Raw genomic sequence first — 144179 nt, 5'->3', positions numbered from 1 at the left:
AATTTTGAGGTTTTGTTTGGTATCAACTGGTCTATTTAAGTGTCATTGTATATATATTTTGTGTGTGTTTTTGGAGTCTTTCTATCTCTATTTGTCTTTGTTTGGTACATTTTACTGACTTTTTTAACCTAATTTTCATGTAGTTTTCTTTGTTTGGGTCATTTTTGTCTTTTTTCCCCCAATCTTAATACATTATATTGTAATGAGGATTAAATACTCCATCGCAGAGCATCCAACATACCTTTTACTGAGTGAGTACGTGTATTGAACTGTATGTGATCCCTGGCTAATGCATTCGCAGGGCAAAAGGTATCGGAGAGCCATGACGGGTTTCTTGTTCATCAGATTATCACATGCTAATTTAAAGATGCCAACTAGGCTTTTCTGTCACATGACGTACGTGCAAATGTGATTGTATGAATTCACTCTGTGGAGTTTAACAGGGCTGCTGTGCATGGATTTTTGTCAGACGTCCACATGACAGCAGTAGCTACAGAAGTAGCTTACTTCCACCAGTGTGACTGATAAATTCACTGAACGTAATGCACTTGGGCAGGAAATGCAGTTGGGTTGTTTTCCTCTAAAAGCTAACAGCAGATGAAAGATTAAACCTCTGAAAAAATAAAAGACCTACTTTTTAGCGGTAGTGAAACCTGGCTGCTATAGGAACACCTTCTGTCACTGGTTATTTGCCGTTACTTTTGAAGTAAGTCCAACCATAAACAGTCGCTCAGAGGAAGGATGAACTGGCTAGCTGATTGGCTGCAAAAGAAAGCTGTCTGGTTGGGTTGAGTGCGTGCTTCAGAAAAAGGAGGTCAGGGCCAGCTGTCTGCTCCAAACACTCCTATGAAGCCATTCATAGTCAGCTCTGCACTGCATGAGAAGAGGAATTGTGGCTGGAATAAATCACAAAATAACACAGTCCGAACATCAAAACGTATAACCGTGGGCAGTCGGTCTGATGGGAGCACACACTGATCTGCACTGCCATAACCCACTGGATCAAAAGGCAGCCAACACTTCAAGTACGACTCCTTCCTAATGGTGTGGCTTTTAAATGGAGCGAGTTCACCCTATGTTCACCAACGTTTCTCTAAAATTCACATCTTTGGAAATAAAAAGTGGGCTATCCATTTATGGCTTAGATTTACAGTAGAAGAACACAGAATAATCCCAGCAACAACCCATTTAAACCCACAAATACTAAAGTTTCTTATATTTGTAAACTGAATGTCCAATTTAACAAAAAAAAAAAAAGAATAGAAATGCTACATGTGATGGTTTTTAGATGTTATTTTATTCTTCTGAATCTTTCAATCAGAGTGACTGCTCTCTATGGGTTGAAACCCGGCTATTACAATGTATTTTTGCTATTGGCTGATCATGTGATGTTTTGGGACCACATTGCGTCACAAATAAGCACAGTTAGCTCCGCCCCTTTGATGAAAACGAGCACCTGTGGGCTCTACAATCTGTGGTGAGTATTGGATTGAGAGAATAGTGAATAGTTATATTGAGTAGCTAGTTAACATTATAGATTGTTCATTGAAGATTTCATCGCAAATACTGGGCGTGTCTTAACTCAAGGCTTTTTTTGAATTTCCCTCCTAGTGGCAGGTCAGAGGAAAGCAGGAGATTAGTTATTCTTTAAGTGCACATTAGTTAGTAATTAGTCATTTAGTTTAAAAATGGAATAACCAAAGAACAAACAGTACACTGATTAATTAAGCTCCTCAAGATCTTTTTTTGCATCCAGTCTTAATCATCATTTAACACAATGAAGCTTATAACAAGACTTGTTCATTTCAATAGTGGCATAGGAACAGCAGAAAGCAAGATTCTGCTACTTCCCCATTTCCTAGCCACCCATAGTTCTTTTGTGTCCATTTTTTTTTCTGGCCAGTAGCAGTCTCAACACTTGGCGAGAAAGAAAGAAATCCTCCCATATGAGTGGAACCGCAAAGGTAAATTGGCTCCTCTTTTACAATTGCTGACTGTGTGATTTTCCACCTGTCCAGCAGTAACAAAATATTGACCTGAATGACAGTGCTACGTGCTGTTAGCACCGTAAAACCCAGCGGCTGCTAAATCACTGGTGACCTTTCAAAGCGGGCCGCCTTTCTCCACCCGCCACATTTTCAATGTGCTCCAATAATAGCATTTCCTTTTCTGAGTTTCCAACGAAGCATCAAAGCGTTTGAAATCGACTATACAGCAGCTTCCCATCCCCAGCATCCCTGGTGTCTTCCTCTCTATGCTCCTTTGAGTCTTTGCATTACTGCCCTTACTGCAAATTCAGCAGCTCTAAATCTACGCTAAACTTTTTCAATTTGTCATACTCAATATCACAATAATTGACTGTGACATGCATACAAAAGTTTCCAGCAAGACACAATACGAGGCCAAACTGAGAAGCATTATTAAGCACCAGAGCCCGTGTCACAAAGAAATCAACTAAGGTTGAACTGTTCGTACAACTGAAGGGAAAGATTGAATGGAAAACTGAGAATAATTTGTACTGAACAGAAAGAATGTTCCCTGTCAGCTCCCGGTGAGTTTGTGGTATAGTAATGGTTTTATGTTTCAATCTGGTGTACAGCACCAAAGTGGGGTTAATGGGGAGGAAAAGCACTGAAAGGCAGATTCACTAGAGGTTTAGTGATATTAAAACATACAAACGTCACTCCAAACGTCACTAATAAGGAGTACAAAGCCCAAGGAATCAGGTGTGCACCGCTGCTGCACTTCCCAATGTTTCCCTCTGATGAATATGCATAGGCAGATCTCCCAGGGGGAGCAAAAATATGGGAGGAGTGAACGCAAATGAATGAATGCAGGGGGAGCAATGTGATTCATGAAATCTGGAACCGTTTGTGGCGATAGTTTTAGTACCAGAAAATGCCACAACTGAGAAGGACACACGCAGACATCATCGCTACCGTAAATGTGGACAGAAAACACAGCGGAGATGGAAAAAAAAGGCTCCAGTACGTGTGTGTGTGTGTGTGTGTGTGTGTGTGTGTGTGTGTGTGTGTGCGTGTGTGTGTGTGTGTGTGTGTGTTGTGTGAGAGAGAAAAAGAGGTTTGCTGTGCAAAGGCCACCTTTCAGTCCATGTTTTAACTGTCAAAGTCTCGTGTCATATTGATGTCAGGACAGAATCAGATGCGTAATTTACGCATGATCACTGACGGTGACATACGAGTGTGTGCGTGACAGCGCTGCTGAGACCTGCACTGGATGATGGTCAGTAATTCATTTTCAAATGGTGCAGAGTGATTGACAGACTGTGTAGCTTCATTAACTCAGATCAATGGTAGATCAATAGGACGGTTTCTGTCCAAATCTGCCTATTTTACATGCACTGATCAGAGCAAAGTTACAGGACCGAATTGAGCACCCATATTAAATGAGGGAGAAAAAATATCATTAGGTTTAAAAAAAAAAAAATAAAATAAAAAATTGTTAATGTTTGTGCAGCAGAGAAGTCCATCTGCCACAAATTTCACTTCCTCAAATGTTAGTGCTTGACGCAAAATGCTCATTTAAATAGGGGCGGTCTGCACCAGTTCTGCTCGTGCACTAATGATTGCTGCAATCTTATTGAGTTCTGCGCAGCAGGTGAGGAAAAAGCAACTGAATTACCACTCTATCTTTATTTTTAGTGAACCCGGCCCTGAGGGTATATCAAGAAACAGTCATGAATATTGGACTGGGTCGAGTATAAACCAAACTATGGCATATCAGAAGAAAACTAAGAAATATGACGAACGAGTTGATCAAATTCATAAGTGATCATGCAGGAATTCTTCTTTATAATGACCGGACTCAAAACGCCACTCACTTTGTTCTTCTTTTTCTGTACACTAGTTAAACCTGCTACTTCTCTGTTATTTGGGAATGGATCGGGCTGAAATTCGGTAGGTATAATTTATGGATGTGTATGCAACGAAAGTCGATTTCTCATTTATTTGCAAGTCAAAGAGAGAGAGAAGATAGTCGTGTGATATATCATTTAAATGGTAATTCAATGTAGATTAGAATTATGCCTTGCACAATTTGATTAGGGGCCGAGTAAAGTTGTTTTCTCATTTATTTGTGAATCAAATATTGCGACAGTTGGTGGTACCGTATCATTGACACATAACAATATATGAATGGGGCTTTTTTTTTTACTCGGTGGAACCGAGTCATTTGGCTGAATTCGCTGGAAAATGGGAATTATGTGCTATTCGATGAGGAGATTGTAAGTGTGTTATGGAGACTTCTGCTAGAATGTCTGCAAATGCACATTTACTACCGATGGTCCGTGAATGCGCCTGACTTCAGTCGAGCAGCCAATAGAAATGCCCAAAACAGCTCATTGAGCACACGTTTGCAGAAAGATCTCAACATTGTTTTTCACTCCTTCACAAACATTGGGTTTGTTGTCAAATTGTCATATGACTTAAACTTTGGAGATATTTGCAAACTGCATTGTGGGATTGAGAATCCTGTAGAACAGTGGTTCACAAACCTTTTCTGTTGCGTTTGTGTTGAGTTTATGTTTTCATGTTTATACACACCCAGTGTCTTATGAACGAGGTGCTGAGACTTTTTCTCTAAACCTGCTCTGTTTTTTCAGGCCAACAGTGCATAAAATTGCCATAACACAACTTACATATCTACAGGCAGGACTCCAATAAATGATCCTGTTATAAGCTCTGAAACCATTTCATCACAACTTGAGATTTATCTCGTGTCCTTCAGTTTTTGAATGAGGTTTTCCCCATTCTGTGTTTCTGTTTGTACAATTATGAGAGTGTTTGTGAATGCTTTAGTCTTTGTCAAAACAAAAAGTGTTTGTGTTGCGTGCTCCGGTTGGAAATATGCGTCTATACAGAGCAATAGTTCTCCCAGGGGTTTATTTACAGTTTCTGCGGTAGTTCAAATCCCATAAGCAGCGGAACTTCCTCAGGTCACACATTATGAACAGCTCCACCACCTCCAGAAAATATTACCAAGTGGCCCATGTTAGGTTTGACGTCACGACTCCTTAAAGCTGCAGCCCGCGTCTCATGAAAGACCAAACATGCATCGACTAAAATTGGTTTTAATCTTTTTTATAAAACCCTATTTCTGTTTAATAGACAGAATATTACCAATATTATATAAAAACTAAAGTTATACTCAGCTCCTAAACTCAGGCTACATCACAACTATAGGCTACATCACTTAATGCAGAGACAAGATTTTAAAAAATACAAGGACAAATAATATTCCTTGACTTCAAGTCATTTACCTGCACAAAATCAGACTGCTGCACTATGCATAACAAACCCAATAATACCATATAGTTAAAGTCTATTATCAGAATAATTTACAATCCGTTTTCTTCCCTTAATTCCACGTGTGCTAGTTTCTTGTTAAACTTTGATGTCGACCTAACAAATGTTCAGTGTTACTTTGTTTCCTGCGTGTGAGTGTGACTTGTTATCTCTTGTCATGTCACGCCACACCTGTGTTTGTTTTTCTTCGCTCTTTGCATTTTCAGACTACGGACCCTGTTTTGATGTGTGAAACGAAGCAAAAGGCGAGAAACGAGCCCGACGCAGGTGTCACCCACTGCCAGCCTGCAGGGTCACAAACACTCCGTAAAAGTTTGTCACGCATTATTTCCCCACTTAATCCAGATAAAACAGCAAACAGAAAAATTAAATCCAAATAAAATGCAAAATAATATATATATACATATATTTATTTATTTAAATGTGTAATCTCATAGTAAACAGGGATAGCCTATTAGCTGTCGTATTTGATATGTGATTACATAATCTCTCCTGGTGGGTTGTGATCAAACTGCCCAAAGCAGGTCAGATAATATCATACGATAACATTTACCAAGGTCTCTTCTCAGAGACTCTGTCATTGTTATGCTCCCTGAGCAACTACAGATTGATTGGACACACACTGAAACCTTTGACCAAATAAACCCTGTGTCTGCATTTTCTTAAACCCTTCAACTTGACTCAGTCTCATTTAATTCAAAACTGCCACAACAATTGGGGGCTCGTCTCGAGATCTAAATACATCAGATAAAAAGGTAAGTGCAGACGTTTCCTTCTTAACATTTCAGATGGAAATCTGTGCTTTGCCTGTTAAATGATTGACGAGATAAAGAACTCGTTAAAATCTTAATTTGTGGTGGTGAAATAGTGGGAAAAGAGACGTGAAGCAGTCAAGCACGAGGATATAAATTTCTGATATGACACTTTTCAGAAGCCTTACATTTGTTTAAAATATCAAATCAAATTAAAATATACTTTTTTTTTATTGATCTTATGTAATGATTTAATTTTTCCGAGACACTGAATTTTGGATTTTCATTATCTGTAAGCCATAATCATCAAAATTTTAAGAAATAAAGGCTTGAAATACTTCACTCAATGTGCCATGAGCCTATATCATGTATGGGTTTGACTTTCTGAAATGAGTGACTGAAAATATTAAACCTTTTTTTAGATATACCTGTATATATATATACACACATTTACGTATACGCATTTGAGTATGATACTACTCTCTACATTAAAGCAATATGCACTTTGTAATTTTTTTTCTTTTTCTTATTCCGTTTCGGGTTTTATTACATTTTTTTATAATAATAATTCAGGTCTTGTTACATTTCGTGCTCTAACATGCCTAAATAATAAAAGGTAGGAACTGGCTACATCTTTAATTAAAAATCTGTGTATTTTACATTTTAACCTCTGTGAAAGTAGTAGCCTATACTTCTCATTTCAGGTTTGTGGTTTTATTTATTTGTAAAACGATGAATGACTTTCTTTATCAGGCTAGACTTTAATTGGGTGGTCAGCAGCTCAATAAGTTCAATAATCTTGTGTTAGTTTCTGTGTGAACAGAGGCTTTATCCTTACTTGGTATAGATTTGATGGTCTGTGAGGGAAGTAAGCCAGTTTGCTCTGTCTTGCATCCATTAAACCAGTGGTTCCCAAACAGTGTGCCATGGCACATTGGTGTACCGTGAGGCAAGTCCAGGTGTGCCGTGGTATTTTGTGACAACCATATCGTTGCGGCTATCTGCCTGAAATCTCCGAGCACAGTGACTTCATTTTTGGCGTGTGCACCTCGCGACGTCCCGTGCCTGTCAAGATAATGGCGCGTTCATACCAAACGTATGGCAAGCCCTTTTAACATTTAATAAGTCTGGCGGACATGTAGCAATTTAGTTTTCAAATGTAATTTTGACATGTTGAAATGTTAATTCAAGATATCTGTAAAGCCATTTTCACACGGAACAAATATATTTCAACATGTCAAAATGTCATTTCGACATGTAGAAACTGAATTGCAGATATCTGCAATTCAGTTTCTACATGTAAAAATGTAATTGCAGATATCAAGAATTCAATTTCAACATGTTGTAATTCAATTGCAGATATCTGTAATACAATTGTTACGTGTAACAATTGAATTGCAGATATCTGCAATGTGAGAACAATTACATGATATGAGTGATAACACTTGTTATAAAGGATGTGCCTTCAGATTTTGACTTGTCCTTTGGTGTAAAGTTTGGGAACCACTGTATCAGACATCACATGAGAAAACGTATACGTGACACAAGTGGCCAAATGAAATATAATGGAACCAAAAAAAGGTCAATTAGGGAGGCAAGGCAATAAAAAAGTAATGAGGTTTCTTTCTTCCCTCTGCTATTCTACATGTAAATTAAGTCCTTGTACACGTCTACACCACTCGCTCTGTCCTTAGATACAACTAATCTGGGGTATTTACCTCACACAATAAAATATTCAACTTTACATTCGCAAACTCCATTTTTTTTGCATTAAAATAGAAATACAAGTGAACATGGCGACTTCTGTCTTTCATCTTGCCTAATTACACATTCAAAAGCAGCAGTTAGCCGGAATGTATTCATTAAACTGGTTTATATATAGTGCTGGTAATTGTGATAGTTTATCTGGAAGCTATTATACGTCACTGAAACCTTGACCTGTGAGTCATCCACATCTCTTTGGTGTACAGTGGAATATTAAGTAGGTGGAAGCGTTTAGTAAAGACTGATTGATGAAAGATAAAGCTACTGTATGCACAGCTTTTTATTCAGGCACCTTGAGCCTTGATTAACATAGAAAATGACTCCTGCACTAATTATTTTAATGCATGTGAAGAAACGATGATGACCAACATAAATTAGGCATGTGTGAGAATGCCAATCTCCATGTTTATTATTAATGATTTTGATGAGATTGCAACAATCAGGCCCGGACCTCTTTACTTTCACTACGAGTGGAGTGTGTATTGGTTGTGTTTGATTGAACACAATTTTCAATCTATTCCTTGAGCACTTAATGTGTCCTACATATTCTATAGGAGACACTACTTAAAGCGCTTGAATCAGAATCAGTTGACCCTGACACAAATGTTCCATCCTGCGTGACATAATCACATACTTACATAAACGGTTAAGAAAGAGCGCAGCGAGGATCGCACGGCCACATGTTCTCAGGGTGTCACTTTGAGCTGGATTCTAATCTGCACCAACTAAAAGTTTAAAAGATAAACATAATCACCTTTCATTAGACTTGCAAAACTAGGTTCAGCAACAGCAGGGAAAGAGAACAGTTTTAAAGAACGGCAAGCAAAATAAAACAGATTTCAATCCTTACTAGTGCCGCGAAAATGTATTTAGTCGATGAATTTAAAATGTTTAATTCATTAAAACTTTTTTTTTTACAAAATTAACACAGTTCTGTTTACTTCCGGTGTTAACTGACCCTTAACTTTTGTGTGCAGCTAAACCAGAGGTGGGCAACAAAAATGTTTGTTTGCTCAAAGGGCCACATGATCAACATTGATGTCAGCATTTAGAATAATGATCAATATGAGCATTAACTCAGGAAACGACAAAGTGTTTTTGTAATAATTCTGTGGTTTTTTGCTCGTTGTGAGACATTGTGTAGTACCTTTGTGTGTTTTTGAAGTATTTTTTGTGTACTTGTCATTTACTGTATTTTCCTGCAATGTTGTATTTTTTAATGTGTTCTTGCCTTTATTTTGTGTATTTTTCTGTCATTTTGTACATTTACTTTGGCGGGGCTGCATAAAATTAGGCAGAGGGCCGCATGTGGCCCCCGGGCCACCAGTTGCCCATTTCTGAGCCAAACCTAGAGACATAGGTTGTGTTCGAAAGCGCAACGTACTACTCATACTAAGTTTAACGTCAAAGTTAGTATGTAGTGCATTCACATTAGATAGTATGAAAAGATTGAGTACGCGAGAAATACACAGATGTATAGGCTACTATATCGGGATTTTTTTTAAGTATGCATGGTGGGCACACTAGTAATACTTAACCGCCCCCAAAATCTAAAATCATCCTGGGACTGGCTTCAAGTTAAAAACCAAACATCCTATTTTCAAAATAAAAGCATCTCTTTTTGTCTTCCATTAGTTTTAATACTTTTGTAAATAGGGCTCTTGTTTTGAAGTTAACCCAAAGTTTTGAAGAGTCTCTGAAATGTCGAAATGGAATTATGTTTCCGTTAGTTTTATGAATCTACTTGGTCATTTTCTCACAAATGTGGAGAATCAACAAATATTCAGCCTCAGTGTGCTAGGTTTTTATCGTTGTAGGTTCAAAATGCATGTTGGGAAATTTGGAAGTATACTTCAGTGGCAACACTCATCATCCTAATCATACTTGTAGTATATACCAGACAGTATATACTCATTGAGTGTATGGGGCGTGACATTTCAAACACTGCCATAGAGCAACCGAAAATCACGAGACGATGGGAGACGGAATATTAGGGGGAAAGTTTCACTCTAAAGAGTTTCAAAAGAAATTTTCATACTTAATTTGCAAAAACCAAACTGAACTACCACAGAAATAATTTGTTCCATTCAGGGGCAAATATCAAAACCCCCTTAGTGACATTTTTGTCTGTGAATATTACAGTATATTTATTGAACCTTTGCTCATGTATCAAATTTGAAGTGTTTTCTTAAATTAATTATTCTCAAAGTGGTGAACCTGCACTTTAAGATATTGTATAGGTCTGGGTTTTTCCTATATTCTGTAAATAAATCTCTTTTTGCTAAACTTGGAAACTGAGATCATTCTAAGATGAAAGAAAATAGTCTTTGAATTTAAATATACTTTCTGTAAATTAATTCTACATTAATTCCATGATTTCCCATAAATAATTAACTATTACAAGCTTAAGTCTTAAGTAGAAAAATGTGAGTCATTGCAATTACAGAAAATTGAGCAATTATTTTTTATTCTATTTTTTTTTTTTAAATCAAGTGACATTTTTTTCAGTTTAAGGTTTGTTTAAACAGGGAAAATTATTAGGATTCAAAAGCATGAAGCATATTATATAAAAAACTGATATTACCAGAACTGTGAGGTTTTGTTTGGTTTTTACACTTTATTTTACCTGCCATGCATAGCATATTTACAACTATGTGGACTTATTGTCAGCTAATATTTGTAGATATCCTCATTCAATAAAAGCCATTTATACAATCAAATACATTTAAGATGTCATAACTAATACTTGGAAATCCATTTGTGTGCGTTATATTAGGCTGGGAAATTCCAACCATTCATTTTCTATACACACTTATCCAGTCCAGGGTTGTTGAGACTCAAGCACACACTTTCTTTATGCTAGTTCTGACATTACATTCACTTCATGACATAATGTTTGGAGTTGAGAAAGCCATTGGGTTCACAGTGCTTTGGTAAAGCTACTTTATTACATAACGACTGATGAACATAAAACGGCAGCGCGTCATCGTCTACAAATGATCTAACCTTCAACCGTAGACATTTTAACTACATTTCACATAAATATATAAAGTACTTACTAGCACTTTATCTTATTAGCAACATGATATGAAAATACATACTCCTGAAAAAGGTGAAACTTGTATAAAAGTCAGGCTAAAAGAGTCTGAATGTTGTCAACAACATTAAAAGTTAAAGGGGTTAAAGTTTGAATTTAACTGTGAGGTCTAATCAGAATAAATGAAACAAAAGAGGATGAGGAACATGGGTAGATGAAGGGAAGTGGGAGAAAGAGAAGGAAGTCCTTGAACAAGAAATGTGTGTGCTGGACCGTATCAAAGCTCCTGGTTTATGTGTCTGGCTCGCTCGTGTTTTCAATCACTTTAAGTTCCACATTATATTCTGTGACTGTTACCTCAGTTTGATCAGCCAAACTCTTTTAAACCTTTTTACCTAATAACTCTATTAGAAGTTGCTTGATTGTGGAATTGTTTGTAACGAACGAGCCGTAGTGTGGAGACGTGCATGTAGGCTCCTGACTTCAGTAGGACAAATGTTTGAGTTCGAAATAAATTAGCCAAAGAAAATGGGAGTAGAAACCTTTTGTCTAAAAACCAGGAATGAAAGAGTGAGTTCAATTCATGCACGTCTTACTATGTTACTGTGACTAGGAGTCAGCTACAATGCTAATTGACCAGAAGGCTCAGAGATCAAGGTTTTTTTTTTTTTTTAAAACAAAAAAGCGTGAACAAGATTGATGCATTACAAAGACAATCCGCCTGTGTGGATCTCGCTGAACGCCCTGTTCCTGACAGCCTTGTTAGTCTAGTGCAATCAATGACAACGCGCTCGTCTTTACAGCAAAGTTTAGCGTCCTAATTGAGAAAGCCGATTGTTTCTCTCAATCTGTCACTGTCGGTTTGAAGCCAACATGAAAAACAACATGTTACGTCATCTAAAGAAAGGCTGTTGCTATAGGAAACGCAAAGAGCAGAGATTTTCCTGAATATTCAATAAAGCCGGAAAAAAAGTCTTTGATTCAAGCGGAAATGGAATACCGCACAGTAAAGCTGATGAGGACATGTGAGAGATGTGTAGTAGATGATTATACACACACACCAAAGACAAAGTGGTTTAGTTGAGGTGTATCTCACAGGAAATAGGCAAAGGTAGGATTAGTCATAGCAGAATGATTGACTTAAAGTAAGCATCATATTATAGGTAGGTCACTATTCTTTTATAAACTAAATTGATGATATCTGTCTGTGGAGTGAAAAAGTTCATTGGAGTCACTTTGAAAAGTTTGAATTAATTAAGCAGTGGTGGCCTAATGGTTAAGGAAGCGGCCTTGTACCTGGAAGGTTACTGGTTTAAATCTGCTGTGAGATCTTGAGCAAAGAGACTTCAATTTAACTGCTCTTGGAAAAGAGATTTTTAATCTCAATGAGATTATCCTGGTTAAATACATTCTGAGAATACATTTTTAAATTTATTTATAACCTTTATTTATACAGGCTTTAGTCCCTTTGAGATGAGGTGTCATTTACAAGAGTATAATACGGTAACTGCTATCCAAAACATCACTGTAGATGTAGGATAGATGACATCATCACTGTAGCGGTAGGACTGATGACATCATCACCGAGTCCTTCGACTCAGGTGGTGGGGTGCAGTACCCGTAGGTAGTATGTATAGCTATAGAAAAGTGGGAGGTTAAGTAGCCAAATGAGGTTGTGTTTGAAGGTGGAACTGATGACATCACTGTAGACCAATGTTCTAACTGATGACATCACTGTAGAGGTAGGACTGATGACATCATCACTGAGTTTGTTGACTCAAGGTGGGGCGTCCAAACAAATCCGATGTCGCACACCCTTGAACCAAGCAGCAGCCATGTTGAAACTCTCAGGTCATTCTGATACGCAGAGATATTTGAGAAACACACACACACACACAGAGAATTCTTGCTTTTATAGAGAGATAAAAAGTCACTCCACCTACATTGTATGATATTCCTTGAGTGTCATTGGTGTTAATGTTGAATTCTAACTCTTACCAATGCTGAGAAACACTGCACTAAAGAATGTGGCTGACCACTCTGCGTTATGGCTGAATTTTAAACATCTCTCCTATTAAAGCTAGAATACTTTTGTGAACTTGACGATGTGTTTGTAGCAGAAAGTCGGACTGCAAACTTGCTACTAAAGTATCGAGTCAGGTTTGGGGACCATGAAAGAAGATAAATAGCACATTCAGCACAAACCAGGAGTGTACTGGCCATCTGGGCCATGGACTCGAAGTGGGCCGGTCCGGTCCACGACGTTTTGTTTGATGAGTGAGTGAAGGCAGAGGCAGTGTTAACAGGTGGCCAAAAATTATCCAAAAATAGTTTAAACATAGCAAAAACATGGCAAGAAAAGAGTGAAAAGTGACTAAAATGATCCAAAAATGGTCCAAACATGGCAAGAAAAAAATGGCAGTCAAGAGTGGCCAAAAAATGGGTAAATAAAGAGGAACCAGGTGCTACGTAATGGCAAAAAGTAGCTTAAAATGACAAAATGGAGCAAACATCAGTGAAAAGGGGCAAAAATGTTTAACAAAATGAGGCAAAATGTGGGGAAAAAGGAAACGAATGATATAAATCCAATGCATTATTATTATCATTATTAATAATTGGGCAAAAGCTGGCTTATTTGGATGAAAAATAATTAAGAAATGGACAAAAATTGGATAAAAGTATCAAAATAAAGCTGCAAAAATGGACAAGAAATGGGAAAAAAAATGATATTTATTGGCAAAAGGAAGCTTAAATGTCAGAACTTTTGAAAAGGGGCAAAAAAAGGAAAAAGTTTCCCCATTTTAAGGTTTTCTGGGGGAATAGTAACTAAAATTAAAACAAAGAGATACATGTTGAGCATCACTGACTTATCAACAGCTTCTACATGGTGTAGCTGATAATGTCGTGGGCTGGTGTGGATAGAAAACTCCAGGGCGGCATTTTTGTCCCAGTCCACCCCTGTCACACACTCAACATATTCAGATCCAACTGATTAAAGTCTTGTGGTTATTAAAATGAATTTTTCTAAAACTTGCCCATTATTTTTGTAGAGTGGAGTCTTTGGAAAAGTATGAAATGAAATATAAACTATTCCTCTGTGTTTGCAGGAAATACCAGCTGCCATGTTTTTAAAGGACACTGAAATCTTGACGCCCCGAGGGAACGTGGGAGACACGACATCATGATGTGTCACATAAAGTTTATGTCTGAGCAGTCACGCTCCAATAAGCTTAATATAATAAATGTCATGAAGCAGTTTGAGAACATTAACACTAAAACGATAAATAACATCTATTGAATGTGTCAACCAATGACAAAAAAACATGTACGTTATAGAACATTGAGCTTCAAGACACAATATCCAAGTAAAAAAAATTTAAAAAAAAGAACAAAAAAAAAAAAAAATCCCAGAAATATAAATATAAATCATTAATTTTAAATCTAAAATGTATTTTATTTTGAAACTTTTTCAACTGGTTTCCAGCTTGAATGATTGATTTCGTCCTGCTGTCGTTACCGATGAAAATAATGTAGCCAGTTTTTGACAAAACGCAAAAAACGCACTCGGCAAAATGAACACAACTAAAACACACATACTAATATAGGCTATAGAAAACATTACAAAACCTAATTATTAGTACTAGTGAGTCATAAATACATTAAATTTGGTAAAGTATATAAATAAATCAGACATTGTAAAGCTGTGTATGTCTCATTTCTTTAAAATACTGTTAATTTGAATAAAAAATGACCATAAAATATGTTATGATAAATGATGTATTTCTATTTACATGTTATCAAACTAATTTAGCGCTAATGTTGGTCTGTAATTCTTTTTTTTATCTTATAAATATGGATAAACAGTGGCAATTATAGCAGTAATACAGTAGCAATTATATCCAATTGATGATGAAAAGTAAAAATAACCAAATAGCAAATATTAAAAGTAAAAAAAACATTAAAACTAATACTACAATTTAAATAATGTGTGATGTCACAATAAGACAAGTATGCAAAAGTGGTTGTTAATGATCATAGTGATTTTATATTCATATATACTATACCTTTGTAAAATTATTTGCTTGTTAAAAACTACAAAATGTTTTCATTTTGTAGTTTTATTACAGTACTGTTTAACTACAAGCTAAGCTACTTTGCCCACACTGCCTGCTTTAGTAAAAACATTAAGATTTATTATTATTCATTCATACAATGAGTATTTGTCTTCACGTAAATGAGTGACTACTTTATTTCGTTTCATTTATTTAAAGGACAGGATGCTAAATGCTAATTAGCTAAATGTCAATGGGTGCATGAGCAGAAAGCTAATTTCCACCTGTAGTCGCTGATGAGAAAAAAATATATTTTTCACAATAGATCAATAGACGGCAACAATAAAACACAATGACATACAGTAAGTTAGCCAGAACAGGCTGCTACTACATATTAATGCAACAGATAAATTACTGCATTTCCACACAAGTCACAGTATATGTAAATACATTACAATAGTACAATACATTTCTATAATATCTCTAATGAAACTCTTGTGCCTTTTGGAAGAGATGGAAAATTATCACCTGCTCCTTCTTCACTTCTTATTCTCAAAAATATTACATTATCTGTAAGAATGGAATAATAATGCAATTATTTTCGCAAAAAGGAATTTACATCAGAGAACCTAAAGAAATATACAATGAGATGACCGCAAAGCTATTGTGGCTCCTTTTATAACGGAATGCATTTCTACTTCTATCACTTCACAACACAAACTCCTCCTGTGGACAAATTAGCATGTGCTAACACATGAAATAATACATCTGGGTCATAGACTCATAACCAAGGCAAGGCAAGGCAAGGCAAATTTATTTATATAGCGCATTTCATACTCAAGGCAACTCAATGTGCTTTACATGATAAAACAATCAATTGTTTAAAATCAATAAGAACATTTAAATCAATAAGAACAATTAAAATCATCAGTAAAATCAATTAAAATATCAGTAAAATCAATTAAAATCATCAGTAAAATCATCATTACATCAACAACATGACCAAAAATCTCTCTCTCAATCATATGCAGTAGAGAAAAAAAGTGCCTTTAACTTTGATTTAAAAATGTTCACATTGGATGCTGACTTCAGCTCTGCTGACGTAATTATGCTTTTCCCCGCCCCCTTTTACCCCCTTTTACCATATATGGGTAGTCTAGAGTACATGTACTCCAAATGTAAATACTATGGTTGATATTAGGCCTGCACGATTTTGACTAAAAACCGAATTGAGATTTTTCGGACCAATATTGCAATTTTTATATTTGATATATTCAAATGCATAAACTGCTAAAATGATGAGTGAAGGAAGATATGTTACTTGTAGGCTGTCAAACAACGTACATTAGAATAAAACACATGAATCTACTATCAAAAACATTTGGTTTTATGTGGACAGCGCCCTCTTCTGGACGAACCACAGCTTCTGTCTAAACAACATAGGATCTGCTTTATGGAAACCCAGATCTTTTATCTCTTCCAGCTGAACCTGAGATCGCAAGGCTCCACCATTCTGATTGGTGAACGTCTCTCCAACGCAAGAGACAAAAGAAAAAAACCTCCGCTTCTTGAGGTTGCGTTATTGCAGTCGTCAAAACCTTGATTGCGATTCGATATCGATAAACCTTGCAGCCCTAGTTGATATCATTGATATGATTGATGAGCTGGAAGCCAAAATTATATAAAAATAAGCAAATAAATACTTGAAATTGTTTAAATTGTGGGCCCTGAATCTATAATAGTTCAACTTTTTGAATGGAATTATGGAAATTGAATACATTTTCCATGATATTCAAATTTTTTGGAAAGGGTCTGTATGTTCTAGAGTAGACTGAGCATAAGAGAGTCCATGCACCAGTTTATCAAAGAGAACCACAGACACTTTTATTCCATAAACTTTGAGAACAAATGTTATAACTTACTGCCAAAGCTTCTGTTGTGATTCAGTACCAATGGTTCTAAAAAACAAATGTTAAATGTAGACGATTCAAATTTGACTTTGTCAAACTTCTGATTAACTTCATAACAAAGCAGATTAATTTATCATCTTAATCCTTAAAATATGATCATCATTAACAAACGAAACTTGACTTACATGGAAATGACACATGATGGCATCACCAAACAATCTCCAGCTGCATGTTTAGGGAAAAATGGAGGAAGTCCCGCCCCTTCAGGTCTGCATACAATGATTGACAGGTAGATTGTCTGTATTTAAACCACCTTGTGGAGCGGAGGGGAAATGAAACTTGTAATTTTGAACAATAAACAAACACAATAAATTAAAGAAAAACGTGATAAAACTTATTTTTTCCCAAGAAGCTATTTTCAAAAAAAAATAATCATAACCTAAATTTTAAAAATAATTAAAAAAAATAATAATATTTTGGGGTTTTTTTATATTTTATTTTTAACCTCCCTATTATCCTTGGAGTCAGTTTGATCACATTCAATGTTTATGATTCAAAAATTGCCTCATATTTCATGACTTTTCCTAAATACACCTGCCATACAACCGATATTTCACCCGCTGCGGAGAGCGGGGTATTCCCGCACAGACATGGTAGTTCACTTTATCCAAATAAAACTCTAACTCTGCCACAGTCACTGCCGGTCCCGAGCCTGGATAACAAAAAGAGGGGTGAGTGAAACGTTATAGTGAATAACCCCAAATATGTTATAAAAAAAGGAGATAAAACATGATTAAAAAAATATGCTTATATGAAGAAAGTGGGGGCCACCAACATCTATTCTGTGAGAGTCATGATTGTGCACCCTAAATCAGAAAAGATTTGGATAAAAACTATTAAAGATAAATTCATTCTAATTTAAAGGTTTGGCCTGATGGTGGCGCTAGAGAACAGCTCAAGGTTTCATTATCAAGGGCTTATTTATATTTTCAACAAATACACAAAGTGTCTGACACAAAAACCTGGTCAACAATTTTCTGAAAATCATTTTTTGGAGGCAAATATGCCTGGGGTCAGATTGACCCCATGGGTAAAATGTATTAGTAATATTTGAGGATAATAAGAGGGTTAAACATGTTGTATTGTTACAAATGGTAACCTTTAAAAAACAAGCAGAATACTTAACACTCAGTAATGCATAGATGTATATAAATGTTCTTAAAATGGTAAAAATCTGTTACATAATGTAAAAGTATGTCCTATATCAAACTGGTAGTGAGAAGATGAATAAATCTGTACGTACAGACGGTCATGAGGGTTAGTAAGAAGTTAGAACGCCTGGTTGCAGACATGGGATTGAAATTAGCCACGAGGCGAATGAGTCACATCTCAAAGTGACTCAGCACCAGCTCTGCAGCAGCCAAATGCTAAACCAAGCAGTGTGTGCTTATTAGAAACTCCTAGCATGCTACGCTAAGTGCTTAGTCTGTAAATATTTGATTTTAACAAAGAAATACAAGCCTCGGAATCATTAGAAAACTCACTTTTTTGTGAAAACTTCTGTTTCTTGTCTTTAGGTTAATACTACACAATCATCACTGTTGCCTTTTTGTAAATATCTGTATCATATGTGTATATAATTTGTATATATGTATTATTTTTCTACTACTGTAATGTGTGTGCATCTGATCCCTATTTTTAACAGTATTTTACTTAATTACGTATACACTTATTTCACGTTTATTCTTTGTTAACGTTTTTATTCTTTTATTTGTGATTTTTTTTTTTTTTTTTTTTTTTTCTGTGGCTGTAACATAAGCAATTTCCCCCTGGGATTAATAAAGGAATTCTGATTCTGATTAAATATACACTTTTAACGTGAATTGTATGATTCAATTTACATATTCATTTCTTTACAAAGATAATTTCTCTTGGATCTTAGAGTCTTGAAGTGTGACTTTTGCTTTAAGATTTGAAGTAAACCTTGAAAAAATCAATGGGAACAAAGTAATGACAATAAATAACTCAGCTGTCTCATGGGTCAATGTACCACAGCATCTATACGTGTGTGTGTGTGTGTGTGTGTGTGTGTGTGTGTTAGGTTGTGTGTAGATGCTGTGGTAATGAAAGGGTGAATAATGGCTCAAGAAGAAAAGTAGCTTCCAAGAACTACTTCCTACACAATAAATGACTTTCTAAGGCTTCATCTTGTGGCGTTGTGGTCAATGTTCCAGTTTTTTTTTTCTTGGTGTCTGTAATAATCACAGCACTTTGTCATAAGACCTACTTCTGCTAATGGTCCTTATACTTGGAACACGTTTAGAACCAATCACCTACCATGTAGCCTTTCCCAGAGACAGTGCGGTTGCCACTTCAGTTTGATTAAAATTGATTGACAAAAGCTGGCCACTTGTTTACTTTCCCCCTGCTCTGAAAACACAGGAAATTACACACAAATATTACCTTTCTCAACACTGATGACCCCACCTTCATTCTAGTCAATGTGGTTTTTAATTGGAATTGAAGCATATTATGAACAAAAACTTTGCAAAACAGTGCGTAAACTACCAAAAGTTCTGCTTTTATGTTGAAACCTTGACCGTGTTTGAAATGTCATACTAACGTACTACTCATACTAAGTTTGACGTCAAAATGAGTATGTAGTGCATTCACATTGTGCGTACAAAAAGATTGAGTACGTGAGAATTATTTTTATTTTTTTTCTGTCTCTTGTCTGCACATGCTGTCATAGGTCAACACTACAAGAAGTACAATCATTATGAGACAGCAATGCATGTTTTGTTATTGCAATGAAATAAGCAAACTGCTTCTCTCGTATCCTTTTTGGCATGTACAAAAAAAAAAGGAATAACAAAACTTCTGTGAATGCAACCATGTCGGAAATAAACTGAATAAATGAATAAATAAAATAAATAAATGAAATAAATTTATTTATTTTATTGCTTAATTGTGACCATCATCAGCCCTCCCTAAGGAAGGGTAAAAAATATTTTATTATAGGGAGGATATAAAAAGGGAGAGCAGTGTTACACCTAGGTGGAGGGAGAGGGGGAAGGGAGCAGGGAGGAGAGACTCAAGGTAGGAAATCGAAAGGGTGGGGAAGAATAGATTATTTTACAGTGAGAGTGAGATGTGAAGTTGTAGTAGAAAAATATTGTGCTTATTATGTTGTGTAATCAAGCCAGTGTGGTGACAAGTGTGAAGCTTAGCTATAAAGGTGGTGGCTGTGGACAGAGGCAAGGAGTGAATGGTAATACCTAAAGCAGGTATTTGGGATCAACGTGTCTAAAGTTAAGCCCAGTATGAGTTTTATCCCATATCCCAAGGCGTGCCAGTGCATCGTAGACCAGTGTATGTGCAAAAACCGCTACTGCAAACCCAGGAACTGCCCCGAAAAAAAAAAAAAGAAAAAAAAAAAAAAAAAAAAAAGAGTACGTGAGAAATACGCAAATGTATACTATATGGGGACATTTTTTAAGTATTTTAAGTACGTGACACCGGCTTCAAGCTAAAAACCAAACATCCCCTTTCAAAACAAAAGCATCTCTTTTTTGTTTTCCATTAGTTTTTTTCACACTTTTGTCCATAGGACTCTTGTTTTGAAGTTAATCAGAAGTTCGTCAATAGTAAATGGCGGACAATGTGTAAAATGCAAAATGTTGGAACGAGTTTCATGGATCAAATGAGCACATGTTGATATTCTACTTGGTCACTTTCCACTAAAAATGTTTTCAGAACTTTCAAAGGTGGAGAATCCACAGAGATATTTAGCCTCAGTGTGCTTCAGGTTTTTGTCGTTGTAGGTTCGAAATGCATCTTGGGAAACTTCAGTGGCAACGCTCATCATCTTAATCATACTTATAGTATATAGTCGAAAAAAATCCCTTGTTTAAAATCTAATGCTGCAGCTTGGCATTTTGGGAAAGAAGTTTGAATGGGACACACCGTTCCAATACCAATGTTCTTTTATTCTGGTTTTTTTTAGGCCGTACCAAGTGTCCAAGTTGTCCACCACTACATTTCCGATAAGCACCAGGTGTACTTTATGTTTAATCATATTAATTATAGTCAATAATGTTGGGTTACTTTTCACCAAAGCTTACTTTGTTTACATAAATTCTTGGTAATTCTTGATATTATTATACATATCATGGGTAGTTTTATCAAATCACGCATAGATTTTCAGTATTCACACATACAATTCACACATGAAAGCAATCAGTAGATGCCTCTGAGGAAGACTGACAGTTGACAGTTGAAACATGTCAGGAAATCTAAGTAAATTTCCTGAAAAAAGTTGTCTGAATGAATGAAACCATTACATATTACACAGATTTTATTGTACATTGATAGAATTTGTATCCATTTCACATTCTTTCCCCTTTCACGCGTTTAACCCTATCGCTAACACCATCAGTTACACCAGGTGATTTTTTACCAAATCAATACACAGAATAAAAAAACACTCATCATCAAAATATGAGCAGACATGACAAAAATGACTATTACACAAAGTAATATACCAATAACAAGTACTATATTTTGATGACTAGTACTTTTTATTAAAAAATCACCCAGCATTCGTGATGGTGTTACTAATTTTAGCATCTTTGATGTTTGCTCTTTGTCACTTTTAAGATATTATTTTGGTTGTTACTTTTCGAGGGTGCCACGGTGATTTATTTGCATTGGTTTATTGGGCGTAAGTTTGGGTGAAAATTGCCCAAAAACGTGCCTGTAAGGAAAAAATGGGTTTTAGGGAATGGAACAACCATCATTTAAAAGACGTCAAAGACGATGCTGAAGCTACCAAGAGAACCATGACACTCATACTTACATCATTTTCATTCATTTGCATTTGTATGTTTGCACGTGGTCTAGGGTTAAGGAAAGGTGACTAGATGACAGAAGACAGAAGTAGTAGTTTTTGGATAATGCAGGTGGAAAGAACTACAATAAAGCCATCGCAAGTTCAAGGTTTTTGACAGGCCTAGAGGAAAGCCGAAAAACAGCAAAATGGATCACGGACCGAAGAAAAGCCATCACGCTTCTGTGAAGGATGCTCAGAAGAATGAAAGGAAAATTGAGTCGGACTGGATGTATTTCAGAAAAGGGACATTTTTTCAGGTAGGCTGAAAAAAGAAAAAGATCCAGAGAAACCAGGAAGGCAAATGTCTCCAAGGAATGAACCAAGAAAGAAAGAAAAAAAAAAACCTGACAAAAAGCTTTTTCCTGGAACTAAAAATGTAGAGGGAAGGTTTTCTGAGTTTGATATCGACTTTGCTGAATTCCAGCTGCGTGCTTAGACAGTAGTGTTTATGTTTTCTATGCACATTTACATTAAATATCCTCACCATTCTTATTTATAACTACATTTTCATGATAAAAGTCCAAATAATGAACATTGCGGTGTTGATGTGGTGTTGAACATATTGTTCTGGTCCTTCTCTGTTTGATAAATACAGTTCCAGCCTTAAGGCTTTCATTTGTTTTCCATGCAGTAATAGATTATTTACAGATGGATGTACAAATGGAACAAATTACTTGACTTCTGTTGTCACTGTATTATGAAATGTTACACACACAAAAATCTAATCTAACCATCTAACTGTGGCTTGATGTTCATCAAATCTTGTGAGATTAATGTAGAGATGAACTGATTCATACACATCATTTGCCATGAACAGAATATACTCTGCCATAAGGTACACGGAAATAATTAACACATACTGTATGTCACATGACAAGGCTTTAAATAGACCCTCATCAAGGCAGAGCTGAACATTCTCCAGGTCCTGGTAAAGAAAACTTCTATTCAGGTGATAAACTGTAAGCAACATGGAGGGACATCGATGGGGTGATCATGAATTATGAACGAATTATGATGAATTCTGTGGTTACATCTTCCCATGAGATAATTACAGTTATATTAGTGTGCACAAAAAAATGGGGCATCTGTGCAATTGCATATACTAGCAGATAAAATACATTAAAAATAAAAAGAATGAATTACATCATTGCAGGAAAATACAGTCAAAAACTACTACAAAATAGGCCAAAACGACAACAGTAATAGACAAAATTACTCCAAATAACACAAAACGACAACAAAAATACACAAATTGACTCAAAAAAAATATGACATTACAGTAAATGACAACAACAGTAAACAAACAAACAAGAAAAACACAAAAAATGACTCTGCAAACCCATAGTACTAACAAACAAGCAAAACGACAACAGAAATACACAAAAATTACTCCAAAAAACGTAAAATGACAGCACAAATACACAATAGGACTCCAGAAAACATATATTTTACAGGAAAAATACACAAAAGGACAACGTAAAAGCACAAAAAGCCTCATAATGAACAAGACGACAACAAACATACACAGAACAACAGAAAAACACACAAAATGAAGGTCTTAGTATTGTCTCGGACTTCAAATGGCTATATTCAGGATTCCTGCTATTCTTCAACTTCATTAATGTGATAATAATGAGAGTATGCCATTTACACTCAGATAGTGACATCTTGAGTACAGCACTAGCAGCAGAAAAAACATTAGAAGGCCCAGAAGCTACGGAGTTCCCAATAGTAAAATAGTGTTTGTTAAATAATCTATGAAACAATTAACAACCAATGTTTATGTCCGAAATGAATAAGCATACATCTGTAAACAGATAAAGCAAGATAATACAGTGCTAATACAGACAGCAAAGGACTGTAGCAATCAAAACGGTAGTAGATTATACTAAATCTGCATATCCATTATTACCCTTAAATGGAACAAAGCACAGAACCACAACATACATCCAATGCTAACCCTGTAATTAGTTAAGAAAGTGTGACTTGATCCCATCTCAGTAGCTTTCATCCAGCCTTTTTGCGAGATAAATAGGGTGCTTCAACGTTACGTCCTGCTGCTGCTGCTCGAGATGAGCTTTATGGAAGCAGTGTGATTGAACATACATTGAAATTCAATGGTTGTAAAACTGAAAAGAGGAGAAAAGGTGCTGGAAACATTATATGGCTGTTTGTTGTCCATTAGAGTCTTAAGAGGCTTGGTGTTTCTCAACTGATGACATTAGCCACCTTACTTCAGAGAAGCTATTTTCCACTACTAGGTGCTCTGAAAGAATCCAGCACCCTGGATAATGACAATATGTTGGGTTGTTAAGAGTTTTGTCATAGAAAGAAGTTTAGCTTTCATCAATGAAGAACCTCAGGGCAGAGAAAGGGCATCTGAGGGGAAGACATAAAGCACCAAAAGTTTGACTGTAGAATGTGGTTGCGATATTGTAAGACTTGGCTTCACGTCTCTTCTTCCTCAGTTTCATGAGGATTTATTCACAACAAAGAAACTTTAAGCTGCCTACTTTAAGATGCACTGTTTGCAATTCCATTACCCTGCTATTCTGTCTTTTTAAGTGACTATATGTTTTATTAACGTGCTAAAGGCCAAAGGTGCATCCAAACAAATTTACTAAATCTCTTTCTAGTGGCAGTGTGAAAGCCTGAAAAACAGAGAGGCCATCATCGCCAATTGAAAGTGGTTTATAAATTCAATAAAAAACTATGAATTTACTTAGGGAAAGCAAACACCTTTTGTCATGAAGAGTAGACTGAAGATCTTTGTTCTAGCCGCAGTTTCATGAGCTCAAAACGCAATTTTAGCTACATATTTATATTGTCTTCCTGCTTTTGCTACAAAAACACTGTTGCTTTTGACCAGGATTATAGATTTTAATTCTTCATATTTTTTAGGAATAATTGTCTGCTCCAGTTCTTAAATTAACTTTTTAGCTCACCAGCCAGCATGGCTATAAGATTATTAATGTTAGCCAACCAGATTTTAGACCAGTCAATTTTATTTTACAGCAAAAATAAACTACATTATGAGTGCCACAGATTAGATTTAAGCATTGATGGTTTTTTTTAATAGTTTGTAATTTAGTTAATTGCAGAAATATATTAAAATGGTAAAAAAAAATATATATATATATATATACATTTAATTTAAAAACAATGTTGTAACAATGCCTAAAAGGTGCAATATGGAACTTTGGGTGTGTCTGAGAAGCAAACCTTTTATAAAGTATATTCTCATAACTTAATAAACAAAGTTAAAGGTATTGTAGACGATGTTTAGCTTCCGGGTGGATCATCAAGACTATTGGTCCTCCTAATTATCAATTATGTTTACGAAAGGCCGTCGTACGTGCTCGTGCTCGTGCCCGGTGCGCACCGGGTCCTTTGAAAATGGATTTTCACTTATTGGTGGTGAGTCTGACATAGTGGGAAAAGTGCAAATCTTCTTTTGTAAGGTAAGCTTGTAACACCCAATAAATATATCCACGTCTGTTCCTAACTAATTTGAAATCATCATTCCGTCTGACTCCTCCGATAACGATAGAAGTCACGCTAACGTAAGTACGTAGCCAATTGTTGTATGACACGTCACAACATAGTGTTCTCGGGAAATGTAAGATTAGTACAACCAGCAGTGTTAACAGATACACATTACATTTTACAGTCTAAACACACACGAAAACCCTCAAATTTCTCGGCAGATAACAGCCCAATCTGGCAACAATGTTGCAACATCGTTTCTGCAGCCTGCCGATTCAAACAGACGCAGTGGTATTTCTTTCATTCTTCACCAGCCAAAATGGCTAGTAACGCTACAATGTTGATTGGTCAGATGCTGCAAACTCCACCCCTTTTCTATGAGCAAGCACTCAGCCAGGTTAGACACACCTGGCTTAAGTTAACGTGTTGATAACCAGCTTAGTAGTACAGCTGCTCTGTGACGGAGAATGTTTGGGTCGTAGGTGAAGCCTGGTAAACGGAGCGATATCCCGGATAGATTTATCCAGCTTCGGAATCCAGGCCCTTGGTGTATGGAAAGCTGTTTGAGCATAAGTTAAAGTGGCTTTTTTATTAGATAATTTTATTATCTATCGTACTTCATTTAGTCAAAAAAAAAAAAAAGTAAAAAGGCTGAAATTGCATTTGAATAGAAGTATTTTTATTTCCTTCTAAAATCACGGGGAATATTGGAAACAGAGTAGATCTATGAAATCCCTTTTACTACTAGTACACTGCCAAACGATTCACTAGTAGTACAAGTAGAACTAATGCAATTGAAGTAGGAGGGATTATAACAAAATCACGCACCCTGATTGGTTGTATTAATTTCAAAAGCCAATGGCAAGCCTGAATGTGCTTGCCCTGCCCTCTTATTAGTAGCATATGAGGCTTTCAGATGTAATATTTGATCAAATCATAACATGGTTTTTAACAGTTCTGAGTGTCTATCTTTTTTTGCCTGAGGAAACACTAGACAGTTTTTTCCAGTAAAACCCGCCACATGTCTTAGATCCAATCCCGACTTCATTTTTTAAAAACATTTTATGGATCTTTCAGGGATGAACTTTTGAACATTGTGAACTGCTCTCTTCAGACAGGGAACCTTCCCTGCAGCCTTTAAAGCAGCAGTGATGAGGCCCCTTCTGAAGAATACCAATTTAGATTTTAATGATTTCAACAATTATCGACCAATATCCAACTTACCATTTTTCAGCAAAATTTTAGAAAATGTCCTGATGACACCAGTCCAATGGATGCTCTTTTTAAATGTATTTTAGATATCAAATCTCCAGCTCATTCAGGACAAAAAGTATGTTTTAGTTCTCGGTCCTGAGGCCCAGAGAGAGAAATTTTTACCTAAACTTCAAACAGCATCATTAATTTCCTCCACACAAGTTAAAAACCTGGGCGTTATTTTAGACTTTGAGATCACTTTCATCCCGCATATTCAAAAATGAGGTTTTTATCACTTGAAGCCTTCTTATCTTTCAGATCTGCTTTTACCATATGAACCTTCCTGAACCCTGAGGTCCTCCGGCGCTGGCCTTTTAATAATCCCCAAAGTCAGGACACTGACACTGGGTGTTTTTTTTTTTTTAATTTATAGACTTTGGCACAACACCTTTAGCCCCTGGGACACGGGACAAGTTATAGAAGCTAAGTAAACCTAGGAACACTGCTACTTGGCCTACCGTGAGTCTACGGTAACTGTTAAGCCCCGAGACTTCTTCAGAGCTGGGAGTTTAGACTTTATTTGGGCTGTTTTTACAGTAGCTTCAGCTTCCTTCACCGAAGCCAGTGTTGTGACAAAATTCGTGACCCGAAAAAAATTTTGACCGCTGTGGCTTCTCTGCGGTAGAGAAGAAGAGTGCTACGTCAACTGCATGAACCCCTTTGTAGCTATTAAGGAGCTATTTAAACATAACTCTTCGGTGGGTGAAGTAAATGCAGACTGGAGAAGAATTACAAACGTGTTTAGGGGGGAGTAAATGTCCGCTGAGTAGCCGCAGGTGTTGGAACTGTCGCCACCTCCGGTTACAAATTTTTTCGGGTCACAGATTTTGGCAAAACAGCGGTCTTCCCCTGCTAACGGAGCCTCCATCTTGCGCTGCTGATGTTTTCCAGATCTGCTTAACACAGAGACATGTTACCACTACAGCTAACGTTAGCATGTATATTAGCCGTAGTATCTGCCTACCAGCTGCAGTTTGAGCACAAACCAGGAAGGAGCAAGAAACACTTGATAATGTGCTACCTTGCTGTGCAGGGGTACTAGGGCCCTCGTTTGCTGTGTTGTGGCGCCATCTTGGGCAAAAGTCAGGTACTGCAACTAGTCGACGTCATGTGGACAGAGTCGTGAGACAACGCTAAAGTCAAATAGTCTGTTCTACCCCATAGTACCTGGTCACATAATGTGAGGTACCTGGTTACATGACTACTTCTTTCCGAGAAAAAATGGCACTGTACGTGTAAACAGAAGGAGACGAGGACATTTCTTAACATTATACATAAAAATGATTACTGCCACATTAGACGTGAAACAACAAAGGAATACAGTGTTATAAGGTGGTTCTGAGTGTCCATCTTTCTGCAGCGAAGTCTCGCGGGATGAGATTTCACGGGAGTTACGAGGCGCCTGCCCAAAACAACAATCAATGGAAACACATTCAAAGCACATTTATACTTTGTCGACATTTAGAAATATCGCGTTTATTTTGCAAAAATCTGTAATAGAAACACAGCTACAGTGTCAGACTGGCCGAGTGTGTGTGGTGTGTGAAAGAACCGTGAATATGGATTAAGGAAATAAAAGATGCCTGCGTATCTGTGTCCACTGAGCAACTCACAATCACACAGACATGTTACAATTACTCAGAAAAAGATCTGGCTTTATGAAGAGCTTTGTTGTTGGCTAGCCCACTCTCTCTCTCTCTCCTGGCTACATGTACTCGTTCTTTCTAGTTTCCACTGCACCTATTTTAAATAATGTAATTTAGAATTATACCAAGAAGCCACCCTTTCATAGTCCATCCAGAGCTGTGTGTGTGCAGTGACACCCACTGCCTCTGGAATGAGGCTTTGATTGCTGCTCTCTGTTAATTATCATATTTACATAGAGCATCAATACATTAAAAATCACCACTGGAGAAAAATGGCTCCATGCCATTTCTTTTTTGCGTTCACAAATCCAGGTCCTGTTACAATCATTCCTTCACCTTTTAATCTTTGTTTAATAGAGCTATTCTTTTAATCTACAGGGGATATGTAGGAAGTATCAGCTCAAAAAATGATATTTTAAAGGTCCCATGTCATGTCATTTTTCACCCATCTCCATTTGTTTAAGAATTATTTATTTTTCCCAAACTCGCCTGTTTTCCAGAGTTTTAGCCTCTGAAAAGTCACTTTCTGAGCAGCAAACAGGCTGATTTGAGGCCTACTTATGTATATTCATGAGTGGGCGTGTCTATAGACGGGACACTGACTTCCTCCTCCCCGCACGGTGTGGTAGGGCCAGAGGATGGCCCGCCCTCCTCCCACCCACTCCGTAGCCGAGCTCATGCTGCTTTATAAACACAAGACAGAGCGTGGGGGCGGGGCATTTGCCAGTACATATATAGACTGTAGAAAATACATACATAGCACTGTGCGCAGGACGCTGAAATGCTCACCTTGGTGGGCGTGTCTGTTTACATGTCAATCATGGCAGAGAGCTTCCTGGAGGCGCGGCTTCTCCAGCTCAGTCATCAAAGTGGGAACGAGTCATCAAATTGGAGTGGGGTGTTTGGGCTCGCCCTGCAGTAAGAAAGGAGCAAATCACCCTCTAACTAACGATTGAGGGAATCAATGAAAAAAACACTTTGGGCATGTGTATGAAGCCCTAATAGCACTTTATGATGTTTAAAGCACATAAAAGTCCATTTAGAGTAACATGGGCCATTTAAAAGACAGCCTGCAGTGCATATCCATCTATGGCTTTAATATGAGCTCTCTGGCCAGTCTTGTGAAAACAGCAGAGTCTTAAACAGAAAGTGATGCAAACTTCCATTTAATTTTATCAATATGTTTTTTTAGATATGTTAAGTTAAACTGTTGAAAACAATTTTCTTGGAAGGGCTTATGAGTTATTGTGCTTTGTATTCCATCTTTTTGGTCATTTGATGGTTTGTTTTGGGGCTCTGTGTCGAATGCAATTGTTATAAATTTTAAATAATAATGTGTATCGCCTACAAGCATGCAGACTATAGATTTTCTGACTCGTCTAACTTTGAATCAAATGATTTAAATGTTATCTTCACTTATTGTGTGTGATCAGTTGGATTTTGCAGCTCTTTTCTTTTTAGTGGGTGAATGAATGAATAACAGTTGTGCTTTTGCGATCCCACCTTACACCCCCACACTCCATTCAACATTATAATTCATTCATTTCGGGGCGTATTGTGCTAACACCCGACATGTATTGAAACTCCTTTTTTTTTTTCTCTCTCTCTCTCCATCCAACACAATGGCTCGCTTTTTCCAACTCCTCACAATCTACAAAATGTCTTACTTTAGAAATCTTTACTGTTTGAGGTTGTCACGTCACCGCGGCGCTGATTTTCCTTTCATCCTTTCAATTCTTCAAGAAAACTCTGAACTATTTTTCACACACCACGAGTGATGAGAAAAACCGAAGAATGACAAAAGCACGGTAGGTTTTCTGAAAAAGAAAACTGTCATTGTTGATGAACTGGAATTGTAGAGCCCTTTTCTCCAAACACTGATCAGTGAGATACAGAAAGTTTTGTGTATTGATGACACACTTTTTTATTTGTCAATTTACAACCTTTGCACACTTCATGTCCACACCTGTTCAAGTCCAACATCTTTCCAGACTATTATGGTGTGTCCTTCTTTTGGAATTGAAGCTTGAAAGTGGAAATAAAAACTGCCGCACAAGCAACCTGGTTGTGTGGATTTGGGGAAAAACAATATTATAATATATGACGAAGTGTATAACAGTTATAGCTGCAGCACAAACAAGACAGCAGCTGTTAGCGTATAAAGGCAGATGACAAACAAACAGCTGTCAATAAGTTATTTATCAAGACAAAATCCAAAAATAAACATATTGCATCCAGACAACATGTAGATGTTGGTAATTTGTTTTTAACAATGATTTATTGGCTCCATACGTGAAAAACTGAAAATAATTTTAGCATCGACTCATTGAAATTTAAAATTACTGTTACATTACTATTACATACATTACTGTTTACAGTCAAACATTTTGATGCACTGGAGGCTAAAAGTTTGATAAATCAGATATCTGTGTAAATTGTAGGATAGTCTGAAAGTGCTGTGTTGCAAGTTTGGTTTCAATTTAGCAAAAATATTGTTTATCAGGTTTCACAGTTAAAAAAAAAAAAAAAAAAAACTTCATAATTTGCAATAGGGTTAAATGAATAAATGTTTCTTCAACTTTAGAGGCTTGCTGTAGCGCCACCTTTAGGCCAGTTTTTTTTTTTTTTTTTTTTTTTTCAACCGACAATCCAGAATGGGAATTCTCCTTTGTGCTAAATTTGATGATTTATTGCAAATGCAAAGTGTTATATGAGAAAAAAAACACACACCCACCATGTACGAGTCACAAAGAAAACACTGAGAAATATGCTTTTTGGTTGCAATTTACTTGGTTTTAATGAAAGAACCAAGGAGACAATCACAGTACAAGTCAGCTGATTGTCTGAAAAAGAACACAAATGGAACATCCTTTATACTTGTAAGAGTGGGTGTTGACATAAATAATCTACTAACAAGACCTTAGATGGAGAACAAAAAGGTAAAAACCTTAGATAAAGATATCAGCCCAAACTGTGTGTTATTGATTTAACGTGACATTACCTTTGAGTTTAAGTGAGAAACACTTAATGTGTAATTCAAAAGGCAAAAACTGAGAAAGACTATATCAAAGACTACTAGTGAGTAGGGTTGTAAATCACCAGCTTCATCACGATACGATACGATGTCGATATATTTGGACGACGATACGATGTTTGCCGATATCACAAAGTCTGTCACGATACGATTTCCATTCCATTCACAAGCCTGCCATCGATATGATGTGATATCATCATCGCACACAATCATTTACATGATTCAAACTTTGATTCAAAGTTAGACGAGTCAGAAAATCTACAGTATGCATGCTTGTAGGCGATAGACAGTAATATTTAAAAGAAAAAACTAAAACTTTACAATTTGTTCCTATTATTTGTAACCATGCGCAAGAAAAATGACTGAATTAGAAATATAGTCAAAAAAGTACTCAGTTATAGCAGCGCGAGTACTCGTAATCCAATACTTTCACCTCTGAATTTATTTAAAAGTTTTAATTACCATTGATCAACCTGATAGGGGATGTTAATGTACTGATAGTTGTTTTTATTATTTGACAAAAATATCAATGTCTTTTTTGATCCAGTTTTTGTTCACCTGCAATTTCTAATTAGTCTTAGTCTCGTTATTGTCACTTCAATATTTTCTGTCAACAAAATGACCCCTAATTACTGGTGGCATTCATCCAATCCAAACAGGTCTTTTTCTCTTTGTGTAACACAGTTAACAAATAAATATGTAACTGACATTTATGAACGTGAATGCACCCATGCAAAACATGAACCTTCAGCGTCTACAAATAAATACATTATGGATGTTTTCTCTCCGTGTACGTCCGCTTCCTTCCACCCACAGCCAAACACACTAGATCGGCATTTCATGAATTGGAACGAAGCTTTCCAAGAACTTTAAAGTAAAAAGAGAGATGTATTATTTGTTAACGTCACAGAGGATTTGAATCACAGCGTCACATCCAGATCATTTAATAACCACTGTTCCTTAAAGCCTGCAGGCTTTAGAATAAGATCAGTGTAAATTATTAATATGTTCGTAGGGGTTGAGGAATCCGTCTTTGAGGACTCAGTGCGCTTCGTGTTTGTAGTCGGATAATCTCTGAAACATGACCAGATTTGAATAGTACATCGCTCCAAAAAAATCACATTTGTTCTCAGAGATAACAAAATGCTCGGAGCAGAAACATGGGGCTGAGACTGTGTGAGAGCTGTGTGCACAGACACACACACACACACACTGGAGAGAGAGAGAGGAGGAGGAGGATGAGAGAGTTCACAATTAATATAGTGGTGAAATATGCTGCAAAAAGAACTCTTTGCTTAAGGTCACAGGGGTATCGAGCAGCTCTGGAGACTTTCTGATCTGACGTGACCCCAGTGTGATGTGACTGTGTGTGTGTGTGTGTGTGTGTGTATGTGTGTGTGTGTCAGGGAGGGAGGGGCAGAGTGTAAAGAGCAGGTTACAGCACTTCTCACTACATCAATAAATCAGACAACCAAGACATGAGCAGTTTTCACTGCGTCATTATTTCTACATAAAATGTAGCAATGTAAGCACTTCAGAGCAGTGGTTCTCAACCTTTTCAACCCAAAACCCCCAAAATAAAGGGATCAGAGACTTATTTTCAAGTACATCCTTGTTTTAGTCAGAAATAAAAGAAGGGTTGGGGTAATGTAATTTAAAAAGTCGGAACAATTAGTTTAAATTGGCAAATAATGGGCCTGAGAAATCCTGAATGTGGTTAAATTGGCTAAAATAAGCATGAAATATGGTGAAAAGTGGTGGAAAGGGTTTATAAGTGCCAAAAATGACTTGAAAGTGGAAAAAAGGTGCAGAAAAGGCACTAAAATGTGATGAAGTGGTAGAAATTAGAGTAATGTAGCAAAAATGCATTAAAAAGAAGAAAATAATAGTAAGAAAAAGAGATGAAAATAGGTTAAAATATGTCACGTTTGGAGTAGTTGGAGAAAAAGGGTAAAAATAAGCAAAAATGGGCTCAAATTGTTCAAAAGATATTCTTAGTTTCTTGAAGGAATCTGGCCCCAAGGTTGAGAACCTCTGCTTTAGTGGTTTGTTTGTTTAAGGCAAAGACCAAAATCTACAGAAAGTCATTTTGTGTGTTTTTGGAGCCTTTTTGTGTATATTTACAGTTATTTTGTCAGTTTTTGTTGTAATTTTGTGTTTCTGGAGTCATTTTGTATATACTGTATTTATGCATTTTTGTTGTTGTTTTGTGTACCTTTTGTATAAATATTTAGTTTTTTGTTTTATTTAGCTCTTTTAGTATATTTTTATTATGAATACCTTATGTGTGGTGAGGGCGCGTGTGTATGTACGCATGCCCTCCCCCTCCCCCCCTCTCTCTCCCTCTTTCTAATGCTTAGAGACTTTATTTAATTAATATGGAAAAGACAGCTCATCAGTGACAGCTTATCACGAGCTGGAAGAGGAAAGTTGAGTATTTGAAGAAAACGGTTTGTTGCTAAAGTGATCCAAGTTGCCATCATTTCGTGGCCACATCCAATATGTTAATAAATAGTTCAATTGATAACTGTAGTTACCAGTTAGCAAAGAAGAATTCAATAAGTGTCACAGTAAATCACGTCACATATCTTTAAAGCAGGGGTTCTCAATCTTGGGGTCAACAATTTGAGCTGATTTTTGCTTATTTTTCATCACCTTTTCTTGCCATATTTATGCTCCTTTTAATGCATTTTTGCAACATTACTCCCATTTCTGCAACTTATCCATCAGATTTTAATGGCTTTTTTGCACATATTTTTTCACTTTCAAGACATTTTAGGCATTTATAAATCCTTTCCATCACTGTTCCCACCTATTGTTGCATATGTTGACCCTATATTGTCACTTTTAACCTCTTTTCACCATATTTCATGCTTATGTTTTGCCAATTTAACCACATTCATGATTTATCATGCCCATTATGTGCCAGTTTAAACTAATTGTTCCAACTTTTAAGCCAATATTGACACTTTTAACCCTTTTTACCACTTTTTCTGTCCATTTTTGGCCACTCTAATTTGCAACTTTAAACCAATTTCTGTGGTTTTTAAAACCCTATTTCACCACCATTTTGCACAATTTTTAAGATGTACTATGATATATACTGTATAATATGGTGCAAAAAATAATAATAAAATTCCCAGATAACATTGGATACTATTGAGACAAATGCAATTATCACAGATTCATAAATAATAGACCATCATTTTTGCTGACTTTATGGATGGGCGCCAAAAATCTCTCTCCTTTATTCCCCCTTATAGCTGTTTTTGTCTCTACATGACTGTTCTTCAATTTTCATGTCTGTGTTCAACCACCTTCAGGTACAAATTGTGGAAAGAACTTTCAGTTTGGTCTAAAATCCTATAATTTTCAAACAAATAACCCCACAAAACTGCCATAAATTACACAAAAAAAGTCACAAAACCAATAAATCTTAAAGTTAAAAACCTGCACAGACTAATTTATGTCATTTATTGCTTGGATATTATTGTAGGTTCACAATCTGTATCGCAGTTATACGTGGAAGGGCAAACTAAGGCAGAATATTATGTTTCCCATGCACCTAAAATCAACGGCCTTACTTCAGATGAAACTGCTCTGAATTTGGCCCCTGAGCAAGAATTAGTTTGACACCCCTGCAGTTGATGGATGGGTCAAATACACATTGTAAAACATTAAAAAGGTTAAAAAAAAAAAAAAAGAATCAAATAAGATAAGATAAAACAAACACATTTAATGCCTCGTTTGCATGAGTTCTTTGTTGTTTTTTTCTTCTCACCTCAAAGCCACAGCACAGCATGAAAATGACTAACTGTCTTTCTGTGACTTCCTGTAACGAGAGGTTATCCTGTTCTCTATTCAGGCTCACGCTGTCTTTAACCTCAGTTAGAAGATCACAAACATGGCTGTGAGTGCAACGGGAACCCTCTTCTCCTTCCTGCTTTTTGCATCTGTTTTCCAAGGTATTCCGGGGTAAACATCCATATGAGTGTGTTTTATAGCAATTTTGCCAGCTATTGTATATTTGCTTGTGGAATGACAAAGTGCATGATTTTATCTTCTTTGCATTTCTAAACTGCAGTATTATCATCTTCAAAGTGTAAGTGATTTGGTGTCCTCACCTTGTTCTGCTCCTAACGCTATCTTTGATTTACCTGACAGGATGCCACAATGCTCATTACAAACAGGAAGCAGTAGAGGGCCAGAATATTACCTTACCCTGCTTTGTGAAACAACAACACCCTAATCTTCAGATTTACAATATTGAGTGGTTAAAGAATGGTTTGGAAAACAAGATGGCACTGTACAGTCAAGGAAACGAAGACAACCTTTTTTGGAAAAATGTGACAATGGACATCATAAAGGATGGCGGAAAAGTGGCTGGATCTCATCTACATCTTCATGGAGTAACAGAATGGGACAGTGGGCTCTATAAATGTTATATTTCAACATTTCCTTTTGGTACTTTGACGAGTGAAACAGAACTGACAGTCAAAGGTATTGTATTTGCAAACATAATTAATTCATGAAAAATGTACAGTATGTTTCAAACTCAAGGCCGGGGGCCAAATCTGGCTCTTTAGAGACTTAAATTAGGCCCGCAGTAAAAAGTTGAAATGATCCTCAGCCCCTTCAAATACATAAATTCAATGAAACTCTACAATATTAGCAAATCTCACAGTTTTTCCATGCATACAGTATATCACATGGTGGCCAAATGGTCAAAAAAAAGAAATCCAGCAATTTGCCTCAAATTAGTCCACAAAATTTCCCCAAATTAAATACATTTCATCATTAAACAAAGGAGATAAAGTGGAGATCTTACAGGGGCTCAATCCTGTCACTCCACTGTTTTTACAAATGTAGCCTAAAACCTTCGAAATGAACTTATTAGAAGATCTATACAAAACACATTATTATGCACTATATTCCTTTTATTAACTTTTAAAAATGAGCCAACTTTACCATTTTACCTGTCATCCACCATCTTGAAATCACGTGATTGATGACATCACACGGTCCCATTTGCCTGTAAACATCCCATTGTTTCTGTTGGCGTGAATGTGAAACATTCTGCCTGCTTCTTAGATTATTTAGCAGCTTTTTTGGGTCAAAATGACTATTTGTGTTGCTTTTGTTTGCTCTAAATAATCAGGAAAAGCCATGTGACATCATCAATCACGTAATTTCAAGATGGCGGAACAAAGGCTCCAAATCGGTAAAGTAGTCGAATATGGTGCAAAATAATGCATTTTATTAGGCATAATACTTCTAAGTACATTTTAAAGGTTTTATGCCACATTTGTAAAAACAGTGGAGGATTCCTTTAAACTGCGGCCAACTTGAGATCAAATTGGTCCGTATTTGGCCTCTGCACTAAAATGAGTTTGAAACCACTGATGTACAGCATCATGATGTTTTCTTAAGCAAATAGTATCATGTTTTACTGAAGTGAATATTTGTTTTAATATGTTCTCTCCAGACAGCAGTATCATCTGCAATGTGACTGGTCCTGTTGTTAAACTCTATCAAGGTGAAAATATGACCATTGAATGTAACGCGTCACTTTCTAACACACAGTATAGTTGGACTAAGGTACAAAACTTGAACTTAAAAAAAACAAAAAAACAATTTTCAATAGGAAATGCATATACATGAGTCACTTCCTGTTCTTTTTGTCTGCAGAACGGGACGGTGTTATCGGAAAATGAATTTCTGAAGCTCGAGCAGGTGACGGCTGCGAATGCTGGGGTCTATGCATTTCATGTCACAGGATACCACAATCTGACGGAAGAGTTGGTCGTGACGGTGCAGCAAGTAACCACGAGTGGGTGTCTGAGTTTATTTCTCTGCTTTTTGCCACATTGTGTAGTCAGTTTCATCCTCACCTTAGGGATGGTTTAACAATCTCACAGAAAGACGAGGAAGCTGAGGGACATAACAAGCAGCACTGGAAAAAAAAAAATCATAAGATTATGAACCACTCGTATTGTAGAGTGGCTGAGTCAATTTTAAAGTTTAATTAGCTGTGCGGAAAAAGGAAAAAGGTTGAAACTACAAGAATATAAAAAGTGGGGAAAGGTATTGCATTTGGTTGTGAATATATGATGAGATGCTGCACGAAAAATCCTTCACTGATTAGTAAAAAAAAATGCCAAAACCTCAAAATTGTGTTTTGGTTTCATAGCAATGGTTGTTGCATGACAGGCCTGTGCTCTGGCAGGAAGGAAAACCAGCCCCAGACAGCTTCTTTTTTTCATCTCATCTCATCTCATATGCATGTTTCTCACACAATTCAAAGACGTGAGAAATTCCACACAGAAATCAATGTTTGCTTCCTGCTCTTTCTTTCAAATCAAAAGGGCAAAAAGGCACAAAACAAAGCCTCAGCGTCATTCTGAATAATGACGTGTGGTAAGAGCACAGTCTGTTGGACACAGAGGAGCAGTACAACAAATGGGAAAGTTGAAAGTTTTTTTTTTTTTTTAATGAACCGGAATGAGCTGAATTCAGCATTATCTCAATAGATATGTGAGTTTTAGTGATGGCCAGAAGGGATGCAATAAAGTAGTAAGGGTGGGAAAAAACACTGACCTTCAAAGTAAAATGTCTAAAATATTGGAAGGATATTATTGCACTTTTATATTTGGGTCAATCATGACGTGTAAGGGTTTTCACTGCATGATATTTCATAAAATGTGCATCATCAGACAAGGTTTGCATAAATATTAAGATGGAAATAAAAATAGAAATACTTTGAAATCATATACGGGACTATAATATAACTAAAATAGGGCAGAAGTAATGGACAGACAGTCGTACCACATGATATTTAAACACTGAATAAATCACAGAAGTAATTTAGTAAGTGACATTTAAATAAATAAATAAAAAGTGAGTGCATATATAGCAAGTTGCTACATACTGTATTTTGCAGAATTTTATGCATTTTTTTCTCACTAAAAGAAATGCATTCGGACTGAATATTTAGGTGTTATGTCATTGGTTAATTTGCAATTCAGAGCAGCAGCAGTTTCAGAATTAATCTACTGAAAAACGCTGATACACACTGTATTTTAATGTTGAGGACTTATCATGAACAAAATTGTGATAGCATATTAATAAAACCAATTTATCTCTTGTATCCATATTTAGTTGTTTATTTATTAGCCATCCTCATTAAATCTTCTGTTTTTAGGAAATGGGGAAGAAATGCTAAGAAGCTAAACTAATCAGTTACTTGCTCAAAACTTTAATAATTTTTAGATATAAAACATTTGAAAGTCATGTTAATTCTGTCCCAACATGAAGCACTGGTGAAAACTAAAACAATACTATACACGTAGACAGGAATGGACTGGGACCTAAATTCAGCCTTGGCATTTTCTATCCAGAACAGCCCACTACATTACATTACCACTAAATTATCACTACTTTATCAGAGGACACCATGTAAAAGCCATTATTAAGTGGGGGAAACTTTAACCCCCTTTTTTTCCTTTGCCCATTTTAGAACTTCCTTTGTCCCATTTTTGCTCCTTTTCTAAACTTTGTTTTTTCAGATTTTAGCTACCATTTGTCAATACATATCATTTTTTACCCATTTTTGCATGTTTCTTTTTGACACTTTTATCCAATTTTTGCCCTTGATTTGATTTTTTGGTCACTTGTCATCCTAATAAGCTACCTTTTGCCCAATAAATACCACTTGTTTCCTTTTTTCCCTACATTTGCCCTCTTGTTTTCCCCATTTTACCCATTTAAGCTACCCTTTGCCACTATATACCACCTGGTTCCTCTTTATGTGCCCATTTTTTGGCAACTCTTTATTGCTTTTGGCCAATTTTAGTCACGCTAAACTTTTTTCTTGCTTTGTTTTTGCCACTTTTGGACCATTTTTGGTCACCTGTCTGCCTCCACTTGCTCTTCAAAAAAAAAAAAAAAAAATAGTGGACATGACCAGCCCACTTCTGCTAGATGGCCCACCAGGACGATGCCTGGTATGCCAGATGGCCAGTCCACCCCTGCACATAGATTATAACTAGGCCAACATTTGGCATGAAATGCGACTACAGTTGACATCACCATCAGTTTTTTTCTGCCAATATTTATCTGATTATTTTTCCCATGTCTGAATTTGTTGCCTTATATGTTGAATGCAACATTTTCTTGCTAAAACCACAAACTTGAACAACTTACAAACCATCCCTGAGGAAAATTATGAAAAACTTTATTAGAGGAAAATACTTTTCCATTAATATAGACAAACTGATATGTTCTGTTGTTTGAGGCAACATATTACAAATAAATAAGGTTGTTTTTCCATAACTGAAGTTGAAATTGTTTTTATTTTTTATTTTGCAGGGATGATGTTTTATGTTGTTAATGTAAAACATCATAATTTAATTGATATATGAAAATAATATGACTTAAAATTACCGGTAGGTTGATATCACAACTAGGAAATTAAGTGTTGGACATTTGTGTTAAAAAAAAAAGCTAATATTGAACATCTCTAATTCTAATGCACCAAAAAGTGGATTCAGGTACTAGGTCTACATACTCAGCTATGCTAGCTTCCCAGTACATGCCACTCTTTACATAAAAGTGAATGCTACTAATGGTGGGACTAGATTAAAAAAAATCTAATTAATTACAGACTTTGTAATTCATTAATCTTTAGTAATCTGAATTAATCGCATAACAATATTTGACAAAAAAGCAAAATTTTTCCAATTAAAATGGATTTTGGTATATGACTGAATCAATGAAAACAATAAATAAGCTTAAACAACATGATTGTGGTTATCATTTATCGTGAAATGAGAATGTTTGGAGCACAAAAAAAAAAAAAGATTACGATAAATGCGTTTTATTTATTTTTTTTTTTAAATTAACGCGTTAAAGTCCCACCCCTGCCTTTCATGGAACAAACACTTGGCTTTAATTCTTCTGAGACAACATCAAAGCTAATCTCACAATGTAGTAATTAATAATACATATTTTGTTGTTTTCAGATCCGGTGACATCTCAGGCTGTGACCAATACGACAGAAAGTAGTCCGGCCACGTCACCGACCTCCAGGCCCTCCACCCCGGAAATAAACACAAGTGTTAGTGCTAGAAATGAAAGCAGGATCACTGCAACATTAACCAGCGTAGAACGACTAATCTCACCGACAAATTCTTCACAATCCAGTGTTACATCCTTCCCATTAACGGACTCTAACACTTCTCACTTACTCAGCCCGACTAAATCCTATCATGGTGCTACAGTGGATAGATCGACTCATGAAAGTGAATTACATTCTTCAACACAAGATCACAGTGTTCCATTGAGTCCAGAGTGGGCGGTGACCTCACAGGGCACCACAGGCGATCATACAAAACCAGACGTGACGCAGACTCTGAGCACCAGAGGCAGAACGCCATTCATCAAGGATGAAGTACGAGTCAACGAGGACAAAGGTTTATGACCAACACACTTCTTTTCCCTCACTTTCCTCCACAAATAAAATTTTAAAACGTATTATTAAAAGCGAGTCTGTCTCGCTGAGGCCCTGCATTGGCTTCTGTTCACCTCAGAATTGCCCTGTTGCTGATGCTATTAGACTTCCAACAGTGTTGTTAGTTATACCGAGGAAAGGTTACACGGTTGGAATAGAATGAAAGACTATTTGAAAGCAGCAGAAACCAACCTCTGTGTGAAGCTGAACGCAACAAAAGCCTGAAACTTGACGAATAACTATCGACCATTTTGTTTTTTCTTCGCCTTATACCATCTGCATCTTCATCACAGGAGGAACCAGCACAGTTTTAAGATTTTCTCTGCCTCGGGCGAGATGAATCTTCAAAGTAAAATCCTCATTAAAAGAAACATATATATCTTATTTGATACAGGAGAGCTACGAGCCACTTTTCTGCCTTCAGGCGGAAAGTTCGGTATTGTGACTTACTGCGCTTTCCCTGTAACAACACATTCAATATGTTTAAAGCTACTGTAATTGGGATCTGGTGTCGTACACGGTTTTATTCTTTTTCGTGTGTTTTCCTCATAGATTCTGGGCAGAGTCGTCAGTTGCTTGCATTGATCCTTATTCCAGTGTTGTTACTCGTGGCTGTGGTTGGATTTTTCTGCAGGAGACGGATTAAAAAGAAACGGTAAAATTCCCACAAAGTTTATCATTTACTACATCTAGCATGCAATTAGCTGCATGAATTTTAACGAGTGCATATCCTGAATGCTGTATATAATCTCACTGACTCTCTGCAGAATGGATAAGCCCCCTCCTTTCAAACCCCCACCTCCTCCAGTCAAGTATACGGGTGCAAGATACACCAATTTGTCTCTCCATGATGGACCACAGAGGACGAACCTTTAAGGAGCACAAAGTGCAATTAAACTGTTCCAGTGTTATATATACTCTGACAACTGTTGGGGTATTCATTTGGGTTTTTATTTCCCCCAAAAAATACCAAAAATAATTTGGACTTTCATATGTTGTTTTTAATCCAAGTAGCCGTTTCTCGCTATATATGGCTGCCCTGTACACAACGCTGTTAGTAGATGCTACAGTCTATTGCACTTCACCATTTAAACACATTATACTTTCACAATTTCAGCCTTTCTTTAAAATCAAACATCGTAAGTAATCCAACCAAACAATATCAGTCATAACACCTTAAAAATAAAAATAAATATGACATCTTAGGGCTGGGCAGTATACCGGTTCATACTGAAGGTAAACAGTAGCGCTCTGGTTTTAGTTACAGTGTAAATCATACGTGTAAATGGATCAGAAAGACACAGTTGAAAGCTCTGAAGCTGCATGTGAGCATTGAGCATGTGTCTGCGTGCGCATGCCTCTGCTACAGCAGAAGAACACTCACGGACATGGAGGCATGGTTAGCTTAGCATATCGGCAGTAATGCACAAAAAAAAGAGCAAAGGATCGCAAATTGTAATTCCTATAATGCGTAAATAAGTCCTGGTGGAGCTGCAAACAAAACGCTACCTTATTCACCAGAAACCACCACACCACTGAGTATGGAGCATTTAAAGCTAGAAATCAAGCTAATGCTAAAGCTAAGCTAGCGTGGCAAAGAGTCATTGGGCTGCTGTTGCAAACTTGTATTATTCTACAATATTCACTTATCATGACAGTAAAATAGAGCATCCTAAGTCAATCTACTGCAGTAATTCATCTCTCAACCAGTAGAAAATGTTGTGAACACCTGATTATTCATAAAAAAAATAAATAAATACAGTCATACACTGTGAAACCGTTAGGATTTTGTAAAATACCGTGATGTACATTTTTGGTCATACCGCCTTGCCCTACGACATCTACATATTAGTAGGATGAAACAGTCATAAGAATTTTGAGAACCCATGAATGCAATTGGATTTATTCTCAACCCTACATTTATATTCCAGTATTTCAGGGGGAAAGATGGAACATTTAAAGGCCTTGGATTCATCTTTGAAGCCCCATAGTGACTCACTATGCAATTACACAGTCCGTCTATAGCCAAAAATAGCTCTCTATAAAACATACAAAATTACAACAAAAATATACAAAACAACAAAAACACACCAAATAAGAAAATGAATACACAAAATAACAACAAAATAAACAGAATGACAGGAAAAGCCCAAACAGAAGGTATTATCAGGTCTATATTAGCGCTCTCAGGAATAAAGTGCACAGCTTTAGAATGTGTGACTGTCCAAATAAAAGGGAGAATATCATGAAAAGACAAACCACATCAGAACCAGGACAGTTAATGTAAAAAACATAGGATTAAACAAATTGTTTACACACCTAGGCTATACGTTTATGACATGTGATGGTGTTGTATGTGTAGGAAAACACACATTCGCAGTATTTGTAGCTTTGTTTGTGTGTACTGGAGAAAATGTGTGTACATACAGTTAATAATCAATGTTATTTTGAGCTCTGATCATTTTTGATTTACAGTAGTTTTAGTCACAGCCTTTCGACTAAAATACAACTTAGTTTCTGTCATAATGTAGCCATCAAGACTAGTTTTAGTCAACTAAAAATGTCCATCTATCCATCCATTTTCCCACCCACTGGCTCCTTTTCGGGGTCGCGAGGACATTAAAATTTAGTCAACGATATCTGCAACAGATTTAGTAGACTACATTTTAAATGAAAATGTGACATGTAAGAGTTTATGCATTTTTCAACATTGATATTGGATGGTATTAATGTTTATAAATACACACAGACAGATTTAATGTTGCCCTCTACCCAACAAGTCGTTTTGATTGGATATCTTCCAAAAATGAATCTTGACTCGAATTGGATTTCTTCCCATGTGAACAATATGATTTACTTTTAACTAGTTTCATAAATGATTTATGCATTTTATTATTGACTAAATGTATTTTCTATTTTTTTTATGAATTATTTGTTTATCTATGCTGTGTATTTTATATTTCTTGAAGGGCATTATGTAATACTGTATATATGTGTATGGGACTGACTGGGTCATATTATTATTGTGGTTTTGGCTATTGTTATTGTTATTTTGACGACTCTCTTTTGTTATGTTTTGTTGTTTTTCAGTTACTCGCACATGTTCAAAATAAAGCATTCAAAAAAATGTGTATAGTATATCAATACATTTTATTTAGTTTTTGTTTACGTGTATTTTTTTATTATTATTATTCAGTCAGTTATTGTCACTTAAAAAAATGTAGTCAACAAAAAGCTGCATATGTGAAATAATATCAATTGATTTGAATGTAATCCAGATATTATTTGATTAGATTTATGAACTTGTTTTGTTTTTTTTCTCACATATCTGGACGTTTGTTACTCAATCTAAATCTCAGATTATGTCAGTTATCTTTGATTAAAGGTTGTGTTTATATTAGATTTTCTTTTGCTTTTTTTTTTTTACTCACATACATATTGGCTTGTTGATTAATATTTAAAGGTGTGTTAAAGTGTAAAATCTTAGATGATTTAAACTTATTACAGTTAAAAAATACATTTCCATATAAAGAATAATTAGACACTAACTGAACCGTTATTATAACACCCGGCGCACTTTACAGAAGGGTGAACAGATGGCCGCAATGAGAATATTTATAATCTCATACTTAAGAGACTCTATGACGGGAACTTAAAATCATCTCTGCTCTGTAAATTCACTTTAATCAATGTTGATTCATTTCTGCAGAAGCTTTCTTTTGATTATGTAATCATAGCTTTGTGTTAGCTACTGTAAATTATTGCTTTGCACGAATAAATAATCTTTATTAGACCTCAGACTATATAATGTGACAGCTCTGAGGAACATGGTTTCTATGGATATACATTAGCTCTTGCATAACTTTAGTGTTGCAGAGAGCATGTTTCTTCTTCTGCAGGGTTAATTATGTCAAGAGTGAAAATGCAGTGATTGAAAAGGCATTTAGTTGTTTTTTTTTTTTTTTTTGTTTTTAATTGTTCAGATGACATTTTGTTTGAGAGAATAGAACAGAATTCTTTTCAAAACTGTTCAACCACAGCAAAGCAGATCATCTCTAAATGTTTTAGAAACAGGGAAAACAAGAACATATAATTGCACCATCTTTGATTCTGAAACAGTTTCAGTAGATTGCAACATTTTGACTTTGCTAAACAGATTTGTCTCTTTTGATTGAAATCAGCACAAAATTAGAACTTGAGTGCATCTGATGATTAAAGGGAGAGATTTAAAAAAAAAAAAAAAAAAAGCAGCATCGTCAAAAAGGCAAGAAGACACGTCTGGGATTAAACAAGTTTGAAGATCAGCAGCAAATTTCTACTTTATTTGACAAGTTGTATTAAGAAGATGGACACAGACTGAACTAATCATTTCCTTTAGGGCAGTGGTTCCCACACTTTTTACACTCCCGTACCCACTAGCGGAACAAATTAGGGGGCGTGACACCCTCCCCGCCCCTGCCCGTACCCCTTCCTATCAGGGGTAATTGAACACATTGCAGGGGGTACTTGGAAACATTGATGAATCTATTTCCAACATGCTGAGTCATTTTTAAGCCAGACACTGTACATGCTCATCCAACATCTTTTGCACCCGTTGACAATAAATGGCATTAATGGAATAAACAATATTGTGGCCTTAATATCCTACTAAATTGTGAACTAACATGTTATGCACATTACTAAAAATTGAGGTAAATCAATTCTCTGAGATGCAATAATTGTAATACACAAAATTGATATTTAGTGTGTGTTAAACGTACAGGTTGACATTTTCAAGCTGTCGGAGATTTCAGAGGCCAACATGTTAACAACATGTAAATAAAAAGAAAGGTTACTACATTGGAGTGATGAAGGGGTTCTCCTAATCTGAAGAGAGGCCTCGGGGGTACATGAGATAGAAAATGTTGGGAAACACTGATCTAACCCTAAGCCATGTAACCCCTACCCCTGCACACTTTAAAAACATAATAATGTACTGTACAATGTAGCCCTACAGTGAAATTTGTCTCTGAATTTTACCTATCGTACTAAGGAATAATATATTGTAAAAACGTTCACTGTGGGATGACTAGCATGTGTGGAAGGACATTTAATGTTGTTATTTATTCTTTTTCATCGGTTCACCATGCACGATGGAATGAGCGACAGTCAAACACAGGTGTAAATCAAACAGTGGCCATAGTTAAATTATGTTTTTTAGTTCGGAATTAGTTGTTCCAAATTAAATTATTCGGAATTAAAGTTTTCTGCTTCATGTTTACATGGAAATAGTAATTTCCAAATTGAGGTTTACATTGAAAACCGCTTTATTCAATTCCTCTTTAGGTCTGGAGGTTGGGAAGGTTTCTGATTGGACAGGAAGAGAATGTAACGTATTCACGTCTATTGGGGAAAAAACACAACAGACCTTTTCTTGTTGGCTACAACATAGAAGACCACATAATAAGAACTGTTTTTACTTTTATTTTCATTGTAGTTTTCAAGCAGCAGCGAGAGCGAGAAGGGAGATATAAGTCCGAACTTTGGTCACTCAAAGGCAGCAGTTAATGCATCAGCTGTTCTACCTCCACTATACAGGACAATGAGTAAAAAGGGACTTTATAATGATCTGCATGTCATTAGTGAATCTCTGGTGCTTCATGTTCTGATGAAGCCTGCTCTGTTTGCCGACGTCAGTGTGTGTGTAATAAGTCTGTGCGTCTGTGTGAATATCTGCATGTTTATGCTTCCGTCTATCCAAAAGACTATTCTGGAAGAAAATAGAGATTTTATTTGTGTGTGGTACAAATTAACTTAACTGCCAACGTGCCGGCTAAATATGCATACTTGATATGTGGCAAGAAATTAGCAACGAGCATGTGTTGACCGACATGATCATGTGTTCAAATTCAAGTTACTGTTTGTAGCTCTTCAAACACATTATCTAAAAAAAAAATCTTTTTCACGCAACATTATCCGATACAATTTTAACTGTAAAGAATTTTCTACACTATATTGTTACATTGAGAAGGTATTTTTTTTTGGCTCCGGAAGGACTTTAATCCAGGTGAGATTAGGTAAAATGGCTCTTGTGAGAGTAAAGGTTGCAGACCCCTGCACTAGATGACTCCTATATTGTTTTTAGAAGTGTATGATTTAACTTTTGCTTAGGGATATATAAAATTGTAAAAATCATTACGAGTATGGAATCACCACACATATAATAATTCTGAAATATCAAATGTGATGGGAAGAGTGTGTGTGACATATTTAAAGTCATTGCTAAGATCACGATGTGCACTTTGAATTTATTTAGACAGTAAACGACATTAACGTTCGTCTCTTGCAATATTTTTTTTTCTTCTTCTAAGTGGAACTTAATGTGTTATTACTCCCTCTGGGCACGTTACACTATATTGTAAACGTCACCCACAAATGAGAGTCAGAGAAATCCTAATTTTAATAATGCACTTATGAGGTGATGCTCCATCTGCTAAATGATTATGTCCTCATGTAACAAATGATGTATTGCTTACGTGCGGTGAAAACTGCCCTCTGAATTGAATTGAACAGCCAGAGGCCTGCAGTAGTAAATATTGTTGACACTTTATCAATCACTGTGATCTGCTTCTTATTGGAATCCTGAGCTTTTCTCTGAATGTTGCAGCGACTAAAGGAAGCAACATAAGAGATCAGCTATATTATTGTGAAATGAACTGAGTTAAATTGATTGATTAAATTACAGTACTGAGCCATTCCGTGTGCTCTGTGGAGATATATTTTTTCAGCCTTCTGTGACCCACAAGTTATTGAATAAAGTTCCATTAAACACCATTTATTAATTTACACCACATTGTCATTTGCAGTTTCGTTGACTCAACAACTGCTTAAAATTATTTTTTTTAAAAACCTGCATAGCAACGTACACAAGACTATTTGCTGTCATATTTGTGATATTTGTCGTCTTTTACTTGGGTCCACATTACTTTACTTAGATTTAAAATATATTCAATGAATGCACAGAAGAAAATACACCAATATAAACCTATTTTTTCCAATACTAATTATGAGTGTCTTCATGACTCTAGATCGTATGCTATAAATTTTCTTTTCACTAAAAAAAGACCAAAACTTTAGAAATGTGAAGAGATATTATAAACCGAAACATATAAGGAATGTTTTAAACTTTGAACACATATATTACATTTTCCACCCAAATATTAGGTTTATTTGCTGAATACTTATATCATGTCAAGCTTTAAATGCCCAAAATACTGAAATGTCAAGGGATCACGTTTAAAGCCGCAAATATAGAGGAACTGACCATAACAAATGTATAAATGCAGCAGAATGTAAACATAGTGGAAGAAAGAAAAAAACAATCACAATTGTAGAACACCCTTTTAAATGATATGGTTATCTTTTCTTTTTTGTCTGGATTGTTTCTTGTCTCAATTTTGTTTTTTGTTTTTTTGTCTTTATAATTCATTTAAATTTTTTGGTCTTGATGTTTTTTGTGGTCTTGATTTATTTATTTTTATTTATTTTTTATCTTCATTTTATTTTTAGCCCTCATCCTCTTCCGTATTAAACCGATGCATATTTATTATTATTATTATTAATAATAATAAAAAATTATCTCCAAAATATTAACAAATACAAAATATTTAGATTTTAGAAACCGGAAGATGATTTCTATTCCTCGGGCGAGTGGTACCTCTTTCCGGAAGTACAAATACACGATCTTCCTCATAAACATGGCTGCGCACACATGAATGTCATGCCTTATTTTCAGTCAGTAATTTAGCCTTAATATTTAATCTAACAAAGCTGACGTGTATATATAATCCTATCGCTGTGAATTTTCTTTTGTATTTTGCAACAAACCAAACAGAAAGCTCTTTTTTATCGGACTATCGGCTTAGCTGCGAGCTAGCATTTAGCACCATGATGAGTCCTGATCAGCAGCTGAGGAATGTAAGTGTTTCTTGATCCTTCGTCAATATCTCTACACCAATAAATGAAGTGTTATTTGACTAATTGTTTTCTTCCACAGCTCCGAGATTTCCTGATGGTTTACAACCGCATGACTGAAGTTTGCTTTCAGCGATGCAGCAGCAACTTTAACTACAGGTACCTCACCATGGACGAGGTATGAGCTGTGTATTCACTGATAAACCCTGCGACATAAATACAGAATTTATGAATGACGTCAAGGCGTTTGGATGACATCCTTGAGCCTGTTTGCATCTGTGATTGACAGGATCATAGAATCCAAAAATAAGGGGAAAATCAGGAAATATAGGCTGTAGATTTTTGCTCCAAAATTGATAGAGAACAAGAAATGTCTGTTTCCAATGGATCCCATCCATCACTGTTGATTTTTTCCTAAATGATCAGAGACAAAATAGAAATAGTGAAACAATTACTTGGATTTCTTATGTTATATTGTGTATTGTAGTTATGTAAAAAGAAAAAACCTGATTCAAATTGTAAAAGACATGGGCCACTGCTGAAAAAAAAATAATATATATATATGTCTAAAGTGGGATTCGAACCCACGGCAGCGGAAGGAAGAATTTTTGAGTCGGGCAGCTTAGACCACTCAGCCATCCTGACACTGTGAAAACTCAGGCACATTACGTAGAAAAGGTATCAATAGCCCCTTCCTTTAAATTTAGGGTCAGCCCCTCAGGTAAACACAAAATGACAGTTAAAAAAAATGCACAAACTGACAACAAAATTACTCCCAAAAACACATTGACAGCATAAATATACAAAACAACCAATAAAAATATGCTGTGACTACAAAAAACAAAGAAAAAAAACACAAAATTACTCCAAAAACACATTGACAGCAAAAATATACAAAACTACAACAACACACACAATGATAGACAAATTGATAAAACAACCATTTAAAAATATACCCAGTGACTCCAAAATCACTAAAAATGACAAGAAAAAAAGAACAAAACGAAATCTAAAACACACAATCAGATCTGTTCTTCCCTGTAATAATGCTGTGAAATGTGATTCTTCTAAATATGAATCTTCTGATATGAATGTTAATAAAAGTTGTCTATAATCAGGAGGGCTGCGTGGACAACTGCGCAGGGAAGCTGATCCGCTCCAACCACCGCCTGATGAACACGTATGTGCAACTGATGCCTAAGATGGTGCAGCGTCGGATGGAGGAGATGGAAAGCAAGGCGGTGGCGGCTGCAGCAGCAGCTGAAGCAGGAGGAGCTTCTGAATCTGCAGGGATTACAACCTCAGAGGCTCCGCCCTCCTTTCCAGCCCCTCCCACATCATCTCTAGCCCCACCAGCAGATGATGCCTCCATCCCCACATCAGCAGGACTAAACACAGCAGTAGCAGAAGACCAGTCGTCATATATTACACAACAAGCCACACCTGTAGCTGACTCAGGCCACGCCCCCATGCTCAGTAAACCTGACAGTGGCCTTTCATTAGCTGCAGAACTTCCTCTCCCACCCCCAGTCGGGTCAGCCCAGGTGGATTCTGGGAGCTCGACTCCTGTGTTTGCACCATCCAAACCTACGTCTATATCAGAAGACGCACTTGTGTTAACTCCAGCTGTGTCGGATCAGGAGAAATCACCATAAGTAATCATGCAACAACCATTGTGGGTGAAATTATGTCTTACATTTACTTTTTCCTGTTACACTGTCCAATAAAATCATGAGATGAGCTACTATATCCAGTCTTTATTAATGTTTAAAGTCTCAGAGCTAAAAAAACTCAAAAAATTGTCTGTGCTGCAAGGAAAACAATAACAATCATAAGGTAAATGTATTGTATGACATCATAATCTTGAAGTATTTAGTTTTTATTAAAATTATTTGTCAAGTGTAAACCTAGTAATAACCTTTTTTTATTGAAAGCTCAAGTTGTCCATTATAAGGCATCGATTAAAGCATTACATGTTTTAATATTTTCCTAAAACAATATATACCTTGAATAGACATTTTATAATAAAATACTGTGAATGCAGATTAATAATAACTGACACATGCGTGAAATCAAAGATGAATACTTCTAAATGAAGTTTAAACACAAATGAAAGCTCAGACATGGATGCTTAAAGGTTAGAAGCAGAATCATTTTTTTTAAAGAAACATTCACAGCCACTCTTTACAGATTAACATTAAAAAGCCATAAAACTAAGAGATTATTTGAATAGCCTACATTAAAAGAAAATAATTGTATCTTATTTTGATACGTCGCAATACCACGAATCAATGAGCGGCACACTTAAAGTAATGATGATGCCGACACTTAATTCAGAAAAACATATTTAAAAGAAATTGATTTAAAATTTTACATAATATATATCTTTGAAATATCAAGACAAAAATGTAAATATGTGTCCACTCCAGTACATAGTGTCATAGTGTGTTATTTTGTATGTATATATATATATATATGGGGAATTTTGGGAATGATCAAATATGTAAATGTATCATGAAAATTATTTATTAGATTTAACCAGAAATTGGGGAGGAATTTTAAATGAACTTATGCTGATATTTCAAGCTGATGCTAAAACAAATGTATTTTCCCTAACTATATTTAACATCCCTGTTCACGGAAGACCTTCAGTCTAGTAAATTATCCGTTTCTCCCTGTTAATTTCCATGGAAAATTTTAAACTAAAAATTCCCAGAATTTTGAAAAGTGTATTATTATGCTATTATTTATGTTTGGATGCAATTAATATTTAAAATTACTCCCAATTTCCGGTTAATTCCAATAAATATTAGATTAGACTTCATTGTTCTCACAGTGGGGAAATTAACCTGTTTTAGCTGCAATAGACCCTTTAATGGCCTACGTCATGAGTGACGTCACAACTCTAGCTGGAGGCAAAAACAGGAAACCCCGCTGGCCAAATACTGTGGAGGCTGGTGTAATGTTACAGCTTTAGAAGGTCGTCTTGTTGTGTGTTTGGGTGCCAGAATAGGAGGAATAACGTTAGTGGATGTAAATTAAAGTTTTATAGGATTCCAGCGGACACTCGTGCTCAGAAAAAACCGGAAGACAATTGCCTCCAGGCTAAGCCCCGCCCAACAAAATACGTCACAATGTTTACAAACAAACAAAGGGTCTGCAGAAATGAAAAATAACAGGAAATATGAATACAAAAATATTACACATGATTACAGGAGACAGTGCAGATACGTATAAATAAATAATATGACATATGTGCGGGTTTTGAAATATAGTGTAGTGGACTGTAGTGGAATATAATGTATAGTGGACGCTACAATATGTTGGATAATATTGCATGATAAAAAAATAAAGTTTATATATATATATATTTATATATATATTCCCACAATTCACGCCCCCTTTGCAACCCTAATTATATATAACTATATAAATAAACATATACCGGTACTTATGATAGTTTGCTCTCTAGTTTTGCCACCTCACCACCTCCCAGTCTGTGGTTGTGTTCTACCTTTAGTCCAGCAGAGGGCGCTGATGTACCGGGACGGTGCCTCTCTGTAATCGGAGCTTCCCCCAAATTCCCTCCAGGAGTCCCGCATGAAGCCGGAGAGTCTGGGAGGGTCTGGTAGGGTCTGGTAGGGTCTGGTAGGGTCTGGGCGTGGACTTGAAATGTGGCTTGCACACTGTGGAGCTTCAGCCTGAGAGAGAAAAGAGAGAAAGAGGAAAGCCATAAAGAGCAAAAGAAGCGGATTGTATGGAATCTGGTGAGACTTTTACTTTCTTATGAACAGACTTTATGACTTTGACTATTTGTATGTTTCCGATGTGTGATTTTGCACCTTCTCATTTCACAGTAGACGATAAAAGTCGAGAGAAAACTACTACATCTATTATAATTTACTGCTTCTCTGTATAATCAGTTTAACTAAGTGTTGTTTACAGCAGAAACATCAGCTACAAGTGAAATAAAAGACATTATTTGATTGATTCATTATATAGAAACATATCGGGTGTAGTTAGAAATAGAAGATAATTATCTTAAATCAAGCGATGCCATATGTGTCAAACTCAAGGCCCGCGGGCGACATTCAGCCCACCAGAGCATAATGTCGGGCCCGCAGGAAGATTTTGCTCAAAGTAAAAAAAATATGTCAAAAATTGGTTTTGTCTTTGTAAATCACCATATATGGTAAGTTGTAGATATCTGACTCAACTTGATTTATTTTTTTTCTATTGCATCTTTCATACCTCGGACATGTAGCCATACAGATCAATACAAAATACATGATGAGGAAATAAAAATCAATTCAGTGGAGAGCCAATAAAGTATAAAACCATGGAAAAAAAATAATACTCAGCTTAATTTAAAAAAAAAAAAAAAAGTCTGACATTTACCTCTCTACAAATAACTAAAGTCAATAAAACTCCACTAAAATCATATAATATATTGCAGAACTATATTATTGACCGTGAGATTGAGTTTTTTGTTTTTTTCACTAAAACTTGGAAAATTCTCGCAAATTATCACACTGAACTTTGGCAAAATACATCGCAAGTTTTGAGGAAAATTAGCAGCAAATTCAAGAACTTTAACCAATGGATTAACATGTGTTAAAGTCTAAACTGTTGCACCACAGTTTAGAATTTTTGCTTTTTTTTTTTTCCTTCACAAATAATTTTTGGGACAACTGATGGAAATTAGCCACTGGCTACAATCTGGCGTGCTTACATTCATGTATTTTTTATTCATGTATGTCCATTAACATGCACCGTCCCAATCAAATAAATTAATTAAAATTGATGTCTGGTATGGAGGTATGGTGTCTTTATTATTCATCTAAAAAAAAAAAAAATGTTTGAAACCCAAATACATGCATTTGAACACTTTTTAATTTGATTTAAAAGGTTTATTTTTATTTTCATTGAGGTGATTATTATTTTTTTTAATAATAAAGACACATATTTAGCTCCATAGTCCAGCCCACTTGAGATCAAACTGGGTCATAGTGGTCTTTAACTAATTCCCCTGTATACTTCATTTAAAAGTTTAGTTTATCATTGTTTTTATCTTCTTATGTTATTTTTTTGTGATCTATAACCTATACTGAACCTCAAAGGATTAGATTTATCTGATGATGAATTATTTTTGCTTGAGAAACAAACTTTATTACTATCTTTTCCCACTTTCCAGGCTTTATGTCCCTGATTGTACCAGACACTAGAGAAGCAAACAGTCCTTTAGTCTGACCATGGATGACATCTTCACCCAGTGTCGTGAAGGAAACTCAGTAGCCGTGCGTCTCTGGTTGGACAACACAGAGAATGACCTCAACCTGGGGTGAGTGGAACTATCTGCTACCGCTTTAATGCGATTCCTGGGATCTTACCGCACTGCCTGAATAGAAATTAACTGCTATGTAGCCACATCTGTGGTGCAGCAGATGTGTCATAGTTTCCATATTAGCTGAGCTTTCCTCCATTCAAGCTTCTTCTTTTTTCTAATTATTTTATTATGATGTCAGTGATTATGATTGTGACACAGAACTCCTGTTATTTCCAGATAAATAATTAATAGAGGTGAAAGTAACGGATTACAAGTACTAACGTTACTGTAATTGAGTGGCTTTTATGGGTGTTTGTACTTTTTATTTCTGAATTAGTGATTTTACTTGTACTTAAGTACCTTTTAAAAGAAGTAAAGTTATTTGTTACATTCCTACACCCAACTGTTACTCAGTAAATTATTATTTTGTTTTCAAATGATCAACGGACATTGTGAAACTCCAAAAAAATGACATCAGAGCCGACCAATCAGATTAAACGTAATGCACGGCACCAAAACTGCTTATTTTCTCAGTTTTGGAGTTCATAAATTATTATTTTATTTTATTTTAAAAAGAATTGTATATTTTTACAAGCCTTTTATTTTATATAGATGCCTTTGTGGAAAATAAATTAAGTTTATACATGAGATGTTTACTGTATGCAAGGGAACCGTGGCAACGATTTATTACCAAAAATAAAAGTGGAAGGTGAAAGTAACTAGCATACTTTTACTTAGAATACTATTTAATTTAGCTATTTTTTACTTGTACTTGAGTATTTTATGTACAACTTACTTGTAATTGTAATTAAGTACAATTTCAATCAAGTAACAGTACTTGATTGATTTAATTTTTAACATGAACACAACAGCAGTATACAGTATATACCACAATGAAAATAATCTATAAAAATGATCCTACCCCTTGTAATATCTAGTATTATACACATAATTATTTTCTAATACACACCTATTTACACTATAAATATACATATATAAACATAGAATTATATGTTCATGGTTTTAGTCAAAGAAAGCGTGTTTAGATCTTTTAAATCTGGCAGCACATGCGTGTGTGTGTGTGTGTTTCCATAATATCTGCTCCAACAGGTCCCAAAGACCTCACTGCTGAACACTGTGATTATCTCATTCTTCTGGCCTGCCCATATATGTGCCGTTTGTTGACGTTAGTTGGAGGGGCTGCAGAGCTGCGAGCCAACCACGTCACAGTTAGGGCTATTTCCTCCGTTCAGCTCCATACAGGGCCAAGCCCTCACTGACAGAGCGTAAACATCACGCTCCGAGGCCTTGTTTAGCTGTTCCTCAGCTCTGTGTGGACCTCCACCCCACCCCCCCCACTCTGTATTAGCAATAAGTGTAATAAAATATGTGGGTTGGAAAGAATGTCTGTCTGGAAGGAGTCGGAGGGTTTTAGTTGAATTTTCCAACGCAGAGAGTGAAAGTGAATCCACGAGGAAAGAGGCTTTTTAGGGAGAAACAAAGGGAAGAAGTGAGAATTCCAACCTGTCATTCCACAGTTTGTTGCTTTTTATAGCTCACCCTGTTAGTCTGATTCTAAACCAGTGGTTCCCAATCTTTTTTGGATCATGACCCCATTTTTATAGCACAAATTTATGGCCACCCCAAATAATTTTTTTTCTATAATTACTTTTTATTATACTGTGTAACAAATAGATCAGGATTAGTGCACAAAGTGACAAGATGCACCAACTCAGATATTTTTATACTGCATTTTTAGCCTTTTTTTAATACTGCATTTTATTTAAACTACATTTATATTTGAGAAAGTCAAAGTATATATTACAGTTGTTTAAGATTGTGTGTTGTTTTTAAGACATGTATTTATTGCTTTATCAATTTATACATTAAACAGACGTTACAATATGCAGACAAAATTGAACAGTCCCTCAACACGAACACATGGCAGTATTAAAAGTAATAATCAAATAAAGAATTTTTTTTTAAAAAAAAAGGGGTAAACATAGATATTGCATGAAGAATACTAATTAAAAACATCAGATGAAAAAAAATTCATTATACATTAAAAATAAATTTTAAATAAATTCAAAAAAATAAAAATAAACAGTAGATAAACATAACTATTGAGCTAATGTGGTACTTTAATAATAACCACATCTCCAGTGCTGTTTTAATTTGGAAAAATTATACATATATATATATTTTTTGTTTTGTATTTTTTTAATAAAAAAAATATATGTATATATTTTAATCAGTAATTATTTCTAACACATTCCAGCCAGGTGACCCCACATGGGGTCCTAGGTTGAAAAACTCTAAACTGTGCTGGGTCAGTGGTCCTGGGGTCAGCTGACGTAGAAGGACTGACTGGGGGTGAAGGGGGCCAGTGGCACTAAGGTGACAGCCCGGCACTGTCCTCCTGACTGCAGTGATGACGTGTGTGTGTGTGTGTGTGCAGGCATTCCAGGCTGCACACAGGCTTTTATCACCAGTGCTGCTCATTAAAGATGTGTAGATAGTGGAGACAAAGCAGCAAAGCATGTGCCTGAGTCTAAATAAAGATATGAGTGTGTGGTTGGAATGAGAACCTGTGACTGTGTGTACAAGATAATCCCACACTGATACACACAGGGGTGTGAAACTCCTCCACTTCAGCCCGTGGGAAGATTTGGTTTGTATTTTTGTACATTTAAAAAATTACAACAAAAACATGAATCATTATGTAAATTAAGGCTGATTTCTTTAATTTTGGGGGATTGGGGATCAGCCAATACTTCCATACTGTATGAAAGTCTGAAAAATGATTAGATTAATATTTTATCATTTACCTCAAACCTTGTGATTTTCTTTATTTGTAAAACTAAATACTGCTGTACATTTTATGTTTAGCAAAGAGCTCAAAACAGCTCTGCAGTGTAAACGGTAGCACAAGTTTTATTTGATATTAAAATGTGAAAAACTAAAGGAACTGATATAACTTAGTATTTTGGACAGCAATGTGTTAATTTGTCTATGTGCATACTGGTGTATTTTTGCACAAATATTCCAATGTGGTTTTTTTCCCACTGCAAATGTCAAATAAATTGAACATGAAAGTTCAAAATTTTTAATTCATATTTGAGATAACTGTCATTAAACAAGTTAGTATTGTTTCATGGTAGGGCTGGGCAAAAAATCGATTTAATCTTTCTATCGAATTTGTTCTCACCACAGTTTTTTTCTGACTTTTTCGCTTTCCGTCCTTGTGGGTTACCATAGCGCGATGTAAGCCCGCCCCCTCTTTGTTTACGTGTTTACCCTTTGAGTAGGCTATATGTGTGCTACAGGCATGTTTAAATTTTTACTCACACTAAGCTGAGATGCTAACAGAGTTTATTTATTTATTTTTTAATTGTACTGTTATGTTATATAAAATATGTAGTTATCTGATTTCTTAATCAGAAAATTGAAGCTACTGTAAAGTTGCTGTTGCACTTTTACTTAAACCTGGGTTAAAGCTTGAAATTGTTGAATGACAGAGCCTCATTTACTTTTCATTTTGGAATTATTCTATGCATTTTAAGTCTTGAGGACAATCACAACAATATCTGCAGTGATTTTTAAGTGCATTGACAAAAAATATTGAATCGAAACTCAAATTTTTCTTTAAAAATTCGGAGATTTTCTTTCAGGAAAAATCCCTAATTTACGGGTATTTTTCAACGTTTTAAAATACAATAAGATTGTAACATTCAAGTTGTATATTGTCAGTTATTAAAATCACCATAAATGTTAGTTCCAGATTTCTCAGTCCCTCCATAAATGACACTCCCCAAAATATATACAACAGGTACTTGTATTTTTTTTTCTCTATTCATAGTTTTACGATTTGTCATTTTTATTCAGAAATTGTTTGCCTAAACTCTCTTTAAAAAAAAATTTAAAATCCAGCACTATCTCCAAAATAATTCCTTAATTTACATTTTTAAAAATGACCATGCTGGGACTTTTAGAGTAGGAGGTCCCGATGTAAATAAAGTGACTTCATGTTTTACACCTAGGGTATTCTAAGTGAATTATAGAGATGATTTTTCTAAATGCAAAAATTCAAACCTGGGTAAGAAAATGTTGAAATTACTTCCAAAATTCTGCAGTTTTCTGCTCCGGCCCATTTAAAATTTGTGGCACCCAAAGGAAAATATGTTTGAGCCCCTCTGCGCTAGTGCATCATCAACAGCAGCCTCCTAGTTGTTCTACAGCATCAGTGAGTCAATGCTGTTCTTTCTGTATAAAGTTTTTTATTAAAATCACTCCTGGGAAACATATTTTCAGCTAATGTCAGAGGTTTTAGGCTTTTTTCCATTTACTTTTAAATGTCTTATTTTTGGAGCGCTAACACAAACAACTAACTTCCTTTGTAACCTTTGGGGACAGCATCATGATATAAACACACAAACTCATATTATTACATGGAGTTTTCCCACCACAGTTTAAAGGACATACAAAAGGCAATATTTTATGGCTACTACCTTCAGAAAAGGTTAAAGTTCAGGTCTTATTGTAGAAAATCTCTGTCCTTTCATTCTAGGGGCACAACCCTAAATTTTGTAGTCAAATAAGTGAAATTAGTTCAATTATTTTCCATCCTTTGACAAAAATGTCCAAATTTGTTTCATCCTTGGATTGTGATCGTGCAACAAACTGAAGAATAAAGTTGCAGATCAGAGGAGGATTGACCCAATGGACTCTGGGACAACCATGATTTGATGGTGGAGGAAATCTACTCACGCACTGTGAGAACATGTAAAGTGTTGACTGTTTTAAATGAAATGAAGAAATATGAACTCTGGTTTTCAAATTGCTTCTAGATTCTATTCTGAAAGTGAATTTTCCTGTGTGGAGTTTGCATGTTCTCCCCGTTTATCTGTGTAAAGAGTTGACAAGATGTGTAGGTCGTACGCTAAGATTGACTTTTTACAGATCCCTGTAACGACTGGAGGAGAAAGTTTGCACAAAAATGAATGAAATATTTCATTTTTTATAATTTGGTTCTCGATGCATTCTGTAACTTTGATGATTTATTTGAAAAAAAAATACTATCATAAAAACAAGATCAATAAGAGAGCGCAAACCTCCACCATTGGCCAAATCTCTGCCAGATATTGGCAGTGATCAGGATCCTGATCATGTTACCATGATCATTCATATTTTAAGGCTTGGAAGAAAGTTCTATTCCCATTATTAACAATACAGTAGGTCCTCCATTTTCTTTAAAAAAAAATTGTGATTCAATGAGAAATCTGGATCTGATCCTAATAAAACTCTGTAATAACTGATTCAAATTTCATTAAAAAAAAAAAGTCAATTACAAACTGAGAATTTTCATTTTTTTTAAACTGATCCAGAATCATTATATTGATCCGGATCTCCTCCTAATGGAATCTTTCATGGCATAAGGTTTATCTTTGGTTAAAAATTTGTCAAAATTCATTAAGGAATTTAGACGTAATCCTGCTAACAGACAAACAAATTAAACGCCAGTGATAAATATTACATCCTACTAAATTTATTTGGGTTCTGGGGAGGAATATCGATATTTAATATTGTCACCCAACATATGATGATAAATACCGGTTAGAGGTCAACCAAATATAGCATTTTCAAAGGCCGATGCTGATACCGATTAAAAGAAATATATAAATAAATCAGCTGATGGCCAATAGCTAAAGTTGATTTTGGAAGCCGATATACTTTTTTTTTTTTTTATTAAAGACCATTAATTATGAAAGACAATTGAAACACTCATATGGTATGAATGTATATATTAATAATTAAATTAAATACACCAATTTACTTACCCTACTGATGATGTGTTGTTGCAATAGTAATTCTATAAATACTTGTATACCCGTACGCAACCAAGTAAAACAAAAATCGATATCCTATTAACGATATAAGATCAGGCACTATTATATCATATCCTCATTTGTAAGCCTATTGACTTCTATACCTCTCCCATGCACATGCCATTATTACTTTTTTTTTGTATATTCATACATCTGAATGTATGTTTTTTAATGTTCTTTTTTCTTTAATGGCTACTCTAAAAAGCCGATATAGAAAAAAGTCCGATATATCGGTTGACCTCTAATACCAGTAAATTAATTTGGATATTTTTTCCCACCCTTATTAAAAATGCCTCTTTTCCTGTGTAAAATCTATGTTTGCACACATTTCAAAGCCCCTTCATAGTATAATCACTTTATTTGCTTTCCTTGGTGGAGATTAACAAATGGAACTGTTTCTTTGCGTAGTCTGCTGACACTTTTTAGATGTCTGAATAAGCTTTGATCAATAAACACAGTCTCTTTGATCCTCTGTGTGTTTTAGTGACGATCACGGCTTCAGCCCCCTGCACTGGGCCTGCAGGGAGGGCAGGAGCGGCGTGGTCGACATGCTCATCATGAGAGGAGCTCGAATCAACGTGATGAACCGTGGAGACGACACGCCGCTGCATCTGGCCGCCAGTCATGGACACAGAGACATCTTAGCTAAGGTACAAAGAAAAAAAAAAATCAATTCAGCGATATATCGCAATTGTTAACCGCACCTTTATCTTATCGATCAAAAAAAAAAAAAAAAAATGTCCAAATTAATTTTTTTTAATTATGTTTAACAAAAAAATAAATTAATTGTGCATAGCACGTAAACGCCCAGTCACTAGATGTCAGTGAACCACATCACACCTTGTTAAACTACCTAACTCCTCAATGCATTTTATTTTTGAAGTTGATTGCACTTTTATTTTAAAAAAACATACTGGGCACTTAAAGATGTAATGCAGTTATTTTTTCTTACTAATTTAAGAAATTAACAGAATCTGTTGTAAAAGCAAAAGTTTAACTTTTTTGAAAAAATTTAATTTGACAGTTTGATTTGAACACTTGTTTTTTAATATTAGAATAGAAGTATCTTTATTAATATTTACTGTCTTGACAGCTCAATAAGAAAAACACACAAAAGACACCCGAAAAATAGTGCAATGAGAAAATAAACGATACAATAATAGAAGAAAAAAATATACAAAGAATAAAGGATACAGATAAATACATATTTACAGGCAGGGGCAAGGAGAGATATTTATTATTATTTGTATTGGTACTTGAATTGCAGTTAACCACCATTTACTTGTTCTCGCAAGTAAAAAAAAAAAAAAGAAAAATTATATTTCATACCATTTTCCATAAACCCCTTTGTGTTTTGTTTAATTCCCCATGTAAAGCATCTTTGAGTGTCAAAAAAGCACTATACAAATTTGATGCATTATTATTTTGTATGTGTAAAGGTGAAATACAGCATGTACTTATTGATATTGCGATATAACGCAATGTATATCGTATTGTTTAGTATCAAGCTATATCGGGATAAATCGTATCATGACATTCAAATTGTGAATCATATCATTCGATACATGGCAATGTACACCCCTAAGAGGTACGCCTGTTCTGAGGTGGATTCAATTGTGTTACGTAGGGCTAGGCGATTCGAGTTTTGATTCGATTTTTTTTTAATGCACTTAAAAATGACTGCAGACATCAGATATATTATCAAAAGAGCAACTTCATTGCTGTGATTGTCCTCAATAGTTAAAATGCATATAACAATCCCCCAAAATTAAAAGTAAATGAGACTGTCATTCAACAATTTCAAGCTTTAACCCAGGTTTAAGCGAAAGTGCAACAGAAACTTCACAGTAGCTTCAATTTTCTGATTAAGAAATCAGATAACTACATTAGCATCTCAGCATAGTGCAAACAAAAAATTAAACATGCCTGTGGCACACATATAGCCTACTCAAAGGTTAAACAAATGTAAACAAAGACGGGGCGGGCTCACATTGGAACGCAAAAAAGTCCGAAAAAACTGTGGTGGGAAAAAAATTAAAATATATATATATTTTTTTTTAACTTGAATTTGCAAAATAAAAATCATTTTATCTACAAATGTGATAAATCGATTAAATCGATTTTTTGCCCAGCCCGAGTGTTACGTTTATTCAGTTGTAGTTCACTATTTTATCAGTGACGTTTCCCTGACAGCTGATTCAGTGCAAGGCGGACCCCAACACAGTGAACGAGCATGGAAACACCCCACTGCACTACGCCTGCTTCTGGGGCCAAGATGAAGTGGCAGAGGTTCAGTATTGACACTTTGTTTCTGGGAAGCATGTGCCACTGCAGAGACATTTATTTTCTGAACCAATGAAGCTCCTGAAAATCACTAACGTCTTCTTGTTTTAACCCATCGTGCAGGACTTGGTGACCAGTGGCGCGCACGTGACCATATGTAACAGATATGGACAGACCCCGCTGGACAAGGCCAAGCCTCATTTAAGACAACTTTTACAAGGTCGGGTGATATTGGTAGCTAATATTAAGTAACAGATTTGTTAAAGGGAAACAGATCAATTTGAAATGATTGTGTTTATATTTGAATTCTAGAAAAAGCAGAGAAAATGGGTCAGAGTATGACCAAAGTACCTTACAAGGAAACCTTTTGGAAGGGAACAATGAGGACCCGACCTCGTGAGTAACGTCATCGTTTAAAGAAAAGAACATGTCATTATTTTAAATTAAATGATTCATTAATAAAAATTAATATTACAGGTAATGGTACGCTGAATAAGCAGGCTGGTATCGACTATAAGCAGCTTTCACTTCTGGCAAAGATCAACGAAAACCAGTCAGGAGAAGTAAGCTGAAGTCTCTCTAGTTCAGTGGTTCCCAAACAGGGGTACGTGTACCCCTAGGGGTACATGAGCACATTGTAGGTGGCACCCGGAAAGATTTAACAACTTAAAAATAATCAGGAAATGTTCCTACTTCCTTTTTAGGCAACTTTTGGACAAATTCACCACAGATTAACAGTACTCAATAAAATATGTTTTCTTGTAATTTATTGAAAAGGGATTATTTCATGCTGTAGAATAGGTGACAATAATTAACATTTAACAAAGGAGACTGTATTTACTTAGTACTGAATTAATCACAAAAGTTCCATGGTATTTTATTTTTTTAATAAATTCCACTCATTCTTTTAAATTCGTAGATTAAGACTTAGGGAACCAATGTGACAAAGTTACGGGTTTAATATGAAAAAACATAATCATTTATGGAGAAGGTACTGATGATACGGAAAGAGGGTACACACATTTTGGCAAAAATGGAAAGGGGGTACACGGGACAAAAAAGATTGAGAACCATTGCTCTAGTTCATATGTGTCAAACTCAAGGCCCGGGGGCCAAATCTGGCCCTTCAGAGGATCTGATTCGGCCCACAGGAGAAAGTGAAAACATGAATCATTATGTAAATGACCAAATAATTCAGTTGTAAATTGTTGTTGAAAGAACTTTCCTGAATAAATGAACTCAACATATTAGGATACTTGTGATTTGTCTTTGCTCATAGTTATACGATTTCGATCATTTTTAAAATCAGACATTTTTGCCAAAACTCTTAAAAAAAAAAAAAATCATAATAATAATCCTTCATCCAAAATAATTCCACAAGTTACTGCAATTTTTCTCAAATTATATCAAAATCTCTCCAAAATAAATAAATCAGAAGACATTGAAGTATCTGTCACTTATTGCTTAGATATTGTTGATTCCTTCCATATTTTATCTTTAATGTATAAGTAGAAGTGCAAACTTGGGCCAATTAACGTTAAAATTTTTTGTTTTCCTGCCAAAAATCTGCAGCCAACTGGTCCGTATTTAGCCCCTGAACTAAAATGAGTTTGACACATTTACTCTAGTCTGTATATATCCATCAGCATAAGTCCCTAAAATGTTTAATTTTGGTTGTGTTTGCAGTCCTGGCAAGGTCGGTGGCAAGGAGATGAGATCGTAGTGAAGGTGCTGCAGGTGAGAGACTGGACCACCAGGAAAAGCAGAGACTTTAATGAGGAGCATCCCAAACTCAGGTAAAAGCTTGAGCTGTTATCACTATACAGTATAAATCTATAATAAAGACATTAAAAAGATTATTTCAGATAAATAGGCATTAGTGGTTCCCAACCTCTTTTAGAATGTGACCCTATTTTGATATCAAAGACATTTGATCACTGCATTTGATTTTAACTGGATTCATATTTGAAAAAGCATAGAATACAGTTAAAGATTGAGTTTTAATTTAAATGATAAAAAAATTCTGTTGAGAATATTTTCATTTTTTAATAAATTACTAGACATTTCAGGTGTCCCCATATGGTTGAAAAACCATAAAAGATGTTAAAAGTTGAAATTGCTGTTCAAAAGTTTGATTTGATCTTCACGTAAACACTCGACATTGTCGAAAAAAATTTCACGCATTGCATTGTAGATCAAAGTAGATCAAAGAAATATTTGAGCCGGCCAAGGACCATGTCCTCTTTTAATTATTTATGCTAACATGAACGTATTTTGGAGTCACTGTAGATTATAACAGAGCTGTGCAAATAAATGAATGCTTTTTAGAGAATTATTCTTCCTGCAGAAGAAATCTTCAACGAGTTTAATCCTGGATTTAAAATGTGACGTTAGCATGCTAATGTCTTGTTATCCATTGTTTCTCCAGAATATTTTCTCATCCAAACATTCTTCCTGTTCTCGGGGCCTGTCAGTCACCTCCATCTCCTCACCCCATCATCATTACCCACTATATGCCCTACGGCTCCCTCTACAACATTCTCCATCAAGGCACTAGTAAGTAACTTGGACAATTGGCAAGGTTTTCTTATGGATTAACCCTCACTTCCTAACCTTTAATTTAATTTCATGTTAATTAAAGAACATCTTTTATGATTATAGAAGGTATAAGCAGTAAAATTAAATGATAAAATGTAAAGCATGCATTTGCATTGTGAGAACTTTAGAGGAATGTTCACTTTCAGCAAGAATGCAGCATTTAAAGGTGGAATGGCTTGTAGTTTGACTCCAGTATCATCCACTCATTAAGTTCTTTCTAACCAATCTGTACACATTTTCCTTTTCCTCTTCAGTTCTTTCACCTTTAATCTAACAATTGAGTTGCTTAAATTATGCTTCAACATTGGGTGTGTGAATTGCCATGAATCTGAGGACACAATTTGCACAATTTGTCACGTTACAGTATATTACATTATTATATACGATATACATTGCGATATCAATAATTGCAAATTTCACCTTTACGAGTACTACAAAATGGTATGAATACAATTTATTCCATTTTTTTAAAACTTGCGAGAACAAGTAAATGGTAACTAAATGTAATTCAAATACCAATATTAAAAACAAGTGGTATGTTTATCAAACTGTCAAATTAAAAAGTTTAACTTTGCTTATACAACAGATTCTGATTTTTTTAAACTTCATTTTTTTTAAAATAAATAAAATCAACCACATACATCAATAAAAGTGTCCATTATGTTTTATGAAAATAAAGTGCAATCAACTTCCAAGCTAAAATGCATTGAGGAGTGAAGTAGTTTAACAAGGTCTGATGTGATTCACTGACACCTCGTGACCGAAATTATGTTTTTGTTTTTGTTAAAAAACTTGAGGGAAAAAAATAAATAATTGCAAGTTGAGTCAATTTTTTTTTAATTAAATATCAGCCTTCATTTCCTCCTTTCCCCCCCCAGCGTTGGTGGTTGATCAAAGCCAAGCAGTAAAGTTTGCATTAGACATCGCCAGCGGCATGGCTTTCCTCCACACCTTAGAACCAATGGTGTCACGGCTTTACCTAAACAGTAAGCACATCATGGTAAGATGGTGTTTCTTTTGTCTCTGAAAGTTTAAAAAAATGTCTCATTCCATATATTTAAATGCTTTTGAGTGATTGTGATTTTTACAGATTGATGAAGACATGACTGCCAGAATAAGTATGGCAGATGCCAAGTTCTCCTTCCAGTGTCCTGGTCGTATGTATTCCCCCGCATGGATGGCCCCAGAAGGTATTTCATCTTTTCCTTTTCCCTTGATTCTTCCCATTCCCATCTGGTTCCTGTTTATCATTAGGGCTTGCTCTACTTTATGATACTTTCGGTTAGGAATTTTTATTCTTTTTTCATGATTTAGTCCCAATTTACTGGTAGCCCTGCTGCTTTTTTTTTGTCTATAAATACAGTGATGAGTAACAATGTTGTGTCTATTGTGTACAGCTCTGCAAAAGAGGCCTGAAGACATCAACAGGAGATCAGCTGACATGTGGAGCTTTGCCGTGTTGCTATGGGAGCTAGTTACGAGAGAAGTGCCGTTTGCTGACCTCTCACAGATGGAAATAGGCATGAAGGTAGTTTTAAGAAGGGATGTAATGACTCACTCAACTCCCGATACAATTCTCTTACAATTTATTTTACAAAATGGGACTGTAGACAAATGATTGAAAAATATTCCTTTATTTTTTTGGGGAAAAAAACCAAAAAACTAGAAAATACTGTACAATTTTCCTTTTATTTTTCATTGTCAAAAGTAATCCTTGATAAACTATTCAAAACAATGCAATTTAACTAAAAATAAATCTTGAATGAAATAAATAAAGGAATAATACAAATGAAGAAGAAGCCTATTAATTTAAATTCTGGTTCTATAGTAAACAATGCAAAACTGCATAATAGTTCTTTTTCTTTTTAAATGTGCAACTGAAAATGTATTTTGTGCCTTAACAATTGGACTTAAACTGTCATTGCAATTTATTTCAGTCAGATATTAGTTTGGACCAGCAGAGGGCACTGGTAACCCAGTGGTCAGTTGGCATGCAGCTAAGTGCAGTGAAGAGATGCTATGCGCTAGCAGACAGAGCTAGTAGAAAAACGTGACTTTTACAGATATTAACGTAATATTACAGATATTCTTTCGGTGCTAAAGGGGTAAGGAATCATTTATTAACATGTTTAAGAGTAGAAGGTGGCCAGAAAGAAAGTAGTAGCAGATTCTGCCCGCCGCAAACACTGCTGGACAAGAGAAGGGATAACAGCCCTCTGCTGTTTAAAAAAAAAAAAAAAAAGTACTGCAATTCAATTTTCAGAGCATTGATGTGAACCGTGATTCCTATGAATCGATTTTTAACTGCCTTACGATTAATCGTTACATCACTAGTTTTAAGTATTAATTAACTAATAGCTACAGGCAGGCAAAACGTAGCTTATTTGGATGAAAAGTGGCACAAAATGGTTAAAGAATAGACACAATTGGATAAAAAATGTCAAAAAGAACTTGCAATAAAGGACAAAAATTAGGAAAAAGGGTTATTTATTGGCAAAGGGGCAAAAATTGGACAAAGGAAGTTGAAAAATGGCCAAAGAAAAAGGTTAAAAAGTTCCCTCTTTCAACGTCTTCTAGGTGAATAATTATTAAAATGAAGCCAAAGGATTACTATTGCAACAACATATCATCAGTAGGGTAACCTAACCTGTCTCATGACATGTTGAGTATCACTGACTTAATGGCTTTATCATGGTTTTAGTAAATTAATTTAATACACTAAATTGGGAGTCGATGGTTGCCCTATTGTTAAAACACCCTCACTTTTAAAATCACTGCTCCACCCCTGAATACAGATTGTTTTTTCCTTTCTGTATTTAATTATTCTGGTTTCCTAGGTGGCCCTTGAAGGTCTACGACCAACCATTCCTCCTGGGATTTCTCCTCACATCTGTAAACTCATGAGACTCTGCATGAATGAAGACCCAGCAAAGAGACCAAAGTTTGACATGATCGTCCCCATCTTAGAGAAGATGCAGGACAAATGAAAGCTCGTCCTTTTCACCCCATGTTGCTCATCATTACACCACTGTTTAATCTCCACTTACTCCTGCTAAGCCACTGTAAATAACGTCATACACAATTTACCACTTTGCTGTCCAAACAGTATTTTTATATAGCATTTTGTAAGGAAAAAAAACAAAACTTTTAAATCTAATGTGCATCATCAGATGACTAAAATAAGTCCAATGTGTGTATGGAACCATGGCTATTGTACACATTGCAATTTGCAGATGTAATAAATGTTTCATATTTATGAGTAATCCATGTTCTTTTAAAAAAAATATATATATATCTTTTTTGCTACATGTTTTCTAACAGAATGGTGGTGTAGTCATTACTGGGTACCGGATACTCCAGTTTCTTTACTTCACAATGGGGAGGAAAAAAAAAAAAAAAAAAAAAACCTTTGTTTTAGACTAAATACTTTATCTGAAAAATACATTTCTTTTCAAATAATTAAAAAAACAATGAAGAATCCCTGTTTCTCCCTGAAAAGAAAAAAACATCTTATTTAAAAAAGACTAGATTCCTTAAATAACCAACACAGTTAGTTAGAAAAAAGGCTGGGCAAGAAAAAAATAAAATAAATAAATAAATCTATTTATAAATAGATTTATAAATCTATTTATAAATTTGAGTTTCGATTCAAATTTTTATTTTATTTTTTCAATGCACTTACAATTTACTGCAGACATCAGAAATATTGTCAAAAGTGCAGCATCATTGCTGTGATTGTCCTTAAGAGTTAAAATGCATAAAACAATCCCAAAATAAAAGTAAATGAGGCTTGATCATTCAACAATTTCAAGCTTTAGGATTTAAGAGGACCAACTAACTCGAAAAATAAAGAATAAAATAAAAGTAAATAAATAAACTCGAAATAAAAATCATTTTTAGCGACACATTTGATAAATCGATTAAATTTTTTTTTTCTTTCCCCCAGCCTTAGAAATAAAATTAAAGTATAGTTAATTTTTGACCTACAGTTTACAAGGTTTGGGTAGTTTTACTCCCTGGTTTACTGCAGGAGTGGGAAACACTGCCTGCAGGTTAAATAAGATAAGATAGTTATCAAAGTAGAGGTGAAAGTCCAATCAAGGCATTTTTTATTTTTTTTTTAATATTGTGATCTTAGTGTATTGTCCCAGCCCTTATCAAAAAAAAAAAAAAAAAAAAAAAAAAAAAAAGCAGCGTAGTGTTTGGCCAAATTTTTTTGGTATTGGGTGTGGTTTAGGCACATTTCAGTGACCCCATACAAAATGCAATAAAATATTTTTTTTTTTTTTTTTTTTTTTATATTTTATACCATGTAACTGGCATCCGGGGGGCCACATGCGGCACTCGAAATAATTTTTGTGCGGCCCCGAAAGTAAATGCACAAAATTAATCCAAAAATGCACAGAACTTCAAGAATATGCAAAATCAAACTAAAATACACAACATACAAGTCAAAAATAAAAATAATTTGCTTCAAAAAACACAAGATGACGACAATAACAAATACACAAAATGAGAACAAAAACACAAAAGACTCCCAAAATGGTCCAAATTATTAAAAAAAAAAAAAAAACACAATTTTAAAACAAGAAGGGCATATAAATATAGGAAACCAACAGAACAGAAATAATTAATTGTGCAAAATGGCAACAAAAAAAAATCACATAAAATGTTTAGAAAAACAAAAGTAAAACACAGTGAGAAAAAATATATATATTATACAAAATAAAAATGCACAACTCCTCCAGAAATACACAAAACCCTTTGCTCTTTCCTGAATTAATACTCATTGTTCTAAATGCTGACAAGACTGTTAATAAAGTGGCCCACAAATCAGACAGTTACCATTTTTGGTTTATATACGGTACATATTTGCCAAATACTTCAGTACTTTAAAAGTAATACTTCTACTGAGTAGTTTGCCGAAAAGCATCTTTACCTTCACTCGAGTAACGAAGGGGAGTCAGTATTTTGTCCACCGCTGGGTAAAAGTTGTCCATCTCTGCCGTAAAACACGTGTCCTCCTATTTATAGTGTCAATTAAAAACAGCTGTGTGATGATCTCGCGCTGTTTAGTTTGAGGAGGTGGGAGGGAAGTGTGAGTCACGTGATGAGTCAGCTGACCTGCTGCTGTGTATCTGAAGCTCCTCGAGCTGTCAGCGGCAGCTGTGTGACGAAGACTCTGGTGAGTAGTTGGGGATGAAGAGCAGCTCGTGTTTATATTAAAGAGGGTGAATGATGTCATTATTATGTTTGAGCTACAGTGGTTAAACAGCTTGTCTGTCTGTCTGTAATGTTGTATTGAATGAAAGAGGAGAAGTGGGAGCTTCCGCTTTGTTAGTTTGGCCGAAGAAGGTTCCGTGTTTGTTTATGTCGGTCTCTCAAACAAAGGACGAAGCGGAGGACCATGAAGCTGCTGCTGGTGACCGCCTTCGTGGCTTTAATGTGGCCGCTGTTCGGCTCCTGCCACCCGGGACAAACACCCGAGCTAAAACTCATGGAGCGTTTGAAGGTTGGATTTAACTGGAGGAATGTCACCTGCCCGCTGTGTAAAGCTGTATTCACCATTCTGGATGTCGCCCTCCTGGTAAAACTGGCTTTATAACTGTTTCTTCAAACTTATTTTTGCACTAGGGCTGCACGATAATAGCATAATAATAATCACGATTATTTCAGTCATTATTCAAATTATTATAACTAGTACAGTGCCCGCTGGAAGTAAGTATTCATATAGTGGGAGGAGCTTAAGTATAGTTGTCAATTATGTCCAAATAAGTATGTGTTTGAAGGTAGATGTACATACTCTGTAGTGTTATAAAAAGGTATATTTGCGGGTGCAAAGTATAGTAAAATGGCGTGTGCAATTTCCCTGGTTTAATTCTATGGGACATGCACATTATGAATTGATAAAGAAAGTTTGTACCAATGCGGCGGTTTAGGTAGAATCTGATAAAAGACAAGAAATTCGTACAAATAGAAGTATTTAGCTGTGTGTGTGTCACTACCTGTCCGTGGGCGCAGTCTCACACACACGAGCATCAGCTGCGCGCGTGCACCTACTATTAAAATTAACATTGTGCAATACCAAGTTACTTCAAAATAAGGGATAAACACACTTGGTGGTATTTGGAAGCCGTTGACAAAGTTTCAGGTCAAATAGATACCGCGTCGGGGAGATATTCACTCCACAAACGCGCACACGCACGCAGACCTTTTTTGCTTTATAGATAGATTTGTCAACCTAAAAGTTTTTTTTAATTTTTTTTTATGTATGAAACAATGTAAAATATATTCTTTGAACATAAATTAAAATCCTTCAAACACTAAAATGAAGTATGTTCATTATCGTAAATTGCAGAAGTTTGTTTTATGTAGTAAATAAAACATATGTATAATTTAAAAAATATCATTTTTTCTCGATCGTTATTTTTGTAATGGTTTAAAAATTTTATTAATTTGCCCCTTTTCTCTTATTTCTCAATCCAGAAGTTTGTTCGACTACAACATTTTGCTCAGAATCCAATGTAATAGCAGATTACTAATATATAATACTTAAAGTAGACTTGATTGAAATGATACAAGTAAGCCATACATAAAATATTCAGGTACAAGTAAAAAGTAGCTAAATTGAATAATACTTAAAGTAAAAGTTACGAGTTACTTTCACCCCCATGTTTTTTTGTGGTAATAAATCTTACCACGGTTCCCTTGCATACAGTAAACATTTCATGTATAAACTTAAAAAGGAAGAGACAAGATCTTACACTATTGGAACTTAATTTATTTTCCACAAAGGCATCTATATAAAATAAAATGTTTGTCAAAATTTACAAGTTTTTTTTTTTCATTTTAATAACACTGTTAAAATTCAAGTCAAAATAAATAATTTTCTGACTAGTATAGCTAAACTTAGTAACTCTAAAACTGAGAAAATAACCAGCATTCAATGGTGTTTTGGTGCTGTGCAATACATTTAATCTGATTGGTCGGCTATGATGTGATACTTTTGATTGTCTGGTTATTTAATTTTTTTGAAGATTCACAATGTCTGTTGATCATTTAAAAAAAAAAAAAAAAAACAATTTACTCAGTAATGGTTGGGTGTAGAAATGTAACAAATTACTTCCTTTAAAGTACAAGTAAAATTACTGATTTAGAAATATACTAAAAAATACAAGTACCCATAAAAGCTACTCAGTTACAGTAACGTGAGTAATTGTAATCCATTACTTTCACCTCTGATGAAAAAAAAAAAAACTATTGCATAATTATTCAATGAATAAATAATAAATATATATAAATAAAACTTTGTAAACTAGTGGAACAATGCAGTATTTGTTTTATTGTCTCCTGAACTGATGTGTTTTTGAAGATCGTATAAATCAACTTAAAACCTTTAATGTTAGGTTACTACTGTTTAGTTCATGTTCTCATTAGTCATTATCATTTTATAACCAAAAATACCCATTTCCAATTCCCACTTTGATAAACACTAGACAAAACATTTTAATCTGGCAGATTGAATGACAGTAAACATTGATTAAAAAAAACCACAGTAGTTTAGCAGCTGACTTTGTTTTTTATAGTTCTTTGATGCACACTTAGCAGCACTGTATAAGTGACAATTGCTTAGTTTTATTGTTCTGTAAAAGACGATGGTTAAAGATCAGCTCTATTACACAAAAACAGCAGGCATAAAAAAGTGAAATGCATCCATTTTAATATTTTTATTTTTACTCTTAGCACAAACAGGTAGTTTGCCCTACTTCTTTTCCTTAAATCAAGATGCCACTCATCCTAAATCCATGTTTAAAAGCATTGAAAATATGTTTTGAGAAACAAAGACGGACATCACACTTTCACTTATTTAGAGACTCCTCACAAATCTGTTTGGAATGTGTGAGAAAACAAACCAGAGAAGCAGGAAACATGTAAACAAAGAGACAAAACCGTTTGACTGACACACACACACACACACACACACACACACACACACACACACACACACACACACACACACACACACACACACACACACACACACACACACACACACACACACACACACACACACACACACACACACACACACACACACGTGTTGCTAACCACTCGAGAACAATACTTCCTTTATTGTGTTTTGGGTTTTTGTTTTTTGTCTACTTACTGTAAGTAGAAATCCTCATATTCTAGGAATTAGCAACTAAGTTTTTAACCAGTAAATAGATCCGCTTGGTTTGTCTGAAGGAGGATGCGGGAACTTTCCACTACTTCTACTTTAGCATCTACTTCTAGTAATGTCTAGTAATTGATCAAATTATTCACTGAATAAAATATATTTAATATATCTTTAATTATTGTTTTTCAAATTAAAACACTGTTAAACAACTGTATTCTTTCTCAAATATAAATGTAGTTTAAATAATACAGTAGAAAGAGGAACATGATTAAAAAGTATTTCTAGGAGGAAAGGAAAAACGTTTTTGGGGTGGCTAGAAATGGTCTGATCTATTCCAGTGTTTCTCAAATGAGGGTACATGTACCCCTAGAGGTACACAATGGCACTACAGGGGGTACGAGAGAGAGAGAGAGTGGCAAATTAACCAAAAATGAAAGTTTAAATGATAAAAAATTATGTAGAAATCAATCTATTCAGGAGCCACTAATTTATTGTTTTTCAACCTTGGGATCAGGACCCATGTGGGGTCGTCTGGAGTTTTAAAGAGAGAAAAGTGGTATCATCTCTACTCATTTTTGTTCCTAGAGCGATGTGAATGAGGAGCGGGTTGCCAAGTTGGTGCGTGAAGCCTGCATCCGTCTTCATCTGGCTGATGAGCAGGTGTGTCGAGACTTAACCGAGCTGTTCAGGGACGACTTCATCAGAGCGCTGCAGCAGTCTCTGCTGTGGCCCTCTGAAGCCTGTGCTCTGCTGGTGGGCTCGTCCTGTGGGAAATTCGACGTGTACGCGCCCTGGAACCTCACGTTGCCAAACGTCCCCAAGCCCCCCGTCACGCCGCCGTCTCCGCCCAAGCCTGGCTCTCCACAGAGCAGGGTCCTTTTCCTCACAGACATCCACTGGGACCAGGTCAGTGTGTGATCCATCACATGCTTGGGTTTCATCACTTGTTACAAGCTTGTTTTATCAGTTGGAATGTTTGATTGGAGGTTTTGTATTTAGGTCAAACTCTGCAGTAACACGGTTAAAGTGACCTTTTCACCCCAAGTAAAAGTCAAATGTATTAGTGGTGGGAGTAGACTTTAAAAAAAGAAATCTAATTACTTTGACTTTAATTAAATAACCTTGATTAATCTAAATTAATCACAATATTTGACACAAGAACCAATATTTGTCCAATTTAAATGGATTTTGGTATATGACTAAATCAATGAAAACATAAAATAAGCTTAAACAACAATTATGTTGATTATTGTCGTCACTAGCTGGGTTTCTATTACAGATTTTTGCAAAATAAGTGATATATATATATATATATATATATAAAGATCACCTGACTTTCACTCAGTCATGTTCTTTTAATAAACGTCTTCATTGGCAGGAGTACCAAGCTGGCAGCACTGCAGACTGTAAGGATCCACTTTGTTGCCGTAACGACTCGGGTTCTCCCAGCTGGAGGCGGAGAGAGGCCGGCTACTGGGGAACCTACGGCAAGTGTGACCTCCCTCTGAGGACTGTGGAGAACCTGCTGCAGAACGCAGCCACAGCTGGACACTGGGACTGGGTGTACTGGACAGGAGACATACCAGCACACAACGTTTGGTCCCAGACCAGGAAACAGCAGCTGTCTGAGCTCAGCGTCATCTCCAGAATGATCCACCAGTACGTTTTTCTTCTTTCAATGATAACTTATCTTTTGCCAAATCTCTTAGCAACGAGCCTTCTAAGGAATAGTCACTCTTGGTATTCAGTACGAACAGGCACTACATGTGTACTTTATCTTAAACATGTTGATAACATTGAGTGTGAGTTTGCTAACGCGCTCGCTCTGCTATGTTTGTATTGTAATGTTATCTCCAAACTGCTCATTTTTTGACCCTGTCCCCTCTCCAGCTACCTGGGACCCAACGTAAGTGTTTACCCAGCTATTGGAAACCATGAGAGCACACCCGTAAACAGCTTCCCACCACCGTTCATTCATGGTAACAGATCGGCCTCCTGGCTTTACGACACAATGGCACAGGAGTGGGCCGCATGGTTGCCAGATCAGGCACTAAAGACTTTGAGGTTTATTTTATTTTATTTACATATAAAAAAAGGATAATTTTGGTGAATACTTGATGCCTAATTTGACCTTTTTTTTTTTAAAAAAAAAAAATCAGATATGGAGGATTCTACACTGTGGAAATCCAGCCTGGTTTGAGGTTGGTCTCACTTAACATGAACTTTTGTGCACGAGAAAACTTCTGGCTGATGGTGAACTCCACTGACCCTGCTAACCAACTTCAGTGGTTGGTTCATATTCTGCAGGAGAGCGAGGACAAAGGGGAGAAGGTACGTTTGTTCTCACATCTGCTGTGCCTCTGGTTTTTATTATCCTTTGGTCAATTAAATGCTTTCATTTTATGATTCTGAACTTGAAACTGAAGTTTTTTTTTTTTTTTTTTTTTTTTTCCAGGTGCATATCATTGGTCACATTCCTCCTGGTTTGTGTCTTGGGAGCTGGAGCTGGAATTACTATCACATTGTTAACAGGTAACCACAAATAGTTTACTAGGAGTGTCCTCACACTTTTCCACTGTTGATACGATACCAATAAGGTATTGGGCTGTTATTGATATCTGCATGAATCATACATACTTTTATTACTTATTCTGTAGTGTGGAATGTTAAAGGCTCGATCACGTGATATTACTCAGAACAATAGTCGGAAAAACTGACCCTTTCATTATTAACCAATTGTTTACACACTAACCTTAAAATATAGACCCTAGAAAATAACCTTGATAAAGCAATATATTTAAAATGCAAAATAACCACTAGTTTAACTTAAATATAAACAGTCTACAATTCAATTGACTAAGTAAAAAATAAATTAGAAGCAAACAAACTATGTATTATATATATATTCTTTGGCTGATAATTATCAAATCTGGACACCCTTGCATTCAACTGAACAGATTTGTATTTTTTTTCAGTATATTTATAATATTTGGAAACGTAGGTGCATTATAATGGTTTTTAGTTATGATGAAACATTTTTAAAACCTTCTACGGATGAAGAAACTCCTGTTATGTTTATTATAGACAAACACCAACTACACAAACTCTTGTTTTTTTCTCAAGGTTCTTACAATATTCTATGCCTACAAGTCATTGCACCGAATAAATAGTTTTACTCGTGTTGCATCATATGGCGTTAAATTACCAGGAAAAAAGCTTATTTTGTAAAAAAAAAAAAAAAAAAAAACTGTTGAATAAGAATGATTATCGTTGATACTTTGGGGCTTGATATTGAGTTCTGATAGAATTCCAGGAAGGTAATTTTCTCTTTTTGAAAAAATGCTTTTTTTTTTTCAGGAAAATTACTTTGGCAGTGATAGTCAAAACATGTCAGGAGATCAGTCTTCCTCAGAGGCATCTGCTGATTGCTTTGGTGTGGCCAATTAGACTAATATAATAATAATACCTGCTGTAAATAGCTCAGAGTATCATTGGTATTAGGGGTGTTGAAAAAATCTTTTTGGCGATACATCGCGATATTACGTCACGCGATTCTCGGATCGATTCAAAATGCATCCAATATAAAAAAAATTAAATTTTCTTTTATCTTTATTTAACCAGTAAAGTCTTTTCCACTGCAGGAGACATTGTAACTGCACAAAAAAAGTGCTGAAATTTGGGCATGTTGACCAGCTTGTGTTTTTTCATCAAAGTCTAAAAAGAAAGTACTAACTTTCTGCATTTATTTGTTGTTCTAGGCATAAATACCTCAGTTAAAAGCCACAGGCAGATTGTATGTTATTTATTTGAAGTTGTTGGCACATGGCATCTTCAAGCAAATGTTTTGAGTGTAAAATATGCCAATAAAATATATTCCATACATAATATTCTCATGAAGGTGTACACATTTACAGATTAGTTGTTTAAGTCATATTTTTAAAAAATTGCAATATCACCTTATACTTTAATATCGGGATATACCGTATCGAGATACGAATCGTATCGCCAGATGCCAGACAACACACCCCTAATTGGTATTAGTGGTACATTGCCCACCACTATTGTGTTTTCTTCAATATTCATATTAATTCTTGTAATCTTCTCAGATATGAGAGTACTATTACTGGTCAGTTCTTTGGTCACACACATCTGGATCAGTTCCAGATGTTTTATGATGAGGCCACAATGACACGCCCACTGGGAGTGGCCTTCATAGCTCCCAGTGTGACCACCTTCGTGAATCTCAACCCAGGTGAGTGAATCAACTCCAGGATGTGAGTAACGTAACTCAACGCTGTTAAAGCTATTCTTCTATTCTACCCCCAGGATACCGCGTCTACTACATCGATGGGAATTACTCTGGCAGCTCTCGACTTGTCCTCGATCATGAAACCTACATCCTGAACCTGACAGAAGCCAACCACAAGCCTGGAGCTCCACGGAGCCCTGAGCCCAGTCCCAAATGGAAGCTCCTGTACCGAGCCACTGACGCGTACGGGATCCCCAGTGTTTTCCCCTCAGACTGTGACGGACTCATGAGAAGCTTCATCAATGAAGACAGAGTCTTCCAGAAGTTCTGGTACTACAAACATAAAGGACACGTGTCGGTGCCCTGCAAGGAGGTCTGCAAAACCACAGAGCTGTGCTTTCTGAGAAGTGGACGCTATGAAGACCTGGAGAAGTGCGACCACATGAATGGGTTCGGAGGGAACTTGGCCCGAGCTGCACGAAAGACTTTATGTTGACCTTTGATCAATAGTAGTAGCGGTAGTAAATGTTGAGCCAAAAACTGCTTTCTCTGCAGGATAATCAACAACTATCAGATATTAGAACATAAATCAGTGTCAGTGCAGTGTTGGTTCTTTAAAAATCTGGAATATCTTGAATCTAAAAATGCTGTTGTTTGTGCCTTAAACTGTTGGTGGCACAAGCTTTGGATTTGTCAATTGTTGTTGTGTAAATTGCTGCTGGGAATAGTTTTGAAAGCTGTTCAGTGCCTTTGTTACCAAATCTGCTCTGCATTCTCTACACAAATCAGATGTTTCTCTTTCCGGCACTTTAACTTTTACAGAGCTTCCAGAACAAGTGATAGAATCATTATAGCAGGGAAGAGTCTCCAACAGTAGTTGATGAGCTCAGCAAATAATGTATAGACATTTAAATGTGAATGTATGACTCGTAAATAAAGATGTTTGATGCTCTTCAGTGTGAAATCATCTTTTAATTTATTAATGTTTTCCCCGAAACTTACTCTATATATAGTTCCAAATTATTTTAGGTATCTTATAATCTAAAAGTTTGTGTTCCATCCTCATCTGCATATGACAGCTCGTTTCACTCTGTCGTGGATCAAACTGTGACTTTACTTTGGACATAGTATGAAAAAAGTTGAATCATGTGACCAACGTGGCTAGAAGTCTTAGTTTTAATTAATCGTGCAGCAGCAGCTGAGTGATTACAGCTGCTGCTGCGTGATGCACGAGTCCGTGTGGCTTCAAATGTACCTAAGTCCATATTTCTTGTGCAATCAAATGTTTCACCTTAACGGGGCGCTGCACATTCCAGGGTTAGAAGTGCGTAAGAGGGAAAGGACTGAGCACACCTGAGAATGCACGTAAAGCCAGATGTTAATGGAACGCCCATATTTCAGGGCTGCTCCACCCACAGTAACTGGGATGAAGGTGCGTAGTGACTGACTTAAGGCCAAAAACAGTGCCGCTGCACAGCTTTTTGGATTTACACACATGGGAAAATAGAACCCTTAGTGATCAATCTGAGAATTAATATAGGAGCAAACAAAGAAGGGTTTTTATTCTCATTTTGGTATTTTTTTTCCCCACTTTGTATACCTTTATTTTGGGTTTTTTGTTTTGTGTAATTTTCATATCCATTGCAGTGTTTTTGGATTTATTTTGTCGTGTATACATTTAGTTAAGTCATTACTGTTGTAGTTTTGTGTGCTTGTGGAGCCAGTTGCACATGTTTGCTTTACACTTTGATAAAAACAAAAAACTTAAGTTGAAATATGTTTATTTACTCAACGTGGTTTTGCAAATCTTTACATATAGGTCAAAAAAATAATCCCATTTAACAATAACAAACATTACAGATCAATCATTTTATAGAGGTATCAAATAACCTTAACTAGACAATCTACTTTAATGCGTTTCATTATTTGAATAAAGTTTTTCCTCATAGCTTTGATTTCAGTGCATGATAATCAGCGTTTTATCCACTTATTTCTATGTTCTTTTTTCAGAAAAACACTAAGTCATTGTTTTTGCTTCTTAAAAAGTACAGCGTTCATGTGAAACGTGTTGTAATAATCATTTCCTTCCCCTGACTTTGATGGAAATTCCTTCAAATAAAAGTGGTGCAATAATGGAAAAAATACAGAACATTTTCACTTTCAAATAAATGTTTTTTGTTTTCTGGAAACCAACTAGTGTAGTTGACAAGTGAAAGTATAGTTTGAAAGTAAGTTTTTTTCCTCCACATTTCATACTTTTTAAAACAGAAACTTCACAGTACAGATGTTCATAAAGTAAAAAAATAGTAAAAATAATAATCTCTTACACAGTTTCCTCTTTATGTGTTTATTCAGGCTGTGTGAAGAACATGGTGACACCAAAATCCTCCTTGTAAAGGTCCCAGGTCTTTGGTTTGTGTGGGTTGTCCAACTCCTCTCTGGGTAAAAAGAGCCTGAGGGTCGTTTAAAAAAAGAGAGAAAAGTTCAGAGTTGGAATTTAAATTCAGATCAGCAGAAACAATGGTAAAAAAAACTAAAAAATAAGGAAAAACCTACTTGTCATCCTCGATAAATGAGGTGTTAAACCAGAAGTAGAAAGGCACATCTTCATAGCCTTTAGGAAGACCCTGAAGGAAACAAAATTCAATATCAACAAGAATAATTACTTTAAATGTCACCTGTCCCACTACAGCATTTTTGTAAAGGGGAAAATAGCTTTTGCTAAAATAGATAATAGTAAAATCAAAATCAGAAATACTTTATTGATCCCAGGAGGGAAATTACTTCATTACAGAGGCTCAAGAAATATTACAAATGAAAAGAAGAAACATTAAAGGAAGATTAGAAAGAAAAGAAAATGTACATATTAAGTAAAATACAGTTCATTAAATACAAGTGCACACATTACAGTAGAAAAAACAAAAATAATATACAAATATACAGATATCGGGTTGGGTTCATTACGGTTACCAGCATTTTTTACAATTACAATTCTATCAGTTGTTTTTTTATCCCCTGAAAGTCAATTACAATTACATTCTCAATTTCTAAAGTTCAATTACAATTAATCAGAATTACTGAGCCTGAAATAAAGAACCTAATAAAAGATAGCAGGTCCTAAATCAGCTGTAAAATACACTAAAAATAAATATATATCACCTAATTTCCATCTATATCTATTGGTTGCCTTGTTAGGCTTCCTGATCAATAAAAATATCGGTTTTAATATTTTTGGTGTGGGTGTCAGTCATTACACCCCTAAATTAGAATATTTTTTAAATGATAAAATGTGGAAAAGCTTAATATGAAAAATTTTAATAACGGTTTACTACATACAGTATATGTGTAGAACTGTACATAGAACTGTAACATGGTCAATTATAATTGATCACAAAACTGGGGAACCATTTTCATAGAATTTTCATGGCAATTACAAATAGAAAGTCAATTATCTCAATTACAAATTACAACAGCAACAGATTTTTAAAAAATTACAGTTTCAGTTATAATTATGTCATATTGTAATTAACTATCAATTATAATTGACCTCAATCCTGACAGACATAAAGAAGAATCAACTAAGAAGCTATAAAATAAAATGTGATACTCACAGCACTGGACTCAAACATGACCTTCACATCTCCGTCCACCACTGGCCCATTGTGAAGGCTGATGACTGCTGCGTTATTTTCCACATCAGGAAATACCTTTTAAATAAATATATACAGTATATCCATATATGTTACAACACCTTTTCAACATCCAGATCAAGCATTGTTGTGATGAGTAAAGAGACGTACGGAGCAGTTCTCCTGTTTGGCGCACACACACTGAAACACCAGGTTCTTTCTCACAATTATCTTCAGCTTTAGGTCACTGGCGTCACCTTTACCCACACCTGGACAACAAAGATGTAACCAGTTGGTTCATGCTGGTGCTGGTGTGATGGGACTGGTTTTTCAGAGCTTATACGACCTGCTATGGAGTGGATACGAACGCTCTTGATCTTGAGGTTTTTGGGAGGAGGAAGTCCACGATTGAACTTAGTCTTCATGATCTCATAGTAGCCGACGTAGCGACTCTGTGGGAAAGTTTCTATGAGTGCAACACAAATCATCCAACCACAAATCCACTTATCCAACCAACAACACATCTAATCATCCAACTTACACACCTTCAATTCTACGCATTTAACTTTTAGTGCCACTTAAAGCTGCTGCCCACAATAAAAATTATATTATACGCTTCATGGATCAATGAATCGAATATTATTTACTCCAAAAAAAAATCCAAAAAAGCAAACATTTCCTCCATTTGAAGCTGCTACCCACAATAATATTTCAATAGATACGTTCACAGTGTTGGCCTCATTGATCAATAATACCACCTGCACTACTTGTTTATATGTTCAGGTTTATATTCATCCTTCATATTTATTTATTATTAATTCGACTATAATTATACAGTTTCTGGTTTGTTTTTTTTCGCACCCTCCACCAAGTAAAATTCCTTGTATTGTTTAAATTTAATATTCTGATTGATTTGCTTGAAAAAAATCCAATTGAAAGTTTTTCTTCATCTCCACAGTAAACACTATTGACATTTTCGCACATTGCATTGTGGGATGTGGAGTCCCATAAACGGATGCATAGAAGTGTTTCCTGCGTTTCTTTGCCACAGACAGTGATTCAATTGACTTTTTTTGTTGTTGTTCTAGTTTGTCCTCGGTATTCCCCTTGATATTAGAATAAAGTAAAAACACTTCTATGCACATTTACACAACTCCATTTCCCACAATGCAATGCGTGAAAATGTCAACAGTGTTTACGGTGGAGTTGAAAACTAACTTTTAAGCAGCAATTTCAACTTTTTACATCTTTTTGTAAGCAAATCTTTGATGTATTGATCGAGGCCTACACTATGGATTTATCTAATATGAGAACTATATATATCTAATATGATGAAATATAAAATTGTGGTTGACACAGCTGCCCCAAAATAAGAAAAAGGTTGAAATTACATGTTGAAAGTTGAATTTCATCTCCATCGTAAACACTCGTTTGTTGTTTGTTTTTGTGTATTGCATTGTGGGATGTGGCGAACCCTTAAACAGATGCATAACAGTGTTTACTTATTGTTATAATAACTATCATCGTTACTGTGATATATTGTGTTTATTCGCCCGATGAGGAGGACAGCGATTCACTTAATGCTATTTTCAGAAAGATGATCAGAAAGTAAAAACACTTCTATGCACATTTACGCAACTCCACATCCCACAATGCATAGCGTGAAAAAAAAAAAATGAAAACCAAGTTTTAATGGAGAGTAAATTAGCAAACAATTTCAACTTTTTACATCTTTTTTCAAGCAAATGTTCTATGATTTATTTATTTATTTATTTTCTCACTGTATACTTTCATTTATTTAGGAAATTATATTAAAATTACAATATTTGTTAAATTAGAATATTTTCTAATCATGACTTTCTAAACGGATTTACACAGTTCACAGTGAAATTGGTTCATTTGGTTTCATTTTGTTCAAAGTTTTAACAACAAAAAAAAAAGTTGACAAACTAAACAGATTACAAAGAAACATGTTAATCAGTGATTTAAGGAAAGGTAAAAAAAAAAACGGTTTTTTTTAAGACTAAGTCTGGGCAGTGATGTCAGAAACAGAGCAAATTTTGCAACACAATCACAGCAACTTTTTGGGAAGACTACGATGTTCTACCATTTATTGATCAATAAGGCCAACACTATGGATTTATCTTATGGTGCGTAGCAGCTTTAATTGGAATAAATAGTAAATTGTGGTCGATAGCTTTACCTGAGAGGGAGTCTCCACGCCCTGAAACTTAGAGCTTTGACTCTTGTCCGTCCGCCTCTCGCCAAAATAATCCAGACTGTCCTGGAGAAGTGACCCGAGGAGAAATTAGAGAATCTTTTGCGTTAAAGTGAAGATAATTCCTTCCTTGTGCTCAGGAAAAGGGGAGAGTTGTACCTGTGCGCTCTCAAACTGGTCACTGTCAATCAGCCAGGTGCAAACCATTGTACCTGTGCGACCTGTGAGACAAACAGTTAGAAGCTTTAAATATTTACTGAAACAGAAGTTGAGATTAGTGGTTTTTACCTTTGCCTCCTTTACAGTGAATGGCGATGATATTCTTTGGATCAGCAGACATCCAGTCCCTCACAGACGCCGTGTATTTCAACATGTCTCTGCAACAGTGAAAATATAAAATTAAATTAAAGAAAAGACAAGTGCATAAAGTAAACTGACTCCAAAGAGGGGACATTGTGGTCGTCGATAAACACCCGCTCCACCCTGTAGTGGAAGAACTGGGGGTCGTAGCCTTTTTCACCTGGAAAATAAAAACACGTTCAAGATTTTATACAATGGTACACAAAGTAAGAGCAGTGAGAGCAAGCGATGAGAGGAAGGAATCGTTTCCTTACTGCACAGGTTGTAAACTTTATAGTGGCCGTCGTGTTTAGTGTCTAGAAACCTGGCCACCTCCTGTGTACAGGCAGAGATAAGAGTACAAATGAGGAATAAGGAATAAGCTCAAACTGAGCTAATTCATAAATACTGAATAGCTTGAAGGGCTACTTGTAAGAAAAGCACTTCTTAAAGGGCCCATGTTACGCTAAATGGACTTTTCTGTGCTTTAAACATCATAAAGTGTTATTAGGGCTTCATAAACATGCCCAAAGTGTTTTTTTCATTGATTTCCTCAATCGCTAGAGGGTGATTTGCTCCTTTCTTACTGCAGGGTGAGCCCAAACACCTCGCTACAATTTGATGACTCGTTCCCACTTTGATGACGAACTTGACGAGGCACTGAGCTAGAGAAGCCACGCCTCCAGGAAGCTCTCTGCCGTGATTGATGTGTAAACAGACACGCCCACGAAGGTGAGCATTTCAGCGTCCTTCACGTAGTGCTATGTATGTATTTTCTACAGTCTATATATGTACCAGTGAACGCCCCGCCCCCACGCTCTGTCTCGTGTTTAAAAAGCAGCATGAGCTTGGCTACGGAGTGGGTGGGAGGAGGGCGGGCCGTCCTCTGGCCCTACGTCACCGTGTGGGGAGGAGGAAGTCGTCAGTGTCCCGTCTATAGACACGCCCACTCATGAATATACATAAGTAGGCCTCAAATCAGCCCGTTTGTTTAGAGTTGCTCAGAAAGTAACTTTTCAGAGGCTAAAACTCTGGAAAACAGGTGAGTTTGGGAAAATAAACCTCATACTATGTTTTTGGGGTGAAAAATAAAATGATATGGAACATTTAAATACCAAATGTTCATGGTTTCACTTTAGAGGATAAGATAATAAGGAAGGCTGGCAGTAAATTAAAAAGGTAAGAAATGTTTTAACGTGCAACACTATTTCTCCTAATTTATGCAAATGTTCATCTTTATTACATTTCATGGAAAATCATCATCATCCTATTTTCCCAGCTACTAAAAAACTACTTTTAACTAATTGTATAACATAGCATTATTGTAAAATGTAACAAATGTCATATTTTACAAAAATCCACCTTGCGTTTTTTTAAAAATACATTATATTATAGACAATAACCCATGCGCCCAATCTGTAACACTTTGAAACATTTGCCACAATGTTTCAGTGAAAATAAACATTTAAAGATGGCTCGTTAATAATGAACTTTATCACGTGCAGTAGTATTTAACACTACTAAGTACTGACTGACTACATATTTATTTATCTTTGCGAGTTTGAATCCTGGAAAGTAAATCAGATTTTAAATTGAGCTCATTGGTGACTAGAATTCCTGAGGGACCCTCACCTGGTCCATGCGGACTATCTAGTGTCCGCGGACATCATGTTGGTGACCCCTGTTTTAGTGAATGTAAATATGTGGGGAAAAAAAATAGGATACAGCATTAACCTTAATTGGATTTCTGTAGAAAGACTGCTTTCCAGAGGAAGGGAATGACATGGCAATGACGCGATCTGCAGAAAAAAGATAAAAAACAAATAAATAAAATTTAAAAAAATAAAATAAAAATCACTCTTCCTGTAATTAATTAATTTTGAGATGCGCGTTTAAAAAAAAAAAAAAAGAAAAAAAGAGGCGTACCTGTCACATATGTAAGATCAAGGTCAAATCCATCTCTTTGGTAACGACGCTTGTTTTCAGAAACCTACACAAACATTAAAAAACCTGTCGACGTTACCTTCTGTAAAACAATGTTGGCTTTATAATATGTGATGATGTTGATCCTACCATCCTCCTGGTGACCTTCTCCAACTCTTTCTTTTGAGCGGCCAGTCGGAAAACCCTCACGAGGATAATAATTCTCAAGAAACGCAGGAACGTCACCACCCTAGCATGAATAACGAATAAATGAAAAGTGCAGTAATTATCAGACACACAGTGGAAAAGATTCAGCAAATCTTAAAACAAATGTATATACATATTAAAAAGCATATGTAAAAAAAAAAAAAAATAGAATTAAATCTAAAACAATAACATGAAACGGTAACATTTACATATGAAAAATTATATACTGCGTTTAATGTTTTAATTTACTGCAATAACTCATTTACAGCCAAAACACAAAAGAAAAATAGATGAAAAATGTCTAGAAATAAGAATGTCCTGGTGTTATGACTTTAGGAATAAAAGAAATAAAAATGGCTGACAGAGGTTTATAGAACAGGCCTTTTTTTTTTATTAATTAATGTCACATCAAAAACATTATGAAATGTCTACATACATTAAAATAAATTACTTTATAACTCACTTGTTTGAGAGAAAAGCATGTGCTTCCCCTCAGCTATTTATTTATGATGCTATTTTACATTAAATTTCATCTGATATATGTATTTTTGTCAGAAACAAATGTCTGTTTTATTGAAGAATACAGTGACTTACTAAGGTACATAATTAATTACCAGCACTCACACTGTAAACACACTTCAAATAGCTAGCATCTAAAAAGCTGTGTTTTTAATGTTATATTATTTAATTAAATGATGGAGGAATCTGATAAGATCCTAAAATTTTCACCTGTTTCCGCACTGTAATTGTTTTTTTTATGTCTATATTCTAATTGTGCAAATAAATAAATAAATAAATAAAATTAGTGTCTCTAGGTCTCACATCCAATATCAGGACAATTTCAATATTTGTCACTTTATTCTTTTGGTGTTTTTTTTTTTATTACTTGGCCAAGTTGTTAATATCTAACTTCTGCGTATTGTAGGGAACTTTAATAAATGTAGCGCTTGCTTTACTCAGCCCATAAGCCTAAAACCAAGTATGCCTAATTACAAAGATGTTTCCAACCTTTTTCGGATCGTGACCCCATTTTGATATCGCAAATGTCCGGCTGCAGGTAATTTTTTTTTCTTCGAGAATTACTTTTTGATCATGTTTATTTAAGTGTGTTACAAATACTGAGTAACCAGGATTAGTGCACAAACATATTTTTATACTGCATTTTATTTTAACTAGATCTACATTTGAGAATGTTTAAGTATAGGGTACAGTTATTTGATACTTATTGTGTGTGTGATGTGTATTTGAAAAATTATCATAAAAAAAAATTAAAAGAGAGTTTTTAATTTTTTTTTACCAATTACTCAACATTTCAGGTGACCCCCACATGCTTTATAGTGTTATTAATGGCTTCCGTTATGGAAGAGGTGGAGTAAGGTGTGAATGTGTAGAAACGTTACAGCTAGTTCTAGCAACGTTTATAACTGCCTACTTCTGTCCTACTCCTTCAAAGTAAAGTGTGTATATAAGACAAAGGAAAATGCCACCAGTATTAATGAGCACACAGCTACCTTGGAATGAGGTTGGCACCTGAAAGGTCAGTGAAAGTGTAGATCATGGTGACCACCAGCGTGATGACCACAACACAAGCATCCACCACGTTGAGCTTTGAGCTGAAGTACACGTTGAAGCTGAAATCAAAGCCGACAGAAAACATCAAAGGCTGCGAGCGCATCAGCATGTGCTGCAGAACGTTGGCCACCCACATCATACAGCGTCAGATGACATATTACATTTACTTCACGCCACTGCACACCCAGAGCCGTATAGAGACAGAGTTGCAACAACTCCGTTCACCCCAATGGTTCATTTTTTTGGTTTTTTTTTTACAGCAATGGCGGCTCATGGAGCCTCAATCGTTCCCCGGAAGTGATCAGTTTATTATTGCAGCCAATGAAGCTAAAGCAGATTCAACAGTTTGTGATGCACTTTTGAACGGTATGATGTTTAAATAATCATTTTAGATATTATCATTATCAGCGTCTCTAAACCCATTAACGTGTGCATTAAAGCATATTAGTGGATTATCCCTATCTATTATAGATTAAGGGATCATTAGCAGAAAACAGGATATGTTAACGTTACTGGATAAAGTTAGAAACACACAGCCTTAACCACAAGGTTCAATTTATTTTATTAATGCGATGTGGAATTAGAGAAAATACTTTTAAACGTTATTTGTTTTGCTGTAGTAAATTAATGAATGGATTATTAATAATAATAATAATAATAATAATAATAATAATAATAAATCAATGCCTGAAAACGTGCCTGCAGAATAACTTGAGTTTACTTCAAACACTCAACTCAGTTTTATCTCGGCTACATATCTTCATTTTCTGCACATGCAAGCTACAAAGATATATTTATGTCTTTTGCAAAATAAAAAGTAGACAGTGAAGTTATTCACTTATTATTCCTTCCCTTCTAAATAGAAGTTAGTTGAATGCATAAAAGTTGTATGGCTAGTATGTCAATAAACACTGGGATGTGATTACTCTTAATACCATACATTAAAGAAAATTAAAAGCAATATAGCCTGTATATAATACATATCAACACGGTTTTTAACCAAATTAATGTTGGCCTCAACTACGTTAAAAAGCAGGTAAACTTGCTGTTTACACTGATCTTTAAAACTAATTTACGTTAGGAAAAAAACTATTTATGAAACTACATAAACATATTGTTTAAACACATACATATGATGATGTACTGTATAAATATTGTAAATCAATGCAGTCATTGATGACAAATTAGCGAGTTATGTCACTAGGAATCAATAGATTCAAATTGTCCGCCGACAACTTCCAGGAAACAAATTTATCTACATGAATAACGTGACGGTGTAGCATTTTGGACTTCCGCTGTCGCAACTCTCTCTCTATACGGCTCTGTGCACACACTTCCTGTCCAGCTTCCTCTTCATAACATCCTATTCAACAGCGAATCATTGTCACTCACTTTCTGCTGACGCAGAATCGGGAGGAATGTTTGCAACACTCCTCAAAAACAAAAAACCTCCTTAACATGATCACTAAAGAGCAGCTGTGTTGATATCCTTGGTCTAATTTTATGTTGTGGCTCCCAAAGCAAATGTACAAAATGACAGAAAAATACACACAAAAAAAAAAACAAGAATACATTAAAAAAAATACAAAGAATCACAACATTTGCAGAAATGCAAATGCAAGAAAAACTGAAAATACTAAAACACAAAACTACTACAAAAATGAAAAATACAACAACAGTAATAAACAAATGACTCTAAATAACACAAAATGACAAAATAATACACAAAACGACATTGAAAGTACATAAAAAAGATAAAAACACAAAAAATGACTTCGCAAACTCACAGTATTAACAAACAAGTAAAAAGAGAACAGAAATACTACAAAAATAACAAATGCACAAAATGACTCCAAATAATACAAAACAATAATTAAAATACCAAAACATTACTACAAAAAATAATGCAAAATAACAACATAAATATACAATATTACTCCAAAAACCCACAGTTCTAACAAACAAGCAAAACAACAACTTGAAATACTACAAAACTATTACAGAAACACGTGAAATGACTCAAAATAATACAAAACAATAACAGAAATACACAAAAGAAACTCCAAATAGCACAAAACAAAAATACACAAAATGACAGAAAGTGACAACAAAAATAAAAAATAAAGACAAGAAAAACACAAAATGATGCTGCAAACCCACAGTACCAACAAACAAGCAAAATGACAACAGAAATACTACAAAAATACACAAATAAAATATACAAAATTAACAAAAAAGTACATAAAAATACAAGGAAAACACAAAAATTACTCCGCAAACCCACAGTACTAACAAACAAGCAAAAATGACAAAATAACTACAAAACAAACAACAAATGCACAAAAAAAACTCCAATTAACTGAAAATGACAGCAAAAATACAAAAAATAATTAAAATGTGTGTAAAATTACAGAAAATGACAACAAAAGTACACAAAAAGACAAGAAAAACAAAAAAAACAAAAACAAGAACAGAAATACAAAAAAAAAAAAAACTCTTCTTTCCTGTGTTGATGCTCAGATTTGTCATATGTCTAAATGCTGACATGAACGTTGATCATGTGGCCCCTGTTGTAATAGAAGTTGCCCACCTCTGATATTCTCTTTTACACAAATATAGAAAGGTGACCAATAACAGGCTTTTCCTTTAAATCCACAGCTTTACAACCGTCACTGGGAGACTGAATGTAGTCACAGTTTGTAGCGAGACCGAGAGCCACAAAATAATGACACCCTGACTCACCCCTCCACATAGACCCTCAACAGAACATCAGCGAGAAAGAAGAAGGAGATGGTGAGGGACACCGCCTCCAGAGCATCCCCCAGCTCTCTGCTCTTAGCTGGCAAAGACAGATCCACAATCACCAGTACGATGTCCACTATGATCAGAATGAATCCAAATATACTGGAAAACAGACAAAAAACATTCATCAGTTTATATCTAGTACACTTGTAGATAGTGCATGATAGAACAAGTTCAAAATGACACATCGAGAGACTCACCGAAAGCCAAAGGACATGACGAAGGGCGCGATTTTTTTCCGAATGTTTCTGCAGAGAAGATATTGATTGTACAGTGTGTATGTTTTTTCTTTATTTCTGAATGAAATGCTTCTTTGAAACGCAGCCTGTGCAGTATGACAGTGTGAGGCTTACTGATACATCGTGTCTGGTATCGCTGCCGCATCCTTTCCATCATCAATTTCTACTTTGGCATCCTCCATTTTTGCAACATTTCTGAAAAATATGACGTAAAAAAATACACAGTGAGAGATTGAAAATAAGAGGACGCAAACTTCCACCAAGTGACAAATCTCTAGATAAAATTATTTAAAAATTTGCCGATGATACAATGGAAGAATTATTTCATTTTAAAAATCCCCAAAAATCCCTAAAGTCCATGCACAAATGACTTAAACATACCAAATTACAAACACAAAATGACAGAAAAATACGCTAAATGGCAGAAATTTACAGAACGACAACAAAATTACACAAAAATGACTTCAAAAAACAACAAAAAAACTTATTGACAGGAAAATACGCAAAATCACTTAAAAAAAAAAATACACAAGACAAACCAAAAACGCATAAAATGAGAAAAATCCACCAAAGAAGCACAGAAATAATACAAAATAACGCCAAATTACATAAAACAACAATACCACACAAAAGTCGTTTTCCCCCTGTATTAATGCTTGGTCATCATTTTAAATGCTGACATGAATGTTAATAATGTGGCCCTTTCATCAGATACAGTGACATTTTTTCTGTTAAGTTCATGTGACGTAATCATTTTAACAGACTAGACATGGGCAATATATCGAGATTTAAGATATATCGAGATTCCTATTTTGGCGACATAGAAAATTGTAATATTGCCTGTAATTATATATTTTCATTTTATAGCTAATTTTGTGTTGAAATACTTATTTTAGGAGCTGCTTCTTTCATAACTTTTCAGAACAGCAAGAAAAGCACAGTTAGATGGATTGCTGAGTTTGTCCTAACCCACACCTTCCTCTAAACCACTTCTATCAAACTCAAGGCCTGCGGGCCAAGTTTGGCCCTTCAGAGCATCTGATTTGGCCCGCTGGAGAAAGTAAAAATGATGACAAAGAAAACATGAATCACTGTGTAAACTACCAATTAATTCAGTTGTAAATTGATAAAATGTTCCCAAATCTTGCAGTTATTCTTAAATTATTTGACAAAATCTACCGAAATTAAATTAAAATTCATCAAGAAATTAATCAAAGGTCTTTTGAGAATCTGTGGCTTACTGCTTCGATATTATTGATACCTTCCATATGTCATGTCTAATTAACAACTTGAAGTGCAAACTTGGGTCCATTAATGTTGAAATTGTCCGTTTTCACACCAAAAATCTGCGGCTCACTTGTTAATTGAACCGTTCCATATTTGGCCCATGCACTAAAATGAGTTTGACACCCCTGATCTAACAATCCACACTATTGAACTCACTCACACATATAATGGGAAAAAAAGCCCAAAAAGTGGCACATTATGTGCAGCAGTTTGTTAATAAATGTGTGGCATTTTGCATTAGCAAATTTAAATCGGAGTTGTTTTTCTGATAAGACTTTATTGAGTTAAAAAATATTGAGATTTATATCGTATATCGCCATTTTGAAAAACAAAAATGGCCGACTATGGATACGCAGCACTTGTCAATGGCCAGTTTAGGTCATGTGATAGGTGCACCATGTGACTGAAAGTTCTGTCAGTTTTATTTTAGCTCATATTTATTTTTAGCTACACCGCTAACCCTATTTCTAACCCAGGAAAATGTTTATTTTTGTCGTATATGTATTCTTAAAGGTGGAATTTGCCATATTAAATATGTTAAAATGAAAAAATATATTGGGATTCGAACCCACGGCAGCGGAAGTAAGAATCCTTGAGTCAAGCACCTCATCCTGACACGGTAAAAACACATTACGCTTATGTAGAAAAGGTCCGGCAACGTCATCTTTCGTACAGACAGACTGCCGGTATATAGATATGTATTAGACACTTCCTTAAAAACATTGAGATTTATATCACATATGGCCATTTTGAGAAAAAATATTGATTTTTGGTCCATATCACCCAGCTCTATTACAGACTAACAAAAAAAAAAAAACATTGATGTAATAAAGAGGATGTTTCTTACCCGTTTACACCTGAATCTGAGCCAGGATTGAAGTAGACGGAGGACATGTTGAATGGTTGTCCTTTAGTTTCTGCATTGGAAAAACAACATAGGTCAGAACTCTCACTGCTCACAATGCATGAATGCTTATTGGTTACCACGTGTCCACAATCCAAACACTGTCTCTCTCATGAGACTAGTTTCATTTCTCTCAAGGCAAAGCAACTAAATGTGCATTAAACATGATCAAAGAGTGCAACAGAAAACACTCAACAGCTTAAAATCTATAAGAACATTAAAGTCAAATCATTAAAAAAAAAAAACCATCAACAAACATGACAATAATATATAAAATATCCTTCTCAATCATACGCAGTAGAGAGAAAAAAAAGTGCCTTTAACTTTGATTTAAATGTTCATTGACTTCAGCTCTACTTTAACAGCACGTGCCTTTCATAAAGCATTCAAATAAAAATCAATTCAAAACATATTGATCATTGAATAGATATATGATCTTTACCACAGTGTGTTCCTCTGCCTGAGCTGGATGATCTTTAACAAACACCGTTACTCACCGTTTGGACATTCATTCGTAGAAATATACGAGCGTCCGTCTTGTGACTTCATGTGAGGATAAAGGAAGACAGTTCAAAGGTTAACCGGGTGGATTTTTCCTTTTTCTTTTATCCATCAACTCTCCCTCATCGTTTTTTTTTTTTTTTTGCAAACGTAGCGGTTTTTGACTTCCTGAACTTCAGTGTAAAAAAAGAAAAAAAGGAAAAAGAAAAAAAAAAAAGAGTAAATCCGCCCACTTTTTCCTCCACTGTTTACTTTTCGCTTTCAATCTTTTAAAGACCGAACCACAGAGAAACCTGAAGTTAATCTAAAGCCATTTAAACCACGACTAGTTTAAAAAGTAGGTCAGACCGAGCCATTCACAGAAACATCTGCTTTTAATCAGCGCGAGCTTCCTAAACTCACCGCAGCTGCACGACGGGATACTGATTATTTTATTTCAATTTTTTTTTTAAATTTTTATTTATGTTTTTCTTTTAATAATCTAATAACTAGCTGTTTAGAAAATGTAACAGTGAAGGCCGTTTATGTTAATTAAAATTTAAATATTACATTAGCGATTAATATTTTCAATCTATAGAAATTTTTATGCTATTAATCAAGCAAACCGTATTCATCTTAAAAAAAATAATATATATATATATATATGTTTGAAATTTATTTCATCTCTTTAAATTTGACTTTGTATCCATATTTAGTTCTTTTATATATTTTATTTAATTTTTTTTTTCTTGTTTAGCTCATAGGTAAAGGTAAAATAAAGAAGACCTGGCCACATTGAGCTATTTTTATATTTCTTAAACAAAAGACATGTTAAAAAAAAAAAAGAAATAATAATAATAATAATCTATGTACTACTGTAGATAATACTGTTATCCATCTTTTTCTCCAATTTTCTTTCTAAAAAGCAACGTTTTTATTTTTTTATTTCTACAATGAACAAAAAAAACAAAAACTTTTTTGTACCTCTCAGTAAGGCAGTGATTCCTAAACTTTTTTTGCAGCTGCACCCCCCTTTGAAGCATGGAAAAACCCTCAGGGCACCCCATTGTGACAAAATAAAAAATGTAATAAAAAATAAACATGTAAAAAAAACAAAACAAAAGTGTGACCTTTTTTGAAAAAAAAAATAAAAATTGTATCTATACTACTTCAAATCTCATAAAAATACCAAAAACATTTGTAATCACATTTTAGACCAGCTCTCTTAATGAAGTGCGAAGAAAAAAACATTTTCTATTTTTCAGGGTCAGGGTTCAGCAAGGCCAATCTAACGCCCACCCATACCCCCTCTGGCGTCCCCTCCATCATGATGCTACACTGCTTCTACGGCCCTACATCAGCGTGCTGCCCTTTAGCTGTTGTAGATTTAGTATCTTATTAACATTAAATAGATTAATAACTAGAATTAAACTGGTGGGTGCTCATGTTTAGAAATGCATTAAGCTGCTATAAACCATAATGCTCCTGGTTTCCCGTTGGGCATGAAGTTTGATCAATACTTTCAGTCCATGAGGCCAGGATTACTCACGTCAGATTCCTCTAATGTGGACCATGCAGAACTAGCCCTGCCTATAAATACCTCTGACAGTTTTCAGTGGAAAAACACTCTGGATCATAAGGAAACAAGGGAAGTGTTGCGAAATGAAGGTAAGCTTTCTGACACTTTCTAATTTTCTGATCAGGTATTATTTATTGCTATATGACATGATAGTTGTTAGCGTTGACATTTCAGATCAGTATTGATGCACGGAGAGTCATGCCAGTGTGGCTGCTGTTGGTCTTGGTGTGGCCCTCCATCATCTGTTCGACGCAGATGTTCGTAAGTAGCTTCACTTTAATCTTTTTCACATTGATAATAAAAACTCCAAATGTTTGACTCAAAACTCCTGAACACAGATTTCAGTAAGTGCAATGTTTATTCATGGAAGCTACAATTTGGGAGATTACTGGGTCGTGGTTATATTTTCATTGAGTCACCAGTTTCTGATAAGCTTCATTCCCAACAACAAATCACATGGTTTTTCTCCCAGGTGCTGATGTCTCCTCCTCTTTTTTACATTGCACTTTCCTGCCAGTTGTTAATGAAGCCTTGGCTAAGTTATTCTTTGTGTGCCCCCATGAATGTACAGTGTATTAGATTTATTACCTCTGCCAAGAAGGTAATAAATTCACCAACATTTATTTATTTATTCGTTTGTTTGTTAGCAGGATTACGTCAAAAATACTCCACAGATTCTGACAAAAATGTTACCAATGGAAGATTCCATTACATTTTGGAGGACATCCAGATCAATATACTGATTCTGGATCTCTCATCAAATGGTGAAATTTCAAAAATTCGCATCTCAGTTCATAATTGACCATTTTTTTTTTAAAAATGACTCAGTTATGTCAGGTTGGTTCCTCAATTAACCCACCAAGTTTCATTATGATCGAACTGTATTGCATTTCTCATCACAACTTTTTTTTTTTTAAAAAATGGTGCTACCCATATATTTGGATCTACTGTATCATTATTAGTGATAAAATACATTTCTTCCAAGCTTTTAAAGTGTAAATGATCAAGTACTGTACATTGATCCAGATAACTGAAAATATCTGGCAAAGAGGATATTTGGTGCTTGGTGGAGGTTTACACTCTTTACATTCTCTTTTCTGGTAATAATACATAGATTCCATAAATTAAAGTTTTTTTTTTTGTTCTATATCACTTAATAAATGTTGTGAGTTCATCCATCAGACTCAAAGAATTCCCATTTTGAAAGCTTAGGCTGAAATGTTGTAGAGCTACCAGACTAAAATACTTAAACTGCTCTTTAAAGTTTGCCTAAGCCTATAGATTATATATTTATTTAACACATACTTGTTTTTCTGTTTAAGGCAGCGGGCTCATGTGGCACAGATATTGCCGCTCTAAAACGTAACATACGAAAACTGGAAAATAAGCTCCTGATCACAACCTGGCAGGTGGAGCACTTGCAGACTCACAAATACTTCCAGCCACTCCAACCTGTTGTGTCTGACAGCCAAACCCAAGATGACACGGTTCCTGATGTGAAGAACAATATAAACAGTGGAACTTCAAATGATACAAACTCAACGCTGATCAAACCACATCCTCCAGCTGTTGGTCTAATGGTCTATGACAAAGGTGTGAAAGCAAAAGGAAACCTACCAAGAAAACACATGTCGAGTTTGATACATCGAATTGGGAGACCATTATTTACAAATCATTTTTCTGATTTTTATTTTGTTAAGATTGTTCTGAGTTGTTCGACAGGCTGAGACCACAAAGTGGTTTCTACCGCATTCAACCAAGTATACATCGGGAGCCTTTTTTGACGTACTGTGATATGGAAGATGGAGGAGGGTGGACGGTGTTTCAAAGACGACGTCATGGAAAAGTTGACTTCAACAGGTATTTAAGATGAGAAAGTATATCTCAATGCTTGAGGTGGCAAAAAATAACATTGAGACGATATATCGTGCAACAAGATATCACGATGTTAGAATGTCACAAGATGTATCGTCAAAGGTACGAGTGGTATCGTGGCTGGGGGTTCTGATTATTAGAATTCCCATGATTTATTTCACTCCAAATTGTTTTAATCTTTTACATTCCTATTGAGTTGAAAAGGTCATCTCCAGTTCTGTCCATAGCTGATGTCAAATAAAAGTATGGTTATTTTTCAAACTTGTCTTGTTTATCCTTTGCAAAAATAGTGTATTGTCGTTATCGTGAGACCATTATCGTCTGATATATAATATCGTGAAGTCAATGTATCGTCCTACCCCTAATAAACATGATTAACTGTTCTATTTGAGTGAAATGTCTACTTTATTCTGATTCTAGGGACTGGGTGGACTACAGAGATGGCTTTGGTGAATTTAAACTACGGAATGATGAGTTCTGGTTGGGGAATGAGCACATTCATTCCCTGCTATCAGAAGGTCAGTGAATGTTCCCATTCTGTAACTTGTCAACTATCTGCAACACCTTATACGCGTACAATGTTGTACCTTGTATCTCATTCGTTGACTGCTTTTGTCCGTGTGATGTCACATGGCAGGTCGGAACCTGGTAAAGATTGATCTGATGGACTGGGGTGGACAAAGAAGCCATGCTTTTTACGAGAACTTCCGAATCACCAATGAAGCTGTGAGAACAAAAATAATACCACACAACAGTCCTCTTTATGTGTCAGAAGTCTATCATCATGTATACAACTTTTAGGACAAGTATCGTCTCCAGTATGGGATGTACAGTGGGAAAGCTGGAGATGCTCTGACTGGTGGGGAAGGGGCAGTAGAGCAGTGGTCTGCTTGTCTCGGGGGAATGCAGTTCAGCACTAGAGATCAGGTTTGTCCAACAGCTCCTTATAGTGCTAATATTTGTACTAGTTTTGTCCACATTGGATTAATGGCTGAAAATAACAAGAAAATATGTCACTGACAGGACAATGACCGTTACCATCAGGGAAGCTGTGCTCAGGAGAATAAAGCAGGCTGGTGGTTTAACAGGTAAAACCTTTTCTGTTACATAGGAGAATGTCTAAAGATACTTCCACATCAGTAGGTGGCAGTAAGTAATGCAGGAATAGGCAATGTTGTGTTATACTATCTAAATTGTTTGCACGTTTTTCCAAAGTGTAAGGTTAGCGATTGAAAATACTTATTGCTTTGTGGTCTGAGAAAGCCAGACAGAGCCAATCATCTCTCTTTTTGGTTTTTCTTTGACTTTGGCCACAATTATATAAACTTTTTACATTGTCACGACAAAATATGTTAAATTGAAATACTTCAGCCAAAATGCCAAGAGTTGGGCTAGGGTCAATCAACAACACTACTTCATACCCAAATGCATTTGTTTTCAGCTGAAAAAAGACATTGTGGGGTTTAGTTACACTTTGAAAAGCAGTTCAAGGAAGAAGGAAGTTCTTCCAAAATGGTAGAAAAGAGACAAAAGCTCTAGCTTAGTTGCATAGTCCAAGATGGTCATAATGTTACAGCGGTTCAGCATATATCTCTATGCTATCTTTAAGTAAATAAACAATTTTAAATAATCTCATCTCTTTATCCACAGATGCCACGCCGCCAACCTAAATGGAAAGTTCTATCGTAAGGGAAAGTACAAGGGCCAGTTTGACAATGGTGTGGTGTGGGGGACCTGGAAAGGCCTTTGGTATTCCCTCAGACACACAACAATGAAGGTTCGGCCACTAGTTTTTCTGGACGTCACGGGCAGTGGAGCAGGGGAAATATAACAAAACTTCACTGGTGTATTCTTAAAATATAAGACTTTCACTTTCAATTTCTTTATGTCATAGTTTCTCCCTTTTACATCACTTTGAAGAATGTATAGTCATCATAACAGATCAGTGTCTTATTTTTCCAGAACAGGAGTTGTACTTATTACCTGTGTAAACTATTACTACACAATAAACCAATCAGCATTCAAGGTGCTATTCTTGTCTTTCTCAACATGTGACCAATCGTACACTTGATACTGTTGCTTTAGCTTGTTTAACTGCCTTGTTTAACCAACTGTGTTGGTTACACACTGTAAATGTGCTAAACACAAACACACACATACAAGTTGTAGGAGAAACATAATGTAAGAGCATAATTTACTCACATAAACCCCACAGGTCTCCTGAAGTGCAGTGAATTATGAAGAATTTTAAGGTCAAATAAAGTACTTGGATTTATAGACTATTGTGGCAATTTATAATTTTGACTAGAAAATACAAAACAAGGGAGATTCAGCAACACAAATGTGGGTACAGTGGTGAAGGAGTTTGGGTCGTGAGTGATTTAGTTCTCTACTTGTTTTCTGCATCTGCTAAGGACAGATCCAGGTCCAGCATCCTCTGTTCTGCCTCACTCAGCCTGTAGGAGGAGCCACCACCACTGCCGTAATCCCCAGACATCTGCAGAGAGTGGCAGCGATCTTTCCTCTGCTCCGACGGTGACACACTGAAGGTGGAGCTTCGCTGTCGACCTTTAACCCCAGAGCAGGACTGCGCTTCCTTTAGTTTGCGGGCTAGCATGTTCCTCTGAATGGGTGAGGGGCCACGACGGTTCCAGTTCTGCTCAGCCCGATCTACGCTCAGGAAGTTCTTTCCTTGAGGTCCAGCCGCTGGACCCCCAATTCCTGAGAAAGCTTCTCTAGCTTGGCTCACTGTTTGTGAACACTTTTGCTTTTCCACGTTCAGGTTTACCGCCTGGTGTTTGTCAGACGTTGAAAAGCTGTTTGTGTTCGTTCCTGTGTGTTTGAGTCCATTATTGTGAGGAGGGATGGCTGTTTCTCTCCAGGGCTTCTGCTGATCAGTGGACTTAGACCACTCAGAGTCCCCATGCTCTGGAATAGGATAAGAGCGGAATGGATGTCTCTCCCAGCCTGCTTTGGTCCAAGAACTTCCTTCAGGAAGAGTACGAGATCCCACCTGAAATTCATAATTTGTTTAACAAGAATCTACAAGCATCAGCAAATAAATCCAAATGGAACTAACAAAGGTAGAGAAAATAGACCTGTGTCATGCTCCGCTCCCTGTAGTATCTGGACTGGACGGATGGTTGCTGGATTTTGGGGTCACTGAAACTCGAGGTCCGCCGAAAATTTGGATTCCTATGAGTAGCACCGGCTAGTGTTGTTTCTCCTCTTCCAGTTCCTTCAGCTCCCAAACTTGCCAACCTGTTCCTCTCCACCATCCTTACCCAGTCAGCAGTGCGCTCAGACCTTTTTGAACCACCCCCTGTTGCATGAGCATGCATAGGAGGACCTAGGACCAGTTCTACTCTGGGACTCAGCCTGTCTGGCGTGCTCCTTAAAGCCAGTGGTGACAGCTCAGATAAAGGAGTGGCAATGCAAAACTGTGTGGGATTGGCATCACCCTGTAAGCCCACAGGTAGGGGGGAATGAGCGAAACTGGTCGGTGTGGGAGTAGCTGAGTTGGTGGGTGACGCAGATGAATCCACTATGGTGTCATGGACCGGGCTTGATGAGACATGGTACAGCTGTGTGGCCTCTTTTAACCCCTTTTTCTTCATCTCTTTCAGCTGCTGCTGAGCCAGTTGGTACCTTGTAAGAGAAACATGTTGAACTCAGGACATTGAAGTATTATTCCTTTATTTTTCAATGTCTATCTGATAGGTCCTGACACTCTGTTGCTTTGGTTTGAATACTCGCACATTGACCTCAAGGTCATGGAGAACAGTTGGTCTGCCCTGTGATATATGACTAAATCATGATTGTACCAGACCCGCTGGGTATGAAGGAGGGAACCAGAAGATAACTGCTTGATTTTACTTTTGAACAGGCAGAGATACACACAAGCTGTGTTTCCATTACAGATTTTCGCAAAATAAAAGCAATATTTCTAAATATCGACAAAGTATAATTGCGCTTTGAATGTGTTTGCTGTTGCGAGACTTTGCTGCAGGAAGACAGACGCTCCGAACGTCCTTATGACACTCTGTATTCCTTTGTTGTTTGCTGTCTAATGTGGCAGGAATCATTTTTATGTATAATGCTAACAATTATCCAGTCTCCTTTACACGTAGCGTGCCATGTTTTCTCGGAGAGAAGTGGTCATGGGACCTATGACGCGTATTTGCGGAAAAAGTGTTTTCATAACGTTTTTGCAACAATTCAATATCGAAACATCTGAAATTCCTCCTCATGAAAACGTAAAAAGTGATATTTGAGTGTTTTTTCTGACATTCAGGTGTTTCCATTGCCAGTTTTTATTGCACTATTTGGATTTTGCGCATTTCCAAGGGTAATGGAAACACAGCTACACAGACAAAGAGAGACATAGATTTCTTCCTCCGGCCACCTGCGCTTGGGCTTTGTCTATTAAACTTTGCTTGTGAATAAACCACATTAAAATAGTATCTTGTCATCTGTCATCAAGGCTGTTCAATTAAAAGATCTGGAAAGAAGGTATCGAGACACCTTACAAATATATATATATATATATATATATATATAAGTGATCAAAGCTTTGATTACATTAAAAAAATCCAGTTTTACCCAAATATTGGTGGTAGCATCTTCTGACCGGTGGGAGACAGCCTGTCAGGGTCCTGGGGAAGTGGTACCACCAAGGTTTGTGACAAAGGCTGCTTTTCCAAAGCGGATCTTTCCATCTGCGCTGCTCCCACACTGACCCCATGTGAGGGGCCGTGACTGTCACACAGGCTGGGTCTTTGGAGGCTCTGCCCACAGATAGATGCTTCGTCTGAGAGTTTGCGCCCCCCAGGGGAATGCATGGAGCCTCGGCGGACAGAGCTGCACTGTGGGGCCTTGCAGAACTTTCGCCACAGAGCAACGACTATGGTAACCATTATAACAAGTAGGCAGAGGGAGATGCCAATCACTACCACCATGTTACCACCAAAAGATCCGACCCCAACGGGTGATGGGGGAAGAGAGGGCGAGGGTGGAGGTCCAGCTGAAGAATTCAAAGAAAAGTACAACTATTAGAAGTGGGTAAAACTGATCAACTGTGTCAACAAAGGGTGATATGGAGGGAAATTGTAATGTTGACACTAACCGGCACAATCCTCCAGTGAACAGAGGGACTGTTCTTTCACCATGCCGGTGCACTGCATCCCTTCTGCACCAGAGGGCAGCAAACACTCACGCCCTCGCTCCCTCACTCCTTCTCCGCAGCTCACACTGCACACGCTCCATGGCTGCCAAGACCCCCATGACTCTGTAAGATCAGATCAAATGTAAACATGCAAATAATACCTAAATTTGTCAGAAACACATAATTTTTTTCCCAGTATATGCACTTTCGTTTTTAATTTCCCCCCCCAAACAACATTTATTCATACATTACACAGACACACATAAATAAACTAATATACTAAGAGAGAAACACAATTAAATCCAAAATAAATAAATAAAACTTGCCCCTGGCAATATATATTAATCTTTCCAGTCTCATAAATGCATAAATACTTTTAGAATCGCAAAGTAATCTGTATCATTTATGTTATTCCTACTGGTGAACATTAATGGTTTTATAATGCTATTTTCCAGCTTTAATAGGACTATTTCCTGAAGATAATAAAAAAACATGGCCTTAAAAAATGACACAATTTTGAATTAAAAAGTTCAAAAATATTATTCAAAAGGTTGCAATTCTAAGTAGATGTTGTGATATGCACAAAAATGCCTTCATACTTTAAAAAAAGTTAAAAAAATGTCCGAATGAAAACACAATCCAATCCGATCTAATCTTATACCTTATGTATACCTTTACAATGTGGAACTTATAGATATTAGAACAAAGTACCATTTACAGTATATATACCCCACTGTTATTGATTTGTTGCATTTCCGTTTCTTGTTTTTGGATTCTATAAATCTCATGGATTCAAACCCTAAAACCCTTTGATTTCTGAAGGACATACAAACAATGATGTTTGCATGCTATATCTCACCTGCACTCTTGTAAACTACCATACAAGTCTGAGCAGGACTTGGAGAACGACTGAAGTTGAAAACAAAACGAAAGCAGTACTTATTTCTTCCTGGGTTGAACACAGAACAGTTAAAGTCCGTCTCGTTCTCTCCCTGAGTTATCCAGTTAAAGGCCAGTGGTGGAGAGGTCGGCTCCTCTGGCCCAATCCCAGTCACTGCAGGAGAACCAGCAACACCTGTGGCATCACTGTAGAGTAATATCTTCCCACTGATGTGAGCACATGGAGGAGTTACCAGTTTAACCGTCATGGTGCCTTCACAGCCACTCTTGTAAGCGTTGACGTTTTCCACCAGTAGTTTATAGGAGAAGATACGGGACAGGTAGAGTGGGCCAGAACTCTTCACCTCCTGTGTGGAATGAGGAGATCGTAAAGCTACTGTTATGAAGTCCCGTTCTGTAAACGGGAAGGCACAGGGCAGCTCTACGCTCTGGGATCGGAGGGGTTTGATTGGGTGGCGCGTCCTAGATCGGACCTTGTCGATGCTGTTTCGTCCGATCTGGTTGTACTCCATGAAACTGACCTCCAGATAAAGAGCTGACTCCATGACACTGGAACAAGCCTTAAAGTGGTCATTAGTAGAAATCCCAACCTGCAGACACAAGGAGAACAGCTGGATTAGTTGGTAACTCTTTACTTGAAGTTTTATACATAAAGGCTGATATTACACTGTCATTATTAGGACATGACACCTGTCATTAGCATGAATAAGGTGTGATGAAGGCTGTCATTAAGTGTCGTTTCTTTACCCGAACCCTAACATTAACCCCAACTAACCCTAACCCAAACTAGATCGGTCCAAAACCATTCAGGGAGTTTATAGAATCAATGCACCTGACTCTAAACCTAACTCTACATAACCCTAACCCTACTAGATCCCTCCACCTAACACAAAAAATGCCAAAGGTGTCAAAATGTATTGAACAACACTTAATGACAGCTTCATGACACCAACTTATTTATGCTAATGACAGCGTAATGTCAGCGTTATGTATAAAACTTCAAGTAAAGTGTAACCGATTAGTTTTTTCTAAACTTAAACAGATAGCAGATTTAGGCCGTGTTCAAAATGACATACTAACGTACTACTCATACTAAGTCTGAGGTCAAAGTTAGTATGGAGTGCGTTCACATTAGAGAGTATGAAAAGATTGAGTATCTGAGAAATATCTGGATGTACTGTATATAAGGACTTTTTTTAAAGGCCTTTTCTTTGAAAGTACGCAAGAAATACCCAGATGTATACTACAGTATATTGTGACATTTTTTAAGTATGCACGGTGTGCACACTAGTTATACTCAACCGCCCCATAATGCATTGCGAGCGGAATGTAAATTCGTCCTGGGACCGGCTTCAAGCTAAAAATCAAACATCATCTTTTCAAAATAAAAGCATCTCTTCTGGTCTTTCATTTTTCAGTTTTTTTTAAGGCAGTGGCTATCCGTACGATTGACGTATCAATATACTGACATTCTATCTGTAAGCAGCACCCCTCATTGGCCAGTTTAGGTCACGTGACTAAGACTAAACCTAACCACAAACCTAACCCTCGTCCTTAAAATTGTTGCAATATAGGGTTATAACCTAACCCTAAGACGCTACGTACGTGTACTTCGATAAATGTACCAATAGCACCGGGGGTTGTCCGTACGGCAACCATACGAATAGACACTTTATTTTTTAAATGCTTTTGTAAATAGGGCTCTTGTTTTGAAGTTAACCAGAAGTTTAGTCAGTAGCACAAAGGCAGGTTTCTGAAAATCTCTGAAATGTTGGAATGAAATGTGTATACGTGTGTTTTATGGATCAAATGACCACATGTTGATATTCTACTTGGTCACTTTCTCATTTAAAATGTTTTCAGAACTTTCAAAGATGGAAAATCAACAGAGATATTTAGTCTCAGTGTGCTTCAGTTGTTTTTGTCCTTGTAGGTTCGAAATGCATCTTGGGAAACTTGGAAGTATACTGTACTTCAGAGGGAACAGTCAATCGTCCTAATCATACTTATAGTATATAGTAGACAGTATATACTGAATCAGTTTGTCGTGTATAGAAAATGTGCCATTTCGAACGTTTTTCTCACCTGAAATGATCCAGAATGGTTCTTCACCCTCTCCACTGCTATGTGGAAGGTGGGCCACTGCACCTGCAGCTCTGAGCTCCACCACCAGGCCGTGCTCTCTACGCTGCTAGTGTGAGAACCATTAGGACTGGGAACACTGGTGACACTGGTCTGCCCCAGTAGGAATCGGAAAGTTCCTGCGTGCAGGAAGCAGGAGCAGCCAAACTCCGCCCTGCCTGAGAGCCGCTGGGTGGACAGGGTCCTGGTGCTGAGAGTGGTATTGGTCTCCATGTTGATCAGAGAGAGGCTCAGGTTGCCATCGACACTCCTGTTAGATTTCAGGCTGAAGTCCACAAAGACGCTGCTGCTGCTGAAGGCTTCATGGAAGGAGGGCCAGATACTGATTCCTGCAAAGGCTGAGGAAACAGGAAAAATGTCCATAACTAAAAAAAAAAATTTCCAAAGTAGGAGTAGGTTTATTTCAAAATTTCTCCAAAAATAGAATATTCATATAAACCACACACAAACACACACACACACACTTGCACAGTTTTTGGACAAGCATAATTAAATTAAAAAGAATTAACACTGCGAGGTGAACAAAACTATAAATAAAATAAACAGAATAAAACCAAAATTGTTAAATAAGAAATGATTATTATTTCAGCTGAATAAAAAGAATAAAACCCATCCATCCATCCATTTTCTGACCCGCTTGCTCCTTTTTTCAGGGTCACGGGGTCTGCTGGTGCCAATCTCCAGTTCTCATTGGGTGTCAGAATAAAACCAAAATTGTTAAATAAGAAGTATAGATCTGTTCCTCTGTATCTGCTCATTTTTTTCAGGTAAATCTTGCACTTTCATCTCAAAGTTTGTCCAAAACTAGAAATAATCATGAAAAAAAAACAAAATCAAACAATCAATATAATCCTAACTGACTACATTATTTTTATTTCTATTTTTGTTGAATATTTCTCTGTTTAAGGGCTATTCTAAGACTTTTAATTTGTCTTGAGACAGATGACCTTTTCTGAGATGGTGAAGAGCTTTGTATTGTAATTGTTCTTACAGCAGGAAGCACAAAGAGAAAATAAAACTGTTGTGAAAAAGCCAGTTATGGCACTGACGAAGCAGACATTATTTCAGGCTTTCTTCCCTTAAAGGGGCATTTGAAGAAACAGCTGCAAAAATTCAAAATAGAATACCAGAAAAACTAAATAGTAACATTGACCAAACTTCTTGTGTTCCATTTTAAACTAGTGAAACCATATCTGGGAGTGGGAAGCAGGTTGAGTCACCAAGTCATTGTGGGGGCTAGTAAACAGGAAAAAAAAACCCTCACGTGCACACCCTCATGTGCACGCTACAAGTCTGGAATGTGAGCAGAATATCTAAAAAAACCCATGCATATACAGACCCTTTCCAAAAAATGAGAATATCATGGAAAAGTTGTTTGATTTCCATAATTCCATTCAAAAAGTTAGACTTTCATAGATTGTAGATTCAGGGCTCACAATTTAAACGATTTCAAGTATTTATTTGTTCATTTTTACATAATTTGGGCTTCCAGCTCATAAAACCCATGAAAACAGAATTTCACAAATTTAGAATATTGAGACGAAATCACCATTTACTTTTCAGTTTTTGCAGAAAAAAAAGAGGAGAAGAAGGACTGGACTGTTGGCCAGTGGTCATGGTCCTCTTTTCTGATGAAAGTAAAGTGTGCCTTTCATTCTGGAATCAAGGTCCAAGGGTTTGGAGGAAGACGGGTGAGGAACAGAACCCAAAATGCTTGAGGTCCAGTGTGAAATATCCACAGTCAGTAGGGATGTAACGATTAATCGAAAGGCAGTTAAAAATTGATTCATAGATGTCACGGTTCAAGTCGATGCTCTGAAAATTGAATCGCAGTACTTTTTTTTAAACAGCAGAGGGCGCTATATATGAATCCCTTCCCTTGTCCAGCAGAGTTGACAGCGGGCGGAATCTGCTACTACTTTCTTTCTGGCTGCCTTCTACTCTTACACATGTTCATCAATGACTCCTTACCCCTTGAGCACTGAAAGAATATCTGTAATATTACGTGAATATCTGTAAAAGTCACGTTTTCCTATTAGCTCTGTCTGCTAGCATAGCATCTCTTCTTCACTGCATGCCAACCGACCACTGGGTTACCAGCGCCCTCTGCTGGTCCAAACTAATATCTGACATAAATGCATTGGAATTTTTAAAAAAATTTTTAAGTCACAAAATACATTTTCAGTTTCACATTTAAAAAGAAAAAGAACTATTATGTAGTTTTTTATTGTTTACTATCGAACCAGAATTTAAATTAATAGGCTTCTTCTTCATTTGTATTATTCCTTTATTTATTTCATTCAAAATTTATTTTTAGTTAAATCGCATTGTTTTGAATAGTTTATCAATGGATTCTTTTGACAATGAAAAATAAAAAGAAAATAGTACAGTATTTTCTAGTTTTTTTCCCCCCAAAAATAAAGGAATATTTTTCAGTCATCATTTGACTACAGTACCATTTTGTAAAATAAATCGTGAGAGAATCGTATCGTGAACCAAGTATCGTGAATCGAATCGTATCGGAAGTTGAGTGAATCGTTACATCCCTAACAGTCAGTCAAATCTGTATGTTTGTTAGTTATACTGACACCATTGTATATGGGAACTGCATGGATGTAAATATGCACAGATTGTAAATTTAATTATTGTTATTTAGGGTAAAGGGAGGATAATTGTCTCAGAAACTGTGAATAAGTGAAGTTATGCATTAGTGTGTTTGTTTGGAATGCTAGAAATGACTAAATGCTAGAAATGAAAATGTTAAAAATGTATACATTGAAAACTGGTTATTAAAGACTTTATGAGGCCTGCGGAATGATAAAACTGACGGGTCATCTTGACTTCTTTCCTGAACCAACAGGACATCACAGATGTAGGAACTGGAACAATTGCAATAACAAAACATGCATCGCTGTCTCAAAAAGATTGCACTTCTTGTAGTGCTGACCTTCGACAGCACGTGCAGACAAATTTGAAAAAAAAAAAAAGGTGGATATTGGCAGTTGAGCAGGGCCCAACTAACCGCAAACCGATCAATATCGGTATCGGCCGATACGCAAGGCTGCAATATCGGTATGATATCGGAAATGATAAAGTTGTATCGCGACATCCCTAGTGTTGAGTCCATTTGATGCATTGTAATCTGGATACTTTAGAAATACTCACCACATCCCATCAGAGCCAGGAGGAAGGGCAGCAGTGAAACCGCTAGTGGCATCACGATGTCTGAGCCTCTTTTTCCTCCTACACCTCATGACCGTCCTATTCAAACATCTCTGACCTCTAAACAAATGAAAACAACACATAGCAGTTATTAGATTTATAAAAAACAAATCTTTTTCAAAATTAGGGTTTTTTTTGTTTTTGTTTTAGTGAGAGTTTCCGTTCACTTTCTTGAGGACGTAAAATTACTTTGTTCACAAGCCTTTTTGGATTTGTTTGAATAATTATTCTTTTTATATATTATGTACAATTTAGAGCAAAAGGTATGAGTTTTTATTTAAAAATAAGTCTTTAGAATTATATATTCCCCCACCAACTCAAAGTTGAATTTTCTATTATGGTTGTAAAATGTGATCTAACTAAAGATCTAAAGTAAATGGTTATTTTACCTAAAATTACTGTACTTTTGGAAAAAAATGTGGAAAAACTCACAACTCAGACATTCGGTGTATACCTCAAATGGATGATTCACATTGAAATATATATGTGTATATATATATATATCAATAATTAGCCTTCCATTGTCTTTAGTGAACAGTATCTAGCCATAATTTCATAAAATATACCGGATCAAACCGTTTTGTAAATAAATAGAGACTTTTGTGTTTGTTGTACTTACATGATTTAGTTGAAAATAACTCCTTTCTTTGTTTTCCTAAAGCCACCAGAAGCAGTAAATGTGTCCCTGTTGTTCCTCCATAAACAACTCAATAACTCGTCCAAGGCTCCACTAACACGTACTGGCTAAAGACACGCCCACTCCCATTGGTCACTTGTTGACCAATTAGAGGGCGTATGCTAACCTAGCGTCTGCTTCCCGCCTCTTTAATGTTTAAACAACCGGAAATTGTGAATGAAAATGTAACTCAATGCTAAGCTAATTACAATAAATGCACAATTTAAGTGTTTTCCCCTCACACTTTACAGTTTGAGAGAACTAATGTTTAAAAGTTTAGTTAAATAATTTAGACTTAGACTCTATTGTTATTCAAACTTGAACTTTACAGTACAGATAAGAACGGTTTTTTTTTTTTTGCACTGGCTCGTATTGCAGGATAAAAACAAAACAGCAGCGAGTATTTACAAAAAGTAGTATTAAAATAAGAAAAGAATAAGATGCAGATATATATATAAGAGAATAAGAGTACGATGCAGATATATATATATATATATATATATATCAAGAGGAAAAGCTGTGTGTAAGATTCCTTTCCAGATAAGTATAATGCAAGTTTTTTATTTTATTTTTTTTAGATCCATGTACATGTACATGACAGTCCAGTGAGGTTATATTGTCTATTTTTTTCAGTCCAGAACATAATATTGAGAGAAATCAGCACAACTTAGTGGCAAACTCACATTGAAATCCAATTTAGAATTTCCTTTTAATGAGATCATACTGTGCATCTTAAATCAACATAAAGCATGAAAACGTTATTTTATATTTAAAGAAGGCTTAAAAGTACGCGTAGACTAGCTACTTTATCTCCCTAAAAATCCTCGATAAATTTTGTTTCAAACAGATTTTTGTTTTTAGCCTAAGCGTTCTTAAAATCAACTACAGTATTTTGCTGTGATTTGGTGTCACTGAGGAGGATAGAGAATGTTCTCAATCATTGGTGAAAAATACATGTTTATTACCGTCCAAATATGTTTGCTGTATATTAATTATTTTTACCCTGATCTGCGGATCAGCAATTCTTAGCTGGTGGGTGGCAGACAGCTGGTCAAAAATAAATAAATAAATAATGTCTCATGTTGGACTTGTCTTTTATTTTGAAAAAAATCTTTTTCCAGGCATACTGTGAAACGCATGTTGCACAGGAAAACATAGATTTTTTGGGCTCTAGTGGCCTTTATATGACAGTTGCTCGACAGGAAAGGGATCAGGGAGAGCAGGGAATGACACGCAGCAGGGGGTCCCAGGCCGGGAATCGAGCCTGGGACCGGCTGCAGGTGAGGAACTACAGCCTCCGTACATGGGGCGGGCCCTCAACCCACTGAGCTACACACCACCCCAGATTTATATTTTTTAAAAATGTGTTTTCAATAGGTATTTTTGAAAAACTGAATTCGATTAGTTGAATTCTAAGTCGCGATTTCATGACCGTGGCAAAATGTGGGTCCCAGGGTGAGACCAGTTGAGAACCACTGGTATACTGTAGATAATTGCCTTTCCAAAATAGTGTGGAGTCGAACACAAACGGATGGACTTGGCTATAGTCACGCAGAGATCCTTATCAATCAGCCCTTCCTCAGATCAGTCGTGAAGATCTATCGAGTCCATACAGTCAATAAATGAGCCACATGCTAGGCTAATCTAATCAGAGCTGCAGACCTTAGTCTATTTGTGATTCTACAGAATGCAGAAAACTAAACTTCACCAGTTACAGAGATTTAAGCCCACTTACTGCTCAGATCAGCTCACCGTGAGAACAAATACGCGTTATATTCTGTGTTACAGTCCCACATTGAAGCACTGAACACTAAATGAAAACAGTGACATTTCACCAAGCTTTGAACATAAATTTACTTTGATCTCCTAACATGTTTCGACTGCCATTCTTCTTTTTGAATATTGTTCATAAAGACAAAATGAACTTGCTGGAATTACTACGCAGAAGTCATAGACAACACTGTGCCCAAGCATTGGACACATTAAAGAGATCTGCAGACGCCTCTGAGGAAGACTGGCAGTTGACAGTCGAAACATGTCAGGAGATCAAAGGAAACTTCCTGAAAAAAAGTTGTCTGAATAAAATGAATTTTTTTTTTCTTTCTTAACTGTTTCATATTTAGTTTATTTTATTTTTCCCTTTGGAATTAAAATAGTTCATGTCTGAAATAAACATTACATAACAAATAACCGTAACATATTATTAAAACAGAAGACAAAATTAACTTGCTAGAATTATAAGGCAAGTTTCCAAATTGATCAACAGACAAAACATCAAGCTTTATTTATACGTTTATTATAGAAATGTGTATTATACATTATTCCAAGTGTTCCCAACCCACACTCTAGCTACACGCTGCCTAATACAGTCCTCACAATGAGTGAGACAGTTATTGAAACTAATTCAAGCTTACATCATATTTTCCTGAACCATTTTCTTATCACACAAAGCCACAGTATTTCTACCCAACAATGTAAATATGAACCCTCCTCCATTTGACCCAAAGAAAAACAAAAATTACAGATATTATTTAATCCAGTTCTTACATAAAGTTTTAGGATTATAGGAGAAACTGAATATGTACACAGATTTATTACAATAGGCGTACACCTGCATCTCAGAAAAGGTTTGGGTAGAATCTCAAACCCTCTACGGAGTCGTCTCTGCAGAGATGTCCCATTTTCTCAGCCAGCAGCAACCTGAAACGCAACACGCACACACGAGACAATGAACACCACTAAAATAAGACTACTGTGTTAAAACGGTCTCATTGTTGAGCGTGAACGATATCACGGTGTTGATTGTGGTGATTTCATCAATCATTCTGATGCTGTTTTGCTCACCGTTCTTTAGACAAAAGCACTGAGAGGCCCAGGAGCTTTGCAAACTCCTCTGCAGTCAAAGAGCCTTTGTCCGTCACCTATGAAACAACCAAAAACAAGAAAAACTTGGATTAAACACACAAAAAGAAACTTTTCTAAATATTTTTTTAGAAACAAGATGTAAGATCGAATTCTCCGAATTTCGTGTTCGAAATGTCATACTAACGCACTACTCATGCTAACGCACTACTCATGCTAACGCACTACTCATGCTAACGCACTACTCATGCTAACGCACTACTCATGCTAACGCACTACTCATACTAAGTTTGATGTCAAAATGAGTATGTAGTGCGTCCACATTAGATAGTATGAAAAGATTGAAGAAATACCAGGATGTATACTATTAGGGGACATTTTTCAAGTATGCACGGTTGGCACACTAGTCATTCTCAACTGTCCCATGATGCATTGCGAGCGAAACGTAAAGTTGTCCTTAAAGCCAAATATCAAACATGCCGTTTTCAAAATAAAAGCATCTATTCTTGTCTTCCATCAGTTTTTTAACGCTTTTGTAACTAGGGGTCTTGTTTTGAAGTGAACCAGAAGTTTTGTCAGTAGAACAATGGAGGGTCTCTGAAAATCTCCAAAATTTTAGCATGAAATGTGTTTAGATGCTAGTTTGATGGATCAAATAAACACATGTTGATATTCTGCTTGGTCACTTTCTCACTTAAAATGTTTTCAGAACTTTCAAAGATGGAGAATCAGAGATATTTATCCTCAGTGTGCTTCAGGCTTTTGTAGGTTCCAAATGCATCTTGGGAAACTTGGAGGTAAACTTCAGTGGGAACGCTCATCATCCTAACCATACTTATGTATAGTATATAGCAGACAGTATATAGTCATTGAGTTTGTAGTATATAGTACATTCGGTGCCATTTCGAACACAGCCTCTGTTCTTGATATTGTTGGAAAAGTTTTACATCTTGCATTGTGGGGGATGAAGTCCTGTAGACGGATTACGTAGAATTGTTTTTCACTTCATTCTTACTGTGATTTCTTGTGTTTGCCCCAAAAAAACTCTGCCAGAATGACTTCCCAACACATTTCTGGTTCTTTCACAAACTCAAAGTTGTGGTAAATCAATAAAAGATGTTTATTTTGGCTTTTACATGACATTATTTAAATCCGGCCAAATTGAATGTCTGGCGGAGTGAGGTGATATCGCTGGGAACACTGGGAACAAAATTGGAGCCAAGCCAATCACTGTCCTCCTTGTCTGACAAAAAAAACACAAGAAATCACAGTAAGAATGAAGGAAAATCAGTTTTATGGATCAGTCTACGAGACCCCACATCCCACAATGCAATGTGCGAAACCTTTTCAACAATATCAGTTAGAGTTTTTACAGTAAAAACAGATCGATCTTTGATGTATTTATCTATAGCTGTGTTTCCAATGCAGTTATTCGCAAAATAAAAGGGCTGTTTTTCAAGTTTCCACAAAGTATAAATGCGCTTTGACCGTGTTTCAATTGACGGTTGTTATGGAGCCTTGTAACTCTCATCAAATCTCATCATAAGCATTCTTTGTTCCTTAGTTGTTTCACGTCTAATGTGGCAATAATAATTTTAAAGTTCAATGCTATGAAATGTCTTGTCTACACGTACCGCGCCATGTTTTCTCAAAGAGAAGTGGTCATGTGACCAGGTATGTGACGTGTATTTGCGGAAAAAGTGTTTCCATAGCACTTTTGTGATATATTTCAATATTGAAATGTCTGAAAAACATCTCTTTTGCGATATTTGAGTGTGTTTTGGAAATTCTGATGTTTCCATTACCAGTTTTTATTGCGCTATTTAGATTTTGCGCATGAAGAATGTTTAATGGAAACAAAGGTTATGAGGCCTACACTATGTCTTCATCTGATTAACTTTTTTTAATGTGTCCAAGACTTTTCTGTTTCTCTCTGCAACATAACATTTTAGCTTATCTTTTATCTTAAAGGTATAACAGTTGATTTATTGAATACTATCAGAAATAAGAAACACGTTTTTTTTCATCCTGTGTGCAAAACTGAAGAAAAAGGACATTGAAGCTGAAAGCGATCAGTCTTACACTATCCAGTGCGGAGGCTATCATTTCCTCTTCACTGTGAGACTGCAGCTGGACCACCATCACGCCACTGTCAAACACACGCAGCCTACATGCAAAACAAAACACATGGAGGAACGTGTGTGGCACAGAAATCATGTCAACAAATTACATGTCGCGCTGTTATTTCATCAAACAGAGCAGGAGAGTGTTAAAGGTCAGGCAGCAGTAATGTAACCAACAGTGGGGGGAGGGGGGGGAGGAAGGGGTGCCTTTCTAAAGCCAGGGGAAGTGACAGGAAACGTCAGCTGTGGAGGCCTTCCAACAACAGGAAGCCAGACAGGAAGAGTCTGCTCATTGTTTGGATGGCAGTGAGAGAATTTCACATTTCTCCATCAACATATTGAAATTCTTTACGGCTTTACTTTACTGTTCTAACATGGAAATACATTACGAACTCACCTTAGTGGGAGCTTCAAAGACTCAAACATCTTACATGCATTCACCAAATCTTCAGGAGACAAAAGCTGTGGGCAAAACAAAAGAGGAGGAAAACATGTATGAACAATTATTCCAAATCCAAGTTATTTTTGTCTTCTTTTTTGAAATTAAATGTTAAGGTTTCATTCATTCAGACAACTTTTGTGTTCAGACAAATTTACTGTCATTTTCATTCATTTATTTGTTTCGAGCATGAAAAAGAAAGAAAAACATTTTTTTTAAACACTGTTTAAAATGCAATAATGTTTGCTCAAAAAGTAGTTGGAAGAAGAAAGACATTCATTTGATCTCCTGTCAGTCTTCCTCAGAGGCATCTTCTGATCGCTTTCATGATCAAAAAGAACTCATAAAGACACATGAAAGCGATCAGTAGATGCCTCTGAGGAAGACTGACAGTTGTCAGTCGAAACATGTCAGGAGTTAAAAGTAAATCTCCTGAAATAAGAATAATAGGTAGCCATATTAAAAAAGGCTCATTTTCTACTAATTTGTGTGCATTGATGTGGCGATCACCTCCATCCCTCGTGCACGGTTAACGAGACAGTAGACCTCGGTGAGAGACATCATACCTCCACGTTCCTGAAAGGGGAAATATAGGAAGAACGGATGAAGAACCCATTGTAGGGATCCAGTTCAAAATAGAATTTAATGGATCAAGAAGAACACCGCAATGATTATACAGTAATAAGAATAAGAATAAGAATAAAATAACATTTCATGTGGAAATTATGAACACTCTCGGATGAGTTCGCTTTTAAAGACAATGTGGTTTGGCCTAAAATTGAGGAAAAGTGCCATATTTGGCACGCTAAATTCAAAATGGCAGATTTGCTGTTGGATTTAGGTTATAGGTCCAAATTACATTTTTGCTAGTCATGGTCCAACGCATATACCTACAGAATGCCATCCAGCTAGTTCAAACCAGTGAAAAGTTACAAACTCAAGGTGGCGCTAATGAGTCACAAAACAGCATCAAAAAACGACACAAAACATTTTTCAGCAAACTACAGACTATATATATATATATATATATATATATATATATATATATATATATATATATATATATATATATATATATATATATATATATATATATATATATATATAGCCATACACAAATCCAAGTAAGGTGGCAGTAAAATAATAATTAAATCCATACAGAAACAATAGCACCACCTTTGGTGCTCGGGCTCTAATAATAATAATAATAAATTGTATTTTATATAGTGCTTTTCATAGACGTTCAAAGTGCTACAGAGTCAGTAATTGAGTGAGTAAATGGATAGAACGTTAACTAAACAGGAGCAATAGAAAGACAATCTAAGCCTATGTCAGCTGTTAATGCTGTGTTAATAACACCCACCTCTAAAGGAGCCTGCAGCATGTCTCCCAGCTGCTTAGCCAGCTGCAGGTGATAATGAGTCCCAGATCCATGCGTTTCCCTGGTAACAGGGTTAGCGATGCCCATGCTCAGAAGGTAGGACTTAAATCTTATAGTCTAGGAAAAAGAACGCAAAGAAAATGTAGTTAAGACAGAAATGTTGGTCGTTTGTTTTTTAACAATGATTTGTCAGATCCATATGTGAAAAATTGATGTTTTAAAAATGCCATTGATTAATTTTTTGCATGAGAGGGAAATTCAAAATACTTTTCAAAAAAAAAAAAAGTAATCTGTTTTTGAGATAAAATTCTGATATTTTGCAAACGTCATCTACAAAGACTCCAAGATTTTGTCATTTTTAATGAGCAGTGACAATGTGTTTAGCATTTTGATATACTGTAGTTTCAATTTTTGATCAATTCAAAATATGTGTGGAATTGGCAAAAATTGCAGAACTTTCTTCAGTATTGAAAAAGACGTGTATTTTGTTATTGATGTTTTGTGCTCCGTGTCTCTCTCTCTCTCCACGTCTTACCTCGTCCTCTGATATGTCCCCCTGCTTGTCTTTGATTTTATTGGCTATAGATCTGGACACTTCCACCATCTCTTTAGCCTGTTGGTTAAAACACCACCTAGCAAATTACACCACATGACTATTATAAATGTACGACTTAGTAAAAACTAAACTAACCTTCTCCATCAGTTTGCTGAGGTCTTCAAAGGCCTAAAAAAAACACATGTTAGATTGGTTAGAGTGGTTCCTCCATGTTGTTGGTTTGTTTTGATGCACAATAACAGAACATCACTTATTTTTTAACCGCACTGTGTTTTTATAGCTGAAAAAATAACTATGAACACACACAGTGACACAAAAATACACAAAACAGCAAAAATACACAAGTCTCCAAAAAAGGGTTTTAAAAAAAAAAAAAAACACAAAAATGTACACATTTACAAAAAAATACACAAAATGACAACATAGACAAAATGAGAAGAAATATACATAATAAAAAAAATTACACAAAGAAATACAAAAAATGACCAAAAAAAAGAATAAGACAAGAAAAATGACACAAAAAAACTAAATGACAACAAACACACAAAATGACAAACACAAAAAATAGCAAAACCACTCAGAATGACTTTAAAATATACACAAAATTGATCCAAGAAACATACAGGAATTACAGCAAAAAACACAAAAGGACAACAAAAATACACAAAGACAAAAACATATTTAGAAAACAAGAAAAAACAAAACAAAAACAACTCTAAAAACAGAAAATTACAACCAAAATACACAAAATGACCAAAAAAACATTTTAAAACAAGAAAAAAACAAATGACTTAGAAAATAGAAAATTACCACCAAAATACACAAAAATGACTCCAAAAAACACAAATATACAGCAAAATATACAAAAGGACAACAAAACTACAATACATATTACAAAGAACAAAAATGACAACAAATTCACAGAAACCCTTTGTTTTTTCCTATAACTAATGCTCTCAGATTGATTATTATTCTAAATACTAACATGACTGTTGATAATGTGGCCCTCGGATCAGACAATCACATTTTTGTCGCCCTCGCTGTGATAAAAGTTGCTCATCTTTGCTCTAATGGAGGTTTATTCCTCATTTTTTATCTTAGATCTTACTTTTTGTTTTTTCATTTTTAGTGCTGTAATATGATTGTGTTGCATTTGGGCAAAATAAATGAAATAAAGATAAAGGAACACCACAAACCCATGTGATGTACTCGGCTTGATGATGATTTTTGATTCGTTTACCCATCAATGATTAGTCAAACTAATTTGTTCTGCAAACAACAGCCACAAGTCAGCAAAAAAAATGTGCGATTTCGGAAATTTCTATCGACATTTACATGAAAATAAGAAGAAAACCAAAAATCCCACTTTTAAGTTCCACTGTGTTTCTGCAGTGTAGTACCTCAGAAATGTTCTTGTCGGTTTCTTTCCGTCTCTCCTCTATTTTTCTCTCGATACCAACAATTCCCACAGCTCGTGTCCTTCCTGCCTGCTTGGACACACACACGCACACACACGCACACACACACACACACGAAGAGTAGAAGAAACTAATGAAGAGACTTTAAATACAGGGAAAGACAACAATCAGGGGTCAAACTGGTTAACTGATCTTCGTACATAAGTGAATTAAAGTTATTATTATGTTAAAGTCCTTGTTGGAAGACGACCAATAATGTAACTTTGTTTACAGCCACATGACTCGACAAAGGTACAAAGAGACTAAATCTTAAGACCAGCACAGTTTAGATTGGACACTAAATTTCATTTTTACCTCAGACAAATTTTTTTTTTTAGAAATCAGGTAGATTTGAATCATAAACAATTAATAATAAACAAACAACAGCGCCATCCTGTGGAAGACAACCTAAACTACCAGTTCCATAGTATTAAACATGTATTATTGATGGTGAAGCCTCTGACCTGAGGGCCGACAGGACTGGTTTGCGACACAGGTTTTTCCTCCCATCTTCTTCGAGTCATCTCTTCTGTTAATCGCCTGTAAAACTATCAGATTACACAAGTTTAGCCCCGAGCTCTGGAAAATCACAAGCTGAAATGAATAAAAGTAATTTATCACCTCAATCTGGCCGTGTTCTTTAAAAGACAGCTTGATGTAAGAATACTTGCTGTTTTGGTAGGGACCAGGTTCCTTGTTGGCAGCTGCTGGATGCAGGTGGATTACTATCTTTGCACTAAAGAAAGAAAGACAGCAACAGTTCAAACAATAAATGACTAAATGTTGACGATAAAAACGCTGATTCTCTGAACTGATGAGCAGAAATACATTTACAGACTATTATTACGGTGTAATAATACATTTATTCTTAGCCTATTACACAGCACGGTTATGGTTACACTACGTAACATCAAAATCACAAAAAACTTAATTTCATTTATGTAGTCTTTTTAAAATAACTTCAATTATGAGATCTGGTTTTTTAAGCCCTCCTGCATTAACCCTGTGTGTGCAATGCTACGCCTGTGGAAGTTTATACACATGTAAAAACAGATATGTGCATATATATAGATGGAAATTAGCGTTTAGCTAAATCCGACGTGTTTACAATATCGGCTGTAAATGAATACACACTTTCCCACTGAAATAGAAAATAATTAAATACAGTAAGTAACACTTGTTCTTAACTCTGAGGTAAACAAATCAAATGAAACACTAATGTCCTGGTAGTTTTGTTAGTTAATAACACCCTAAAATTGTAATTTCATCTCTTACTGTGTGAAGGAAACACTGCTTCACTGTTTAAAGCATCTTTAAATGTTGTAATTCTACTTCTACCACAGTTTATTTTAATAATAAATGCACATTTTTGTGGGTACTCATTTTACTGACGACCTGATAAACATCGAAACATAATAAGCCTTTTCACACTCTCGCTCTGGTTCAGTTCTTCCTGCATTAGGTCAAAGGTCAAGAGGGATAAACCCGCCATGGCTGATGGTGTAGGAAGCGAGTCAGACAGAGATTTTGATTATTTTTTGTCGTTGGAGCGTTGATTCCATAAAGGATTTTTTGTGCAAACATGGCATCAGTCTCCAAGGCAGAGAGACAGAGTTATTTTAAACTGACTGATATGTATGGAAGCCCATTTCCGCCACTAAAAAAAAAAAAAAAAAAAATCACCAACGAAAGTCATAATTATGAGAAAGAAAGTCATAATTATGAGATAGAAAGTCATAATTATGAGATAGAAAGTCATAATTATGAGTTAGTAAAGTCATAATTATGAGATACTTAAACACATTTACAGCAGCTTGTTCATGTGGTGAGCTGACACTGAGAGATGGCTGATAAGACTACCGTAGAATACTTTAGACAGGGCTTTACAAATTATGAAATACTTTTTTTGCTTGCAAATTCACATAGAAATATGCTGAGTAAACGCACCCTTGAAAAGATACTAAGCAAAAAGAGGCTCTGGTGTCGAAAGGAAAAAACTGATGTGGCTGAAGTGGCTCAGTTTATTGAACAACAAATGGAGATTTCTGGTCAGTGTCATGGGTACAGATGGATGTACCAAAAATTTTTCTATCTCATAATTATGACTTTGTTTCTCATAATTATGACTTTACTTCTCATAATTATGACTTTCCTTTGTGATTTTTTTTTTTTTTTTTTTGTGGCGGAAACGGGCTTCCATACATATCAGTCAGGCTCTACCCCACACTACTTCAACCATAGATGGCAATAAATGATTCAATAAATCTATTCTACAGTCTTAAAACTGTCGGTATAACAAAGGTATTTTTTTCTTGCCTCTTTCCTATTCCTGCAGCTTGCTCCTCAAAGAAGATGATAAGTGACAAGGGCATGGAAATGCAGCATTCCTAAAGACAGTGGCAGAAAACACAAAACCATGAGCATAGTGACGTGAAATAATATAATATTTTACTCTTTGTAACCAGTGTGTAACTATACCTGATTTTTTACGTCCCTCCATATAAGCCTGTGGGTGCTCAATAACACAGCCCCTACGTCCATCTTTGCCTGGTGCAAACAACACAAACATATTTGTTATTACTGGTGGATTTGTGACACATTTAGCACTTAACAGGATATAGCTACATGTTTTAATGTTATTGTTCAAACTGTCGTGTGTTTAAGCTTTAGAATGAGAAACAAATTATACGGTCAGATCTAACTTATTGTATCCTCTCCTAACCTTATCATCTCCGTCATAAAGTCTGACACCTCGCTGCTGGATGACTAGAGTTTCGTTGATTTCCAAAAGACCGTTTGACCAGGAAAATCGATCCATATTTAGTGACTACTAAACTATTTTCCCTGCGGTACTTCTTCTGCTAAGGCACGGTCTATGTTTACTTCCTGTATGCTGTTTGAAAAATGCCTGTATGGAAACACAAAAAAGAAAACGTAAATTGCATTTATTTAAAAAAAAAAAATCACAAAAATACATCCATAAATATATGAGTAAAAATGTCCTTATTGTTCATTTTATTTAGTCTGGTTATTATTTTTTGTTCGCTTTCCTGAGTTAAGACACATTTTTTGGCAGGCAACCTCAGAGGACCTAACGTTTCCAGCGCCAGCTGTCAGGGGCTAACATTCTATAGACATCTATGCTAACATCGCAGCGATCGGGTTATTCTTACGATTCTATCAAATTTGAAATATTATAATGTCCTGTGAGAAAGGCAGACGCTGTTTTAAAACTAAGCTTGAACGAAAAGAAGCATAATAATATGTTTTGCATTCTTCGGTTCAGTTGAATCGCTCTGGTGTAAGGGGTGAAGTAGCCGTAGCCTGCTAGCTTGTTGTTAGCCGCCGACAGATCTGGTGCAGACAGGTTTCATCTGCTGCTGTTTGGAAGTCATTGTTCAATTTGAACCGTGTGTTACTTACCACCATGCGGTGGATAAATAATCGAATGAGTATATTTTTATTTTCCAAATGTGCACACAGCTGTGAATTTAGGCCATTAGTCTAGAGTCAGTGATTTCGACCTATATAATTTATCTGACACCACTTTGTCGTTGAATCGTTGTGATTGGCTCTTTTGTGAAATAGTTACTTTAAGTCGTTGAATAAGTCTGCCAACATGGATAAGAAATCCTTTGATATTGTCCTGGATGAGATTAAAAAGGTAAGCAATAGAGGACGTAGAATTGGAAACGTTTATGAAAGATGCTAAATTAAAATCTGCTAGCATCACACAATCCCTGGATGTACCCTGAGACAGACACTGTGCTATGCTGTGTTTCAGTGTGTTCTGACCGATCAGCGGATCAGAGCCATCGAACAAGTGCATGGGTATTTCTCCAGTGAACAGGTCAGTGGGAAGGACTTACAGATGCATAGATATTAAATATAGACTGTAAAGTGTTGGAAAGTCTGTCTTTACATGCACATTTTTAAATATTTCTCTCATTGATTGCGACATTGCAGTACTACCTTCACAAGGGTACATTTGGGACTTAAACAACTTTTGCATCAAATAATCTATCCCACACCCTGAAAACAAAGTCCTGCATTATTTCTTCTATACCAAACACTTGATGTGATACATCGGTATTGGTAAGCGCTAGAATTATTGACGACCATGCTCTCCCCAAAGCTTGAGCCTTTCAGACATTTTTATTTCAGTTTAAAAATATTTGATGTGATGATTTTGTATAAAAAATTACAAGGTCTTGTGTAAGGGTGTAAGAATAAAAAAACGATTTTTCATTGCGATATTTCACCGCGTAATTATCGTATCAATTAAAAAAATGTCCAAATCAATTTTTTAAATCATGATTAGAGCTGGGACGATACCATTTTGTCCCGATTCGATTTTAATCCCGATTATTGGGTGTCGATTCGATTTAAATTTCTATTTTACAAGTGTTGCGATTCTACAGTGACGATTATCACAATTTTTTTCCTTATCCAAACACATAACTTGAATGCACATCACATTCAGTCATTCACTGATTTATCTTTATTTATTCAGTGATTTATTATTTATACTGAAATAAAGAAAACAAAACCTCCATCAGAAAGGAGGTAAACATGTACATAAAAATTAATTTGTACACAACTTTTTGAAGTTAGTCAATTGAAACGTATATGTTCATCAAGTGCTTTGGAGTGTCTAGTTTTTTGTGTAGGAACAAGAGCTGGTTAACTTGCTGGTAGTTATGAGAAGTCACAATGTATTGCAATGTGAAGATCGGCCTCATTTTTCTGTCTGAGCCACAGTTCAATTATTTCTTTTTCCCCTCATACTAATGACAGAATAACGTTTGTTTGTGTGGAAAGCCTGATTTTATTAACTTCTTACATTCAGAAGTGATCAGTGCACATTAGTCGTTATCATCTGTCATTAATGTTACACTTGTTTACTCTGTAGTGTGATTTAACTGTGGCTTTATGTTGGACACAGTGTTAAAATAGTTGACCAGCGTGGACATCATTCTGTGGTCTGTCAAGAGTTTCATTTCACAAGCTGCAGCTGACGTGCACACAGTGGCACAGTGCACTCACTTGTTGGTGCATTAGCCCCACCCAGTGGTTGCCCACAAAATGTGAAAAATACAAAAAAAGCAGGATCGATTGTTAAAATCGGCACCCAAAAAAATTGCGATAAATTGTAAAAAAAAAAAAATTTTCCCCACCCTTCATAACATTTGCATAGCACGTAAATGCTCGGTCACTAGGTGTCAGTGAACCACATCAGACCTTATTAAACTTCCTCAATGCATTTTAGTTTGGAAGTTGATTGCACTTTATTTTCATAAAACATGCTGGGCACTTTAATAGATAATAATGTGGTTACTTTAAAAAAAAAAAAAAAAATTAACCGTTGAAGAAGTAAAAGTTAAACTTTTTTTAAATTTGACAGTTTGATAAACACACCACTTGCTTTTGATATTGGTACTTGGATTACAGTTGGTTACCATTTACTTGTTCTCACAAGTAAAAAGAAATTTGTAATTATTGATATCGTGATATATCGCAACGTATATCGTATTGTTTAGTATCAGGATATATCGTATCGCATTGTCAGATTCATGGCAACGCACACCCCGAATCTTGTGGCATTATTTTGATTTGCATGTTTGTCTATATGAAAGTCAAAATATAAGTATCACTTGTACATTTTCCAGGCCATTGCAGGTTTGATGCTTTTTCTTTTAAGTTATTATAAACAATGTACAAACATCTGCAGGTGATGGAAATACTGAAGTACTTCTCGTGGGCTGAGCCTCAAATCAAAGCTGTTAAAGCTCTGCAGCATGTAAGTAATAACATGATCTGGTTCTAACTTTTAACGATTTTTATTTTGTAAGGTTTTCTCTGCGTTTTAATTATGTATTTGAGAGTGGTTCTGTTTCCTTTGTGTCTTTTAGAAAATGGTTGCCATCCCTACAACCAAAGTTGCAAACATCCTGAACTGCTTTACCTTCTCTAAAGACAGACTCATCGTGTTGGAACTGATAGCTTTGTGAGTACTTTTTAAACAATAATTACATTATGATGGCTTTTTATGCCACTGCTGGTAATTCAACGAGTTACTGATTATGCTCGTCACTTCTCATACAGAAACATTTCAGATGCCCAGAATTATCGTCCCGTGGAGGATCTGTTTCGCATACATCTGTCTGAAAAGAAGCGTGCACGTAGGATACTAGAGCAGGTGTGTGCACATGTGTAATTTGAAGCTCAAGTCTCATGAACAGTGTTCATCCTGCAACGTTATTGGAAGTGCACAAACCAAGAGGAAACACTGATTCATATTAAAATGTTCTTTAAAGCCTTGAAAACATGACAATCTAATATTAAAAATGCATTATTGTGTTTTATTCAAACTTTGTGCTATAAAATTCTCAATTGCACAACTGTTTTGATCCCTGTAGGTGTGTAAAGTTGGCTGTAAGGCTCCTGTAGCCATGATCTCTTCCTGTGGAATGATACCTGGCAACCCCTACCCTAAAGGTCGGCCCAGCTTGGTCACCGGCACATTTCCTGTAAGTATAAACACTAATGATTTGCTATAGATGCAGCATCATATGGGAAATAAATTGATTAAAAAAGAAAGTGATTAATAATCCCTGGTAAGAAGGTAAAAATACAGAAAGTTAAAGGATATTTTAACAATGTTTTATCTTACTAAATGGCTTGTTTGTTTGTAGGGAATTCCTCCTCTGAAGAAGGAAGGTGACAAAAAAGAGGATCCTAACAGTATGGAAGGAAAAGGAATTGCTTCCCGTATTTTAGGGCCGTTCAAACCTGTAAGCATCAAACCAGAATGAGACCTGTGCACACATACACATTTTATTCACTTTTGTTTAATTTATTTTTCCTTTGCGTGGGTACACGTCATATGTGCATTGTGTTACATGTCTGGAACACATAATGAAATGAAATGTAAATATTGAATAGTGACGAGGAGTGGTGAGATCTCAGATTACTTAGACAAAAAAAGCTTTATTTCACATGTCAGATTATGTATGTTTTGTAATGCTTTGACAGATGAGCAAATGCTTTGTACTGTATTCTAAATTAATTGCTGGTGGTGATGCTAATTTAAAGGCATTATTGTTATTTTTTCAGTTTCCATCTAGTTATAACCCTCATCGACCTGTTCCTTACCCAATACCACCGTGTCGACCTCATGCCGTCATTGCACCAAGTAAGTTACTTTACAACTTCTGCTTAGTAAGTTTATGCTCTATAGCAGACATGGGCAACATGTGCTCCCCAAAATGAACACACAATATTGCTCCAAAAACACATTACAGGAACATACACAAAGGACACCAAAAATACACAAATTGACTGGAGAAAAAATTGACAAAATACACAAAAACTGAAGGAAAATATAGAAAATGACAACAAAATTACAAAAGAATGACTTTTTACACACAAAACAAAAACAAAAATACACAAAATGACTGTAAACACACAAACAACACAGAAAAATATACATAATGTCAAGAAAAATATACTAAGACAACTAAATGCAAAAACATTCAGAAAACACACAAAACAACAAAAACACACAGAACATTAACAAAAATGATGGGGAAATATACACAATGAAAAAAAACAAAAGAATGACTCATCACACACAAAACAATGAAAACACACAAGAAAACAAAACGAGAGAAGAATATATACAAAACACTATAAAAACTGACAAAACGACAACAAAAAGACAGAACGTTAAAAAAATGCTACATGACGACATTATATACCTAATGACAACACAAACAACCTTTGTTCTTTCCTGGTTGGTCATAATTCTAAATGTTGACATAAATATTGATAATGTGGCTCTCAGATCAGATACAATCATATTTTTGTGGCCCTTGCTCTGATCAAAGGCTCCATCTCTGCTGTGTAGCACCTGTCAGTGTTTAAAAGCAATCAGCTTTGTGTTTTTCAGGATTTAAGATTAACCCAAAGCTTAGATCAGTGTGTTCTTTTGTTTTATAGCCAGTTATGACTGCAGGAGGCTCAGTTAGTGCACGTCTGGTATCGTGTGTGTCTTTGTGTGTGTGTATGAGTGTGTGTGGCAAGCACAGTTAATTATTGCAACTGCTACTCAGGTGCGTACAACAACGCAGGCCTTGTTTCTATAGGAGGGGTCATTACGACCAGCGTGGCCCCTCCCCCCTACAACTCCGCCCACAAATTTGCAGGTACGATCAGATGCAAGTGTGAAGCTTGGTGCTTAAACGGCCAGCCCAGCATGCTGCTTTCCTCTGCTCGTGCAGTTTAACGCCCTGACCAGGTGACACGTCGTGGGTGTCTTTAGTTCTGGTGTTCACTGAGTGACCAGAAACAAAACTAAAAAAATGGAAGTAATTGGAGAGATGCAATTGAATAAGACTAGCATCATAGCATTTAATCAAAACAACCTTTATAAAAGTGCATTAATGACATTTCCATGTTACTCTCACTTCACAAATACTTTGAGGTCTTTTCAAATCCAGCTAAAATTATATTCCTAATAATAACAACTCTGTAGTTGCTGTTTTCTGGTCAGCCAGTGTGTGTTTCTTTTGATTTAAAACAACGTCTTTAAGTCTAAACTAATGCTCGTGCTTTTTTTCTCTCTGAAACCTTTGCTTTGTGCTCACATTTAACATGCATCGCTTCCAATCACTCTTGACATCGTCAATGCAATAGACGCCCGTAGATGTGCATAACCATAAATGTTTAAATAGAGATGCTTTGTGGGTTGATGAAGGTCACTTAGGGGCAGATTTACTAAGATTCTCAAATAAAATGTCCATAATCTCTTGCGTGCTTGGATACTTTTTTGTGCCGATTGCGGCGCAAATCGGTGCACGTGGAGACAGGGTTGAGATCTACATATTTAGATGAGCGTTTTGCATGTGTAAAGTGTTCAAAATGGAGTATGTAGAAAAAAATGTAATTAAATTGAAGTGAGGTGCACTTCGGCGAGACTCTTGCGCAATTGCCGAAAAGAACGCGTAGAGACACAGACTAGTTAAGTTTTAATATTACCTCACACACAATTTACTCTGCTTTTTCATTACGTGGCTGTTAATGTAGATTAGTTTTATTTTAATTTCACTTAATTATTTTGAAGACAAACGTTCACTTGGAGCATTTAACATCCATTATTTTTGTCTTCTCCTTGAAAAATTAACTGCAGCCATCTCAAGCTGTTTCCATTACCCTTGGAAATGTGCAAAATCTAAATAGCGCAATAAAAACTGGTAATGGAAACACCTGATACGTCTGGACAAAGAGAAGGCGAGTCATTTCTTAGCGTTATACTTTAAAATTATTACTGCCACATTAGACAAACAACAAAGGAATGTGGAGTGTTATAAGGAGGTTTGGAGCGTCCATCTTCCAGCAGCGAAGTCTCGCGGGATGAGTTTTCACAGGAGTTACGAGGCTTCAAAACAACCATTTATGGAAACACGTTGAAAAAATTATACTTTGTTGAAATTTTAGAAATATCGCTTTTATTTTGCCAAGAACTGTAAAGGAAGCACAGCTACTGTGACTAAAACTGTTAGTTGCCACCTGTTTGTGGGACGTGCTAAATTTATGCAAGAAAACAGGCACCACAAACAGTTCAAGGTTTGATAAATTCAACTGTTCACACTGCGTTAATTATTTCCATTTTCTGCTCCCAATATTTTGTGCCCCACAGCTGATAACCCCCCCCCCAATTACGTATTCAGAGGCAAACGTGCTTGTAATATTGCATGTTTAAGTGGGGTTTGCACCCGTTAATCAGTTTGCACATGTTTTAACACACAAACCTTTAGTAAATCTGCCCCATGATAAGTCGTACAAACTTTTGCTCAAAGGTAAATAGAAGCATTTAGGGTTGCTTTTCTTTCCTGCTCACAAACAGTTTTATTGGCTGTATTTCATTTTGCCTTTGGATGATTTACCTTCAGTTTATGAATGAATGTCAACATCCCTGTAGAAAATATTTGATTTGCTATGACTGATGTTTTGGGACTGACCTTTTTTTCTTCTAGGTTACAACAAACCAGGAAACCCACAGCACACCACCCCCGGAGTCAAAAGTGGCCCCCTCCTTATTCCTCATCATGGCTCCACCCCCTCTACACCGGCCCCGCCACGTGCCTCTCCTTCCCAGTCCGGTCCAACTACTCCCATCACCCCAGTGTTCCCTGGCATGGTGCCGTCCCACAACCCCAACGCTCATTCTCCATCTCCAGCGCCGTCGCCGTCGGTGATCAAAGCAGGACCGCAGACGCCCACGCCATCATCCGTCATCAAAGCCCACACTCCCTCAGGGACTCCGCGTGGGACTCCAGTGCCAGGCAGTGGGGGCTTCTCGTCCTCGCCGTATCACGGGGGCCGACCATCCACTCCAGCCACGTCCCGTAGTGGCCCGGACCCCCAGTCTCAGATCAACTGTTTGGGCCCAAACCAGCAGAGGGTTTACTCCCATTCCACAGAGCACCAATCAGGTGCCACCTTCCCAGGCATGGCTACACCAACAGGTAACCCCCCAGGATCCGTAATCAGAAGTTACACCCCATCTGGGCCCCCGCCTCTTCATCCTGGATCCTCCACCACCATCAACCCGAGTTGTTCCACACCAGGCCTGAGTCCCAAGCCTTCTCCTGTCCATTCCAGCCAGGCTGGGGTGCTGAGTCGACATGGGGGGGGCAGTGACACTAACAGCACCCTGCCTTCTGCTTTCAAGGGCACCTCTCGCTCCAGCACGCCCTCTCTCAGCTCACTGGTGGCCCCCGGGTCAGCACAAGCTGCTCTGGCCCGTTCTTTGGGACTATCGCACCCCTCGGCTTCCCCCCAGGTGTCCCTCCCCAGCCTTCAGGGGCTCCCCCCCAGCCCAGCACCGTCTCATTATCATGGCCTTCCTTCCTTCACCTCCCTGTCATCGTCCCTCCCCCACTCCACCATCACTTCATCAATGTCTGCGATGCCTCCAACTACGGGCATGTCTAACCACCCCCCTACCTCTATGTACCCGGGCCTGGGCCCAAACGCGCCCCCTGGTGCTGCCTCCCCTTTCGCTCTAGGCCTCACCTCTGCCCCCTCTATATTCCCAGGCCTCCCGCCTGGAGCTAGCCCCACAGCCTTCCCTTCCCTGGGCGTCTCAGGGGGACACGGTGCAGGGAGCCCAGTGTTAACGTCATTCATGGGACTGGCGGGGGCGCCGCCCACCTCTGTGGGGTCAGTGGCACCTCTGCAGGCGGGCAGCAGCTGCTGTAGCGGCAGCTGTTGGAGGTCCCTTCATCTTCACCAGTTTTACCAGGATTTGCGTCAGCATTCAGCTCCAACTTTCAGCCTGGGTAAGGTTCTAAACCAGTGGTGCCATACTCATTTTAGTTCAGGGGCCAAATACGGACCAGTTTGATATCAAGTGGGCCACAGATTATTGGTGGGGAAAGAAGGAATTTCAACAATAATATGCCCCTACTTTGCACCTCCACACCTTATTCATGCTAATGAAAGGTGTCGTGTCATAATAATGATACCATAATGTCAGCCTTATGTATAAAATGTCAGGTGTTATTGATATCAGTTCCTCAGGATCATTCCCTAAATTTACTTGATTTTGTGATTAATTTTTATTTAATTTGGGGAAATTTTGTGTAATAATTTGAGTTAATTTGCAGGATTTTTCGGAAAATTGAGTTATTTCAAGAATTGCTTTTAGAAATGATTACCAACATGTGATGTAAACATGGGAAAACTGAGCACTGGCTAATATTGTCAAGTTTCATTGAATTTGTGTATTTTGAGGGACTGCAATATCTACACCAAATTAGTTGGTTATTTAAACATTGACTCCATGTTTTTCTATCATTTTTATTTTTACACATGTGGTCTAAACTCTGTCATCCACAGCACTGCACTGTGTAGTTTGACTGTTAGCACGTCATAAATTCACCTTTGTACCTGTGATCCAGTAATGAAGGGTAGTCAGAGTTTATGGACTGTTTATAACTGGAAAATGGTGACATGAATCTCATCAGTCAGATCTGTGATAGTGAGCTCCAAGGAGCAAAGGTTTCACCAGCCTCCTGTTCTACTACGTCCACCCCTTAGATTAGAAGCTTGGATTATTCCTACTCCATGTGATGTTTAGTGGCCGTCATAAGATTTGTTATCTTGGGAAGGAACAAGGGTTTGAAATGCAGACCTCACCCTTTGTTTAAGTGGAAAAGGAAATAGATTCTAGTTCACATTATGAGTTTTATATATATATATAAAGAAATTTAAGCTGTTGTGTTTCACTTTGAGTTAAATGTCAGTTTTTATTCTTAAAATTTAGCATTTCACCTCAATTCAGTACTGTGCAATGTTTGCTTATTATTAGGCCTTTATTTAAGTCAGTGGTTCCCAAACTGAGGGGCGTGACATCATGACAGGGGGCGCAAGAACGGTCTTAACGGCCAAAAATAGAAAATCGTGTTTTTTCTTTGCACTTAAAGAACTTTATTATTACTGTTCTATAATATTACATTACATGTTTTGAAGATTAGTAACAAGTTTTTTTTTTTACCTTTTTTAATAAATAAAGGTGACTTTTTAGATCATTTTTGCTGAAATAGTTTTGCGATTTTGTTGACAAACTTGGAAAAAAGTTTGAGAATCACTTTTTTGTGCAAAGCTCAATAGGTTTTTTTGTGTCATAAATCAAAGCATAGATTTTAAAATGTGATTTATACGATATAATCAATTAATTTTTTTAATTGAACATTAAAATAATCTGCTGCACTAAAGCTGATGAAAATTGAAAATGTATTTGTTATAAGGAAATATGAGTTGACCAGCCTAATGTGAAGGGTTTGTTTTTTGTCCCAGTTTGACCAGGTGGCCTCCAGCCTCCTGGTAGCAGTGGGTTCCCAGGCTTACTGTCCTTCCCTGGGGTACCAGGTTTCTCTCCCTCTGGCCCTCCCACTGCCCTCAGCGGCCTCCACAACCCCTCCATGCAGGCCGCCCTGCTGCAGGTGACCCTCCTATTTATATTAGCACTTCTATAATTACCATCTTCATACTCAGTCTAAACGTGTTTAAAATCCTTCACCAGGCACATCCGACGTCTGCTTTAGAGAGCTTTGCTCCTCAATCCAACACTTTCCCAAACTACACAACAGGAAGTCCTTTCCCTCTTCAACCAGGCCTGCATCCTCAGCTGGGATGGCAGTGAGTTCTTTACACTCTACCTCTGAACAGGTACCACATTCTGGCCTCAGGATTGCTTTTGAATCTCTCTCTCTCACTAATGATGAAATGATGAATACTGTAAATATCACTAGTTGGATTGTAAATGTAGACTTTCCGTTCTTAATGTTTGCTGACTCATCCTATAAATGAGTCATGACTATAGAAAATCTAGGTTGACATGATATCACGTGATACATTGATGTAGTAATATGTGGTTTGAGCAAAGAGGAAAGGACATACCTATGAATTTTTATTGCTGTGAATCTGATAAACTATTGTCAAATGTTTTTTTTTTTTTATTTCCATCACATTTCCACGATACAGAGTGGATACAGAACTTTTTATTGTCTACAGCAGAGGTTCTCAACCTTGGGGTCACGAGACACTGGGAGGGGTCGCCATAAGTCTTAAGAAACTAAGAAGATTTTTTTTTTAAAACAATTTGAGCCCATTTTTACTTATTTTTACCCTTTTTCCACAACAACAAACTTTTTCTTGCCATATTTTTGCTCCTTTTAATGTATTTTTGCTACATTACTCTCATTTCTTCCCAAATTTAAAGGTCTTTTCTTTACATTTTCCCCACTTTCAAGACATTTTCAACACTTATAAACCATTTCCACCACTTTTCACAGCTAATGTCACATATGTTGACCCATTATTGTCACTTTTAACCTCTTTTCACCATATTTCATGCTTATTTTTGCCAATTTAACCACATTCACAATTTGTCATGCCATTTATTTGACGGTTTAAACTAATTGTTGCAATGTTTACACTTTGAACCCTTTTACCACTTCTTCTGTCTGTTTTTGGCCATGCTAATTTGCAACTTTTAACCAATTTCTGTGGTTTTTAAAATCACATTTCACCAGCTTTTCCACCATTTTTGGTCAATTTTAACCCATTTTATTTCTGATTAAAACAAGATCTTACATTTTTAAGATGACCATACACTATGGCACAAATAAAAATAAACTTACTAGATATCACAGATTCATAGAACAAAGGACCATCATTTTGCTGACTTTATGGATGAGCCCCCAATGGGTCGCGGGCTGAAAAGGTTGAGAACCACTGTTCTACAGGAACAATGTGAACGAGGCAGCTTTTTCCTCTGTTGTTATTTTAATGTAATTCATGATTTATCATTTGTATGTTTACAGAGTTTATTTTTTAACTTTAACTGCAGGCACACAGTCAGTACTGTTAACACATTTTTTGACATGTATAAACATTTCCTTAACGCCTAAAGAGGAATTTGGTTTAAGTGAACATGATACATGTACATCTTTATTTTTCAGCGTTTGTTTCTTTTTTTTTCTAACAGAGTGAAAATATACTGTGCAGCAAATCTATTCCAGTATTTTCTCATGTTTGGAACAGTTAACACGACGTAGCTTATAGTTTGAAAGTGACAGTTTGTTACACTGGTATGTTAGGCTCTCTTTTGTATTCGTACCTGTTTTTAGTTTCAATTCTGCAGATGAACCTCTGATTTTGTAGCTGTGCGAGTTTGTGACCATCAGGTACCAACTAAATAAAATGCCTGATGCCAACCAATGTTTATTGTGTTTAATTTAATTGCATCAATGTGTCATGAACCTATTGCTGAATGGAAATTCCCGTTCATGAACAATCACCAAAGTTTGCATAATGGTCCAGTAGTCAGATGACAGATTGTCTCAGCTGTAAAAACAGGCCCTTAATCTGAAATTCTTGGGAAATTCCCCACAAATCAACTACAGTATATGTGCTACAGATTTACAACTTTCACCGAAATGTAGCCCCAACGATGAAGAAACATTTGTACATTTAAACCTATTAATTATGATGTCCATCACTTCTCCTCCCACATTATTTCCTTAATTAACGTCAAACCTGCTAAAGCACATTTTCAGGCTGTCCTAAACAAACCGTCCACAGTCACGGGTTTATCAAAAGAAATTCAGCCTACAGTGCATCAAAATGTTTGTAAATTGTATTAAAAACTTATACTTGCTAAATGCATTTTCAAAATTAAAAAATGACAAAGGCCCAAATATTTGGTCATCCACAAATCTTTAGAAAATGTGTACAGAAATGCACAATCGGGATGAAACACTGACAATAAAGGAACCAACCTAAAAATTTCACAAACATCAGTCTATTACGATGTAAATTAATTCATTAAACTATTTCAGAACTGATATATTGATCCAGATTCCCTCTAAAATCCTTCCGTAGCGTAAGGTCTATATTTAGTTAAATGTTGTTCAAATCTGTTAGAAATAATCCTGCTAACAAACAAAATATTACCTTCTTACACTGTAAAAGCTATAAAAACTCTTATTTACTGACTTAGGATAGTTAAAGTACAGTTAATTTTAAGCTTAAAAAAAAGGTGGGTTTTTGTTGTTCTTTGAGAAAAAAAAAAACATTGTTTCCTTGTCCAAATATTAAATATACAATATATATTTCATTTTTTTTAATTATTTAATTTTAATATTAAGAGTTTTTTAAGCTGCTATTGATGTTTACCATAGACATTCCACAATTATAGAGGTATGTAGTATTTTAGTTATTTATTTGTTCAGCTTTATAACTTCCTCATGTGAAGCAGGAAGTGACTTTAGTTCCAGTGATCATACGCACATGATAATTAAAGGTTTGGAATAAGTTTGTCTTTGTGCAGAATAGTCCAGCCTGTATGTGTTTATCTATGAAGCTGTTAACAATGTGACCAGTGAATTTGGTTGATGATCAGCTCGGAGTCATAGCCACGCCCACACTAGCCTCTAACCACATTATACTGCAGCTTTAACTACTTGAAAAGCCTGTCTCACTTCCTCCTGATTTTGAAAGAGCCTCTTCCTACACGTCTGCACGCCACTGTCGCTCTTGGTTTCACCACTATATGGAAATGGAGTCCCAAATGGAGAGCCAGAAGAGACGATCAAGGAGTAATGAAGACTTGATATGTAAGTTAAAACCTGGTTTGTCTTTCTTACGTAAGTGATTTGTTAATAGTTTAAATTTGTCTAAGCTTACATCAACAAATGACTTGTTGCTTTTCTCTGAGTGCGTGTGTGTGTTTTAATGGTGATGTCGGCCTGTGTTGTGTACTCAGTGACGAGAGGAGCTCACCTGTTCAGATGGAAAACAGACGAGGGCAGAGTGTAACTCCATTGTCATAGAGATAGAAATCACGCGGTGGTGTAGAGATAATCGCTCCCATAAGCATGTGACTGTGTTTGTGTGTCATTATTTAAGCTGTTGTGGGTCAAGTTTATTTTTTTAGTTTTTTTGAAATATTTAACATTAACTCAATAAATCAGACATGTTAAAGTACGGATGAGTATTGTATTCACTTAAATCCAGTTTTTCCGAATTTAAAATTTTTTACGTTTGTTTTTTAGGCTATTTTTAAAAAAATGTTGTTGGAGAATTTTCTCTTCTGTTTTTTGGACAAGTTTTATGTTTTCTGTTCTCGCGGGATTTCCAAATATCTTCATAATTCAGAGAAAAAAAAAATTGCACATAAAACAGAAAAAAATTATTGGGGAACAACAAACGGAAATAATTATCTAAAAAAAAAAAAAAAAAAAAAAAAAAAAATTACTCCGAAAAAAGAAAATTGTCTAAAATAACTGGAAAAAACAAAAAAAAAAAAGAATTCAGAAAAAACAGATTTTTTTTTTTTTTATTTTTTTTTCAAGTGAATGCAGTATGCTTCCGTATCAAACTCATTTTAGTTCAGGGGCCAAATATGGGCCACAGATTTTAGGTGGGAAAAAGAACAATTTTAACATCATTATGCCCTATAGTTTTTAATATCAGTCCGGATCTTTACTTCAAAAAATTTTGTACAATTTGGAGGAATTTTGTTGAATTGTTTGTGAGAAATTGCAATTTGTGGGAATAATTCAGAGTTCTTTCCACAATTTGCTATTAATTCATGTGAAATAAAGTTAAACTACAAGCCTCTAAAAATATTGTAGTTTCATTAAATTGGTGGATCTGATATATCTAAAACTGGATTGTTTGGTAATTAAAACAATAATTCATGTTTTCTCTGTTATTTTTACAGTCTCCTGCATGCAATAAATCCCTTTTATTTCATTAAGAAATGAAAAAACAGACAATCAACAATTGTCTGTTGTAAATTTCTCGACTAATATTTTTGTTGAGATTTACAAATGATTGATGAGGAAACTGTTTTTACTCAACAGGTTGTTTTTTTTTTTTAAAGGTGGGACAGGATGTTCAAAGAGCTCATCCGTGTACAGGAAATCATTACAACCTACCATTACCAGTTAAATGATTCATGCAAGACCAAAATCTACTCAACATGAAACCAGAACCAGCTTAAATTAATTCATTAATTTAACTCAACAGGAAGCTGCTCGTCTTTAGCTGAACAAAAGTTTGTGGTTTGACTCACAGCAGCAGATATTTCCACCACCAGAGCAAAAGATCTGACAATAAAAGCAATGAACAGGGTCCAGGGATCACTGAGGCACATGTCCATGGCTTTTATTAAGGAGGATTATTTACAGCGTGTTTGGAGAGATTGTGTTACACGAGCTGTCATTTCACTGTTTGCTTTGTATTATATGGAAACGTCTTGAATATAAATGGAAAAACTAGATGAATAGAGTGGTGGTGATTACTGTGTTGACGCTAAACATTAACGTGAATTAGAAAAAAAGATTGATGAAAAGAAAACAGATCTGTTATTCTTAATAATCATTTCCTATTAAAAAAAATAGGATTATTGTATTAAAAATAAATATATTTAAAATGGAATATTAGAGTATGATTATTTAAATAAAATTATTCTATACATTTCTATTATATTTATAATAAAACATTGTATAATATTTATAATACAAATACATCATATTTATTATAAAATATTTGTGTACAATATTTACAATAAAAATATTTTTATATAGTCATAAATATTGTGTAATATTAATAAACATTATATAATATTCATAATAAAATATTAAATATTTATAATAAAACATATTAATAATGAAAATATATAATATTCATAATAAAATATGATATATTTTTTTAATAGAATATATCTATATTAAAATATAATATTTATAATAAGAATATTATAATTTACAGAATTAAGTAATCTTGGGCCATGATTAAATAAAAACCTTAATACATTATGAAGTATATATTATACAATCGTTAAAAAACTATTTTTCCATTTCTTTTTCTTTTTGATAAATCTCACGTTCTAGCTGGTGTGCTTATACAGTACGTGCACACTTTCTCCCATTTAAGAACCACTGCTTTGAATCTCTTGTCAAAGAACAAAACGGGCAAAAATAAATCACTTTTATTTACAAAAAGATGCAAATCTATTCAAATTCACTGGGGTTCACAGCGTATTTGACCCCATACTCTTTACTTATTAGTTTTCCTCATGTACAGTAAGTTTTTTTTTTAGCTTTAACACTAATAATAAGCAGATTGATGGTTGTTTTTCCTCAGCTGATCGCACAGGTTCTCTGGGCTGCTGTGGATGGGTCATCGTCATCATCTCTGGCTTCTTCGCATTTCTCCTTTTCCCCATCACTATTTGGTTTTTACTCAAGGTGAGCGAGCGCAACGACACCAATCAGCGTATTGGATTTCACACTTTAATGGATGGCAAGTAGGAAAGAAAATTGGTTGTTTTTGCAGATTGTGCAGGAGTATGAGCGCGCTGTCATCTTCAGACTGGGCCGAATCACTGACAGGAAGGCTAAAGGACCAGGTTAGAGCACAGATACATGATAGATCCTCCCACATGCAGATAAAGGAATAGAAAACATGTAAAAACTCCCCATTTCTTCTTCCCCCCCCCCCCCCCATATAGGAATCTTTTTCGTGCTACCATGCACCGACTCTTTTGTGAAAGTAGATCTAAGAACAGTTTCCTTCGATATCCCACCACAGGAGGTAAAAAAAACCCAAACACCACCACCATACATGATGAATAATAAGCCAAATTTTGTCGTCTCACAATTCAAAATGCATTACTTTCTCCTTCAGATCTTGACCAAGGATTCAGTTACAGTTTGCGTGGATGGAGTCGTGTACTTCCGGGTCAGCGACCCCATCGCATCCGTGGCTAACGTAACCAATGCTGACTTTTCTACGCGCCTGTTGGCTCAAACCACGCTCAGAAACGTGTTGGGAACCAAGAATCTGGCTGAACTCCTGTCTGATCGGGAGGGGATTGCTCACAGCATGCAGGTACGAGAAGGTCCTATTGGGGATTTGACAGATGTGTCAAACTTAAGGCTCGTGGGCCAAATCTGGTCCAGTTTGGCTCACAGGAGAATGTGAAAAAAAATTACAGAAAACATGAATTATTTTAAAAATGACCATCTAATTCAGATGTAGATACTCAGCCCCTCCAATTAAATAAATTAAAGGCTGTAGTAAGGCAAAAAAATGGGAAAATTTTAAAATGCCCCAAAATGGAGGAAACTAAGAATATTTTGAGCCTATTTTTACCATTTTTCTACAACTACGCCAAACTTGCCATATTTTAACCTATTTTCATCACTTTTTGCCATATTTTTGCTCCTTTTGATTAATTTTGCTCCATTACCCCCCATTTCTGCCACTTCTCCATCAAATTTCTTCACATTTTTTTTCACTTTCAAAACATTTCACCACTTAACTCCTTTACATTTTTTCCACCTAATGTCACATATGTTGACCCATTATTGTCAGTTTGTACCTCTTTTCACCATATTTCATGCTTATTTTTGTCAATTTAACCACATTCACAATTTGGCATGTCCATTATTTGCCAATTTCAACTAATTGTTCCTACTTTTTCTGTCACTTTTAAGCTAATATGAACCTTTTTTACCACTTTTTCTGTCCATTTTTGGACACTAATTTGCAACTTTTAACCAATTTCTGTTTTTAAAATACCATATTACCATATTTTTCACCATTTTTGTCACTTTAACTCATTTTACTTCAGATTAAAACAAGGATTTACACATTTTTCCTTGTGTTTTGGGTGTTTTCCCACCTTTAACATGCAGTCCCTGAACTAAAATACAATCCATAGTTACTCAAATTATCTCAAAGTGCCATATTTTTATATTTATAACAATACGGTACAGACAATATCTCAATACTTTTCTATTCTAGTCCAGCTTAGATGAGGCCACAGACAACTGGGGCATCAAAGTCGAACGTGTGGAAATCAAAGACGTGAAACTGCCAATTCAGCTTCAAAGGGGCCATGGCTGCTGAAGCTGAGGCTTCACGAGAAGCCCGAGCCAAGGTCAGGAAGATTGAATAAATATATATATATGAGATCAGAAACAAGCACCTGGTCCAGTGTATTGATCCCTACCTCTCTTGAACTGCAGGTGATTGCAGCAGAAGGTGAGATGAATGCATCTCGGGCCCTAAAGGAGGCGTCGCTGGTCATCGCCGAGTCACCATCGGCCCTTCAGCTCCGTTATATCTGCAGACGCTCAACACCATCGCAGCAGAAAAGAACTCCACCATCATCTTCCCTCTGCCCATGGACGTCATCAGCCATTTTATGAGGAAGTGAGAGAGATGCGTCACTCCTTTGGTCATTATGTTACGCATAATACAATTATGCTGCAGACAACAATGGCTGTTCAGATTCTTTTTTTCAGATTAAATGTTAGTAATAGTATGTAATTTGTTAAAAGAAATCAATAATTAAATCAGCACAGGATGATACACCCATAAAAACCAATTTACCTCATCAAATGTATGTGCCTTCAACATTTTAACCACGTATGATTGTGTGCAACTCAATGTTTTAAATAAATGTGTCATTCTTTGACGAAAAAGTGCTTATGCTTCGTCTTCACATTTTCACTCCTATAATGTGTCCACAATAAATATTATGCGTATATTCAAACTGTATTCATATGTGTCGTTATTAGCGTTGTTTTGCCTTTAAACATGTCTATTATATAAACAATGCATGCATCCTAAAGCACCGTCAAGTATAGTCAAAACAATATGAAACCATAGAATAATTATTTAAATGTCTGTTATAGTTGTTACAGGTACATTTACAACAAATATTCACTTGGGTGAGAAAACATTGATTTATGATAAAGTGCAATTTGTTTGGGACAATATTGAAAATTTATATTTGTTCCCAGTCTATTTCAAATATACATCTATACTGTATAGACCCCCCATGACACCAAAAAAGAGGACAATATACAGTAATAATAAATACATCAGACTCTGGTTTATTCCCATCTACAATACAATTTTGTGTGGTTTATAGATGATGTTTGTGTACCTGAATAGGAAAAAATATGAATGAAATGTGAAAAATTGTTTATATATGATGTGCAATGTGCCATAACATTTGTGGACTTATATTTGAACAGGTAACAAATACTAAACAACCGTTTTTTAAAAGAATAAATAACATGTTTGTAAACAACACAATATTTTATTTATTTATTTTTGTTTGTTTGAGGGGGCTATGTGGTTATTAAAATGCTTTAAAAACTATAAAGCTCCACTTTCACCCTCTGTAGCAGTTTTCAACCCAATAAATGAGGCTGTCGGCGTGACGTCACTACCGGGTCCTGTCGGTGAAAACACACCTTCAGAATAATGGTACATTGTTTGTTGCTAATTTGCGATCAGGAAATGTCAATAGTAAAGTCCTGTAGCTTTGAGTAACTCGCTGACTGAAAGTACCAGAAAACTTTTGACCGACGACAGAAGCACGTGTTTGTTTTCACCAAGATGCGCCATGACTTGCATGATAACCTCACTTCCGGTTTACATCCCGACAAGACGTATTAAAGCAAAATTTACAATATTTTAACTACTAATTAATTTCAGTCCTTTACATAAGAAAACGATGTTTAACTATTTTCATATAAATAACTTTACTCAATAAATGTAAAATGTAAATTAGTCAATTACACAATCATGTCAGAGATCACATTTTAACAGTCCAGTCATTATGAACTCACCTGTAGCCCTTTATTTTGAAGTTCCTTTCCCACGCGTTAATGTAGTGTGTAGTTTAATGTAGTTTATGTTGTTTTCTGCTCCATTACACACATCTAAAGGCTGTGTTATAAGTTTACAGGGTGAATTTCCAATTAGTCTGATCGATCTCACCTGTTGAGGTGCGTCGTGGATGATCATGCGCGCGCACACGCCCTCCGGCACGCGCTTGGAGTATGGAGGTCGATTTGTGTCTTTATTTATTTAATAAAGTAAAGTTCAAACACTTTTTTCCTTTGATTGAAAGCTTTTGGTTTTTTTTTATTGATTTTTTTTTTCTTTAATTTATATATTGCATTTTTGAATAAATAATAAAGACACAAATGTACAACCAATAATATAACATTTTCAATCAAAAAAAAAGTAGAAAATAGAAAAACAAACAAACAATTTCTTTGACTGAAAAAAAAACATTTTCAGTCAAATAAATTGTGTTCAAATGCAATTGTTTGGGTGTCAAATGTTTTTTTTTTTTCCCCCCTGCATTTTAACACTTGTTTCTTTGATTGAAAATATTTGTTTTGATTCAAGTAAACCTTTTTTGATTGACTTGATTTTTTTTGATTGAATAATAAAAAACAGAAATCTATCTCCATATTGGGGCTGCCAGGTAAATCGCCGCAACGATGATAAACTCCGTACAATGCACTACAAACGCAACAAGTATATACTGTCTACTGTATCATTAGGATGAAGACCGTTCCCAATGAAATATATATACTTCCAAGTTTCCCAAGATGCATTTGGAACCTACAACAAAAAAAACCTAAAGCACACTGAGGCTAAATTTCTCCATTAATTCGCCACCTTTGAAAGTTCTGAAAACATTTTAAAAGAATATCAACATGTGCTCATTTGATCATAAAACTAGCTGAAACACATTTCTTGCCGACGTCTCGGAAATTATCGGAGACCCTCCATTGTGCTAACTTTCGGTTGACTTCAAAATAAGAGCCCTATTTTAAAAAGTGCTAAAAATTAATGGAAGACAAGAAGAGATGCTTTGTTTTTGAAAAGGGGATGTTTGACTTTTTTAGCTTGGAACCATTTTACATTCCACTCACAATGCATCGTGGGGTGGTTGAGTATGACGAGTGTTCCCACCGTGCATACTTAAAAAATGTCCCGATATAGTATACATCTTGGTATTTCTCGCATACTCAATCTTTTCATACTATCTAATGGGAACACACTGCATACTCATTTTGACGTCAGACTTAGTATGAGTTGTGCAGTACGTCAGTGTGCGACTTCCAACACAGCCGTACACACACGCACAAGTTAGCATGTTAGCAATCTTCAAAGAACCACCACAAGGACAATTTCTTTCATATTTTATTATGCTGTTCTTCCCCAAAAAGGACACTCAATGCATCAACATACTGTGTGTTAGTGTTACACTACATCGATGGACAACTTCATTCCTTGTGTTCGAGGCTTCCTAGGCGTTACATTCATTTATCACAAATGCAGAAAAGTGAAAGAAGAGAAACAGCAAAGACAGTAAAAACATGCTTCTATTCCCCTTATGTTGTTCATATATTTACATTCAAACATACAATCAGTGCCAGGACAAGAAAAGCAAACTTTGTCTCTAGACTCATGGCGAAGTTTGCCTACAAACACTCAAGTTAAAAAAGTCATGGAAATAATCATGTGCTACAACGGCATGGGAATATTAACATGGACATTCTACGCACTATGTAATTAAATGAACCACCAATTCTGTTTATTTAGTTGGAAGAATTGGCTACATGTGTGCTACATGATTATAGATGACATTTCTATATAATAAACAAAAGCAAATGAATGACTGTTTAAAAATAACTAAATAAAATAAAATGGCAGCCATTACATTTGTGACATTCAGAGACAAAAGTGTCCACGGGACACGTCGAAAGGTCGCGATAATAAACACCGGGTTAGGAATTAAAGTCCTTTCAAAGGTGAAACGTTAGCGTGTGACAACATCATTTGTAAAACATTTTGTTACATCCATTGTCGACCATTTTTTTTTTTTTTTTTTTTGCAGTTGATGTGACTCCATTCAGTTGTTCAGTGGCTGGTATTTACTTACACTGGACCATTAAGCAAAAAACATTAGAAAAACTACAGTAACAGTCGAGATAACAACTCTACGCTGTTTGCTGCACTTGACATTCCTCCGTTTGAGAACATTTAACCCTGTTTCCACGTTGCTACACTCCTTTTTTTTTTTTTTTTTTTAAAAGAATAACCTTGTTTTCTTTTCACAGTCATCAAATTTGCTGGTTTAACATTACTTATCATTACCTAAAAGTCTAGTTTATCCCAAAAGTGGTCCTTAACATGCTGGAAAAAGGTTATATTTTCACTAAAAAATCCCAATCCTCCCAAATTCTACTACCATGCATCTAATCATACCTAATACTAGACTACATTAGTGGAGGTGGCTAAATTATTTGTTTATCTGCAAAGTCTTAATCTCATCCTTTGAGTCCGGCTTTGACTTTAAAGCAGTTTTTAATGCGCTAGTCACACTGTAAACAACTGCACTTTTATAGTCAGGTCAAAGATTAGGACCCTGAGGGTGAGCCGGCCCACTTTAAAGTAAGCTTATAATAATTGGTTCAATTATACATCAATAGTCCACAATGGTCCATTGAAAAGCTATACATTTTATACTGTAAAGGAAATCTAATAAAAATTTAGAAAATTAATTCCCTGACTGATGTTGAGATTTCAGTAAGTATAAAAGGACTTTTATTTTGAAAAAAAGTAATAGTTAGGGTGTTTTTTTTTTTTTTTTTAGTGTTACCACATGTTCAGAAACATCTACACTATCACAAATATGTAAACACAGACATACTCTGTTTTGTATTTAGCTTTACAAACATTATGTTATCAGACTCGACCCTAAACACTGTTTTTCTAGTGCTGTAAAATAACATTTGTGCACCCATTTACGCAAGTTCCTTAATTCTGTATCCATTTCAAAATTTAACGCAAAAAAAAAAAAAAAAAGAAGAACTGGGAGCCAAGGGTTAGCCGTCTAAGTGCTAAACCTTAGCATACAACAGCACAAACAAGTTTATAATATTCCACTTTTGTCCCATAAGTGACGTTTACAAAGTTACAGACAATAAATACATCACGTCTTTCCTTTTACATCTTCGAGCTTGATAAATAATTAGCACACAGCGATAAGTTCTACATTAAAACTGGAAGACTCTAGCAGTTCATGCTTCTTGCTTTAGCAGCAAAATCAAAAAAATGAATAAATACACAAAACAATCAAACCCAGGTCATAGAAATAAAGAACAACTCAAACAGGATTGAAACGTAGACCTCGGCGAGGCTGAGCTCCCAGTGTGATCTCATGACACAGTGGACTGTGTGTTTTCACTGAGGTATCATTCGTACAAAAGTGGCAGACGTTTGTTTTTGCAAGTTGACCTGAGAGATCTCACGTGAGGAGAAACTCATACTGTGCTGAAGGAGAAGAGACGGTTAAAGAAGAAAAATAAACACATGAATAAACGTGCCACCTAGGTCTAGGACTTAGTTTTGCAATTTTATATTTATAATTACTTTAATACATTTTACAGATTTACTATTTAAAGTCCTTTCTAGACTTGTCTAAAATGTCAAAACATCCAAAATACACAAATAAATGGCTTGAATCCCTAAATACTGTTCCCTAGGGCAGTGGTTCCCAACCTTTCTTGTCTTGTGTACCCCTTGAGTCTTTTTGTCACACCACGAGTACCCCCTCACTCATACGTGTTCATAATTCTCCAAAAGTAGAACATAACACAATAGAATATTCAACGCAAGTTATTTTATTTTCGTCTTCTTAAATTGAACAATTAATATTCAGGCATTATCTTCTTATTTAACTCAAATTAAACATAAAATGATGTTGTCTTCAAGGCAATAAAAATGATAAATATAAGAAATAATATTATAGTAAATGGTTATATTATTAATACTAATATATTGTTATTATAGAAAAATAATAAAGTTGAAATTAGAAAAAAATTAGAATAACAAAAAATAATAAGTAATATAATAAATAAATAAATACAAAACAAATAATTAACCTGCCTGTGTTATATTGTCCTCTTTAAACAGATATTTAAACTCTAAAAACAAGTCACTGCGTACACGTACAATTTTATTGACGGACTTGTGAAATGACAGAATAATTTTTTATTATTTTGAAAATGAATTTTTAACTTTTCCACGTACCCCCTGCAATGTGCTTACATACCCCTCGGGGTACGCGTACCCCTGGTTGGGAAACACTGCCCGAGGGCTTTATGTGTTGTTTATCTGACACATGTAAACACATAAAACTAGATATATTGAGTATGAATTTTATATCAGTAATTTCAACCATATTTAATTCATCTCTACTTGTACTTACATTTGGTTTACTAGTGCAGGTACACTTTACTAGTGTCAGTACTCACGTTATTGTAATTGAGTTGCTTTTATGGGAACTTGTACTTTTTTTTTTAGTATATTTCTAAATCAGTCATTATAAGTACATTTTAAAAGAAGTAATTTCTTACATTTCTAGTTTCTACACCCAACCGTTACTGAGTAAATTATTATTTTTCATTTTAAAATCATCAACGGACATTATGAAACTACAAAAAATGAAATGACCAGACAGAATAAATGCATCACATCATAGCTGACCAATCAGATTAAATGCTGGTTATTTTCTCATTTTTAGAATCATAAATGTAGCTATACTTAGAACCTGAGCTTTTTTTTTTTTTTTTTTAGTTTGAATTAAATTCATTGGTTTTATTTTAT

General features: G+C 35.9%; 10 protein-coding genes and 1 long non-coding RNA gene across 15 annotated transcripts; 7 read left to right on the top strand and 4 right to left on the bottom strand.

The window, feature by feature from the left end:
* The first annotated feature begins 35017 nt into the window (after positions 1-35017).
* LOC114475921 (T-cell surface protein tactile) lies at positions 35018-42181 on the top strand. Of its 3 annotated transcripts, none has more exons than XM_028467125.1 (7): positions 35018-35115; positions 35315-35650; positions 36636-36748; positions 36839-36980; positions 40171-40620; positions 41211-41313; positions 41426-42181. In XM_028467125.1, the coding sequence occupies exons 1-7, from the start codon at positions 35055-35057 to the stop codon at positions 41532-41534; spliced, it is 1314 nt and encodes a 437-aa protein (XP_028322926.1). In that variant the 5' UTR covers positions 35018-35054; the 3' UTR covers positions 41535-42181. The 3 variants fall into 3 exon arrangements, with proteins under 3 accessions (XP_028322926.1, XP_028322929.1, XP_028322928.1); XM_028467128.1 differs by having other exon boundaries at positions 35038-35060; XM_028467127.1 differs by having other exon boundaries at positions 35048-35125.
* A 6188-nt stretch (positions 42182-48369) lies between these two features.
* On the top strand, positions 48370-50355 carry timm10b (translocase of inner mitochondrial membrane 10 homolog B (yeast)). 2 transcript variants are annotated; one of them, XM_028467025.1, is made up of 4 exons: positions 48370-48431; positions 48532-48614; positions 48694-48789; positions 49730-50355. In XM_028467025.1, exons 1-4 carry the CDS (start codon positions 48413-48415, stop codon positions 50264-50266), a joined length of 735 nt encoding a protein of 244 aa, XP_028322826.1. In that variant the 5' UTR covers positions 48370-48412; the 3' UTR covers positions 50267-50355. The 2 variants fall into 2 exon arrangements, with proteins under 2 accessions (XP_028322826.1, XP_028322827.1); XM_028467026.1 differs by having other exon boundaries at positions 48375-48614.
* A 1859-nt stretch (positions 50356-52214) lies between these two features.
* Positions 52215-67835, top strand: ilk (integrin-linked kinase). Its single transcript, XM_028466384.1, has 13 exons — positions 52215-52378; positions 53806-53952; positions 60307-60472; positions 62016-62111; positions 62229-62325; positions 62418-62501; positions 62583-62668; positions 63792-63901; positions 64534-64661; positions 65582-65703; positions 65794-65893; positions 66101-66231; positions 67541-67835. The coding sequence occupies exons 2-13, from the start codon at positions 53864-53866 to the stop codon at positions 67688-67690; spliced, it is 1359 nt and encodes a 452-aa protein (XP_028322185.1). The 5' UTR covers positions 52215-52378; positions 53806-53863; the 3' UTR covers positions 67691-67835.
* LOC114475513 (uncharacterized) lies at positions 60162-69773 on the bottom strand. Its single transcript, XR_003675474.1, has 2 exons — positions 69643-69773; positions 60162-60467 (listed from the first exon to the last, which is right to left on the bottom strand). It is a non-coding gene; the product is annotated as an uncharacterized LOC114475513 (long non-coding RNA).
* smpd1 (sphingomyelin phosphodiesterase 1) lies at positions 69769-78095 on the top strand. Its single transcript, XM_028466383.1, has 9 exons — positions 69769-69888; positions 70095-70290; positions 73468-73788; positions 74261-74541; positions 74773-74946; positions 75042-75213; positions 75338-75414; positions 76989-77134; positions 77209-78095. Exons 2-9 carry the CDS (start codon positions 70111-70113, stop codon positions 77625-77627), a joined length of 1770 nt encoding a protein of 589 aa, XP_028322184.1. The 5' UTR covers positions 69769-69888; positions 70095-70110; the 3' UTR covers positions 77628-78095.
* A 1367-nt stretch (positions 78096-79462) lies between these two features.
* tpte (transmembrane phosphatase with tensin homology) lies at positions 79463-92909 on the bottom strand. Of its 2 annotated transcripts, none has more exons than XM_028467501.1 (19): positions 92749-92909; positions 92195-92264; positions 90175-90255; positions 90022-90069; positions 89762-89923; positions 86959-87078; positions 85391-85490; positions 85244-85307; positions 85052-85116; positions 83593-83653; positions 83417-83498; positions 83267-83355; positions 83138-83199; positions 82964-83044; positions 81107-81212; positions 80932-81029; positions 80743-80838; positions 79688-79758; positions 79463-79584 (listed from the first exon to the last, which is right to left on the bottom strand). In XM_028467501.1, exons 1-19 carry the CDS (start codon positions 92798-92800, stop codon positions 79479-79481), a joined length of 1614 nt encoding a protein of 537 aa, XP_028323302.1. In that variant the 5' UTR covers positions 92801-92909; the 3' UTR covers positions 79463-79478. The 2 variants fall into 2 exon arrangements, with proteins under 2 accessions (XP_028323302.1, XP_028323304.1); XM_028467503.1 differs by having other exon boundaries at positions 92694-92777.
* Positions 92910-94309: 1400 nt separating this feature from the next.
* On the top strand, positions 94310-98222 carry fgl1b (fibrinogen like 1B). Its single transcript, XM_028467430.1, has 9 exons — positions 94310-94399; positions 94485-94571; positions 95633-95903; positions 96011-96170; positions 96606-96703; positions 96823-96911; positions 96987-97112; positions 97209-97273; positions 97836-98222. Exons 1-9 carry the CDS (start codon positions 94394-94396, stop codon positions 98014-98016), a joined length of 1083 nt encoding a protein of 360 aa, XP_028323231.1. The 5' UTR covers positions 94310-94393; the 3' UTR covers positions 98017-98222.
* On the bottom strand, positions 98000-108335 carry thsd1 (thrombospondin, type I, domain containing 1). The gene is made up of 8 exons (XM_028467429.1): positions 108233-108335; positions 107557-107673; positions 104335-104729; positions 102209-102839; positions 101311-101472; positions 100788-101208; positions 99284-99833; positions 98000-99198 (listed from the first exon to the last, which is right to left on the bottom strand). The coding sequence occupies exons 2-8, from the start codon at positions 107606-107608 to the stop codon at positions 98575-98577; spliced, it is 2835 nt and encodes a 944-aa protein (XP_028323230.1). The 5' UTR covers positions 107609-107673; positions 108233-108335; the 3' UTR covers positions 98000-98574.
* A 2292-nt stretch (positions 108336-110627) lies between these two features.
* On the bottom strand, positions 110628-137839 carry vps36 (vacuolar protein sorting 36 homolog). Its single transcript, XM_028466187.1, has 15 exons — positions 137704-137839; positions 119830-120015; positions 119586-119654; positions 119424-119494; positions 117729-117843; positions 117572-117655; positions 117051-117137; positions 115786-115818; positions 115630-115707; positions 115077-115211; positions 114224-114289; positions 113672-113736; positions 113234-113318; positions 111134-111210; positions 110628-110989 (listed from the first exon to the last, which is right to left on the bottom strand). Exons 2-15 carry the CDS (start codon positions 119923-119925, stop codon positions 110908-110910), a joined length of 1143 nt encoding a protein of 380 aa, XP_028321988.1. The 5' UTR covers positions 119926-120015; positions 137704-137839; the 3' UTR covers positions 110628-110907.
* proser1 (proline and serine rich 1) lies at positions 120220-130810 on the top strand. The gene is given in 14 exon segments (XM_028466188.1): positions 120220-120771; positions 120892-120957; positions 122839-122907; positions 123020-123114; positions 123213-123306; positions 123527-123637; positions 123803-123901; positions 124224-124302; positions 125222-125314; positions 127145-128379; positions 128382-128452; positions 128513-128523; positions 129981-130117; positions 130198-130810. Coding segments are annotated over 14 exon segments (2325 nt in total). The 5' UTR covers positions 120220-120726; the 3' UTR covers positions 130318-130810.
* Positions 133137-138181, top strand: LOC114475420 (erythrocyte band 7 integral membrane protein). Its single transcript, XM_074783826.1, is given in 9 exon segments — positions 133137-133294; positions 135831-135934; positions 136023-136095; positions 136198-136280; positions 136374-136577; positions 137496-137585; positions 137587-137631; positions 137720-137812; positions 137815-138181. Coding segments are annotated over 9 exon segments (852 nt in total). The 5' UTR covers positions 133137-133230; the 3' UTR covers positions 137911-138181.
* Positions 138182-144179: the final 5998 nt, after the last annotated feature.

The sequence above is a fragment of the Gouania willdenowi genome, chromosome 14 (genome assembly GCF_900634775.1).
Source record: "Gouania willdenowi chromosome 14, fGouWil2.1, whole genome shotgun sequence".
NCBI lineage: Eukaryota > Metazoa > Chordata > Actinopteri > Blenniiformes > Gobiesocidae > Gouania > Gouania willdenowi.
The sequence above is the reverse complement of the archived record's forward strand: the minus strand, read 5'-3'. Positions and strand labels throughout refer to the sequence as shown.

Bases quoted from the DNA above. Each gene is read 5' to 3' on its own strand.
- ilk (XM_028466384.1), top strand. From the start codon at position 53,864: ATGGATGACATCTTCACCCAGTGTCGTGAAGGAAACTCAGTAGCCGTG. The intron at 60,473-62,015 runs GTACAAAGAAAA...TTTCCCTGACAG, and splicing joins ACAGAGACATCTTAGCTAAG to CTGATTCAGTGCAAGGCGGA. The intron at 62,502-62,582 runs GTGAGTAACGTC...TTAATATTACAG, and splicing joins AACAATGAGGACCCGACCTC to GTAATGGTACGCTGAATAAG.
- fgl1b (XM_028467430.1), top strand. The intron at 96,704-96,822 runs GTCAGTGAATGT...GTCACATGGCAG, and splicing joins TCATTCCCTGCTATCAGAAG to GTCGGAACCTGGTAAAGATT. The intron at 97,113-97,208 runs GTTTGTCCAACA...TGTCACTGACAG, and splicing joins AGTTCAGCACTAGAGATCAG to GACAATGACCGTTACCATCA.
- timm10b (XM_028467025.1), top strand. The intron at 48,615-48,693 runs GTAAGTGTTTCT...TTTCTTCCACAG, and splicing joins CTGATCAGCAGCTGAGGAAT to CTCCGAGATTTCCTGATGGT. The intron at 48,790-49,729 runs GTATGAGCTGTG...GTCTATAATCAG, and splicing joins GGTACCTCACCATGGACGAG to GAGGGCTGCGTGGACAACTG.
- LOC114475921 (XM_028467125.1), top strand. From the start codon at position 35,055: ATGGCTGTGAGTGCAACGGGAACCCTCTTCTCCTTCCTGCTTTTTGCA. The intron at 35,116-35,314 runs GTATTCCGGGGT...TTTACCTGACAG, and splicing joins TTTTGCATCTGTTTTCCAAG to GATGCCACAATGCTCATTAC. The intron at 36,749-36,838 runs GTACAAAACTTG...TTTTGTCTGCAG, and splicing joins CACAGTATAGTTGGACTAAG to AACGGGACGGTGTTATCGGA.
- vps36 (XM_028466187.1), bottom strand. From the start codon at position 119,925: ATGGATCGATTTTCCTGGTCAAACGGTCTTTTGGAAATCAACGAAACT. The intron at 119,495-119,585 runs GTATAGTTACAC...CACTGTCTTTAG, and splicing joins GGAGGGACGTAAAAAATCAG to GAATGCTGCATTTCCATGCC. The intron at 113,737-114,223 runs GTGATCGCCACA...TTTTGCCCACAG, and splicing joins ACCGTGCACGAGGGATGGAG to CTTTTGTCTCCTGAAGATTT.
- tpte (XM_028467501.1), bottom strand. From the start codon at position 92,800: ATGAAGTCACAAGACGGACGCTCGTATATTTCTACGAATGAATGTCCA. The intron at 83,356-83,416 runs GTCAGTTTACTT...TCACTGTTGCAG, and splicing joins CACAATGTCCCCTCTTTGGA to AGACATGTTGAAATACACGG. The intron at 81,030-81,106 runs GTCGTATAAGCT...TTTGTTGTCCAG, and splicing joins TCGTATCCACTCCATAGCAG to GTGTGGGTAAAGGTGACGCC.
- thsd1 (XM_028467429.1), bottom strand. From the start codon at position 107,608: ATGCCACTAGCGGTTTCACTGCTGCCCTTCCTCCTGGCTCTGATGGGA. The intron at 104,730-107,556 runs GTGAGTATTTCT...CTGTTTCCTCAG, and splicing joins CCTGGCTCTGATGGGATGTG to CCTTTGCAGGAATCAGTATC. The intron at 99,834-100,787 runs GTAAAACTGGAT...TTCTCTTACAAG, and splicing joins ATGCTACCACCAATATTTGG to GTACCAACTGGCTCAGCAGC.
- smpd1 (XM_028466383.1), top strand. From the start codon at position 70,111: ATGAAGCTGCTGCTGGTGACCGCCTTCGTGGCTTTAATGTGGCCGCTG. The intron at 73,789-74,260 runs GTCAGTGTGTGA...CTTCATTGGCAG, and splicing joins CAGACATCCACTGGGACCAG to GAGTACCAAGCTGGCAGCAC. The intron at 74,947-75,041 runs GTTTATTTTATT...AAAAAAAATCAG, and splicing joins CAGGCACTAAAGACTTTGAG to ATATGGAGGATTCTACACTG.